The sequence below is a fragment of the Schistocerca nitens genome, chromosome 10 (assembly GCF_023898315.1).
Source record: "Schistocerca nitens isolate TAMUIC-IGC-003100 chromosome 10, iqSchNite1.1, whole genome shotgun sequence".
NCBI lineage: Eukaryota > Metazoa > Arthropoda > Insecta > Orthoptera > Acrididae > Schistocerca > Schistocerca nitens.
The window spans coordinates 92,130,882-92,275,060 of record NC_064623.1 but is presented as its reverse complement, the minus strand read 5'-3'; the positions used below and the strand labels follow the sequence as shown (position 1 = coordinate 92,275,060).

General features: G+C 40.6%; 1 protein-coding gene across 8 annotated transcripts; it reads left to right on the top strand.

The window, feature by feature from the left end:
* Window positions 1–40,203: 40,203 nt before the first annotated feature.
* On the top strand, window positions 40,204–143,286 carry LOC126210336 (speckle-type POZ protein-like). Of its 8 annotated transcripts, none has more exons than XM_049939548.1 (6): window positions 40,204–40,370; window positions 43,177–43,337; window positions 67,095–67,149; window positions 87,937–89,103; window positions 120,099–120,205; window positions 142,972–143,286. In XM_049939548.1, exons 3-5 carry the CDS (start codon window positions 67,109–67,111, stop codon window positions 120,166–120,168), a joined length of 1,278 nt encoding a protein of 425 aa, XP_049795505.1. In that variant the 5' UTR covers window positions 40,204–40,370; window positions 43,177–43,337; window positions 67,095–67,108; the 3' UTR covers window positions 120,169–120,205; window positions 142,972–143,286. The 8 variants fall into 8 exon arrangements, with proteins under 8 accessions (XP_049795505.1, XP_049795507.1, XP_049795504.1 ...); XM_049939550.1 differs by lacking the exon at window positions 40,204–40,370 and adding an exon at window positions 41,415–41,434; XM_049939547.1 differs by lacking the exon at window positions 40,204–40,370 and adding an exon at window positions 41,577–41,763.
* Window positions 143,287–144,179: the final 893 nt, after the last annotated feature.

Here is a 144,179-nt window from a genome sequence, read left to right as displayed (position 1 = left end):
GCAGTTTCATTGCTCAATCAAGACACGTACAAACAACTGGGCAAACCTCCGTTGTGTGCCGCAAATGTTCAGCTCAATAGTTATTTAGGACAGCAGATACCTGTGTTAGGACAGTGCAGCCTTCTTGCCACATACAAGGGACAAACAAAACTTGTGTCATTTTACGTTCTTCGTTCTTCTACGGCAGTGAACTTGTTTGGGTTAGATTTATTTCAGTTGTTTAACTTGTCTATCGTAAATCAGGTCCTATCAGTGAATCAGACTGTGCCTTCCGCCAGTGTTGCTAGTCTTTGTGAAGAATTTGCAGACATTTTTGCACCGGGCCTTGGTTGCGCTAAGAACTATGCAGCACATTTGGAACTGACAGAGAACGCGCAACCGAAATTTTTCAGAGCGCGCAATGTTCCCCACGCATTGCGTGATGAGGTCGCAAGAACATTAAACGATTTCGAATCACAAGCTTGCATGTTCATTCATTCGGAAACCGATGACGTGGTCGAATCGTTTCCGATTGATTTTCGTCGTGTCGCTACAGCCACAGCTGCTGACCCTGTCCTTGCTACTGTTTTGCGTTTTGTTGCTACGCAATGGCCCTTGTCAAAGTCACGGATCGAGGATCCGTTGGTTCGCCGATTTTTTGCTCACAAGGAGAGACTTTTTAGTACGACGTGGTGTTTTGTTGTTGCGTTCGGATAATGATCAATCCAGAGTCGTGGTCCCACGTTCGTTACAGTCCTCTGTCTTACGGCTTCTTCACCACGGACATTGGGGTATAGTGCGTACGAAACAACTTGCTCGTCAGCACTGTACTTGGTTCGGAATCGATGCTGCGATTGCGAATATGTGCTCTTCTTGCGTGGCGTGTGCCGAACAACAATCCGCCCCGCCGCGGAAATTCTTTGCATGGCCGACAGCCACTTGCCCTTGGCAACGCTTGCACATCGATTTTGCTGGTCCATTCTGGAACGCTCGATGGTTGGTTGTGGTGGATTCTTTCAGTAATTTTCCTTTTGTTGTCCGGATGTCTTCCACGACGTCGTCTGCCACCATCCAAGCGTTGTCCGCTATTTTTTGCATTGAAGGTCTTCCCCAGACTATTGTTTCCGACAATGGCCCACAATTCATGTCCGCAGAATTTCAGTCATTCTGCAAGGCCAATGGTATTCAACATCTGACATCCGCGCCGTTTTCGCCTCAGTCAAACGGTGCCGCTGAACGGTTGGTCCGGACTTTCAAGTCACAGATGTTGAAGTTGAAAGAGTCGCATTCTAGGGAGGACGCCTTATTGCTCTTTTTGTCTTCGTATCGTTCTCAGCCCCGCGATGGTCGCTCGCCGGCTGAGTTGCTCCATGGGATCCTCATCGAACCTTGATGTCTTTGCTGCATCCTCCGCATCAGGTTCCAGTGCAGCGGCAGACTACTGCTTTTGCTCCTGGCGACGTTGTTTTCTATCGCAACTATCGAGGTTCACGGCGTTGGCTCGCAGGGCGCTTCGCTGCCTCGGCCGCGCGATGTATTTGGTTTTGGGGGCCTCTGGTGAGGTGCGTCGGCATCTCAATCAGCTGCGCCTCTGTCGTCGCCTGGGTTCTGCCGCTCCCCGTCTGCTTTCAGCGACGGTGCCGTCCGGTCAGCGCCCTGGGGACCCATCTACTGGCTCGCCTCATCCCCAGGTGTTACCGACGCTGCCTTCCATTTTGCCCCATGGCGTCGCGCCGCCGCCGCCGCCGCAGCCGCCGCAGCCGCCGCCGGCGCCGTCCGCAGTGGACGCGTCGCTGCAACCGCCTGGCGCCTCCCTGGGTCACGCGCCGCCGCTCGCTTCCCGTGACCAGCTGTCCTCCACCATGGAACTCTTGCCCGCTCCGGACCAGATGTCGTCTTCGCCCGTCGGGTGCCCCGACCACATGGAGGTCGACCCTTCGGCCCCTCCTGTCTCTCTACGGGCGCATACACCGCATGTTGACGTGCACCCTGGACTAGGTTTTCAGGCGTTTCCTAGCTCCCCTCGGACCGAATGGCCGGGTGCGGGTGGCACAGCCTCGCCTGTTGTTAGGCTCCCCACCTCATCGCATACGTCAACATGGGGTCCTCCCCACGGCGGGCGGCAACCTTATACCACGACCGTTTGCCGATTTGCGGGGGAGGAATGTGGTGTCACTGCCAGACACCACACTTGCTAGGTGGTAGCTTAAATCGGCCGCGGTCCATTAGTCCATGTCGGACCCGCGTGTCGCCACTGTGTGATCGCAGACCGAGCGCCACCACACGGCAGGTCTCGAGAGACGTACGAGAACTCGCCCCAGTTGTACGACGACGTTGCTAGCGACTATACGGACGAAGCCTTTGCTCTCATTTGCCGAGAGACAGAATAGCCTTCAGCTAAGTTCATGGCTACGACTTAGCAAGGCGCCATTAGCCTTACATAGTTTAATAGTTATCGTATGAAATGTCTCATCAAGAATGCTGTATTCACAACAAGGATAAATAAAAGTTAAGTATTCGAGGAGCTGCATACTTTTCTTATTAGAATTCACTACTTATCCTGTTCCAGAAGCACACTGTGATGAAACCGACTTCTGTTAATAACGAAATGTACGTAAACAAATATGGAAGACTAAAAACTATCCAGTAAGAAAGCGGTAAAACAGACTGATTAACTTGCAGCGCTCCAAGTGACATGGCAGCGAACCAAGGGCCTGTTTCCAAAAGTCCCTATATGAGTTTCACTCCCGTGTCTGTGTCAATAGAAAAGTGAGCGACAAAGATCATACCAGAATCAGTGGCCGAAAGCGATAACAGTTCAAGCAGCAAAGATCCCACAGCAGTGGAAACTGGTCACGAGATGAAGATACAATATCCATCTGAAATAATAATTTAATTGTTAAAAGTAATACTAGCGCTGTATGTTTGTTTGCGTACATGGTTCCAATCCCAAAATGGTTTAACATGGCTCTTACGGTCGGTTATAGCTGAGGAGTCGTGTTGGACAGTCAAGTTCACACCAAGGAGTTCCCAGTGGAGAGTTACAGTTAGCCATTGGATGGAAAGCAGCAGTGGAGTGGTAATAGAGATTGGGTACTTACAGGTCAGCGTGGTTACTGGCCCGATATAGGCGATTTGTTTAGCTCTGCGAGTTTCTGTTGATTTACTGTCTAGTTGTTCCCATTATTAATCTTGCTAAGCATTGGTGAAAAGAGCGGTCTTAAATAATTTGTTGAATGATAGAAACATTCATTCAGAGCGCTGTACTAAGATCAAGTGTTCATTGTTAATAGCTGAGATGAGTTGTGCTCAAATACTGATGGGAACTGTACTGTACATTTTGTGCTAGTATTCCTGTTTAGCAAACTTTGAGGTAATTGAGTATTTTCTGTGTTTCTGTATATGTGGTTAGCACACTCTGAGACAATTGATTGTTCTGCTGTTTATTGGGAAGATTTGCACACACTGAGAGGACAGTGTGGTCTGTTGTTTGTGTAGAAGATTGACTGGTGGTTTGCGATGAGTGGTAGTGACTCAGTTTGCAACGTATATCATTGGACAGGTATTAGTGAATTTCGGAACGAAACTATATTTTGGTTGTACAATGTTTATTGCCTGCAAACTATCAAGATCTTTCCCATAACGATACATAGTAACCTACTGGACCCGTTTAAACAAGAACACCGCAGCACTATCGTTAGTTGCTGCTCAGAAATGGTGAGTGACCATCACATTAGGAAACAATAGCAGAACACGGTCTATCAACATCTGAGGAGGCTTAATTTTGTTTGATTTGTACAACTTCATAGCCTAAAGCGGTGGGTGGCGCCCATATTTTTTTTTACATCCATTGTGTTGATTGTAAATCGCAGTACTTGGGGACATACAGCTGCTGGCTCTGTCCATTACTGGTCATTTCTGATGTAAACGAAAAACCATTAAAGTTTTGGTACATTAAAAAAAATGAAAACGAGTGACACAGTGTGATGAAGCATTCTGTATCCTCTGAATGCTGAGGAAAGTGTCGGGATTATTGAATGTATGGAGGACGTTACCAGCCATCAGATGTAGTGCCAACAGTGACGTCTGGAGGAGATGGTGTTGCGGTATGGGAGTGCTTTTCATGGTTAGAGTGATGTCCCGTTAGTGAACTCAAAAACTCTAAATGCTGAAGGAGACAAACAGATTATACAGAATTGATACTGCAGACAGGAGAGGAACTGTCTGGAGATGATGTTTATCTGGCCTGAGTCAGAATGTCGACTTCACTCCTGACCCCAGCATGGGACATCACTACCTTCCCTGGTTTCAGCTCTTGAGTAAGAAAGGGCTGCCATTCCTCCAGACATTTAAACATCTCATTGAAAGTGTCCCCAGCCGAGTTTCAGCCGTCATAAAGGCGAATGGTGACACGCACTCTACTCGTATTGCTCTCCACTAATAAGTGTCAGGATCCTCGTGTGCAAAGAGTAATCAATCGTATCTGCAGTGGTATGAGAACTAAGCTCGTGTTGTACTTCTGGACCATAAATGAAGAGTTGAAAGACAAGTTCAGCGTTGTTACCTTTGCTTAGATACTTCAGTAACAGTTGCCGCATCATCCACAAGTGTTCATACACCAACATTGGTGTCGCTGATGGCCTTTACATATGATCGAAATTTCTTTGGATTTTGTGATTTTTTGTTAATATTTTGCAGCAGTATTCGTTGTAGGTTTCATATGATGCCATTCTGTCACCCAAACGTGTTTCGTCCAATACCTCTCTATCTGTAGCTATCCCTTAACCTATAGCTATATGTAACTCTTCAGGCTTTCCCGGAAATCTAATGACATCTTGGGTTGTCGGGTGTTCTGCCGGATATCAGCGTCCTACTTGCACGATATTTCGGTCACGTAGCTCGTAACCTTCATCAGGTGCGACCTGAGACTGCTCCTCGAGTGGACCTGGTCCAGTATTTATGCCTATGGCCTTCCCCCTCCACCAACGGCTGCAGGCGCTTCTTCTGTGGTCCGTGCCCATTCCCTGCGACCTGCTGGAGCGTTGCTGCTCCGTTTTCCGTCCGCTGCGGTTCTAGGTGTTCCCTCTGCGGTCCGCGCCCACCAAACCCGCTCCTGGGGGTTTCATCTACGGTCTGGGGTACCAAGCGTTCCCCCTCTATCTCCATAGGTAGATTCTCTTGGTCTGACAGGGAGTAACGGGGCCAGTTGCAACACTACACAAACAGAAGAACCAGAGACATGGAGATGGAAAACGAGCCCCTGACGGACTGCCAGGCGCACCAGACCGAAGATGGAACACCCAGAAGTGGGACTGGTGGGCGCGGACCGCAGAGGGAACATCCAGAGCCGCAGCGGACGAAAAACGGAGCGGCAACGCTCCAACAGGTCGTGGTGAGCGGGCGCGGACCGCAGGGGGAACGCTTGGTACCCCAGACCGTAGATGAAACCCCCAGGAGCGGGTTTGGTGGGTGCGGACCGCAGAGGGAACACCTAGAACCGCAGCGGACGGAAAACGAAGCAGCAACGCTCCAGCAGGTCGCAGGGAATGGGCGCGGACCACAGAGGAAGCGCCTGCAGCCGTTAGTGGAGGGGGAAGGCCATAGGCATAAATACTGGACCAGGTCCACTCGAGGAGCCCATTCCAGAACGCCCTCCGAATCATCCACTCCTTCCCAACAGACGCCAAGTTCAACAACGACTTCTACCGACACGTAGAGAACCAACTCCCTGACCTACTAACAAGTCCAACAGCAGAAACAGAAGACACCTCCGAACTGACCAAACCTATAACAGACGCTGAAATCACCAACGCAATACGGACTGGACGAAACTCAGCCCCAGGACAAAACAACATCAAACGTATCCACCTGCAGAACGCCCCCCTCCCTGCCTTAACCCCAATCCTCTCACTGATCTTCAACTACTGCCTAACGACAGAAACAATCCCGACTGTGTGGAAGACAAGTAAGACCATAATGATCCCCAAACCCGACAAACCACGAACGGACACCCTCTCCTACCGAGCTATCTCACTACTGGACGTTATAGGAAAAACTTATGAACGTATACTGACCGACAGACTGCGAAAATATGTGGACAGCAAACAACTACTCCCCCTACTCCAAGCTGGCTTCCGCCCCAACCACTCCACCACAGACCCACTACTGAAATTGACATGTGACATCACCCAGGGCTTCGACAGATCGCACTGTACGCTAGCCATATTCCTGGATATCGAGCGCGCCTTCGACCGTCTATGGCACAATGGGCTCCTGTTCAAACTGCTGAAACTCGGAATCCCACCGAAATTCGTACCCATAATAAAAACTCAAATCACTGGACGACACAGCAGAGTACATGTGCAAGACGCCACCTCTGAGCCATTCACCCCAGAGGCAGGAGTCCCGCAAGGTGCAATATCATCCTCGCTACTGTACGCGCTATACACACACGACATACCTACCCCAACAGACCAACACGAAAAAATCGCCCTATATGCAGATGACACTGCATATTGGTGCACAGGACTCGGAACTGACGTAATACAAAGAAAAGCTGCAAAATACCTGACCAAACTAGAGACATGGATGACTAAATGGAGAATCCGACCTAACCCGATTAAAACACAACTAATCCTATTCCAACACCGCAACCTGACGAGAAAACGACAGCAAATACAAGAAGACATAACACTCCGACTATGGAACGAGCCCCTACAACTGACTGACAACGCGAGATACCTCGGTGTCTACCTAGACAAGCACCTCAACTACCAAGCCCATCTGCAATACTTGCTCAACAAAACGAGGAAACGACAACAGCTAATCCGACAAGTGCAAGGACGACTATATGGCTGCTCCACCAGGACAGCCATACACACATACAAGACATACATACGACCAATATACGAATAAGCCGCTGCACCACTAGGCGGAATACCAAAGACAATAGCAAACAGACTGTACTCGACAGAACTCCCACTACTACGCAGCATAGCACAGCTACCGTGCCGCACCCCTAGCGACGAAGTATACGAGGCGACAGAAATAGCCCCACTGCAAACAAGACTGACAAAACTCAAGGCAAGATACGGCTCACACATCCTACACAAACGACCCGACATGGAAGACATTCTGACGACCAAGCCACGCACAGCAAGACGCCCGAAAAAGAAATACATGTACTCGGCGCGTACAGTAGCACAAAATACAACAACTGAGTTCCCCGACTTAGCACCAATAACGACACAACTGACAGGAGGCGAAACCACCCCACCCCACCTAGACAAAAGACAATAGCATAGCAACAAATGACCTAGTGCACCACGACAGCCCCTCACACTCAACACACAACACACCCCATAGAACAAAACACAATAACATTAAGGAAATCATAGACATGATAAGAACTATTGTTAACAAAAAAACCGGCTCCAAGTACCACCAAAGGGAAAAGAGAATATGTAAAACTAGATATAAGGCAAAAAAGAACATTGTAGCAACCAGCTCCAAGTACTGCAAAACAGGAAAGGAGATCATGTAAACATTAGTATTAAGATTAGTCTAAGCTAGAATATATCATCCAAAACAACACTGCCCCACAACATACTCCATCACGTAGAAGTATTACAGAGGAAAAAATAAGTGTTAGCGCTGTAAAAAATCCCCCATCAGAATAATCTGTCACTTCCAGTTACAAACTAGTTTCAATTAAGTAAACAATTAGTTTCATTAAATTAGTTATATTGTTAAACATGTTCAGTTAACGCATAACTAAATCAATCAATATTCTCCCACACTATATACACCAAAAAGTAATGTAAAATTAAAGATACCCAACATAAAATAATAGCATGTAATCAGATATATAAGAAAAATGGAAATAAATAAAATAAAAATTGTACCCTATGGCTGATAAAGGGCAAACAGACAAGCCCTAAAACAGCCCGCCTACTCCCCTAACGAGAAGGAATGAAAAGTGCCAAAAAAACCTAAAAAACTAAAAAAAACACTCGAGGAGCAGTCGCAGGTCGCACCTGATGAAGGTTACGAGCTACGTGACCGAAATATCGTGCATATAGCTATATGCTTTGTGTTTCACATAGGGTGCAGTAGTCACTGTTTCTTTAGAAGATTATTTACAGCGGCCCTCTCATCACGAGCGTTTCAGTTAGATACATACATATTGAGTACTAGCTCAACTATTTTTCTAACCTTGAGCAACTGTTCCTCTGCATGTGTATGCCTGAAATTAAAGATCCTGAGTTCTTTCTTGAGATATGAAACTAGAGCTTCTTTATCTACTCTAAACGCCAGTTCACACTTGGTTTTAGATTTTGTGAATGTATATAGGAATTTTTATTACTTACAAATTTCTAAATGGGATGAAACAGCAGAAAATTTCAAAATCAGTTCATAAATGGCAAATGAAAGCAATCGCCGGCCGGGTTGGCCGAGTGGTTCTAGGCGCTACAGTCTGGAACCGCGCGACCGCTACGGTCGCAGGTTCGAATCCTGCCTCGGGCATGGATGTGTGTGATGTCATTAGGTTAGTTAGGTTTAAGTAGTTCTAAGTTCTAGGGGACTGAAGACCTCAGATATTAAGTCCCATAGTGCTCAGAGCCATTTGAACAATTTGAAAGCAATCAGGTTGTAAGAGGTCCATGACTATGGAATTTATTACTAGCGCATTCGAGCAGACGTAACTTCGATGGATTGCTCACGCGCTGCCTGCGATATGTATGTCACAATAGTGTCAGCAGCAGTAGGAGTTAGAGATGGGTCGAACTCGTTCATTCCCGTGAACTACTTCATTCATTTCACTCTTTGCCGTGAAGCATTCAAATGAAGTAGTTCATTCTTGAAGTACGGAAGCCTGGCGAAGTTGCCCAGTTCGCCGCTCAGCCGCGGCTACGCTCGCTTCGCCTCGCTCGTACAATAAAGCTTCGTAATGGTTGGTTGTTTGGGGAAGGCGACCAGACAGCGTGGTCATCGGTCTCATCGGATTAGGGAAGGATGTGGAAGGAAGTCGGCCGTACCCTTTCGGAGGAACCATCCCGGCATTTGGCTGGAGTGATTTTAGGGAAATCACGGAAAACCTAAATCAGGATGGCCGGACGCGGGATTGAACCGTCGTCCTCCCGAATGCGAGTCCAGTGTCTAACCACTGTGCCACCTCGCTCGGTGAAGCTTCGTAATACTTCATAATTTTACCAACAGATGGCCGAACTATGCAGTAACGTGCACGCAACGTTTTGCGTCTAAATAGAGCATGGTAGAAGGCGACAAAGGAAAGATAAACAGAGAAGCCTAAGGTATTACGTTTAATCTTGCTCGACATTTTCTCATGAAGCGCCAAAATAAGTCTTCATCTGCCAAGTGAAACCTTATTTGTTTTATTCATGGACTGAAAACTAGGGCTATCAACGAAATGCAGTCCAATTTTATGTTCCTTTTAAAATTTAATCAAAAATGGAATGAGTATGTTTACCACTGTCACAAAGTCTATATACCTACATTACGTGATTATTCAGAAGTTTTCCTGTATATTTTATTTTTGTTGAGAATAATAACCCTCTAAATTCAAAACGTAAACTGTCACCTGTAGTCACTGGTACGATTTCAGGTAAAATCCCTCATTATTTTATTCGGAAAGCAGTTTTTGTTTCTGTTCACGCTTATACAATGGCTAGCAACTCACGATCGCCTAAAAGTAGTGAAATTTGGGGTTTCTTCGCCGGTTTAGGTGATGGGAAAGCAAAGTGCAACTGTTGCTCTAAGTGTATTTCACCGCGCGATTCGTCGACAGGCAGTAGAGGGAGGACTGAAGTGAAGGGAGAACGAGGCCAACGAGGGAGAATGAGTGACGTAGCGCCGATGTAGTGGAAAAGGGAGAGTGGAAGAGTGAGTGAACTAGACAGAAGTGTGGAGTGTGCTATCTGTGAAGAGTTTGAAGTGCCAGTTCATTGAAATTGAGTGGTTAGTGCACACTTCACTGGAGTGAAGCGTTCATTTGAACGACTCATTCACGAGCTACCCATCACTAGTAGGAGTAGTAGTAGCTCGTAGTCGGGTGGTTGGGTCAGGTCGCTCGTAGAGGGCAGTTGTCTAGTTGTATAGCTCACAGAGAGCACTTATATCCTATATGGAATTACTAAGGTCGGTCGTGGGGAACGATGGCAGTGCCTGAGCGATACAGTTTAAAGCAAAAGCAAAAATTATTATTATTTATTGCCGCATGCACATGTAATTTGCAACAATTCATTTTGTACTATTGTTATATCAAAGTAGCATGTAAATATATTTCAATAATTTTTCAATAATAATCTTTCTTATAAAGATAACTTTTGACAGTCATTCATTTCAATTTAAAGTTTTTACTGATTTCTCCTACCTATAGTCATGCCAACTATCGTAAATAAAATCAGTTGTTTTTCATACATAACAAAAGCTAGTGGCCAGCATTGCACTGGGCTGTGCCAGAAAAATTTCTTATAGGAGCAGATATATATGCGTTATCCAGCGACATAATAGAGGTAAGAATCTTCAGTTTATTCAGAATGACTTTTCAGGGCCATGTCACAGCATTGCTGATGTCTAGATTTACCAGTTTAGATTCACAGTCAATTAATTATTGAAAGATTATAGATGAGTCACATTTCATTGGGAGGTTAGTCACATTTTTATTGCGAGGTTACGGAAATTAAACTGCTGGGAGGTTACACTTGGCGATCTTGCCAGGATCGTATTATTATTATTTTGTGAATTTCTGAGTATTCTGTTACATATCTACTCTTATTTATCTAATGTTAAATGTAGTTTGCATCTGACGCAACGCATTTACTAATTTGTCACTCTCTCTTTCACAGCTCATTGGCAATTTATTGCTCTTTGTTGTTATTGTATTTGTTCCATTCTTGCTTTGTCTTTCTTTGATTCTGTGCCCACTTTTGACTTGTGAAAATGCCACAAAAAACTGCCAACAGTACATCGCGATGCATAATGAGTGAAAAAGTTGACTTGAATAATTTGACTGATAATACTAGCGACACTCAGTATCATAATGATAATTCTCCAATTACAGATAATCAGTGCGAGCCGACCACCAGTAATGATTTTAATCTAAATGATGAGCAAACAAATTCAATTATGACCACAGTAAATTCAACGACAATGGATGACGCGGCACGTTCCGCTACAATGAATGCTGCCCAGTTTGACACACCTGATTTGCAAAATTTACACAGTGAACAGATAAATGTTTCTAACGAAGATGAACAAAGTACTGAAAATACGTCAGATTTATTTGATTCTGATGTAGTGACCAACAGTGCACACCCAATTAGCTAACCTTTTCATGAATGAGACAATGACCAAATGGTTACACAAAACATGACAAATGCAGATACACCATCACCCAGCACAGAAAATAGAGTCGCTGAGTTTGGCGTGGATCAAGTTGTGGCATTAATTGCTACAACTTAATGAAAAACAAGACAACAATTATAGTCATTCCTGGGGTTGTGAAGCAGCTGAATGGGTTGAATCTAAATAAATCGCCAGGTCCCGATGGGATTCCAATTAGGTTTTACAGAGAGTACTCTACTGCATTAGCTCCTTACTTAGCTTGCATTTATCGCGAATCTCTTGCCCAACGTAAAGTCCCGAGCGACTGGAAAAAGACACAGGTGACGCCTGTATGTAAGAAGGGTAGAAGGACGGATCCTCAAAATTACAGACCAATATCCTTAACATCGGTTTGTTGCAGGATTCTCGAACATATCCTCAGTTCGAATATAATGAATTTCCTTGAGACAGAGAAGTTGCTGTCCATGCATCAGCACAGCTTTAGAAAGCATCGCTCCTGCGAAACGCAACTCGCCCTTTTTTCACATGATATCTTGCGAACCATGGATGAAGGGTATCAGACGGATGCCATATTCCTTGAATTCCGGAAAGCGTTTGACTCGGTGCCCCACTGCAGACTCCTAACTAAGGTACGAGCGTATGGGATTGGTTCCCAAGTATGTGAGTGGCTTGAAGACTTCGTAAGTAATAGAACCCAGTACGTTGTCCTCGATGGTGAGTGTTCATCTGAGGTGAGGGTATCATCTGGAGTGCCCCAGGGAAGTGTGGTATATCCGCTGTTGTTTTCTATCTACAAAATGATCTTTTGGATAGGGTGGTTAGCAATATGCGGCTGTTTGCTGATGATGTTGTGGTGTACGGGAAGGTGTCGTCGCTGAGGAACTGTAGGAGGATACAAGATGACTTGGACAGGATTTGTGATTGGTGTAAAGAATGGCAGCTAACTCTAAATATAGATAAATGTAAATTAATGCAGATGAATAGGAAAAAGAATCCTGTAATGTTTGAATACTCCATTAGTAGTGTAGCGCTTGACACAGTCACGTCGATTAAATATTTGGGCGTAACATTGCAGAGCAGTATGAAATGGGACAAGCATGTAATGGCAGTTGTGGGGAAGGCGGATAGTCGTCTTCGGTTCATTGGTAGAATTTTGGGAAGATGTGGTTCATCTGTAAAGGAGACCGCTTATAAAACACTAATACGACCTATTCTTGAGTACTGCTCGAGCGTTTGGGATCCCTATCAGGTCGGATTGAGGGAGGACATAGAAGCAGTTCAGAGGCGGGCTGCTAGATTTGTTACTGGTAGATTTGATCATCACACGAGTGTTACGAAAATGCTTCAGGAACTCGGGTGGGATTCTCTAGAGGAAAGGAGGCGTTCTTTTCGTGAATCGCTACTGAGGAAATTTAGAGAACCAGCGTTTGAGGCTGATTGCAGGACAATTTTACTACCGCCAACTTACATTTCGAGGAAAGACCACAAAGATAAGAGACATTAGGGCTCGTACAGAGGCATATAGGTAGTAATTTTTCCCTCGTTCTGTTTGGTAGTGGAACAGGGAGAAAAGATGCTAGTTGTGGTACGAGGTACCCTCCGCCACGCACCGTATAGTGGATTGCGGAGTATGTATGTAGATGGTAGATAGACAACTTAATGAATAGAACAAACAACTTAATAAAAAACACGACAGGTCAATCAAAAGAATTAATGAAAACTTCAAACAGATTAATGAGCAGATTACAGCCATTCCCATGCAGTGTCACGATACCAAAGAACAATTACGTGAGGAAATTAAGGCTTGTGGTAGGAATAGTAATGAAGAAATTAGATCCGTTGCACAAGAAATACGTAATACACATGCAGCCACAACAAAATTACTTAGAGATGAAATCAGTGCAGTTGCTAAACAATGTTCAGAAAACGCAACACAATTACGCTATGAGTTTAAATTAATGTCAGCAGAACTTTCACACACTCTTGATGCGAAAGTCGACAAGAAATTTGAACAACAGAACAGCCAAATTGACAAACGTTTTAATCACCACCTACAAAACAATGAAACGCGTTACCGTAAATTCATACAGGAACAGAACAAAGTAAAGAAACAAGTCATGGACACAATTACTACACAGAGACAGGAAGACAAGCGTAAGTTGTTTACGAAAGCAAAAACATACGTAGACACCATCATTGCTACAGTATCAGATGAAATCAATACTATCAAACAGTTGAACACTGAATTGCATGGTGAAATCTCAGATTTAAAAACAAAAACAGACACTAATATTCAGACTTTGCAAAATAAATACACAGTAGACTTTTAGACAGTGACAAGCAGACTTGAACAATTGGAATTAATACAGAATCCCGATGCCATTAAAGCTGACGTTTAGTAATTAAACCATACCACACGTAAAATGCAAAAACAAATTAATGCTTGTGACATTAAAAATGACGATCAGGTAAAAGCACTGACTGAAAAATTTGATGAATTGGCCAGTCGTTTTGACGTTATCGAAACTAACAACGACACCAAATCAGACGATACGTCACCAGTTTCGTTCAATCAAACACCCGAATTCCAAAATATACAGCAGACAATCAGTGTCGAAGACGAGACAGCGCGGAATCAGGGATCAGTTAATCAGCTAACCGAATTATGAGAACTCAATAATACATTACGTACAAAATTGTCGTCTTTACAGCAAAAAGTGACAGAAATGAAAAATGTTTCAGCCTCTAACACGTCACAGCATATGCCACATTCTGAACATTTGTCACACTCACACAGCCAGTATAACTTAGGTAATTCGCTGAGAGTACGTGACATAGATTCCGAACAGACACAGACTAACAGATTCTCATACAATCCTGAACCTGCTCAGACATTCAGAGACGATAATTTTGATTACAAGCGCTTTCCATCCGTTAGGAAATTTAAGGTATTTCAAAATGATTGAACACAGATTCACCCCTTGGATTGGATACAACAATTTAGTTTTGCTTTTCCACCAACTTGGCCCGTAACACACGAACTTGAATTTATTTGCAGTTTGTTGGAAGGCGAACCGGCAGCTCGTATGAGACCGATCTTGAGGCAATGATATTCGGAAAAAGAATTTCAGAATGTTTTTCTATCAGCGTATTGGTCGAAGACGACACAGCGCGGAATCAAGGATCAGTTAATTACCTTACCGAATTATGAGAACTCAAATTTTTCCACTGTCACGCAATTTTTTGAACACATGGTACAGCAAAACCAATATTTATGTGAGCCATACAGTGTGTCAGCACTAATCCAATTACGTATTTCGAAATTACCACGAGCGTTAAGAGTGTCACTTTTAACAGGACAGCAGAAAGAAAATATTTCGGCATTTAGAGATCTGCTACAGCTTTTGGAAGTTCAGCAATCAGATTATTCCTTCATAAACAAAAATTTTTCACAACATAACCAAGGCCAACAAGCATACAGTAATTACGATCAGCCACGCTATTTTAATAGCAAAGGTGATAGACGCTCCAGGAATGACAACCACCAGAACTCTAATACCAGACAAAATTTTAATTATCAATATCGTCAAAATTATCAGCAACAGCAAACACATTTTGGCAACAATAGAGGGTTTTCCCCACCACAACAACAACAAAACCAGCCGTTTAGCATAACTAACCAACAATGTAATGTGCAAGGTCAACCAACCTTTAATGTTTCGCCGCCTACACTTATAGCGTCGGCTCTGCAAAATAGTAACGCACAGCAACAAGGAAATTACTACGTACAGAAGACACATCATTTCAACTCCTATCGCAACGCTTCGTATAGTAGTGACTATCATGACAGACCTAAAAGTAATGAGCACAGTTTTCAGCGCACGTTTAATAACAGGTCTTATCAGCAGCAGAATCATCCACAACAGATTATCATGAATGAACCAGATAGTCGATATCATCCCCAACCTAATACGTCAGGACGAAATAACAGAACAGTACAATGATCGCATTGCCACAGCATCCTTCTGCAAATAATAGCACGTCAGAATTTGACTAGATACAGTACAGGTTGCATCTTCCAGCAACGTAAGCAATAGTTTTGATACACAAATCTTGTTCACGGAAATGTTATTACTTTTGACGACATCCGAGACACACTTTTGCATGAAAAACCAGTTATTCAAAAAACCATTTCCCACCCTGTTATTGAAGTAAAGATTGGATCATCCACATTTTCAGCAGTAATCGATTCTGGATAACCTATGCCAGTTATAAATGAAGAAACTTTCAAAGAATGTAACAAAGAACATACATATCCTACGTTACCATTAGGCAAAACTAAAGTGAAAGGAGCAGTATCTGGTAAAGGAGTAGATGTAAAATTAGACACACTTATCATTTTGTATTGCAGGTCATACGTCCCACACAAATTTTTGGATGTTCCCTTATTGACAACAGACGTTATTTTAGGTACGAATTTTGTGGTACAACGCGACCCAACGATTGACTTTCGAAGTTCCTCTTTAATGTTAAAGGATGAAAAACTACAACTGGCATCGGAATTTCGGCACGCTTTATCTGCAGAAGAACAGGCAATTAATCGGACAGGGGTCATTTCTACACCGCGTAACACAGACTGTCATTCCACATTGTTAACAGATATGTATGTACACAACTACGATACGCCAGACGAAACCGACTATGACGTTATGCAAATGATTTCGAAGAAGGTAAAACAGAGCAGTGCAAATACAGATGACGAAGATACTCAACTACGCAATATTCTTTTACAGTAAGCTACAGTTTTTGACAACATCCCTGGTACTATGTCCGGTTTTATGTATGAATTTCAAGTTAAACAGCACAACACGTTTAAAGCCAAACATTATCCTATTCCATATATCTACAGAGAACAAGTCAAGAAGGAATTGTAAGCTATGCTTGACCAAGGTATTATTGAAACGGCGGTTAGTCCGTACACAAACCCGCTCCATATTGTTAAGAAAAAGGACGGATCACTTCGCCTCGTACTTGATTCGCGTCATGTCAACGACATTATTATTAATGACACAGACACTAGAAGAACTTCTACAGAAATTTCATGGTACTGCTATTTATTCCACATTAGATTTAAACCGGGATTTTGGCAAATTCACCTCCATCCGAACTGCAGTAAGTACACAGCATTTCTCTGTTTTGGTGACTGTTACCAATTTTGCAAATTACCGTTCGGTCTAACAATTTCTTCAGCAGCATTTATTCGCGGTTTAAATACTACTGACAGAAAAAGACAGAATCACACCGTATGTAGACGACATCCTTATCGCAGAAGCTAACTGGTCTCAACATACAGTAATTTGATTCTTGAACAATTGTTGCAAACTTTTCGTGCACAAGCACTCACTGTTAATCTTTGCAAATCGTACATTGGCAAAACTTCCATAAAATTTCTTGGACATGTAATTTCAGCAGAAGGCATTGCGCCTGACCCGGAAAAACTTCAAGCTTTACGTGACATTACTGTTCCAACAACCAAGAAACAACTACACAGCTTTCTGGGATTAATTAACTTTTTCCGGAAATTTATTCATTACTCTGCTTTAGACACCCCTAGATTATGCCAGTTGACGGGTAAAAATGCTACTTTGTCCTGGGATAGCCAAGCAGAGTCTGAGTTTGTTAATCTGAAATATGCCTTGTTGAACGCATCACTTTTATCACACCCAGATCCTACCAGAAATTTTTCCATTGCCACCGACAATTCTAACACCGCTCTAGGCGTACACATTTTTTCAGGAAATTGAACAGTAATTAAAAACATCGCCTTTGCAAGTCGCATTCTGTCACCTGCTGAACGCAATTATTCTGTTACAGAGCTTGAAACATTATGTGCTGTACAGGCATTTACCAGATTTAGGCATTTTCTTTATGGAACACATACTATTGTTTATACAGATCATAGAGCTATACAGTATTTACTTTCCGCTAAATTTACACATGACAGTTTAAGCAGGTGGAAGCTTTATTTACAGGAATTTAATTTTGCATTTGTTCACATTCCCGGTACACAAAATATTGTAGCAGACGCACTATCCCGTTCTCTTAGCAACAATGTGCCAAGAAAATTTTAGCCTCATGTATATTCAACAAGTCGCATTTGAAAATTTCATTTCATCGTCATTACGAGACATAGCACAAGAGCAGATCAAGGACAACGTTCTTCTTTTCTTTCTTTTAGTGTTCAACCCTGAGGTTGGTTTGCAGCAGAGCGCCATTCCTCTCTTCTGTCTGCCTTCCTCTTCATTTCCACGTATGTGTTACATCCAACGTCATTCATGATCTGTTGCATGTATGATATCCTTGCTCGCCCCCGCCGATTCCTTCCCGCAAGAGCTACTTCTGCTATTGTTCCAATGATGTTGTGTCGTAATATGTGCTCTACAAGTTTCTCTCTTCTTCTTTGGATGTGCCTCCACAGAGATCTGGTTTTCTGTACTCTTCTAAGCACCTCTTCATTTATTACTTTGTCTCTCCAGCTGATCTTCATCATCCTTCTATAGTACCACATCTCCAGGGCCTCTCTTCTCTTCCAATTCTCCAAGTTTCACATCCGTATAGGACCACATTGCAAACGAAACCTTTCATGAGACGTTTCCTTATTTTCAGACTGATGTTGCTGCTGGTGAGTAAGTTCCTTCCCCGATTAAATGCAATTTTGGTCTTTGTATTCTGGTCGCAATTTCTTTCCGGCTTCTACCATCTCTTGCGATTTTGCTTTCCAGGTAAGTAAATTCCTAGAGCACTTCCAGCTCCTCTCTTCCAATTCCCATTCTCAGAGGTTCATATTCTGCTCCTCTACCGCATACCATCACTTTAGTCTTTGCTTGTTTATTCTCATTCCATACTGATTGCATAGATTTTTTTTCATTGTTCTGAGGACTTCCTCTAGATCTTCTTTTGTCTCCGTGACTATAGCGATATCATCTGCAAAACGTAGCACGTCTTCTGCCCATTTTGATCCCCACCTCAGTAGTTTCTCGAACTTGGTCTTAGCATCTTGGATGTAAGCATTGAATATAAGAGGAGAGATAGCACATCCTTGCCTTACCCCTTTTCTAATATTTGCTTCTTGTTCCTGGCGACAGTTCCTAATCACTGCCACCTCATTCTTATAGAAACTGAGTATAACACGGATGTCTTTGTACTTTATTCCACTTTTCCTCAACACTCTGAACATCTCTTGCCAGATAACGTTATCAAATTCCATTTCTATGTCTGCAAAGGCAATATAAGTTGGTTTATTTTTCTGTAATTGCTTTTAGATAACGAGTCTCAGTGGCAGAATCGCCTCTCTTGTTCCCAATCCCCTTCTGAAACGAAACTGATCTTCACTCAGCATATCCTCCACTTCCTTTTCAATTCTCTACAGAATTATTTTTATGAGAATTTTTGATGCATCTGATATTAGGCTTAGAGTTCGGTACTGTCCGCATTTTGTAACTGCTGCCTTCTTTGGTATAGGAACAATGATACATTTCTGGAAATCTGTAGGTATCTCTCCTGTGTTATAGATGGACCTATTAAGTTTAAGCAGCATCATTTTTATGCTGTCACCAGCATTCTTTATTAGTTCTGCAGGGATCTCATCAATCTACATCTACATCTACATTCATACTCCGCAAGCCACCCAACGGTGTGTGGCGGAGCCTAATATCACATGCATCTCTTCACCATGTCCTCACCAAACAGCATTTTCCCCTCTTTATTTTCTATTGTGCCTGAGAGTGTTGTTTTACATTCATTAAAAAATTGATTTGCTGTTCTGTAGGCTAAATCAGTTCTTCCGTTTTGCATATTTTCTTCCACTTCTCTGCACATTCCTTCAAGAAAATTTTCGTTTGCTTTCCTAGCTTCTCTATTAACTAAATTCCTTAGTCTTCTGCAGTCAGCTTTTCCTTGTTCATCACTTGCATTTTTGTATAATCTCCTGTTTTCTATAATCTCAATAATATCTGCTGTAATCCATTTCCTCTTGTTTTTGGGTTCAGTTCCAACTACCTTTTCTGCTGCTTTGTATATACCAGATTTAATTTGATCCCAGTCTTCATTTACTCCACCATGTTGAGAATTCTTGGCTAGGTTGTCTGTTTCATGAGCATAGCGCTTTGCCAGTCCCTCAGTTTTCAGTTTTTCTGGTTCCCATTTAAGTTTTACTGGCTTCTTCTTCAAGCATTTGAATCTCAGTGAACTTTTCATCAGCACCAGGTTATTATCACTGCCTGTGTCTGCAGATGGATAGCTCCTGCAATCTTTTATCTGGTTCCTAAAAGGTGCTTTCACTAGAATGTAATCAATCTGTTGTCTCCAGGGGCCTTCCATGTGTATCTTCTTCGTTTGTGATGTTGGAAAAGTGTGTTTGCAACAACTAATTGGTTCCTCGAGCAGAACTCGATAAGTCTATCTCCTCTTTCATTTCTTCTTCCAAGTCCATACTTGCCAACAATTCCTTCCTCTGGTTCTTCACACACAATCGCGTTCCAGTCCCCCATGGCAATCAGATTTTCATCTCCCTTAACATTTCTCATCGCATTACTTATTTCTTCGTATACGTATGAAAAGAAATTAAACACCTTTGGCAAGATAGGAATAACGTTACCATTAGAAACAATTATACTGTACGCAATAACATTCTGTTTTGCCGCCTTCACCCTGACAGCGACAACTGGTTATTATGTACTCCTGACGAGCTTCTTAACAAATTAATTTGGTATTCTCATTTAAGTTACATATATTATGGAGCCAGAAAATGTTTTCTTATACTGAGATAGAACTGTTATTTTGCCAGCATGGAGAAACGTTCTTGTTTTTAGCGTCATGTAAAATCTGCTAGAAAGCTACATCAGATACGACTTCACATATTCCTCCGTTACGTCCTATTGTACCCATTAATTTGAGACATATGGCCGCTGTAGACATTTTTGGACCGATTCCCAGATCTAATAGATGTTTTTGCTACATGCCTGTCGCTGTTGAACTCACTTCGAAATTTATTACCTTCACTCAGTTACGCAAATCTACTGCTCAATCTATTTCGAATGCATTTGTAAAACATTTTCTATTTCATGCAGGGCATGTATTGAAAGTAATTTCCGACAATGGGCCACAATTTCGATCTGTGATATGAACACGTATTTTACGAGCTAGAAACATTTCTCCGATCTATACATCCAGGAATCACGCTTCTTCGAACCCTTCTGAACGATTGATGAAAGAAATTGGTAGAATATACTTCCATAAAAGACATATTGATTGGGGCATACACATACTCTCATTCCAGGATGTAATTAACTCCATACCAAATGAATTTAAGATGCTATCTCCGACTGTTATACATCTCGTCGACTACGCCACCATGAAATAATTGACATTGCGCTCAACAACATCAAACGTGCAACAGAGCGCCGCAGAAGACAGCAAAAACAAGTTTGTACCCGCCGTGAATTTCATATAGGACAGAAGATATTAGTACACACACACTATTTACCCAACAGAGGAAAGAATAGATGCAGTAAATTTTAGCTTCTATATGCAGGTCCATATAGAATTCACAGCATTCCTCACCCCAATGTAGTACATGTAGAAACTTCGAGAACCAGAAAAACCAAGGGCAATCACCATATTTCCAATATTAATTCCTTTATGGCTGAACATACTTTATGATTTATCACACTGTAATGCCATTTCCAGATATTTATACGACCACTTCCCGATGATGGTCATATTTTTTCTTGGCAAGTGTCCGACAAGGTAAGGTTAGCAGGTTGCTTTTCTTGTCTTTATACCTCAGACCGTGCACGTTTTTCCAGGTAAACGTATATATTATGTGGCCACTTATGCATTTATATCTATGTGACTACTTACTGATGATCATCATATTTTTTCTTGGCATGTGCCCGGTAAGGTAAGGTTAGCAGGTCGCTCTTCTTGTCGTTGTGTATCAGACTGTGCACATTTCCTCTTATATATATATATATATATATATATATATATATATATATATATATATATATATATATATATAAATAATCTTTTACAAAGATAACTTTTGACAGTCATTCATCTGAATTTAAATTTTTATTAATTATGTAATTTGCAACAACTCATTTTGTACTATTGTTATATCAAAGTCACATGTAAATATTTTTCTATAATAATCTTTCTTATAAAGATAAAATCAGTTGTTTTTCATACATAACATAATCTAGTGGCCAGCACTGCACTGGGCTATGCCAGTTTCGCTGTATACTTGGAGATGCTTCTGATTCTCTGAGTAACTGCAAAGAATTTAACAACACTGATATACTTCTCAACACTTTAACATTATCAAGATGTCTTGCTAGAAATTCACTATTTAACTAAAGAGGAAAAGTAATGTACTTTTCCTAAATTCAATTTCTTCCTCTATAGATAGTCCCAAATTGTGTAATTTTTCCTCAGTTTCAGATCCTACATACTTACTGTAATGTATGTAGCTTTCAGGATTCTCAGTCAGGAAATTCTTCTTGTACGTTAGGAGAACGAATTTATTTGCAATGGCTTCCACTTAAACTGTAACGTCTTCCAACAGTTTAGAAGTATCAGCCTCCCGGGGTTCAAACGACATATCTACCTTTTGCACTTTCACCAAACTGCATGAAGAAAAATGAGATATGCAAAAATTTTTGCTCTAGATACGTGGAATGTAGGAGTGAGGCAGGGTAATCTCTTTTTTTCGACTTCACGATACCAAACAGAGTAGAGAGATCAAACCATTGTTCTACATTTCGAGCAACTGCACTTTAAATCGATTTTCTAGGCCCGTGTCCATCATTTATTGTGACAAACGTGGTTTTCTACGTAAACTGACGTACAGCAAAATGAGCGGACCAATGATAAATCTCTCATACGAGAAAATCTAAATTCATCGCCAAACACATTGAATCTGATGAAATCGCTAAATATATGAATATCATACACATCGAATCATGGCGAGACTGGACATTCGTTTCGCAATCTGCACAAACTACATTGTTAATCCCTGTCATTACACTGGCGTTATCAACCAGTTCACGTCATGTTCTTTATATTTAGTCCCTCGTCACGCAATGTTTGCAGCACTCATGCAGTGATACCTTGGGCGATAAATAATTTTGTAGCTCAGAAAGTGACAACAAAGTAGATGTCAAATCCGTTTTACTGTTACTGAACTACACAATCGCAATTCCCAGCATTTTGTGAACACTGATGTCATTAGATTAATTAATAAGAATACTAAAGGATCCATACTCTTATATCCCGTAAAAGAAGTTTTTAAAATGGGAAGCCAAGACAAACTATTACTGGTTGCAGTTTGTTCTATGGATTGGACCAGTGGCGGCCGCTGAGGCATTCCATTGGTGGGGCCAAAAAAAAAAAAATTAGTTTGGTAGCATCAAATTGGAATTTTGACGATAATTCATATATTTCATAAAATATATCAAACAGAAGCTATTGAGAAACAGAAATATTTATTACAACAGCGTTTTTCTTATGCACAATAAGAGATTGATATATTCCTGGAGAACATGATAGCTAGTTATTGTATAAGAGAGAGAGAGAGAAGTTACTTTAGCTACCTTTTTCGCATGCCTTTAATTTCAAGGTATTTGTCTGAAAAATCTGTGATATATTTGTCAAACTGATTTACACAAAATAAGTTGGATGCAATGAGGTGTCCAGTGAACTGAAAATGTAATTTTATTTCAGAAAGGACGGCACTGCACACTTCCAAAGCATCTCTTTTTTATGCCCATCAAGAATCCCTGGCTTCTTGACAGGCAAAGTTTGTTCACCTCGTTAATCTCGTTAAGGACGGAGTCACTGTCATCTCTGACGTTTGCAATACCGCTTCAAAGTTCTGGTTGTCTTGCGTTGCTGTTGTCGGTTTCGTTATCTTCTTCTGAAGCTGATTAAAAAGTAGGTCTGCATGAGGCATTATCTTACAGAAAAATGTTGAGGAAAATGAATTCGTTATCTTGCAGTCTTTGTTTGTATGAACCAGCTTTTTCAATAGTAGAAGATAATGTTATGCTTTCACTTGTTTCAGTGACTTCCATAACAGTAATAAGATTTTTCCCTGTTTTCAAAAACATCTTTCACTACTCGCGGATGGTAATTCCAACACGTCACACACACTTTTTTGAATAATGCTATGCGACACTTTTGATCTTTGTGGCGGGTTAGAAAAGGAAGAAGAATTACCTGAAAGCTGTGGAATAAAGATGGGGACCTTGCGATTATCAGAAGCGGCCACAGACATAAGGTTGAACTGATGCGCATAATAGTGGATGTAGTTTTCATCTGGATATTTACCTTTGACTAATTTCTGAACCCCGTTCGACTTGCCACTCATAAAGTTTGCACCATCGTAACTCTGAGCTATTAGTTTTGCTCAATCATCGGTAATTAATGGTTCAGTTTCTTTCAGAACACTCTCAGCTATAGAATGAGCATTCTGACTTTCTGGATTAACGAAGTTCTAAAATCTTTCAACACGTTTTCCCTCAACAACATAACGCAAAACAGTAACCAATTGATATTCGCAAGTCACATCTGTGCTTTCATCCGCGATTATTGCAACATAATCAGCACGTTTTATTTATTTACGAATTTCATCATTGTACACTGCCAACGTGCATTGCAGTAGTTCGTTCTAAACAGTCTTAGAAATACCTTTGAACACTGATGCTTGAATGAGATGAACTTGAAGATCTTTACCCAGTTCCGCGCTGAACTGAATTACTTCGCGAAAAATCCCCTTATTTTGAGAGGTATCAGATTCATCGTGGCCCCTGAGAGCCAGTTCAAAACACCAAAGAACTGAATACAGTTTACAATCAAATACAATATACAGGGTGATTATAATTGAAGTTAAACTTTCTGAACACTGTAGAAATAACACAAATGGTCAGAATGATGTCAAATTGCAACGGAATGTCATCGGAGAACGGGGAAAGCGTATGGCAGAAGAAAAAAATAATGTGAAAATTGATCAATAGGTGGCCCTGAATGTGTCGGAATACGTAAATGAAAACACCTGTCATGCGCACGACCCACTGAAGTTGGTATAAACACGCCAGGTACACGGCTTTTCATCCTTTCACGTCTGCGACGTTCGCCATGACTGTTTCAATGCAGGATCGCGCTCTACTTGTAAAGCTGTATTACAAGAATGAGACTGCTCAAGTCACTTTGCAGAATTTCCGGACACTGAAGGGTTTGAAAAAAGTCGTTGGTCTGATGACTGCCGTGAGTCTGGAGAAAATGATTCAGAAATTCGAAACGATGGATTCTTTTGGTGTGCAACCTGATTGAGAGAGGAAACGAATTGATTCGACGTCAGTGGAAGCAGTGGCCATAACAACGTAGGTGGAGACGAGTAGTAGTGTGCAAACGTGTATTGCACGGAGAATTACCCAAACATCGGACTTACGCATGATCACGTTGTGTAAAATGGTACGAAATATCCTTCTTTGCTATCCATTCAAAATTACCTATGTGCACGAGATGCTTCCTGTTGACCTGCCAGCAAGAGAGACCTTTGCTTTAGAATTTTTTGCTCGCATGGAGGTGGACAGTGATTGACCTTGGAAGATTTCGTGGACAGACGAAGCCAATTTCCATCTGACACGATATGTCAATACACAGAATTGTCGAATATGGACAACGCAAAATCCACACGCAAATCGACCAGTACCACTTCATCCTGAAAAGGTCACTGTGTGGTGCCGGTTTACGGCATCACTTATCATAGGGCCATATTTTTTCGAAGAGACAGGTGCTTCCGGTCCTGTTACCTGTACCGTCACTGGTAAGCGCTATGAGCGTCTTTTGCACAACCACGTCATTCTGCCTCTCCAACAGCGTGGATGTGTGGGTGGGATCAATTTTATGCAAGATAGCGCGGCTCCACACATTACAAATCCAGATAAGCAGCTGCTGAAATGCCATTTCAGATATGCTAGAATTGTCAGCCGCCATATCCCTACAGCATGGCTGTCCCTATCACCTGATCTTAATCCGTGTGTCTTATGGCTGTGGTGCTACCTGAAAGATGTGTTCGGTGTTCCGATTGCATTGAAGGCACGCATTGCGCAACACATTCTGAACGCGACTCCAGAAGCACTTCTATCAGTTTGGAACATGCTGTTTCTCGATTTCAACTTGTTGCAGAAAACGGTGGACAGTATATTCAACATGTTTTGCGCCAGTCACACGAAAATTAATAATTCGATTTGATTTTGATTGACACTTTTTATGCAGTTTTCGGCCTCAGGACAAGCAAAAACCGATTTTTCCCATCCGATGTGCTGTGGTGGATGTGCTTACGTAACTAACAGTATCACACCTGTACACCCATGCACACTGAATAGTACAGTTTGTTTAACAACAAATGTACACCTTAGGCATTGTTGTATGATTCATTTGTCATTTGCAGTCAACCACTATTAAATTACGATGCTTACAGTACCATCAATACATTTTGTAACTATTTATTTATATTCTGCCATACGTTTCCCCCCTTCTCCAATAATATTCCGTTGCAATTTGACGTCATTCTGACCAGTGGTGTTATTTCTACAGCGGTTTGAAAGTTTAACTTTAATTGTAATCACCCTGTATATACTGGGTGATCAAAAAGTCAGTATAAATTTGAAAACGGAATAAATAACGGAATAATGTAGATAGAGACGTACAAACTGACACACATGCTTGAAATCACATGCGGTTTTATTAGAACAAAAAAAAATACAAAAGTTCAAAAAATGTCCTACAGATGGCGCTTCATCTGATCAGAATAGCAATAATTAGCATAACAAAGTAAGACAAAGCAAAGATGATGTTCTTTACATGCATTGCTCAATATGTCCACCATCATTCCTCAACAATAGCTGTGGTCGAGGAATAATGTTGTGACTAGCACCGTAAAGCATGTCCGGAGTTATGGTGAGGCATTGGCGTCGGATGTTGTCTTGCAGCATCCCTAGAGATATCGGTCGATCATGATACACTTGTGACTTCAGGTAACCCCAAAGCCAACAATCGCACGGACTAAGATCTGGGGACCTGGGAGGCCAAGCATGACGAAAGTGGCGGCTGGCAACACGATCATCAAAAAATGGCTCTGAGCACTATGGGACTTAACATCTGAGGTCATTAGTCCCAAAGAACTTAGAACAACTTAAACCTAACAAACCTACAAACATCACACACATCCATGCCCGAGGCAGGATTCGAACCTGCGACCGTAGCAGTCGCGCGGTTCCGGACTCAAACGCCTAGAACCGCTCGGCCACCGCGGCCGGCACACGATCATCACCAAACGACGCGCGCAAGAGATCTTCCACGCGTCTAGCAATAAAAACCCATGTCATTCCAAGCATGAGTGTCAATGTTTACCTCTGTATCTACATTATTCCGTGGTTTATTAAGTTTTCAAATTTATACTGACTTTTTGATCACCAGGTATATTCTTTTCTACACGTTTGATGTGGCTGTCAATTGTTTGTCTACATTGCGAATCTAATTTCTGTTGAATATTGGTTTTGCCTAGAAATGAAAGACTAAGCACATAATTCATGTGTCGTTTTGACATTTTATGTACTTTCATTTTAGACCGTATATGCCCAATATCAGTTATTCTGGTCTTACACCAACGAACATCTCCCCCAAATAACACACAAGGAACATAAAAAACAGTGTTGCTTTCTTCACAACCACACGTTCATATCTTCTTTTGGTAAATTTCTGGGTTAAACTTACGGCATCGAGTTTTTGTTTGCTGCTACAGATTCAGATTTGGGAGTGGCCTACCTAGCGTTTTTTGTCTGATAGTCCTGTTGCTAAATGGCGTTTTTAATAACCTGTTTACTTTGTTAATGTTTGCTATTTTCAACTGAATATTCCCTTACAAATGACACTGCAGACAGCTATGTATGGTCAACTACCTGAGCTCGCAATAACTACAACGTGTTGCACAGAACTGTATTACACGAACGTAATGAGTATAAACAGAAATACTACACCTTTGTTTGGAAACCAGTTGCTCAATATGTGGTGAATGCGTTAGTTTTTTTTTTGTTCTCTAGCAATAGCCCTGCTGTTGTGAGGTATACCAATATTGAAATAATGACTCTTAGTTTCAAAATCTATGGGCATAATTATATTCAAATTACATGTAGCTATTTGTAACGATATTTAATTGTATTATTTCTGTATTCAATTTAAGTAAGCATTAGCAAGGGGAAACTACAGCCGTAATTTTTTCCCGAGGGCATGCAGCTTTACTGTATGATTAAATGATGATGGCGTCCTCTTGGGTAAAATATTCCAGAGGTAAAATAGTCCCCCATTCGGATCTCCGGGCGGGGACAACTCAAGAGGATGTCGTTATCAGGAGAAAGAAAACTGGCGTTCTACGGATCGGAGCGTGGAATGTCAGATCCCTTAATCAGGCAGGTAGGTTAGAAAATTTAAAAAGGGAAATGGATAGGTTGAAGTTAGATATAGTGGGAATTAGTGAAGTTCGGTGGCAGGAGGAACAAGACTTCTGGTCAGGTGACTACAGGGTTATAAACACAAAATCAAATAGGGGTAATGCAGGAGTAGGTTTAATAATGAATAGGAAAATAGGAATGCGGGTAAGCTACTACAAACAGCATAGTGAACGCATTATTGTGGCCAAGATAGATACGAAGCCCACACCTACTACAGTATTACAAATTTATATGCCAACTAGCTCTGCAGATGACGAAGAAATTGAAGAAATGTATGAAGAAATACAAGAAATTATTCAGATTGTGAAGGGAGACGAAAATTTAATAGTCATGGGTGACTGGAATTCGAGAATAGGAAAAGGGAGAGAAGGAAACATAGTTGGTGAATATGGATTGGGGCAGAGAAATGAAAGAGGAAGCCGCCTGGTAGAATTTTGCACAGAGCACAACATAATCATAGCTAACACTTGGTTTAAGAATCATGAAAGAAGGTTGTATAAATGGAAGAACCCTGGAGATACTAAAAGGTATCAGATAGATTGTATAATGGTAAGACAGAGATTTAGGAACCAGGTTTTAAATTGTAAGACATTTCCAGGGGCAGATGTGGACTCTGACCACAATCTATTGGTTATGACCTGTAGATTAAAACTGAAGAAACTGAAAAAAGGTGGGAATTTAAGGAGATGGGACCTGGATAAACTGAAAGAACCAGAGGTTGTACAGAGTTTCAGGGAGAGCATAAGGGAACAATTGACAGGAATGGAGGAAAGAACTACAGTAGAAGAAGAATGGGTAGCTTTGAGGGATGAAGTAGCGAAGGCAGCAGAGGATCAAGTAGGTAAAAAGACGAGGGCTAGTAGAAATCCTTGGGTAACAGAAGAAATATTGAATTTAATTGATGAAAGGAGAAAATATAAAAATGCAGTAAATGAAGCAAGCAAAAAGGAATACAAACGTCTCAAAAATGAGATCGACAGGAAGTGCAAAATGGCTAAGCAGGGATGGCTAGAAGACAAATGTAAGGATGTAGAGGCCTATCTCACTAGGGGTAAGATAGATACTGCCTACAGCAAAATTAAAGAGACCTTTGGAGATAAGAAAACCACTTGTATGAATATCAAGAGCTCAGATGGCAACCCAGTTCTAAGCAAAGAAGGGAAAGCAGAAAGGTGGAAGGAGTATATAGAGGGTCTATACAAGGGCGATGTACTTGAGGACAATTTTATGGAAATGGAAGACGATGAAGATGAAATGGGAGATATGATACTGCGTGAAGAGTTTGACAGAGCACTGAAAGACCTGAGTCGAAACAAGGCCCCCGGAGTAGACAACATTCCATTGGAACTACTGACGGCCTTGGGAGAGCCAGTCCTGACAAAACTCTACCATCTGGTGAGCAAGATGTATGAAACAGGCGAAATACCCTCAGACTTCAAGAAGAATATAATAATTCCAATCCCAAAGAAAACAGGTGTTGACAGATGTGAAAATTACCGAACTATCAGTTTAATAAGTCACAGCTGCAAAATACTAACACGAATTCTTTACAGACAAATGGAAAAAACTAGTAGAAGCCAACCTCGGGGAAGATCAGTTTGGATTCCGTAGAAACACTGGAACACGTGAGGCAATACTGACCTTACGACTTATCTTAGAAGAAAGATTAAGGAAAGGCAAACCTACGTTTCTAGCATTTGTAGACTTAGAGAAAGCTTTTGACAATGTTGACTGGAATACTCTCTTTCAAATTCTAAAGGTGGCAGAGGTAAAATACAGGGAGCGAAAGGCTATTTACAATTTGTACAGAAACCAGATGGCAGTTATAAGAGTCGAGGGACATGAAAGGGAAGCAGTGGTTGGGAAGGGAGTAAGACAGGGTTGTAGCCTCTCCCCGATGTTGTTCAATCTGTATATTGAGCAAGCAGTAAAGGAAACAAAAGAAAAATTTGGAGTAGGTATTAAAATTCATGGAGAAGAAATAAAAACTTTGAGGTTCGCCGATGACATTGTAATTCTGTCAAGAGACAGCAAAGGACTTGGAAGAGCAGTTGAATGGAATGGACAGTGTCTTGAAAGGAGGATATAAGATGAACATCAACAAAAGCAAAACAAGGATAATGGAATGTAGTCTAATTAAGTCAGGTGATGCTGAGGGAATTAGAGTAGGAAATGAGACACTTAAAGTAGTAAAGGAGTTTTGCTATTTGGGGAGCAAAATAACTGATGATGGTCGAAGTAGAGAGGATATAAAATGTAGACTGGCAATGGCAAGGAAAGCGTTTCTGAAGAAGAGAAATTTGTTAACATCGAGTATAGATTTAAGTGTCAGGAAGTCATTTCTGAAAGTATTTGTATGGAGTGTAGCCATGTATGGAAGTGAAACATGGACGATAAATAGTTTGGACAAGAAGAGAATAGAAGCTTTCGAAATGTGGTGCTACAGAAGAATGCTGAAGTTAGATGGGTAGATCACATAACTAATGAGGAAGTATTGAATAGGATTGGGGAGAAGAGAAGTTTGTGGCTCAACTTGACCAGAAGAAGGGATCGGTTGGTAGGACATGTTCTGAGGCATCAAGGGATCACCAATTTAGTATTGGAGGGCAGCGTGGAGGGTAAAAATCGTAGAGGGAGACCAAGAGATGAATACACTAAGCAGATTCAGAAGGATGTAGGTTGCAGTAGGTACTGGGAGATGAAGAAGCTTGCACAGGATAGAGTAGCATGGAGAGCTGCATCAAACCAGTCTCAGGACTGAAGACCAGAACAACAACAACAACAATTATCGTTTAGGAATGCATTAGCATTAACTTGCAGAAAGATAATAAAACTGGATTACAAGAACTCTGCGCCCCAATGTATTCTAACATGATCGCTAAATTGCAGATGGTACTTCTATGGGTCCTGCACTTTACTGCTCTCTGGCAGAAGGAATGTAAAGCTCTGAGTCAGACCAGCTTTGTCTCCACATTCGCCATAAGAAGCGCGCAGAAACCAACAGCCGAGCCTTTCACACAGCGCTTATAAGAACAGACGGTGCAATCTGCAGTTGTCTCCAAGCTTCAGAAAACTACCGTGAGAGCGTGAGCGGCGAAACGCACCTCTTCAAATCAGAAAATACATGCTCCAAAACAATGTTTTATGCGCAGTTCGCATAGATTTCTCTTTCTTTCTTTTATGTACAAGTGGTGCCACAGCACAGCAGCAGGACCTCAGAAGCCGCCCCTGGATTGGACTGTTATTAAATGTACAAAATTTCATTTGGATGACCAACAGTAGGCCTATGTATTGACGAATGGAGAGCTATGGAAGGGTATCAGAAACTTTAGCGTGTCCTACTTTAGTTTCTTAGCACCTTAGTTTCTAGTTGATGCAACGAATTCGTCCGGCTTCTTTGACGACGAACTTATTCTCGATGATGAGACATGCCTTTTTGTTTTGGAGTGCCACTCAAGGTCACTGTGTATGGCATGAAAAACAGATTTAGAAAAGTTCCTCTTTGCTTTACTATTTTCATCACGAACACCTGTCAGCCAGTCTTTAAATAAAGGATAATTTAACCCCTCTTTGCGAGATCTCTGCTGGTATTGTGGAGACATTTTAAATTAATAAGAGAGTGATTTCTGCTGGGGGATATAAACCGCAACTAAAACTAAATAATTAACATGGCTTGATATGCAAATGAATCGTGAATCGCTAACTGCTGCCAAATGAGAAACTCGATGCTAGAGAGGAATGAATACCACTAAACCCGTAGTGAGGCACCGAGGGCAATACCATGACCATGCAACAGCACTTTGTGGATTGAGGAAATTAGCTGCGGTGACTTTTCCAATGTGTTTTAATGCTAGAAAGCCAGATGACAAAGAATGCATAGAGATAATGTACTTTTACCGGTATATTTTATTCTTCTCTTTATTGAATATGGCTGAGTGAGATAAGAACAGAAATTTATGAGGACTAAAGTTACACTAAAATTATCCCACCATGGGAAACCACTAATCCAGGCAATCCCAATAGGAAGGATTAATTATTTTTCCCGCAAACACTCCAGTTAAATAACCCACATCTAGTGCGAAAAACCTAAATTGGCAACACTGCAATCTAGAGCTCTCGAATATATCCAGAGCAGTGGTTGTCCAAGTGCAACCCATGGGTCGCATGCATCTCGAATCAACTGTTAGTGTGGCCTATGGTTCTCAGCAATATATTGTGATAACAGACATCTGGCAACCAACAGTCGAATCCTGAACGTCAATTAATGGTAGGAAATTCTTAAGAGTAAAGTTTTCCTGCTCAGCAGCAAACAAAAATACTTACAGAAACCATAATATTTTAAGATGTGCACTATTTTAATTCACGTTGGTGAATTTGGCCGTGAGTTAAGTAAAGGTGACCTCTCACCTCAGAGGCAGAAGTCTAAGAGCAGTGTTGCCAACTCTGAACCACAATATACCCTACATCACATTTTAAATTCCCTTAAATAGAGCGAAAATCCCCTAAGCAAAACGAAATTATTATTCAATTTGTCTTTCTGGGCAGTTGGAAGAGGGGGTGATGTTCAGAACCATTTAAGTAATTTGTATCACTTTAGGTGGCGCAATTGTGAACTGCAATTCTTTAAGAATTTGCCACGATCTGCCTCTGTGTTTAAATCACTACAAAGAACTTACAATTACATGAGTTTCTCACAAGTATTTCTACCTTATTTTTGAGGATTTTCCACCATGATTGTTTTACATTTTAGATAAATTTGATGTAGAATTTTTTAAGTTTCCACTATTCAATCAAGTTGATTTCATCTGTGGGAAGTGAGGAAGTTAATTCTTTTGAGTAGGACATACACGTGCTGCAATGAGATGAAATAACAGTTCCGATAATACCCACAATACATAACATATATGTGAATTCTAACTCACTGGCACTCTCTCTAAAGAGTGGCAAGAAACGATACTATGATAGCAATGACACCAGTAATGCATGAACTGAAGCAAAAAATTATAATATATTATACTATGGTGGATATCTCAAGAGAATTACTTGGTTGCATTCTTTATGAGAGACCTGAGATGCTTCGAATATCATTTCTCACTGTCCAAAGAGTATGCCCCAAATTTCAATTATGGATTATTCATGTAACATCAATTTTAATAATATTTTAAACCACAAGTACTAACACAGCATTTTCTTTTTCCATAGGTCACAAAGGAAGTTGATAGTCTCTAGAAGTCCCCAAGATCTTCCAGAGTATTTACTTCTTCTTTGCTTAAGTCAGTTTGTCTGAGGTCATACAGGGACGTGTTGGACTTCATCATTTTGGACGATGATTCAAAACAAGTACAGCACATTTTTCCCTTTTTAAATAATATGTTATTTAGAGTCCACCTGTTTAGCTGTGTTGTTGCATGCTTGTCTCCCATGCAGCAAGCCTGGTTTCGATTCCTGGCCAGATTGGAAATTTTCTCAGCTCATAGACTGGGTGCTGTGTTGCCCTCATCAGCATTTCATCCTCATAACTGGCATGCAAATGGCCCAATGTGGTGTCCACTGTGGTAATACTTGCACTCGCCATCCGAACTTCCCCAGATGGGGAATGCCATACAATCATTTCATTGTTTTTTTTTGTTGTTTACAAAAGCATTTACTAACTCTATAGAGAGCCTGTTCTTCAGTTAATTTTTTTATACCAGAAAATATGAAGATGCACATTTAACAGTAGCATTTGATACAGGCAAGGTTAGTAACACAGCTGCAAAACTACTAATATTCGGAAATTGCGCATCACCAGCTGCATCTCTACCATGCAAAACCTCTGTCCAGAAATGTACTATGTCTGAAACGATTTCCCAAAGTTTATTTCGCATAGTGTTCCATTCTGAGATGATACAATCTACTTGACCAATTATTTCTGTATTTCTAAAGCTGGAGAAAGTGGAAGAGTGTATGCACTGGAAGTGTGAGGTATAGTCATCTTTTGCAAAACTGCTGTCTTTTCTATTAATCGCTTTTGAAAGTCCCTGCAAAGAAGTTGAAGGTCCCAACATTGGCAGCAGTTCTCCTAGGTGATTTACACTATTAATAGAGCACCATAAACAGAAACTTTTTATTCTGCCCTTATAACATGGCTGTTGATTTCTAAAGAATTTTTTACACGATTTTGGTATTTTTCCATTCTACCTTTTCCTTCATGCTTTTTACTGTTGGTATGACCAAGTAGATCATTAAATAAACTCCAAGTGTGGAATGGCAATTTTTTTGCAAAAGGCTCTCGATTTTGACCAGACAGGTCACGGGCCAACCAAACTCAAAAGTAAGCTACCAGTTAATAATTAATAGTAATCCCTTTGAAATGTGCATTAAAAACATGGAAAACAGTGAGCAGTATTTATTTTCACCAACAAAGCCTTCCATCAAAACTCTGCATATTGAGCTACATATTCATGTATTCATTACAAAAGTTCATTATGGAAAAATACTAATTTTTAATATCCTACATTTTAGTGTTTACTGCATAAAATCAGGAAAATGACATATTAAGATGTAAACCATAGCATATAGGTGACAGGACAAGCTTTATAAACGTCATGAACGCTCATTTATGCACTTAAAATCAAATGAGCTGGAAACAAAGTACCTTTCAGCGAAAGATTCTAAGTCTTTGTGTATCTCTGCAAATGCCATCATCTGTGGATTCCATAGTCACTTAATATATACGCACTTACACCTGAAACGTTTTCAGACTTCAGGTTGCAAGCTTCACAGTACCATTCCTGCAGAAAAATAACTGTCTAGAGTGGACCAGTTATAATAATTACCAGGTAGTGTTCCACCAAATGTCAAAAGATCATTCCTGAGTTTGTAAGAAAGAAGCAAACAGGTGCATGACCAGTGTCACCCACTACACAACCATCAATCCATACCCAAAAGGCTTAAATATAGACAAAGTTTCATATACTCGGTACAATCAACTGAAACTTCGATTGTATCATTACAGGAAGACCAATACCCAGAAGCCCTTATTACAGAGAAAGCTCTTTCCCAGGACTCCCACCTAGTTTGGGACACTGCAAAACATTAAACAAACTTTGTTTGGGCACAGTGCAATCAAAACAACTTATGAAAAGGTGGAGCTACACACACACTGACAAGTGTGAGTGTGGTGAAACACAGACAGCGGAAAACCTAAAACGTCCATTAGTGGATGCTTCCAGAGAGAATGCTCAAGATGATCTCCCAAATTATACTGAGACAGCTACAGCTCACACTAAATTCTGGATGAGCGAAATGTATCCCATATTTCTGATTATGTATTTCTGTATTCGACTAGTATGTTTTATGTAAACATACCTATTTTTAATTTTAAATTATGTACTTGGTTTTTATCATTTGCTATATATTTTATGATGTAGTTATTACACGAATAAATAACTATAATGTTCCTTTATATTGATAGACTGCTACTAACTTACCTGATCTGTGCTCTCTCTCTCTCTCTCTCTCTCTCTCTCTCTCTGGATACCCCAACTAATAATCCTCGAGGTAATCCAAATTCAAGAACAGTTTAAGTTATCGAAAGCAGTCGTAAAACAGGGCTCCCAATAAAAAATCAAGAATGGAATAGGTCAGTGTTAGCTAAGGCTAAACAATTTTTAATTGACAAAAAGCCCACTTCCTCCAACATTACCACCTGAAGCACTTATCCCCCTAAATTCCCACTAAAGTACCTGATTCCTCCTAAATTTAGGGGGGAAAACCCCCAAGTTGGCAACACAGGATTAGAGTGATGCAGCCACTATAAAGTTAGAGGATGGAATAGGGGCATGCTTGTCTTTTGCAGGGATGCCAATTGTAGGGTAAATACCCGATTTTTTTGGCTAAATCCTTGGTCAGTGGGTATTTTTGGGGTAATATGAAATGGTGGATACTTTCCAGGTAATTCAATAATTTTGACATCAAACATTTTTGTTTAAATTAAAGTCGTTCTTTAACTTTCTGAAATGTATGTACACACATGGTATGAGAATATCAAAACTGTGACACATCTGTAAACAATCTGCATGCTCCTCCAGAATTTTTTGTCTCTCCTAATACACCTGGGTCTCCTAATTTATAATGTGATCTTACTGAAAATGACAAAATGCTACCTCTATCTCAACATCATGTTCTTCGAAGGAAAAATCAAAGAAACCCAAAATAAATAGATTTCGTGATTCCTGGTTAAGCTTGCTAAGTGTACCGGTTGATTAAAAATGGAGGGACAGACATCATTTGGGGTATTGCAACATATGTGATAGTGTATTAACAGTGCTTAAATCTGAAATTTTGAAACCCAGAAAGTCTTCCAAACATATTGATCAAACGAAAACTGTTGCATCTACTTGTAATATATCTTCAATGCTAAATAACTATCCCGATGATGTAAGAAGAGCAGCTCCTCTCTGCCAGTAATGTACCATTCAGCACCTTGGATCCATTGATTCCTCATTGTAACAATGTCTTTTCTGATTCAACAGTTGCTCAGAAGATTGCTTTAAAGTGTATGATATTTCATGTGTTATTAAGAATGTGTAAGGGAAGTCATTTTCAGAGTCCTTGTATGATAAACTGAGACATCCAGGTAGGTTTTTTCACTGACCATGGATCAAACTACAGATCTATCTGTTACTAAAAAATGTGCAGTAACAGCTATGTATTTTGATACAGATTCAGGCCAGATTAAAATTAGTTGCTTTGATATGTTTGCAGTTTCATCAGGTACTGTCGACATGTTATACAAGGCAATGATAGACTGTTTAAAATGACATGGTATTAATCATAATAATCTCGCTGATTGTAGATCAGACAGAGCAAATGTTATCGTTGGAGAGCATCATTCAGTTTTCTTCAAGCCTAAAAAGAGACTTCCCACATCTAGCGTGTGTTAATTGCTCATGTCATATGATTCACTTTTGTGCTCTAAAAGCTTCTTTAAAACTTCCAAGAAGCGTCGAGAATTTTCTGAGAAACTTAGGTTCTCATTTCAGCTGATGTTTTGGCAGGAGGGAGACATTTAAAAAATATCAAGTGTTTTTTGTAGTGAAATACACAGTATTCTGTGGCCTTGTGTAGTTCTATGGTTGTCTGTCAAACCATGAGTGGATAGGGTACTGGAGCAGTATAACACACTTAAAGCCTACCTGAGAAACGTCATGAAAGATCCATCTTCAGCTACAGAAGATATGCTTTCAACAGTGGATAACGCATCTACTTTGGCTTTTTGTAATTCATGTCGTATGTGGTTACAGATTTTAATAACTTTTTTAAAGTGAAGTCCTTTTCCATCACAAACAGAAGTCTCAGGTAGAAATAATTTTAAAAGATCTGTGTTCTAATTTTATTAATTTTAATGTAATTAAGACAACTCCAAATTTGCTGTCAGACCATGTGAATCCAATGCACTTTGTTGGATTAGACATATATTTGGGTATCGCTGCACAGGAAACATTTGATGGACTCAAAGCCAACACTGAAGTACAGCAACAGGACATATACTGCTTTTACAAAAGTTGCTTAAATTTGTATGTAGTGCTCGCATCACAGATCAAAGACAATTCCATTTCTCAAATCCCATTTCTGAAATAATTTCCATTGTGGAACCTAACATAGCCCAATACCACACTGATAAATCCTTGATCCCTGTCATAAACAGGTTTCCTGTTTTTTAAAAACTAGTCAGCTGTCAGCAGCTGGATTTTGAATGAAAACGTCATGCTATAAGGTGGGTAGATCACGTAACTAATGAGGAGGTATTGAATAGGATTGGGGAGAAGAGAAGTTTGTGGCACAACTTGACTGGAAGAAGGGATCGGTTGGTAGGACATGTTTTGAGGCATCAAGGGATCACAAATTTAGCATTGGAGGGCAGCGTGGAGGGTAAAAATCGTAAAGGGAGACCAAGAGATCAATACACTAAGCAGATTCAGAAGCATGTAGGTTGCAGTAGGTACTGGGAGATGAAGAAGCTTGCACAGGATAGAGTAGCATGGAGAGCTGCATCAAACCAGTCTCAGGACTGAAGACCACAACAACAACAACATGTTGGAGCATGAGAAACTTGGGTTAGATGTATCTAAACTTGCCTCTGTATATTGCCAGAAAGTTTTTGATACGAAATCTGCAGCCAGAACTCCAAATTTCCAAAATGTGCGAAAAGTAATCTTTCTTCTCCTCTGTCTTCTCTTTTCCAATGCCTGCATGGAACGAGTGTTTAGTACTCTTAAAAATTTGAAAACAGGTCATAGGAACAGACTAAAAACTGAAACAATAGTACATTGATGGCTGCAAAAGAGGGGACAGAAGCAGAGGATGTGTTTCTTTCGAACCGATGGGAGAAATGACCAGAAGCAGAGTATGATGGCATCGCTCAGTGCCAGGAAACTCTGGTCAATTGAAGAATGGGATACAACCTGTCGGCTTTGGTCAATGACATGATAGTTCATTTGTAGATATTAATGTCTTTATTTTCGAGCCATTTATATTAAATCAGTGGCGAGGCGTCATCATTGTAAATTGAAATAAATAAATGTATTTCAAAAAGACAGCCCTAGACATTGTGTACGATTTTCGTCACTTGTGTTAATTTAAATCATTTGTTGATTCAAATTCATTCGGTACTTATTTTCATTCTTAGTGAGTCATATTTTCGAAGAATTATTTTTCGTTCTGGACAGTTTTTCCTTTTCGATTTTCGTTTGTAGGTATGGATTTGTCTAGTCCTATGAATATGGAAGACTTAAAGCAGGTTTTTTGAACAGATTTTATAGTTGTTGCTTCTTTTCGCCTTTACTAGTACTAGTATTACTACGATTTTTTTCACTCGATACTATCACCATCGAAGGCGAAAAGACCGACATATGAAAAATTTGTAGCCCTATACAGGTCAACTGAAATACTGGATACTAATACTAGCAAAGATGAAAAAAGCGACAATTGTGCGTAACATTGGCATCCTGTACCTTGAAATACAAAGGTAGTATCCTGTTCTTCAGTTGACCTAAACAGATCAACTGAAGCACGGGATACAAATGTTGCTACGTTTCGTCTTCATTAACACTAGTATTCTATTCTTTAGCTGACCTACATGGGTCAACCGAAATATTTTACTGTTGTAGGTTTCTTTGCTGTCGTTAGTACTACTATGACAACTTTCAGTCTATACCATTAGTGTAGAAGACGAAAAAAAATATATCCCACCTTCACTAGCATTAGTATCCTATTCTTCTGTTGCTAAAGCTAAAGTATGGGATACAAATTTTACGCGTGCCGCTCTTATCGTCTTTGTTGCTACTAGTAGTATCAATTGAAGAATAGGATACCGGTAGTAGCGGAAGTGAAAGAGGGAACACCTGTGAAATTTGTATCCCGTACTTCAGTTGATCTATGTAGGTCAACTGAAGAATAGGATACTAGTTCTAGCGAAGGCGAAGAAGTGACATACGCTTAATTTGTATCCCTTACCCAGTTAACTTATACAGATCAACTGAAGTTCGGGAAACAACTCATACATGTCAATTGAGGTATTCCATGCTTACTTCTGTCCATTTCTTTCTTTCTTTTTTGCACTAGTATCCCATTTTTCAGTTGGGCTTCATAGGTCAACTGAAGAATAGGGTACTAGGACTCAAAGGAGCGATATACTTAGTAGTAGTAGTATTTACTTACCGTTATGTTCGAAGCATGAATTTATGTGATATATGTCTACTATGTGTTTTCTCTGTGCTGTACTCCTTTGTTTCTCAAAATTCGTCTTTTCTATTAAATCTGTGCAATACATCGGCTTTGGTAACTTCTGATGTCATTGCTCAAAGCTAATGGGTTGTATCCCATTCTTCAGTAATCCAGGAAACACGGATTAGCTAAGTAAAATGTCTAATTTTTGATGTAATTTATGATCTTTTTTGTATGTAAGCATTTCTCAACTATTTTTGAAACGGAGCATATTTTGGTGTAAAATTGGGTAATTTGACTATCTTGGGTGAGTAATTTAATTGATACGCTTTGGCAACACTGGTCGTTTGTTTTCCAGAACTGACAACTGATGAACGTATGTGACTCCTGCCAATCTGCTGCAATCTAATATCTAAAGCATAACTTAATATTGGTCGAATATTAATGCATCTTATTCGGTAATTAATCTTTGAAGCACAAAAGCTGCTAGAACTTTTAATTTTGTGTCCCTGGTTTAATTTTATGTATCAATTGTCTATCACGATGTACGAGTGTTTCGTCTTCTGCCTTCACTTTTTCCGGTATAGACACTAGTACGTGGAGGGTGTAGTTGTGACAGCTGACATTGAGTATACATTATATGCGTTGTATATATATATGCTGGAGTGGCTTACAACGTTCAGAAACGTAGCGATTCATGTAATACTATGTGGATGGATCTTCTGAATATTTAGAATCAAGGTAAATGAACGTATACGTATTTCTTATTTGTATCCAGTGACGTGACTACACTCATTATTCAAAAAGTCTCTCTATTTAAGTTACTATTTGTATTGTTAGTACTGTAGTGCTCCGCGAGTTTGTGTTCCAAGGTTCTAAGCAACTGCGAGAGAGAAAAAAATCAGAAGGTAGTGCAATGTTTTTTACCGCACAGGCTGCACTGATTGTTTCAATGCCAAAAGTGTCCGCAACTCGATATGGTTGTGATTTATATTTCACGTATCATTGTTTTCATTAACAAGTACCCGGATTAATTATTCATAGTTAATTGAAGTATTTTGTAAATATAAACATGAGAAATTATATTTTGTGGACGCTACATATGATATAAATGTTGTCATAGAACGTCGATTCATGAATGCACTTTCTAAAGGCGGTCACTTCCAAATGTAATACTTATTTGAAGCAAGGAATATCAAATCAAATTGTGGCTGCTGTAATACAGCGCAAAGAGTAGAAGAAAAATTACATTCAGAAAACACATACCGGTTGTTAACTTTGTGATCGTGTCTCATATTGCGTAATTCATTTAAATATACGTGCAATTACTGTTATTAACAATTAATTATCTGCTTATACAGACAACACTTAGATAGCTACATTGTCACAGCCAATGAGATTGGTGAGAGCGACAACAATCAGAAGCAGAACAATCAACACGAAGTGTTCCGAATGGTATCCACTTAACGACTTTTGAGGTCGGGTTAAACTTACACTTACTGTAACTAGCCTATATAGAGCTCGTAACATACTAATTTATTAAGGTTTCCAATTAATTATAATGTCAGTATTGGCTCTTGAGCTAAAAAGTTTGGCGACTGATGAACACAGATGCAATCAAGTTCGGTGTGGCTGCGGTCGGCAACGTCCCTTCTCAGAAAAGCAGGAAGGGGATTGCCATAAGTAGCATTTGGTTTGATACTTTGGAGGAACCTGACTGAAACGATATTCGTTATAATTTATTTATGCGACAATACGCCACCATCCCGTCAATCGTAGTAGTGCACAATTGTGTTTACGTACCGGTACGTCTGTTCGTGTGTACAGTCGTGTAGTCTATGACTTGCACTATATACTGAAATCCTCGAATTGATTAGCCACATTCATGTATTGTTATGTATTGCAACGATATCTTGCTCCGCTGTGTTACGACTAAACATTTAAACAGTATTTAGAGAAGAACGTAGAAACTGAAGTATACTGGTGCAGGTATCGAAAGCGGAAGTGTGTTAATGTCAATATTCGGATAACGATCACAGCTTGTGCGTGCTGGTGGCATCTAGCGGCAAGGTGTTAGGCGTTAGGTGGTTGTTTTGCTGCCCGGCGGAAAAGCGGACTGTAGTGCAAACTGGAGGTGTGGTTTTATGTTTTGATACCGGGAACGTAACGTTTTCATCGTTTTTGTTTTGTTGACTTGTGCACACACATACGTATTGTGAGCATTATCAATCACTGTGTAATTTGACGTTTGCATTTACGATAATGTGACAACTGGGTACACTGTTATTGAAAGAAGTATAATAATTTTAATCTGATTTGTTTTTGCGATCATGTTTTGCGAGATTTTTAGACGTCGACATGCGCGACTAAGAGTATTTTTATATTTTAATTACTAGAAGCAGATGCCAATTAAAGAGGCAACCAGTTATTGGTACCGATGTTTTTCTTTCTCAGCTTACGACTATTTCCGGCCAAACATTGCTCTGTTCTGTGCTACTGTGATCCAAAAAACGAAAATTCTGTTAAGGCTCGTTGTTTCTACGTGATAGATGTAGCTTCTCCTAAGTTTCTATTCGGTACTTAGATACATATTACAATGTAAAAATATTTTTGCCACATATTTCTGTATAAAAATGTTTTTAAAATGTGTGATAATATACAAGGGTACTTCAATCGTATATTTATAGTAAGTAAAATTGTTTATAAAGAAAGAATTGTCATCGAATTTTGACAGTGTAATAACAGGTGAAAGTTCTTTTGACTTTTGAGTGCAACTGTGGGCTGTGTATATTAGATTAATATCTGTCGTCGGGTTGTTGATATAGTGAATGGTAGCCCAATGAATATTTACTGCGACTGACATTGTAGGCTACAATATTTGGCCGGAATATACGCAGCTTAGGCATTTATCGTGTACAGTTTACTTTTTTTATTGGTTGTGTAATGGGGGGTGGGGGAAATGTGTGTGACAGTTGGTTTTAATTTTTATCGCAATCTATGTTTCAGATGAACGTGAAAATATAAATAAATGGGACAGTGGAATTTTTGACTGAAATCGGAAGTGTTATGTCCAGTTCATGTAACAGTATGCTTAAACGTCACCAGGGATCACAACCATTCTGAATCATTTCTATCTACTTACACAAGCAGTACATTTGCAAGTTTGAAATTTGTTTCCCAGTCAGAAATGTTAACTTTATTTTTATTAAGTAGGCTACTTGTCCAGAGTAAACCATCATGGTTCATATTTAATTATCTAGCCCTGTGTTTGAGGTTTTAGTGAATTTCAAGCTCCAGCATGTTGAAAACAATGAACATTACATGTTGATAGTGTTATGTACTGTAATACTTCTTATGAAGCTCACTTTGAAGCCAAAATTTGATATGCTAGTGTGTTTTGTGATAGATTTTTTTTCTTTGCTCTATGATTGTCTGCATTTTTTTATGTTGTTGATCATTTTTCCATCCACACAGTAGCAGCTGTTTTTGTATGATAGATATTTTGGACATAGAATACAGTAATCAGACTGTCTTTTGTACTTCCCAGGTTTTCATCTGGTTGTTGTTAAACACTTCAAGACATCAGAAGCCCTGCCATTCTGAAGTGATGCATTAGTATAATGGGCAGTGGGCATAGTGTATGAAGATTAAATTTGTTGTGCTGTTTCCAGTTTTACATTATCCGATAAGGTTGTCATCACATTGAAGGTAAGCTAAACGTTGCGAAAGTTTCAGATACAACATGTTTGAAAGTATATGTGGAGCATTGATTAAAATGGACATTTTAAAGCCAGAAATTTTTTTGCAAGCTAAATCTTAATAAGGCAGGGAGTAGAAATTTCCTAACTTAAGATTTGTAACACTGCATCACTTTTGTCGGTATACTAAATTCATATACGAACACTGTCATAGGCTGCGAAGTGAAAACTATGAACATAAATGTGTTTTCAAGGACGAAATAGCTGTATAGCAACAGAAAAAAACTTTTTGAGGTGTAGTCCAGCATTTACTTAGAATCTCCCAGGAAGGTTCAGAATGGCGCGTGCGCGCCCACACACACACACACACACACACACACACACACACACACACACACACACACACACTACTGCAAAGTTAGTTTAATACGAGATGCCAGCATGGAACAGTAGTGAAGTTGAAGTTGTTAGGTTATGGGTATCACATCCGCATCCAGCATTCTTAATGGAAATTTTTCAGATGAATACAGGAATGTATTGTTTGTCATCAATGTATTTCAGTTGGACTTTATGCTCACTCTCTGCTGCCCTAGACATTGATATATTAACTGGAATCGTTCTTCCAGGTATCCTCCAGATAATCATTTGGTGATTAAGGCTAGGGCCATTAACAGCAAGAACTTCATTCAACTGCACAAAGCTTTCACGAAGCTTATACGATGAAGTTTTGCGTAGTCATTGTGACGTGAGAAAATGGGCAAGATGTGCATGTGTTTCTAACTGCATCTTTCTTAGAATACCTGGCATAATCTGTATCACTTCAGGCAGGGGGTTACTTTCATAGTCTTGGATGTTACTGAATTTAGCATATGTTAAAATTCTTTAGTAAGTAAGAAACATGTATTTTTTTGTTTTCTCCAAAAAATTCCTGCCCAGAGATACAGGCTGCCAAAGATGATGCTGCGAACACGATTTTGAAGATACGAATTTCGGAAAAAAAAATTTTAAATGCTGTATCTCTGTGACAGTTTAGATCTTTTGCAGAGGTTTTTTAATTTTTTTTATTTTTTTATTTTTATTTGAAAGATAATTACTTCGTGATTACAATGGTATCCTCCGTTTGGATGTATGTCAGTTCTTTTACTGCACCTTTTAATTTTTTATAATTTACAGAACCTTTTTTTTTCCAAAAATGCCTGTCCAGTAAAGTTAGATTTTCTTTTTCTGTTGATTAGTACCATGTAGTACTATATTCTGTGTAAAGGAGAGCTGCCACTTTTAAGTTGACAGGTTTTATTTTTAAAAAATCATTTTGTTTAACTTTTAAGGGTAATGTAGGTCTTCACTGAAGTTGTTTCTTACTAATTTCTTCGTTACAATATTTGATTTTGGATCAAGAGTGGCATCCGATCCCATCGTCGGTTTGACCCGGACGTAAGAGTGTTGGGGGGTGTGTGTGTGTGACGTCACGACGGCACGGAGTTTAGTTTGAGTGCGTTGTGTTTGTAGATGTTATCTTGTTGCAGTTGGTGGCGTCCTCTGGTGGTCTGTGTATGGTCCGTGTCGTGTGGTGTACTGGGTTCATTTTGGTATCAGTGCTTGAAGTGTCCATTTATTGGTTGTGACTGTTAGAGAAGAATGGAAATTGGTTGCAGTGAGTTAAGAATTAAGTTTATGCTATTGAGATGTCGTTTGATGTTATTGGTTTGCTGTTTGTTGTGCGGTAAGTTGTTTAATTCAATTTGTGACTTCTTTTGTTAGGTATGGATATGACTGCTAAGTTTACTAGCGCACGTCTGTGGGCTGAAATGGGGGATGACATGTTGTCTGTCAGAAAGTTTCTGCAACTTTCTGGCTTATGGCGGAGATAGTGAAATATGGTGTATACAAGCAGAATATGCAGTTGGCAAGAGTTTGGGCGTCTCGGACCAGGGACACTTTTTTTTGGGGGGGGGGGGGGGGCGGTTGTTGTAGGTTGTGTGTGTGTGTGTGTGTGTGTGTGTGTGTGTGTGTGTGTGTGTGTGTGTGTGTGTGTGTGTGAGAGAGATGTTCGGTGGGGTTTGTATGTGTTATTAGGTTGGTGTTATTTACTGCATGTGTTAGTGGTTGTTTTGGTATCGGCACTTTTGGTTGATTTATGCGTCTTAGTGGAAGTACTCAATCTAAATTTTTTTCGTATCGTCAGTTGTATTTGAGCTATATAGGTCAAGGGAAGTGTCCGATTCCAAAGTGTCATCGTAGCTATGTGTTGGTATCGTGAGCTGCTGTTGACCTATATAGGTCAAGAGAAGTGTCTGATTCAAATTTTCGTTTTAGTTGCGGTGTGATTATAATTTTTGAAGTAGTTGGCTTTTATTTTGTGGTATCAGCAATTGTGGTTGCGCTATGTGGGTGAAAGTAAGTGACAGTGTCCTGTTGATATTGTAGGTGTAGTGGAATTTTGTGGTGTTTTCATGTTGTCGTTTTGTGTGGTTTGGGACTGTGGTGTGTGTGTGTGTGTGTGTGTGTGTGTGTGTGTGTGTGTGTGTGTGTGTTTGTGTTTGTGTTTGTATATGGTTTGTCCCCACTCAAAAACTCCCACTTTCACACGCTGGTCCCGTAAGTTTGATAATATCTTTGGAGGGAGATGTGTTTGTTGGCTTTATATGTACTTTCGTGTTTGTTATGTTTATATAATGACGTCATAGGCGCAATGTTGGAGACGTTGAGAATGGTTGTTTCCACCATACTGGTGACGTCATGGGTCAAACCAGACTGGTGGAATCAGACACTTTTGTAATCCCTTTATTTCTATTGTCTTTATTGCAGTTATTTCTTATCACTTTCATTGTTGCAGATATCTCCTACACTTTGTTGCAATCTCTTTGTCGTCATTGTTCATTGCAGGTTCTATTGTAGTTGTTCAGTGGTAATTTGTTTACTGAAGAGGCTTCTAAGAAATCTGAGACCATCCCGTAAGTTCTGTGTTTTCGTGAGGAATTTGCCAGGTGACACAGTTGCAGTGTGTTTTTTGAAAAGGACTGTTTGAAATACCTTTTAACTGGGCCACAGGAGAGTGAAGTGTGCTGACTATTTGCATATCGATAAAAGAGTGATGTATAAGACAAACAAAAAAACAGACTTTGTTCAGGTTGGGAATAAGTGTTCTCATTTGAAGACTCTTTCAAAGTGAAGATGTTTCCATCGACGACCTTTCGTGTTCTAAATGTCTTTGGGTCAGTCCAAATGAAGTGGTCCAATAAAAATTAAGTTTGTTTCTTGACTATTTTTAAATATTTTAATTTTTTATATGTGATTACCCTCTAATTGTTGTGTGTGTGATGGACAGTGGTGGCTTGCAGAGGTTAAAAGAATAAGTTTGGAAAACAATGATGTTTTTGTGCATTTTTACCAACCTGCTGGCCCAAGATCATCATTCAAGAAATCTACTGGTGACAAACTTTGGATGCCAATGAAAAATGTTAAGGGAACTTTCAGTGCTTGAACTTACCACAGCAACTGGGAGGTCTTATAGAATATCACAGAAGCTGTCTGAAGAAATAAGTGTTCTTAACATTAACCACCAGGCTTAGGGACAGTTGCATCTCGAAGGATGTAAATTGAAAATATTTATTTTAAGTACATCAAAATAATACAAATGTTAATTTTGGTGATGTTTCCACTTTTTGTATATAATTCAGTACCTTACTTCATTAATAATTGATCATATCCCACCAATATCACACATGACTGGGCAACAGCCATAAGATCAGTTGTAGTCTCAAATTTCCAAAATTAATAAATTAAGGAAACATATGTAAGTGTTCTTGCACTACATGAGGCTAGTAGTGTATGATATCTAACTACAGAAAAAATAGACCCTCATAAATCACTCCTTGTTCGTGATTTTTGGACCTAAAAAGTCGATTTTTGAAAATTTGGATAATAAACTTTGGAGGTCACTGTGACTGGTTATTTTTGAATTTAGGGTATTTTGTGTAATAGACAATGTTGTAGAGGGCACTTTTCTAAAGACAATCATGTCAATTGAAATGTTGTAACTTAACCCAGTGCCGAGATTTTCGTTATGTCTCCAGACTGGAAAATCGTCTCACATACAAATAAAAATGACCGCCATCCAGTAAAGGTGCAAGATAAATTATTTAAAAAAAAAACTGTTTTGAACGTCTCAAGTATAGGGCGATCACACATAAAAAAATTAAAATATTTAAAAATGGTCAAGTGACCATCACGGGACCACTTCATGTGGATTGACTCCTTGACAGAATAACAATGATAGCATCTGAACAAGGTGAAGCCTCCCATGGTGCAGATGATGCAGACATCAATAGAGGGAGAATTAAATACCCTGAATCAGTCAACTACAGAGGTTGGTGTTAGACCTGTTAAGAAACCATGGTCATTGGAGTCGAGTCATCTGGTCTATGCTTAAAGAAAGCACAGAGAAATTGCTAAAGCTATTGATGAGTATGCTACAGCAAAACTGATCACACTTTTCAAAGTAGAAATTTCATCTTCAGAAGAAAATGAACCAAGGCACTCTTGCACTTCTTCTTGTCAGGAATTTTTCACAAACATCAATTCAGCTGTTGAAAAATGTGACGTCTGTAAAAGGAGTCTTTGGAAGACCAGATCCCCATTATTGTCATCCTGTAGCAGCAGCTCAAGTTCAACTAGAGCAGTCAGTTTATCTGGAAGATAAATGGGACTTTTTGTCAGAGTGCCAACAAAAACCATTGAAGGTAAAAAAGTTGCGAACGTGAAGAGGTACATGACTCTCAGTATTAAAGAAACCTTTTTGCAGTTTATAAGAGCAATAATACAACTTCACATATTGGAAGATAAAAGTTCTATGCACTATGACCTAAGTGAGTAGCTCCCCCTCCCCCCCCCCCACCCCACCCCCCCAGCGATGTCTGTTTATGTGTGTACTGCACAAATTTTGAACTTTGTGTGGTAACTGTGAAGAAGTTAGCAGAGCACGTGACATGTGATACTTTTGTTGGGCATGTGAAGTCATTAGTAGCCTGTTACATAAAGTGAGAGACTTGTTTCAGGAATGTGGTGACTGCCCTGGAAAGGGAGGACTGTCCTTACAGACCCTTGGCCTGGAAGACATAGCAGGTAACTCTGCAGAAATTACATATGCGGGTTGGGAGGAAAATAAACTAATTAAGAAAACTGTTGCCTTTGACAGTTTCATTGAACTTGGTAAATGGTCAGTGAAAGCTGTAACACACAAGCATCTGAAAAAATTGCGTTCACTGTTATTTTTCTCAGAACCACTCTGTAATTCTTCCTTGAGAAATACAAGGGTATCATTAGAGTAATGACCAGGTTTCAATTTTTACAGGAGTGACATATTTTCAAAACAAGACCACAAGTGGTGCAGTTATAAGTGATGATGCATGACACGGCTCAGCACATGCTTTGCTAGCAATGTGCAAAATTCTTCAATTGCAAACAGGGGCAGAGAAGATCACCATTATATCTGATGGTGCTCCCAGTCATTACCAGCTGTTTGAATTGAGCAAGTCGCTTGTATCAATTGACTGGGTACATAGTACTACTGGTTACAGGAAGGGGCCTTGTGATGGTGTAGGTTGCCTGCTGAAGCACCATGTACAAAACAATATTTCCAGACCAAATACAGCTGCAATTCAGAATGCTGAAGATTTTACAAGAGTCGTGAAATCTTACACAACCACAGCCCTCATTCTTTTGTCCAAAGAGGAAATTGATGAATTCCGTGAGCAGAAAAAAGAATGGTCCTTACTGTGAAAGAAATTCAGAAGACTCATTTTTGGACTCAAAGTGATGGGCAAACTCAAATTGCACACACTTTAAAGAGCAAGAAAGAAGAAATTGTGTTTGTTCGGCCAACACGTCAGAAACAGCGGGATAATATTCAGATTTCCCTTATCTAAGCCACACCTGAAATTTGAGACTCGAAATTCAAGGGGAGAGAAAAGTTTTGGACCGCACCTCCACATTGAAACAAAGTTGGTCCATTATAACACGAGACACAATTTAGGTCGAATAGATGTAGATACTGCTACAGTAGTTTGGTTAGAGTCGTAAGCTTGGTCTTTATTTTTGTGAGAGTGTTATGTGATGATAAAACATGTTTTATCTATGGCAAAAATTTCAATCGTTTGTAAAACCTGTTCAACCTCAAAGCGGAAGCTGTTGTTCTGAGGGAATGTATAACTATATGGTACTGATCAACAGGAAAAAAATCAAAATTTTATGGTTTGGCATTTTAAAAAAAAATCATAAATTATAAAAAATTCAGAATGCTATAGTAAAAGAACTGTAGCAGATAAGTCCAAATGGAGGATTTCTTTGTAATCATAAAGCAATTAACTCCAACAAAATATTTAGAACTGTTCCAAAGACACAGCATTTTAAAATTTTCCCCAATATTCGCATCTTCAAAATGGTATGCGCAGTGTCATCTTTGGAGGGCTGTTTCTCGAAGCAGAAATTTTTTGGAGAAAACAAAAAAATGTTTGTTCCTTACTTAGTCCTTCATTTTAACATAATGCTAAGTTCAATAACACCCAAGACTATGAAGGTAAGATTTTTTCCTAGCCTGCCTGAATTGATATGGATTATGCCACCTAGTGATGTTCAAGCTAGAGGCTAATTGTTACATGAGAGCATAGTTTGTAATGTAGCCAACACACTTTCTGCTCTTGCCCCCTAAAATCCCTGAGCAACTGCAACTAAATTTAGGTTACATCTTGATTGGGTATAGTAATATTTGTATGTGAGTCATTAGCTATAGTTCATCAGTTGTAAACCTGCACTCTGCCTACTATTCTCTCCCCGGCTACTTCAAACTAGCTGTTGATACAAATCTGCTTTTCTATGTCACATCGAATTGACTAAATTACACAATGATGGATATTCTATGTTACAAGATTAGCCTTTATCACACATTGTTAAATTTAATATACTTAGGTTTTTATTGCCAACACAAAGCATATTGTGTGGCTCACCACATAGCAGGCAACCGTTCAGAACAATTTTCAGTGACACATGTAAAGTCACACAGTAGAGTCGAGGCACCAGTTATGACCGTCTTAAGGACAATTTAAGGTTTGTTATAGGAAAAAGTTTACAAATTTTTTCAAAAAATATCTATTGTTTCAAGGTATGTATATTATTTTTGGCCACATTTGAATATCTATAGTTAGTCATTTCCCAGCTTTTGGCCACTGCATAGTATAATAAATTTAATGTAACAGTATTATGAAAAGGAAAGTTGCTACCATATAGCGGAGATGCTGAGTTTCAGATAGGCACAACAAAAAACTCACAAATAAAGCTCTGGGCCAGTAAGGCCTTTGTCAAAAAAAAAAAAAAAAAACACACACACACACACACACACACACACACACACACACACACACTACTGCAGTCTCAGGCAACTGAAGCCACAGTGCAGTTGTGTGTGTGTGTGTCTGTGTGTGTGTGTTTTTTTTTTTTGATGAAGGCCTTACTGGCCGAAAACTTCATTTGTGACTGTTTTTGTTTTGCCTATCTGCAACCCAATATGTCCGCTGTACGGTGAGCAGCGACTGTCCTTTCCATAATTTTGCATTAAATTGTTATATTTTCATAATTTGTATTGCACATTTTACTGTATTACAAGGATGAGATGCTCAGGCAAGACTATTAGTTATGTTTATTTTGATATAACAGAAATATTTTAAATAAACAAACCAAATCTGTGTTATAGATGTTTTGCATAAATTTTTAAACTTGGCCAAAGCAGGACACAAATATGTCTTTACTTACGACCATGAGTGTGCTCATAACAAGAAACCAAGACTGAATGTGGATCTGTTCATGGCCATAGAAATTTATGTTTTTGGTTTGTTGCCATATTTAACTTGTAACAAATGGAACTATGATACTTAACCTTGCTTCACAACTCATTACGTGTCTTCTGGTGTTTCATTTAAATATGTAGAAAGTGAAAAACTGAGTATGGGTTATTTAAAGAAAGACTCTACGAAACTCAAATTCTTCAACACAGACCTTCCCACAAAATTATGACTCCAAGCAAAGAAATGCTTTCGTATCTAATTCAGAGGCACTTTTCATATTGTTTATAATAAGCTGTTGTAAGATTGGCTGGCATTCAAAAGAAGCTTAAAAATTCACTAATTACATCAAAGTATGGTAGTGGCCAAAACTGGAACCTTGTGCCTGGATATCACCAAAATATTGATCCCCATATTCTTTTCATCAGAATTAGAAGAAATTTTTCAAGAGTCAGATAACTAATTTATTATTATGAGTGACTGTCCTTTATATCGAAGAATTAAACCATTTTGAGAAACTTACTGGTGCACAAAATAAGTTGGTCGGAATGTGTGCAGGCAGCGCAGTAGGGGAGGCATCAGTGGTAGTGGTGGGAGGGGCTCTGTTGTGAACAACAAGAATGCTGTAGGGGAGGAGCAGTTTGATAGCTTGTAATGACTGATTTTAGGGGTCTCATAAATTACCTTTTGTACAGTTGTGTTCTTGTAACATATGACGTATGATAATTCTTACAAAATGCTCAAAGGTGTATCAATTCCTAATGGACCAAACTGCTGATGTCATCGGTCCCTAGACGTACACACTACTTAAACTAACTTATGCTAAGAACAGCACACACACCCATGCCTGAGGGAGGACTCAAACCTCCGGCAGAAGAGGCCACGCAATCCGTGATGTGGTGCCCCAAACTGCATCATTCTTACAATCTGGACAGTATATACCCATAACAACTAATGTGGGATGTACATAATTATTTATAAAATACATTACTTTTTACAATATGTAATGTTACCCAATACATAATAATTTGCAATATCAGTGTCTAGAAAGTACGATTTTATGAATTGACGTTATCTATGATTGATTTACACGATTAGTGTGATACAGCAATTGGATACAGTGCTAATTCACTTTCTCTTAATATGGTATATATATGAACATGTATCTTGTGTAACTTGTAAGCTTGAGCAAGCAGCACACTGGATTCAACATTGCATTCACAATGTCTACTACAGTGCTGTGGTGCACCGCATTGTTTCCTATGAGGTTGGCAACAAGTGGCAGCAATCCATACTAGCCCAAAGTCATCAGACTTCCACCAACTCTTCTTCTCCCAGAAAAGTACTGGATTATGTAGAGGATTGTACAGTGTCTCAAGTGATGTGGCTGATGGGGTAGTAGAATCTGTGCTGATGGGGTGATAGAATCTGTAGAAATTGAATAACTGATTATTCATATGATTTTGAAACGCATCCTTGTTGGTTTTTGAACACACTCTGTAAGTTGATATCTGAATGAATCATAAGTTGATTTTTGAATGCGTGCATATTGTACGTGATGTCTATCAGGGTAATCCTAGTTGCATCTAGAAATAGACTTTCCTGCAGGCAAAAGGGGACCGGGCTATACGAGCTGTGCGGAGTAAAGCCGAACGAGTGAACGTCAATCGCTGTCTGATGATAGTTTATTGGGTTTGCAAATGATCAGCGTTGTTATAATTACTAGGGAAATCCATAGATTCAGACTACCAGAGTGGAAATAAACGACTAACAGGTAAGAAAGATTACGCATTATCTTCTCGGTGTATCCAAGTAAATGAAATGTTGTCAGAAAATCTTTGGACAGATTGCTACACTAGTAAGGGCCAGTTGTACAGTCCCAGGGGTTTTCTTCCCTGAGTTTAGTTTTCTAAAGTGCCGGGAAATTCTTCGCCCGTGTATAAAAACATAACCATTAAAAAGATTGATAAGTTTTACAGTTCCGAGGGAATATACGCTGTCACTTAATAACACGGAAAAATTGTGTTTTCATCCGGGAGAAAATGTATTTTTAACCAGAAAATCTGGGAATTTTTTTTTCTTTGTCCACATATACACCCTGTATTTAGTTTAAGATTACCTTATTGATTGACATAAATGTAAGCTCACCAGACAAAAAGTTAGTCACCTGTAGAATCATTACAGGCATCATTTGATACCGTGTAATTCCACCCCTGGACTTGGTCATTGCCTGGATTCGGTTAGGGAAGTGAGTCAACAAGGTTGCACAGGCTTGTCACATCCAGGTTTAAGCCTTTTGTTCTGGATTTGATCATGCAATTCCATCAAATTGCTGGGGTGCTGATGTCAGCATTTCACCTGCTGTTCCAGTGTGTGCTGGTCCATGTTCGTGGTCACCTCGGTGATTAGAAAAACGTTCTTAAAACATTACAGACCCACTTGGGGCTTCCATCTGACCTGGCACTCAGGATGAAATGCTTCATTTGACCTTCAGTGCACTCAGTGACACGCGTCTTTTGAAATGTGATTTGTCAGACCACATTATGTTCCACCAGTCAGTTACTGATCATTTTTGATGATTTCTAACCCACTGAAGGCACAAAGCTTTATTCACCTGTGTGAGCAATGGCTTCCTGCATGGTGAAGGCCTCCAAATGTTCATTGTCTGCAGTTCCCGTGTAATGTCCCCTCGCTAACAGGTTGGAATTGACCTTCATTCACTGCTTGTAGTAATTCCTTTCAGGTTTGGAACTTATTGTGATTCACAAGCCGTGAAATGTGTCTGTGATTCATCTCGGGATCTCTTTTTGTGCAAAATTCTGACTTTTTTGTGGTAACGTGAGTTACACCAGTGCTTGTAGACATGTTGAATCCCTTTTGGCACTTTGTCATGTCCTTACATTTACACATGTTTATGTACAGTGTCCACTTGAAACACAAGTGGCTCACTGATCACTACTTCCTTATGCCGCGTAGAGGCAGAGTGCGTGGTTGAGCACATGATTCAATTGTTGAACTATCTGTAAAGGCTTAATAATCTGTACATGCACACAGAGGTGACATTTTAATTTTTTGTCCAGTGAACTTAATAAGGATTGTTCTGGCATAAACTAAGTAATTCAGAAGTAAAAGCGACAGCACACTAAATAGCAGAAGTGTTGTCGTCAAAAGGCACACACGAAAGAGAGAGAGAAAGAGAAGACTTTCTAGCTTTTGGGATAAATCCTTTAACGAGCTACGATACAAAGTGTGTGCACGAATTTTCTCTCTCTCTCTCTCTCTCTCTCTCTCTCTCTCTCTCTCTCTGGTCCTACATTGTGCCGGATGGAGACATGGACTCACAATGTCAGGATTATTACACTGCAGTTATTATTGTGAGTGGTCCCCTTTACTCCTAAATTATTTATTGACATTTTTAAATGTTCTGTTGCCTGCTAGCCAAAGTGCGCATTTTATGAAAAAGTAATTTTCCTGTGCGGGACTGTCAGTACTTATTTAATAAACGCTTCATTTCATTGGCAGTTAGCTAATTTCCTGCCCTTGAGCATTATCAGATGGCACAACAGGAAAAAAAACTTTCTCAACAGTTTGCAGTCGGCAAAATAGTGTGGAAACATCAAAATATAATGCAAAATATAATGGCGTGCCATATTCCTATAAGGTGTTTTAATATATAATCACTTATGTAATGTTCATTCAACCCACTTATCAATTTAGTCATTGCACCAGCATGAAGATCACACTACAGTAGGTCAGATATTTGAAACTTCCTGGCAGATTAAAACTGTGTGCCCGACCGCGACTTGAACTCGGGACCTTTGCCTTTCGCGGGCAAGCGCTCTACCATCTGAGCTACCGAAGCACGACTCACGCCCGGTACTCACAGCTTTACTTCTGCCAGTATCTCGTCTCCTATTCATCCCTTGAATCTAGATCTGCTCAATGTACAAGGAATATTAAAGTATCCCTACAAGACTATACACATTACTTGAGCTTTTACTCACACAAGTTTCCACTAAGAAGTAATGTTATACAGTATTTTATTAATCTGTAATTGTCAAAAGTACAATCTTAATTTGTGATGCAGTTTTTTTCTCTAGATACTCCATTACTGTATAGAATCAGTGTTCGAAGAAATGGTTTGCCAGTTACTCATACCAGATACAGAAATTCTCATCAGGGATTTTGTAATGTTACTCCATTCATCAGGAATATGTGACATTACCACAAGCTTTAAAAAATAGGGTGTGAATTTCAGCAGTGCCCAAGAAGGCAAAATTAGGCAATTGCCAGTGAAATAAAGTGTATGTGAAACAGTCTCGTTCTGGAAAATGAATTTGACCTCATTTAAAAAAAATCATTTTAGTTGACAGCTCAAACTTAGACCATTAATATAATTTACTTACTAAGGTTTTAAGCTCCCATTGTCTTATTTTTCATGTTTGCAAACTAAACTTGGTTTCCAAAAAATTGGTGCCTTGTGCTAAAATACAAAAATTTTCTTGTATTCATCAATTCAATCCAAACATGTTTTAACACCTTTATAGCACATTCTATGGTTCTCATTATTTGTTTCTTAACCCTCATTAAATTAGGTTGTGCAGCCTGCACTGCTGTTCTGTATTTTAGGGTTTTGACAGGATTATTTTTTGATATTGTGTGTTTTGTTGGATTGAATTAGGCACACTGTTCTCATTTCTTCTTTTGTCACTTCACTCTAACCTTGTAATGCAGGTGTTAAAACAAAGGATGCACAATGTGACAAAAATGTTAGATGCCATCAAAGCCATAAAATTCATTGGGAAAATTGTGGTGTCACCGCCAGACACCACACTTGCTAGGTGGTAGCTTAAATCGGCCGTGGTCCATTAGTACATGTCGGACCCGCGTGTCGCCACTGTCAGGATTGCAGACCGAGCGCCACCACAAGGCAGGTCTCGAGAGACGGACTAGCACTCGCCCCCAGTTGTACAGACGACATTGCTAGCGACTACACGTACGAAGCCTTTCTCTCATTTGCCGAGAGACAGTTAGAATAGCCTTCAGCTAAGTTAATGGCTACGACCTAGCAAGGCACCATTAACCATTTGTACCATTGCATGTACCTCAAGATAGAGTCTCACTTGTATCATCCAGAATGCTGTATACCAAAGGACAATATAAAAGTTAAGTGTTCTAGTAGCTACGTTCTTTTCTTTATCACATTCATTACGAATCCTGTTCCAGACTTAACGCCAGACGGTGTGAGTTGACGTGTGCCCTTTCGGCTACTTCACTGTGGACTGGCTGCCTTAACAGTCCACTACAAAAATCTGTACAGTCTAACCTTAAATTATTGCAAGTTAAGAAATAAAAGAGACCCACAGATGATGAGATGTATGTGTTGAAACATTTAAGGGTCATAAAGATAAGAAGAAAGAACCATTGTAGTTGACATCTGCTTCCATACTACCTAAACGATGCCAGAAGTCCTCACATTGTATATGGGTTGCAGCAAGAATGTCTGCTTAAATGCACATTTGCGCACTGTAATTCGTCTAATCTTGTCATTGCAGTTCATTTGGGAGCAATACGTGGGGACCTGTAGCATATTAGATTTTTCATTTGATAGTGGTTCTTGGAATTTATAAGCAGCCTTTCCTAGAATAGTTGATGTCTGTCTCAAACATTTGCCAGTTACGAATTCTCAGGATTTCTGCAACGCTCTCTCGTGCGTTAAATGGTGAAACTGAAGCAAGTTTATCAAGGGAGTGTGGTGTACCCGAAGAAACAGAGAGTGGGTGAAAGAAGAGAATAAACTTAGAAAATGTATAAATCAGTGGAAAGTGATGTGAGAATGGACACAAAAGGACTGAACTGGGAAATGACAGTGAGCTTGATGAATGCCTTTATGGGTGGTTCCTAATAAAGGAATGTGAAGGTGTCCCACTTTTCAGGCCAATTAATTAAAGCTTGAGCTTAAAGAAATCACTTTGCTTTACGCGGAAACAAAGATTTGTAGCTTCAGGTGGGTGTTTTTCAAGATGTCTCCATGGAATTCACCAAACGACCGTTGTGACAGTGAATCTGCTTCAGTTTCTTAAACTTCCACACAAGTAATGATAAATGAAAATTTAAATGATCGTAAAGTATAAATGTATTTACATTGAATTAACAGTCACAGGTTCTTAAACATCAGTTATGGATAAGCTTAATCTGATCGTTAGCTGTGTAATTGTGATGAAAAGGCACTTTATTATTGATTGCTTCCAACCAGAATTTCCAGTGCAAGAAAATCAAATTTTAAAATACTTAGTATTTGAAAGCCAAACAATGGAAAATCCAGATTGGAATATAACAATATTATGAAAAGAATCAGTGCTACTCACCATGTAGCGGAGATGCCGAGTCGCAGATAAGCACAACAAAGAGACTGTCTGAAAACGAGCTTTTGGTCACACACACACACACACACACACACACACACACACACACACACACACACACACGGCCACAGTCTCTGGCCACTGAAGCTGCTGGTGTCAGCAGCCAGTTTTCGTAATAATAATAATAATAATATTTGAAAGTGTGTTGATTATATGAATATTATTCCATTTGTTACTGAAGTTTAAAAACTGTGTTTAAAGTGCTGCTTATGGCTAATATATCTCAACTGAGAGGAAAGAGAAGTTGTTACTGCTGTTTGCCACCCTGCCCCCCATATTCCCCAACTCACCATTAATTTATGAGGATGACACTATCTTTTCTCCCCATACCTGGAACTATCTGGAACCCAACCCCCACCCCCCTCCCCTCTAGTTTGAGTTACTCCCCTGATATAAATTGGGTCACCATAACCTGAAACCTCTTAGCTCGAGATGTTTCAAGCATATAAACCTGTCATCATTGCAATTTACTTACGGTCATTCGAAGAATGCTTAGATGACGTGTGACATTTTCACCAATTCGTTACAAGAATAGTTTGTTCTCTCAGTGAGAAAGCACCTACGATCACTTAAGCAGAGAGAAGCGGCTCTACTAATCTTCGTTCATTGTCCAGATCATTCACCTGCTAAATGTGTTGCAGTGAGAAGATGGAATAATAAAAACTTTTTTTTTCTTTTTTCCAAAAAAACACCATGACATGAATTCATTTGCTGGACCACGGCATCATGTGACCATTTAAGGCTCATTATTGCTGTGAACTGCTCACTTAAGCAGTGAATTTGAATGAGAAAATGGAAATACATCTTAAGAGAGTTGCAATCTAAATAGTCATGGCATGGAAAAGTATCAGTCTGACCACTATTAGAAATTGCTGGAACAAGTGCCTCATTGAAGAAACTGCAAGAAAATGTGACAGATTTCACCAGCAGTGACATCCAATCTGCACGTGATGTTCTGCTATGCAATATTTGTGTAGAAGACTTGAACTGTTGAGTAGTTGTCATCAATGAAGAACAGATTTTGGAGATCGTAGATGACAAGGACATTATTGATTCTGTTCCCAATGACAGTAGTAGAACAGTCGAGGATGAGGATGATGCAGCTGAAGAAGGAAGTATAGATGATGATCCCAGTACATGTGAATATGGGATAATATAAAGAAAGTGATTACATGGATGGAGTGACAAAATGAACCAAACCGAATTGAGTTGTTGCACCTGACGAGCGTAAAACAATACCCAATAATCTGCTTGAAATGTCCTGTCAAAGAAGGCTAACTGCATAGTCCATATCATTTCAGGCAGGAATTTTCATTTTCTCAAAAAAAATTTCTGCTCCGAGATACAGCCCTCCAAAGATGGCACTGCGGATACCATTTTCAAGATTCGAATTTTGGAAAAAAATTTCAAAATGCTGTATCTCTGGAACAGTTCTAGATTTTTTTTTAATAAAAGATAATTGCTTTGTGATTTCAAAGAAACCCTTCATTTGGACTTATCTACCAAAGTCCTTTTACTATAGCATTCTGAAATTTTTATAATTTATGAAAAAACTGCCAATCCATAAAATTTTGATTTTTCTTTTTTTCTGTTGATTAGCACCATATAGTTTTACATTCCCTGAAAACGAGAGCTTCCACTTTTAGGTTGAATAGGTTTTATAAACAATTGCAATTTTTGCCATACATGAATCATGTTTTATTATCACATAACAGGCTCATAAAAATCAGGACCTAGCCTTATTTAACATGATTTGAGTTTTGAATGATGAGTAAGGGACTAATTTTTCAAGCATTTTAAATGATTCCAAAATGTATGTGAAAGGTCAAAAGACTTAATGCTTTCGATTTATACAACTTCTGTGCTCTCTGTTTTATACTAAAATTAGCCAGTCAATGAACTAAGTGTGTTCCACTGCTTCAGTATCTTCCTTTGATAGAGCGATGCCTTCCTGTTGAACCAAGAGGAACTGGAGCACTTACAATGTTCAAAACATTTTGAACAAGAAGTGAGTACTGATGGTGTTGTTGCTGTCCTTCAGCTGGAAACCTATAACCTGCAGCTGGTCCATGCGGTAGCATAAAGTTCACTACAGTTTTACTTAACTCATAACTGGTGTCCATAATCTCTGCAATCCACCAGTCACAGTCGTACACACACGCCACAAATATCCCCCTTCTCAGATTGTGAATCTGAATATTATCCTGCTGTTTATGACGTGTTGGCCAGTCAAACACAATTTCTTCTCTCTTGCTCTTTAAAGTGTGTGCAATATGAGTTTGCCCATCACTTTGAGTCCAAAAATGTGTCTTCCGAATTTCTTTCACAGTAAGGACCATTCTTTTTTCTGCTCATGGAATTCATCGATTTCCTCTTTGGACAAAAGAATGGGGGCTGTGGTTGTGTAAGATTTCACGACTCTTGTAAAATCTTCAGCATTCTGAATTGCAGCTGTATTTGGTCTGGAAATATTGTTTTGTACATGCTGCTTCAGCAGGCAACCTACACCATCACAAGGCCCCTTCCCGTGACCATTAGTGCTATGTTCCCATTCAGTTTGCACAAGTGACTTACTCAATTCAAACAGCTGGTAATGACTAGGAGCACCATCAGATATAATGATGATCTTCTCTGCCCCTGTTTGCAGTTGAAGAATTTTGCGCATTGCTTGCAAAGCATGTGCTGAGTCATGTCCTGTGTCATCACTTACAATTGCAACACTTGTGGTCTTGTTTTGAAAATATGTCACACCTGTAAAAATTGAAACCATGTTATTACTCTAATGATATCCTTGTACTTGTAGGAACATTACCGACCAGTTCTCGGCAAAATTACAGTGAAGGGCTAAACATAGTTCTTCAGCCTGTACACACCCTTCCACTTTTGCAATGTGTTGTAGCAATTTCTTCAGATGCTGGTGTTCTACTGCTTTCATTGACCATTCACCAAGTTTATCAGTGAAACTATTGAAGGCAACAGTTTTCTTAATTAGTTTATTTTCCTCCCATGTCGCATACGTAATTTCTGCAGAGTTGTCTGATATGTCTTCCAGGCTAAGTGTCTGTAAAGACAGCCCTTCACTTCTTTCTTGAAGCATAGAGCTTATGACTCGACTTCACTGACCGTGGTTTCTTAACAGGACTAACACCAACCTCTGTAGTTGACTGATTCAGGGTATTTAATTGTCCCTCTATTGATGCAAAATCTGCATCATCTGCACCATGGGAGGCTTCACCTTGTCCAGATACTATTATTATTGTTATTCTGTCAAAACATTTAGAACACAAAAGGTCGTCACTGGAAACATCTTCACTTCGAAACAGTCTTCAATTGAGAACACTTATTCCCAACCTGAACATAGTCTGTTGTTTTTTGTTTGTCTTATATACCACCCTCTTATGGATATGCAAATAGTCTGCACACTTCACTCTCCTGTGGCCTCAGTCAAGACATTTCAACAGTCCTTTTCACAAAACACACTGCAACTGCGTCAACTGGCAAATTCCGCACGAAAACACAGATTTCTCCGGATGGTCTCAGATTTCTTACAAGGGAACCTTCCCATCGCACCCCCCTCAGATTAAGTTATAAGTTGGCACAGTGGATAGACCTTGAAAAACTGAACATAGATCAATCGAGAAAACAGGAAGAAGTTGTGTGGAACTACGAAAAAAATTAGTAAAATATACAAACTTAGTAGTCCATGCAAAGATATGCAACATCAAGGACAGTGGGAGTCTGGGTGCGCTGTGGTCCCATGGTTAGCGAGAGCAGCTACGGAACGAGAGGTTCTAGGTTCAAGTCTTCCTTTGAGTGAAAATTTTAATTTTTTATTTTCAGTTTATGTGACAAACTCTTATGTTTTCATCACTATTTTGGGAGTGATTATCACATTTACAAGAAAACCTAAATCGGGCAAGGTAGAAGAATCTTTTTACCCATTCGCTAAGTGTACAAGTTAGGTGGGTCAACAACATATTCCTGTCATGTGACGCACATGCCGTCACCAGTGTCATATAGAATATATCAGACATGTTTTCCCGTGGAGGAATCGGTTGACCTATGACCTTGCGATCAAATGTTTTCGGTTCCCATTGGAGAGGCACGTCCTTTCGTCTACTAATCGCACGGTTTTGCGGTGCAGTCGCAAAACACAGACACTAAACTTATTGCAGTGAACAGAAACGTCAATGAACGAACGAACAGATCATAACTTTGCGAAAATAAAGAAAGTAAAATTTTCAGTCGAGGGAAGACTTGAACCAAGGACCTCTCGTTTTGCAGCTACTCACGCTAACCACGGGACCACGGCGCTGCTGAGTTCGCATTCTCCTTGATGTTGCCTATCTTACATATGGACTACTCAGTTTGTATATTTTACTAATTTTTTTTCACGGTTCCACAGAACTTCTTCCTGTTTTCTCGATTGATCTGTGTTCAGTTTTTCAAGGCCTATCCACTGTGCCAATTTATAACTAAATCTGAGGGGGATGCGATGGGGAGGTTCCCTTGTTAGAAACCTCTTCAGTAAACAAATCAGCACTGAACAACAACAATACAGAAACCTGCAATGAACAACCATGACAAAGAAACTGACAAACTGCAACAAAGACAATAGAAATAAACATTGTAACAAAGAAATTAGTAAGAAATAAATTCATTTAAGACATACAATACCCTTGAAAGTTAAAAAATGATTTTTTAAAATAAAATCTGTCCATCTTAAAAGTGGAAGCGCTCCTTTACAGAGAATATAGTACTACATGGTACTAATCAACAGAAAAAAATCAAACTTGTCTGGATTGGCATTTTTGAAGAAAAAAATCTGTAAATTATAAAAAAGAATTCAAAAGGCGACAGTGAAAGAACTTTGAGAGATATGTCCAAACCATTGTAATTATGAAACAATTATCTTTCAAATAAAAAAACTCTAACAAAATATCTAGAACATTTACAGATATACAGCATTTTAAAAATTTTTCCAAAATTTGCATCTTCAAACTGGTGTTTGCAGTGTCATCTTTGGGGCCTGTATCACGGAGCAGGAATTTTTTTGGAGAAAACAAAAAATTGTGTTTCTTACTTACTCCTGAATTTTAACATATGCTAAATTCAATAACATTCTTTAAGGCATTAGACTAATGATGTGCTGTAGCATGCAGGCACTGTTATAAATTATCATACTGTGCTTGCTAGTGTACTTTAGTGTATTGACTCGTGTTACTGTTTGGTCGACTTTTGAGTGAAGTTTGTCTAATTACTGTGCCTTTTTTGGTAAGTTTTTGAGATGTTTTACTTCTAATACTCTTAAATTTAAGTACACTATGTATAATATTGCATTATGTATTTTTCTTCCCAACTTTCCACTCATAGTTTGCCATAACACGGCTCACTCTCGACATATTGAGTGTATGCTCTAACTCTTTGAGGGGCAGGTAAACACCACTAAAATTTACCCTAGTGGGGCAAGAAAATTTATTTGCAAATTGCAAATTTCAAATTCCTTTTACTTGTAACACACTTGTTTTAGTGTCTTGACATGTTTTATACATTGAGTTTGTAAAAATTCACTCAAACAACAAAAAAATATTAACATTAAATGTAATCACTACAGGTAACCACCACCCCATTACAGTATAAAAATTCGATATTTGGTTGTTGAACTTTGAAATAACTAGTTTTTATTTTTGTGGTATCTCTTGAAACAGTTCTTGCCTGCTCTCAGACACAAAGGTACTTTGCACACTGAACACATCCACACTGTTCGCACTGGATTTTTCTTTGAACTGCAAACTGCACATCTTCTAGATGATGAGTGAATTGGTTGATGTTTACTGCTTTCGTGGTGAATACTTTCGTCTACCAATTGTTTGTGTGATTTGATATGAGTTGCTGTATTACTTTGGGATACAGAAGCAAAATTAGCTGCCACTGAAACTATTTTTGGAGCCAACAAGATTTTGTACTCCTCTCGACGGAAGTCTTTATTGGAGAACTGCTCCATTTCGATTTCTTTGTGCATAATGAACACGTTTGTCACACTGCAGCCTAAAAAGTGGAAAAACAATCTCATCCACCATTTCTTGCTTTTTCTGTCAATAGCGTAGTTCATACTGGAATTGTAGCCTTTCAATACAATTGGACAAGTGATATTGGTTATTGTTCCATCTTTTATTTTTCGAGTTACTATGGACACATCTGATGGTGAATGACATGTTGAAATAAAGTTGACTACCCTGTTATCTTTCCATCTATAGATTACTATGCCATCATTGCTTATTTTGTAATCGAATTCCCCTCTAATCTTGTTCCTTTTTTTCCTTGAGTTTTGGCATGTTATTCCTTCTGGGATTTATTATTCCACAAGCGTACACACCATTGGATTTTACGTCCTTGAACAGATCATATGATGTAAAATAATTGTCCATGAAAATAATATGATTCTTTCCATGAAGATCACTGGTTAAATTTAGAACCACACAACTGCACACAAGACTAGAACTTGAACAGCTAGTCGTGAATGTGGGGTCATTTCCATCAGTGCCATCACTGTCAACACTGCTGTCACTAGAAGGCATTTCTTCAAATAAAATTCGGCAACATTCGTCCTCAGTTATTCCTTTTTGGCTAGACATATTCGATGGAGACGAAGAAAATATACTGGATGGAGCAGAAGGGCGGTGGTTAGCAGCACTAACCACACAGAAATTTGTCAGTAAAACATGGAAAATTCTATTTCAATTTAAAGTTACATTACACAAAGACTTATATGTGTTCAACACACAAATATAAGCAATTACTTACCAAAAATAGTTGTAGAAAGAAGAGCTACAGAGAATAGTGCACGCCGCTTCCAAGAACAGTGCTAACAATGAAGTAGTATCAACTATTGTTCTGAATACGTGGCAAAAATTCGCCCAGATGACCTGCACTGCCATCTAGCGGCATTGTAGGCAACAATTAGCTGGTTGGCAGAGAGACTACTGGCCCCTGAGTGGTACAGGGAGAAAATATTATGTGGTTAGCCACAGTGACCACCGCCCATTGATACCGTCTACGTATGTGGTTAGTTACAGATTTGCCTGCCCTTCAAAGAGCTAACACAGGAGTAAAGCGTGTTTCCCGTCAACCATGTTACATCGGACGTCTACTGTATATATTTTCCATTTTTCGCGAGCAAATTCAATGCTTATCTGCTCTTGTTATCTTTGGGTTGTGTAGGTGATATTTTTCCAAAAATCTTGATGGTGTCTCCAGTTTCAGATTGTACACACCAAACAGAGTAGTCACTTACTCGCCACCTCCAATGATTTTAGACATTCGGGTGGAGTGTTATCTATCCCTCCATATAAGCTCCATTTTTTTTCTTCTATCATGTGATTGGGGAACAGTACTTACTATCTCGAGTACTACTGTGCAAGCACTATGCTTCTCTCTGTCTGAATACGAGAGACCAGATCAACATACATGAAGAATTTCAACACAAGCCTAAGTGAAACATGTTGAATAACAGTGGTATGTGTGAAACCCATGCCCCCTAACAAAGCTAGATTCTAGATTGCTGATCTAGGGAGTCCCAGCTCCCAAAGAACATCTCACGAATTCAAAAGACACTCAGCCGGAGATCCTGTGAAAGATTCTTCAACATGACCATAGAAGAGCTGCCACCTGACTGTTCACCAGCACAGGTAGTGCCTGGTGACTCCACAACAAACTGGAAAACATGGAGAACCCTGTAACGCATAAGGACATCTGTCGCCCCAGTGAAAGCAAACATTATCAAGTTGGGTTATGATAATGTGGATGAAAAATTTACTGTGGTGCTGTGCAAGACATGGAACACTCCTGGTTGTCCCAATTTTCACTACAGATGCAACCTGGACTCTCTATGGTTAGTCACGAAAGAAGGCCTCGACGTGGCCCAATTCTGGGCTCAGAAGATTGCAATTTGGTTCCTGGATGGGGAAAAAGTAAAATAAGTTCTATTGTGTGACGAGACACTTCCTCCTCTTTCTAGAGAACTTTGATGTACTTCTTCTCACCATCTGCTAGTACTCTTAATGTTAGTATAGTGAAAATTATTGGCCTTATAACACATTGTAGGTGTTCTCACGAAGTTAGTTTTATATCTGATGATTTCACACCATTTAGAAAACTGTTTTAGAGTTGTAGCTGCTAATAAGTCCTGGAACCAGTCAGAAAGCTGGTCTGATATTCAGTAAGTGTATCAAATGTATTGCAGAACAGAGAATAAGATAATTCTTATGTCATCAGCAGTTTCCCTGACACTTATCCTTCGCTTGGAATGACTGCCTGTGTGGTTCTTTTGACATAACTTAAGACAGTTCCTTTGATACTATGAATTTCAGCTCATGATTACACCATACCAAACCCAAACAAATCAGGAGAAAAAAGGAAGGGAGAGAACATGGGGAAAATACGAAGGTTGGAACTTCGGTAGTGGCAAATATTTAATTACAACTTATACCAAATAAATATATGTTTCAAAGTTTTTCTGTCTTTCAGAGTGGTCACCAGCATTGCGTATAACCTGTTGCCAGTGATATGAGACCCCAGTGCCCATGGTGCTGACAGTTGAAGTGAAGCAGTCTGTTGTGCTAGAGATCTCTGTAATAGCTCTGAAGTGAATGTGATGATGTGCTTCCTTCGATTTAGAAATCAAGTCAAAGTCACAGGACTTAAGTCTGAGGATTTTGCTGGGTGGTACAGCACTCTCCAGCCCCCATTGGTCAAAAATATCAGTCTCAACTTGTGCCTTATGCAACTGAGCCTGTCCTGCAGAAAGTGTCACTGCTTTGTACTCTTACACTGTTCATTTGTGGAATGCAGCCTGCAACCATTTTAGAGAAAGAAATGGCGACAGTTTGTGCAGGACCCACCCAACATTTTGCAGGACAGTTCTCAGATGCAAACAGTACACAAAGTTACTGATTTGTTTGATTAGTGGGGCTGGGAAGTGCTGTATCAGCCACCACACTCCCTGGACTTAAAAAGCCTTGAGGGTTCAACTTGATTCCTGAGATGAAGGAAGAACTTTGTGGCATTTGCTCAGAACTGTTAGTGTTTCATTGGGCAATAGACCACTCCACTTGATCTGTCGACACAACTGGCAGCGCTAAGGGTATACTTCGACTTCGTCACTGGCAACGGATAACATACAATACTGGTTACTACTTTGAGGGACAGTAAAATGTTGAAACATGTATTTATTTTATTTAACTTGCAAATAAATTGTCACCACTATTGAAGTTCTAATCCTTGTATTTCAGGCGCATAGTTATCTGTATTTCATTGATAAAGTTTTATCTATTGCAACTAAAAGACAGTGCAGATTTATATTGTTTGTTTTAATGTTTAAGTACCACGGGTGGCATTTGGTTGCTTTTGAGTGCCCTCAACCAAACTGTCTTACTCTTGCATTTTGAGCATGATACAAAGATTTCATGAAAACTTTAAAAACTAGTTATGGTTTTTGTTTTGTCACAGGATCTCTATGAGAAATGTCTCAAGAACAGAGGACTCTGCGAAGGGCAGTCAGACAGTGAGTGTAACATATATTTTGAAACTCTTTAAATCAAAAGTTGTGTCTCCAAAACACATTGTGTAAAGATTATCTAGATATTCCCAAGGGTAACCCTTCTGCTGGTTGTCATTTAATAATTCATTTCACATTTTATGGTTGTGTTTGGCCTAGAGCAGTCTTGTATAAATTACCAATAGTAGTATGGTGCCTGTCCTTTGAAGAGAGATTGCTTTGTTGGATACAAAACATTGGCAAATGCTTGTTCCCTTGTATCACAGCCAGATAGTTTAGAAAATTCATTTGTTTATTGAATTTTTACGTATTTCACACCACATTCAAAAGTGAATGTTCAAAAAATGGCTACAGCTTTTACCATGTGATTCTTGTGGTGGTTCCATTTTTTTCTTTTTTTTTTCCACAATCTGCCTGCCTCTTTGTTATTCGCTTGCATGTGCAATCACAAAATTGTTGTGCTATGTCAGTCCTCTTCCTCATTTTTCACCTGTAGTAACCTCTTATAGTTTGTGCATGCCATTAGAGAGATTAGTATTTTGGACAATAGCAGATGTAAACCTGCACTTACGTTCTTCTTCCACCTGGATTTCCATGGGACCTGTGGTAATAATCCCAGGTGCCAAGACAGCTCTGAACTGTGTGAACATAGTGTGGACCACCTGTGCCCCTATATGCTCAATTACTTCCATGACGACATCTTCCAGCCGGGTAACTGTGTGTCTCAGAAGGCTAGAGTCTTGCTCAATGGTTTGAGGGTAGTGAACTCACATTGATGTCTTGGGCAACAATTTTGCCTCACAGCCCAATGGAACATGTTTGCTATGCTGCCAGGTGTCAAGTCTTTGCCCATATGGTAATTGAGTGACTTGGATGTATGCATATGGTGCCAAAGATCTATGGAAACCTACTATGGACTTGTTGAATCCATGTCATGCAGAATCGTTGCTGTATTACATTCCCAAGGGTGACCAGTGGGCTATTAAGCAGTTAGTCATAATCTTTTGACTTATCGGTGGCTTTATATATTTCAGTATGATTAAGTATAAATCACTGTGTGTGTGTAAAAAAAAATCCCATAGCTTAAGGCAATCAAGTAAATGGCGAGCATGTTTCCATATTTTTCTCGGAGAAAGTGTACTGTAACTGTATAATTCACTCTTTCCGTATCACAGGGAAAGGTTGCAGTATAATATGTGTTATGTGCAAAGAAGTTACTAAATTTGATGATTGTGTAACAAAAATCCAAATTGTGATTATGTAGAAAATTTATGTCATTGAGTATTAGAATAGTGTTTCCAAGTGATGTGTGATTCAGCTTGTAAGAAATGTGCTGGATGACAGCCCCCTTGAAATACTTTAAATTAAATATGATGCTTATATAAAATAGAAAACATCCAGCAGTATCAAATCACAGTGGTAGCTCTGAGATCTGTAGCATTGTAAATATCTAGGGCTAAGACAGTGATCACTGTGCAAATGCCCCGAGACACCTTGGAAAACTGGGGAAAATGTGGAAGTTTTCTCATATGGGGGAAACCCGGGAACCTCTTACAATTCCATAAATTTCTTCATTATTTTAAGTTTGCAATTAAATTTTTGTAATTTTGACTGGTAAGAACTGGTAGTCTTAAAGAATTGCACTTGATGCTGCTACTGCAAAATAATACTTGAACAGTAAAACATAAAACCTTAATTGCAAGAAAATGCGCCATTTACAACACCACCACCAAACTGCACTCTAAAGCATCTGCCAACAGCAAAATGTTAAGACAAAGACTATGAAATACTTCGTTACAACAAATTGCTTTCAATGAGTTTGGTGTCCCAAGTGTTCACGTTTCTGACAGGTCACGGTAAAATATTGTGAACGTTGGTTTGAGAAGCATTACTTTCAAAGGAAATTTCCTTTCTTTGCAGGATAAATTGGGTTACACATGAGAATGTACGATGAATTTCTTAAATCTTGGAGTGTTTGACTCTCATTCAAAACCTGGCACTTTGTGAACAAGCCTCTTTGAAAACTTTCAGGCTCAGAAGACCAGCCATTTATGCCATTATTTAAAATTTTACTAGCACATTTGTGTTTGATATATCTTGAAGGGCGATACATGCTTTACAAAAAGATTAAAGGTTAGTTTTTCATATTTGTTTTCATTCTTTCCTAGATTGCAAATAAGGCAAAATGATGGCAAAACATATAATTATCCTAGGGGACAAAAGTGCAAGGTTAGCTGTTGAGCAGTTTTACATGTAATTTGCTTTTCTGTGGAAAAGTTGAAGTACTTGGTGTAAGATGTATTCGGCTAGATAACCCTCAAAATGTTCAGTACTTAACAGTGAAATTTGTAATTGTGCTTGTTAAAAATATTGAGCTGCTGCAATTTAAGCTGTGCCATAGATCCTGGCAAACCACACCGTAGGAAAAAACAGCAAAACATTTTTGACGTCTGATATTGTGTGTCAAAGCTTAGCTGTACTGTATGTATATTAACTTTAACCATTAACTGTGCCTATTTGTGGGTTCACACTACTTAGCAGTAACATTGCTATTGGCTGACTAAAGACTACATCGCATGTCCTTTGCTCTGAATGTTTCCTGTCACTGGTTGGTGAGATTACATGACATGAGCTATGATTGGCTGACAGAAGTGCATTGCAGTCTCTATTTCAGTGTTTTGGAAGCTGTTGTGCGGTATTTGGTTTAATTCATATTTGTACCTTTGCAGTATGAAATTATACACTGTAAAAGTTGCCAAGCGATAAAGATCTTTCCAAAACGCACTTTTTTGTGGTTTGTTTTTTGTTTAATTTACTAAATTGTTGGGAAGTTCTATGCTGGTATATAAAACCTTCACCATTCAAGGGATTTATAAGTTTTACAGCTCCAAGGGAAAGTATATTGCAACTTAACAAGGAAAAAATGTACTTCAACCCCTGGGAATTGTGTTTTTCATCCAGAAAAAGGTGTATTTTCACCTGGAAAACACTGTTTTTAATTGGGAGATCTGGGGAAAAATCCAGGATACCCTCCTCGCACCCCCACACCAGTGGCATATATACCTGAGTAATATGAAATGAAATGGGGTAAACATGAATCAGTTGTAGAGAAGAAAAACAGGAGACCAAGATTTGTTGTATGTTCTGGATAACGGTGGTGCCTCATGTACAAGATGCTTGTGCAACCATTTCTAGAGTACTGTTGTAGCTTATGGGCTCCCTATCAAGTAGGCTTGCTAGGCTCATGGAGATCAAATGAAAATCTTACGAAAAATTAGAATTTTTTCCTCACTGAACAGAACTGTTAGTTCAGATCACAGATATTCAGGGAACATTGTCCACCATTCTATCTCCATTGTACACTGTGATCGAAAAGTCGTGCACAAGAAAAATAAATGTACCATAAACTGGGTATACTTTGACCGCTGTTGTTATTTTGACCACATGTATAGCTGTCTACTCACTCTCCGGTTGGTGTTTTGTATATACTGTTTAGTGGTAAAGTTTCACCATTATATGCTTCATAGTGCCACGGAGTCTCGATTTTCTTGCATGACAGTCTGTGAAACTGTTGCAACCTGCTTCATTTGTAATTGTTAATGTACGTACAACTAACAAACACAAATATCAATTATATATTGCCCAAATTGCAATCTGTTGTCATTCAGGCAGTGATCCAAGTATAACGTATAATGTTAAATATTTCCAGAAATAAGGAATGAAGTTTGTTTTGCCACAAGTGGTAGATATTGGCTCAAGAAATGAAAAATAGATAACCTTAGTTCTAACTGCACAGGAAGTTTTGCAACAAGGCTTTAAGTTCAACATGATTAATTTGAAGTTATTATGCTCAACCAAATTTAGACCTGTATGTGTGGTACTTCATCCTGGTACCTCTCATTAAGTTCTGTAATTTTGGTGATGGATCACACTGTTTGATTTACTTAGCATACTAGGTTTTCCTTTATATAAGGCATAGTAAGGCACTTAAGATTGGTGTGTTTATATCTGACTTTCATTGTGTTTTTGAAGTAGTGACTGCAAGTCGAATGGTAGTTGACAGTAGTGGTAGAAGTATAGGCGGTTAGTGTATGCTAACTTTGAGCACCTACCATTTTTTCCATTACTTTCTCTGCATTTTACAAAATGTATTGTAGTAATTGGTATGTAATCCCTTCATACAATCTCCTGTGGTCACTACCATAAATTTCACAGAAGTTTAAAAAAGTCATGATAATCAAATTTGAATCTGAAAATTGGTCACAATGTACGTAGTTTATGGTATACATAAATAAGAGTCGTACTGCATTCATTTGACCAGCGACTGCAAGATATCACTACAAGTATTACCACCAATGAGAAAGACACCAAAGTATAGGGTACAGGTCATATACTATCTTCTGTATTGCGCAGTTCATTGCTTTATAAACATCGTTTTTGCAAAAGCAAAGAGTTTTCGTTGTTGAACAGTATTTGGCCAGTCATTTGTATTCATGTATTGTGTGTGCCTTTCGTGGGAGATTTCCAGATGCCACCGTGCCAAACAGTTCAACAACAATGAGATTACTCATCCGTTCCCAAGAATGCAGCAGACGAGAAGAGAACTGAGAAGGCATGCCTCTGCTTAAAAAGAGTGGCTCAATGAAGTCATAGGGGGCAAGCTGTACACAACTGTATTCATGCCCAGCAGTTAAATTCTCAAACAATATTGTATATGTGATCCTGCAGTCAAATAGTGTATACGTTGCTAGAAATGTGAATTAATAAAATAACCGGAAATAAAATGAATAATTAGTGAAAAGGGTTTTATTCTATCATACAAAACTGACGTAGACAACACCAGAAAACTATGTTGAATAATATTTATTAAAGTGACTGATATCAGATAGATGGAGAGTGATCTTGCAATTACCAGTTATTAAACAGCCAGAAAGATAACCTTATTAGAATGTAAATGAGTTGCTTTAAAAGAATGGTAGCAGAATCCCCAAACTTAAGTAGTCATCCAACGCCCGCAAAACTGCGTCCATTTCATTATCTCAATAAATGAAATATTTGTCAGCTCAAAATAATTCAGAGCTCAGCATGACAATTTATACATTGACACTCGAGAAATAAAGAGTAGACAATAATGCTCTGTCTCATTTTAATTCTGAAATGCATGTGGAAAAAGTTAAAAATTCTGAACTGGATCACATTCAGACTTTGCGGAAGTTAAAGTATTCTAGCTGTTGTACATGGGCGAATATCGCACATTACCTCTAGCAGGTCCGACTTCTTCCAGATCTTGACGTAAAGTGCACCGAGCAGCTCTCTTGAGTGCACCACTCACAAAGTGTCCGTTTTCACTTGATTACAATAGTGTTTTCATTGGCTGAAGGCCATCCCCACCAAATCTACACTGTTCTTGTGTTCTACAGGTGTGGTTTAACTCAGCTTGATCACTTTCTTCAAGGAACTAACAGATTATAACAATATTTAATAAAAGGCACATGATAAACATATGGTCATACTCAGGTCATTTACAATAAGTATAAATAAAATTTGGTCATATATAAATAAGCAATCATTCTTGCACATGTGTGTTCACTTTAAATGACAATAAAATGTTCTTACAGATTAGTTAAACACTTACTTTGGCCTGCTTGACAGAAGCATTATTTTGCACTCGTTTTCAATTATGGTGTCAAATAATACATGCAATTGACCACTTGTAAATTCAAATGGCTTTTAATATAAGCTGTAATAATCATTTCGATAAAGTTACTGGCAAAAATAGTGAACTATTCATTAAATAACTACACAAGTATGGCGAGTCATTCACGCCTGCATATAGTGGCTATGTTATTGTGAAGAATAAAATATTCTGATAGATATTTGCATAATGAAAAAATATGAAAATTTGATAAATATGATAAATAATGACAGCTGTAGTCCTATGCTATGATCATCAGAGACATTGTTTGCTGAAATCTCATTAAGCATTTAAAAGTTGTTAATTCCAAACTTTAATGTGAAGATATTTGTTACTCCAAATTATTAACTTTCATAGTTTCTAAGATACTGAAAATATTACTGTTTCATTGGATGTGCCTCAGTTTTCCGAGATCACAGACGTATTCAGATTTGTTTTACAATGGAACTGTGATTTATCATTGAATTCTTAAGAGTTGTAAGTAGCAAAATTTCAGACCGTCTTGGAAGCCACCCTTACTGGTATGGCTTGTACACACCAGCCTTGGGAGCAGCTGACTTCCAAATTCTCCCTGCCCTGGGATTACACATACCTGGCCGCACACTTACCACCTTTCTACCTGAGCTCGCCCAGAATGACCAAACAGCCTTCCCGCCTTTCCGACTCGCACCCAGCCGAGCAAGTAAATTCACCTCTCCTCAATACCGACCCTAGATGACCTAATAGCTGGCCTAAATACGTCACATGCCTAATGAAACATTTAACTCTCTATGTAAAATTTTTGGTGATCTAATAGTCTCTAAAGGAATTTGGCACCTTACATTATCCAAATTTAACGTCTCGGTACTCTTTGCTGTGGGACTTCTTTGAAGAAAGGGGCCAATAAAAACAGACTGCACACACTGGCGGAACTGAAGGTTAACATAACAGTGGAGATTAATGACATCAGTGTCACCTTGTTACGCAAAGTGGCCTTAAACAGTAAAATGAGTTTGAGTGCACTACTGAACTGGATAACCACTTTGGGCACAGACAGAGGGTCGCTAAGTGGCAGTGACTGCTCGTGAAGAAGCTCCTCCATTTAAAGAACAATGCCAGGAGCGTAAATGTACGTTCCTGGGAGGTAGTTGGCTAATAGAACCAGCTAGGTAATTGCAACCTAACAGATCTGGAGAGTTCTCTCATAGACAAGCATAGCTTTTTGTACGAATGGCCATTTAGGTTGGCAATAGAAAATAGTACCTATCTTGACAGTCGGTTGTTTCCTTGATGGGACTGGGGTTTTAAATAGGACCCAGCAGGGTTTCTTGGCCTTAATTTTGTAAATGTCTCGGAATAGTCAACATGTAGTTTTCATCACAGAGGGCCTCATGGGCAACTACCAATGTCCATCGGCACAACACAGTGAGACGCTACGGCCTGCAGTCGAGATAATCACCCGTCATGTTCCACTGTTGCTCCTCATTCTTGACATTCTCCCGCTCGTCACCACTTTATAGGTGTGGCACTGCTGGACCTTTATTTTGATGTTGCATGTTGATTGGGGCAATAAACCTTAAAGCTTGACCAAAATATTTTGACAAAAAGAAAAATTTTTTGTAGTTTCAAGAAATAACATTAATAAGTTAACAAAAACGCCAGCTTTAAAACCTTTAACCATTAAAACAATTTGTTGCAGATAAAAACAGCGCATTCAAATAAGACAGTCTTTACACCTTTTAAAACTGATAGCCCAAATAAAACTACTACTATTAGTTTCAAGATGTACCAATGATAAGTTGACAATTAATTGTTACCCAGCATCTGCCATTAACGCGCTCAGAAAAACCGGCAACTTTAAAGTCCAATTTTCTTTTAAATTGAACAGTTCCTTAACAGTTCAATCGACTAAAAGTTAAATAGTTGGTTCTTTTTTACAAGTATCACTTCCTGGCTCGACTGAGACAGCACACGAAACAACCCCCTTTTCGAAAACTTAGCAATTCTAGAATGAAATTATCACTCTACAGCAGAGTGTGCGCTGATGTGAAACTTCCTGGCAGATTAAAACTGTGTGTCGGACCGAGACTCGGGACCTTTGCCTTTCGCAAAGGTCCCGAGTCTCGGTCCGGCACACAGTTTTAATCTGCCAGGAAGTTTTCACTTAGCAATTCGTTTACATGTTACAGCCAAACCCAGAACAATTATTAAACGTACTAGGTAACGTAAATGGCCCACTGTAAATTCCTTTTCCTGTTGCCAAGTCTAGTTTCCAGACAGTCTTCCCACAACTGCTGCTTAAATGTCAATTTGGCAGCTCACATTCCTTTTCCATTCACTAAAACGAGCCTGTGGATTGCTCCAAGGATTCCTAGAAGCCACCTGTCATTATAAACAACCTGTATTCCACACGATGTGGCACAGACATTAAGATGGCTTATAGCAACCTTCACAAGCTGTAAAGAGACACCACGTGGTGCAAGTGTTAAAGTCATTACTGTAGTGGCCATGTTACAGCTACACAATGATCGACGTTAAAGAAGCCACATCTCAGTGCCTTTCCCACTGGCCATCCACTCACTGGCCCAGCAGAGTTTACTCTCTCACTGCACAGCACCTTGGTAGAGACCTTTCTAAGGAAATCATTGTGCCAATATTGGCACACTCAAGCTAGGCAAAGAGCTTCCAAAAGAAATTATAGTGCCTAAATTGGCACAATGGGGCTTCACTGATTAATTTTTACAGCTTTTATTTCAGTTGATGCTTATTAACATGTGAACTGATACCGAACAGTAATACACTGTTTTCTCCAGATTTCAGTGCTTCATACTCGTTTTCTGCAGCTCTGTAAATCCTGAATGCTGAATATATCTGATCTGAGCAATCCACAAAAGTACTGTCCAATATCCTTGATGTCCATTTGTTGTAGAATCTTGGATCATATTCTGAACTCAAATGTAATGAGGTATTTTGAACACATCGACCTCCTCCATACTAACCAGTAGCAATTTTGAAAGCATTTGAATTACAATTCTTCCTATTGTTAAGACTGTGGTACTGCCCTTCATGTTAAACATACAGCGCTCTCTCTCTCTCTCTCTCTCTCTCTCTCTCTCTCTCTCTCTCGTCAAGAATAAGGTGCTGCGTATCTCCAAGCTGCGAGTTTATTTTAGAGGCGGAAAAACGTGGTATGTATGTTCTTATGTCTCTAAGAACATCATCTCAGTTCTGGAATCAGCAAAATGTATGAACTCTTACATTGTGAGCCCTTGCTTCATGAAGTAGATTTGGAACTACATTTTAATCCAGAAGAGGCCCCTGGACAAGCAGAGAAATCCAGGAAAAAAGAATTTTTTTTTTTTAGAATTTCGGGAATTCTGAATTATTTTACCTTTCAGTTACATTTTTGTTATTTTGACTATTAAAACAGATAACTGTAAGAAACAGTTTTACTTTAACCCACTGCTACAGAATAATACTGCAGCAATAGAAAATAAATGAGAGAATAACTCACAATAAAATTTTTGTTACGAAGAAAATGCACCATTTACAACAAGAAAACACAGTGCACCCACAAGCATTTGAATTACAATTCTTCCTATTGTTAAGACTGTGGTAGCAGCAAAATGTGTCAAAGACTATTCAATACTTCGTAACAACAAATTGTTTTCAGTGTGTCTTTCTAAAGTGTGACATCACAAATGTTTATATTTGTAACAGGGTGTGCAAAATAATAATAATAATAAAACTGTTTGTGAATGCTGGTTTGAGAAGTGTTACTTTTAAAGTAATTTTCCTTTTACACAAAATGAATTTCTTAAACCATGGAACGTTAGCCTCTCATTCAAAACCTGACACTGAGGAGGACAATTTCGGGCCCAGAAGACCAGCCATTTATGCCCTTATTTAAAATTTTAGACATTTGTGTCTGATATCTCTAAAAGTGTAACACATGCTAAAAAAGTCAAAGCTTCAAGGTTAGTTTTCATATTTATTTAAGTTCTTTCCTAGATTACCAATTATGCAGTAACAACAGGAAAAAGTATAAGTTGTTGTTGTTGTTGTGGTCTTCAGTCCTGAGACTGGTTTGATGCAGCTCTCCATGCTACTCTATCCTGTGCAATCTTCTTCATCTCCCAGTACCTACTGCAACCTACATCCTTCTGAATCTGCTTAGTGTAATCATCTCTTGGTCTCCCTCTACGATTTTTACTCTCCACGCTGCCCTCAAATGCTAAATTTGTGATCCCTTGATGCCTCAAAACATGTCCTACCAACCGATCCCTTCTTCTAGTCGAGTTGTGCCACAAACTTCTCTTCTCCCCAATCCTATTCAATACCTCCTCATTAGTTACGTGATCTACCCACCTTATCTTCAGCATTCTTCTGTAGCACCACATTTCGAAAGCTTCTATTCTCTTCTTGTCCAAACTAGTTATCGTCCATGTTTCACTTCCATACATGGCTACACTCCATACAAATACTTTCAGAAACGACTTCCTGACACTTAAATCTATACTCGATGTTAACAAATTTCTCTTCTTCAGAAATGATTTCCTTGCCATTGCCAGTCTACATTTTATATCCTCTCTACTTCGACCATCATCAGTTATTTTACTCCCTAAATAGCAAAACTCCTTTACTACTTTAAGTGTCTCATTTCCTAATCCAATTCCCTCAGCATCACCCGATTTAATTTGACTACATTCCATTATCCTCGTTTTGCTTTTGTTGATGTTCATCTTATATCCTCCTTTCAAGACACCGTCCATTCCGTTCAACTGCTCTTCCACGCCCTTTGCTGTCTCTGACAGAATTACAATGTCATCGGCAAACCTCAAAGTTTTTACTTCTTCTCCATGAATTTTAATACCTACTCCGAATTTTTCTTTTGTTTCCTTTACTGCTTGCTCAATATACAGATTGAATAACATCGGGGAGAGGCTACAACCCTGTCTCACTCCTTTCCCAACCACTGATCCCTTTCATGCCCCTCGACTCTCTTATAACTGCCATCTGGTTTCTGTACAAATTGTAAATAGCCTTTCGCTCCCTGTATTTTACCCCTGCCACCTTAAGAATTTGAAAGAGAGTATTCCAGTTAACATTGTCAAAAGCTTTCTCTAAGTCTACAAATGCTAGAAACGTAGGTTTGCCTTTTCTTAATCTTTCTTCTAAGGTAAGTCGTAAGGTTAGTATTGCCTCGCGTGTTCCAACATTTCTACGGAATCCAAACTGATCTTCCCCGAGGTCCGCTTCTACCAGTTTTTCCATTTGTCTGTAAAGAATTCGTGTTAGTATTTTGCAGCTGTGATTTATTAAACTGATAGTTCGGTAATTTTCACATCTGTCAACACCTGCTTTCTTTGGGATTGGAATTATTATATTCTGCTTGAAGTCTGAGGGTATTTCGCCTGTCTCATACATCTTGCTCACCGGATGGTAGAGTTTTGTCATGACTGGCTCTCCCAAGGCCATCAGTAGTTCTAATGGAATGTTGTCTACTCCCGGGGCCTTGTTTCGACTCAGGTGTTTCAGTGCTCTGTCGAACTCTTCACGCAGTAGCGTATCTCCCATTTCGTCTTCGTCTACATCCTCTTCCATTTCCATAATATTGTCCTCAAGTACATCGTCCTTGTATAGACCCTCTATATACTCCTTCCACCTTTCTGCTTTTCCCTCTTTGCTTAGAACCGGGCTTCCATCTGAGCTCTTGATATTCATACAAGTGGCTCTCTTCTCTCCAAAGGTCTCTTTAATTTTCCTGTAGGCAGTATCTATCTTACCCCTAGTGAGACAAGCCTCTATATCCTTACATTTGTCCTCTAGCCATCCCTGCTTAGCCGTTTTGCACTTCCTGTCGATCTCATTTTTGAGACGTTTGTATTCCTTTTTGCCTGCTTCATTCACTGCATTTTTATATTTTCTCCTTTCATCAATTAAATTCAATATTTCTTCTGTTACCTAAGGATTTCTATTAGCCCTCGCCTTTTTACCTACTTGATCGTCTGCTGCCTTCACTACTTCATCCCTCAGAGCTACCCATTCTTCTTCTACTGTATTTCTTTCCTCCATTCCTGTCAATTGTTCCCTTATGCTCTCCATGAAACTCTGTACAACCTCTGGTTCTTTCAGTTTATCCAGGTCCCATCTCCTTAAATTCCCACCTTTTTGCAGTTTCTTCAGTTTCAATCTGCAGTTCATAACCAATAGATGGTGGTCAGAATCCACATCTGCCCCTGGAAATGTCTTACAATTTAAAACCTGGTTCCTAAATCTCTGTCTTACCATTATATAATCTATCTGATACCTTTTAGTATCTCCAGGATTCTTCCATGTATACAACCTTCTTTTATGATTCTTGAACCAAGTGTTAGCTATGATTAAGTTATGCTCTGTGGAAAATTCTACAAGGCGGCTTCCTCTTTCATTTCTTCCCCCCAATCCATATTCACCTACTATGTTTCCTTCTCTCCCTTTACCTACTGACGAATTCCAGTCACCCATGACTATTAAATTTTCGTCTCCCTTCACTACCTGAATAATTTCTTGTATCTCGTCATACATTTCTTCAATTTCTTCATCATCTGCAGAGCTAGTTGGCATATAAACTTGTACTACTGTAGTAGGCATGGGCTTTGTGTCTATCTTGGGCACAGTAATGCGTTCACTATGCTGTTTGTAGTAGCTAACCCGCACTCCTATTTTTTTATTCATTATGAAACCTACTCCTGCATTACCCCTATTTGATTTTGTATTTATAACCCTGTAATCACGTGACCAAAAGTCTTGTTCCTCCTGCCACCGAACTTCACTAATCCCCACTATATCTAACTTTAACCTATCCATTTCCCTTTTTAAATTTCCTAACGTACCTGCCCGATTAAGGGATCTGACATTCCACGCTCCGATCCGTAGAACGCCAGTTTTCTTTCTCCTGATAATGACGTCCCCTTGAGTAGTCCCTGCCCGGAGATCCGAATGGGGGACTATTTTACCTCCGGAATATTTTACCCAAGAGGACACCATCATAAGTATCCTTAAAAAAAAAAAAAAAAATTGAGCAAAGTTCTCGAGCAGTTTCACACATAATTGGTTATACTACGAAAGAGTTGTGCTTGACGGAATATGTACTCAGCTAGGTAACTCTTCAAATAATTGGCACACAGCAGTGAAATTCATAATTCTACTTAACAGGTATTCAGCTGCTGTAGTTAAAGTTGTGCTCAAAGGATCCTGCCTAGCCACACACTCAGAGAGAAACAGCAAATGATTTTTGATGGCCAGTGTTATACGAGGGCAGTTCAATAAGTAATGCAACACATTTTTTTTCTCGGCCAATTTTGGTTGAAAAAACCGGAAATTTCTTGTGGAATATTTTCAAACATTCCCGCTTCGTTTCGTATAGTTTCATTGACTTACGACAGGTGGCAGCGCTGTACGGAGCTGTTAAAATGGCGTCTGTAACGGATGTGCGTTGCAAACAACGGGCAGTGATCGAGTTTCTTTTGGCGGAAAACGAGGGCATCTCAGATATTCATAGGCGCTTGCAGAATGTCTACGGTGATCTGGAAGTGGACAAAAGCACGGTGAGTCGTTGGGCAAAGCGTGTGTCATCATCGCCGCAAGGTCAAGCAAGACTGTCTGATCTCCCGCGTGCGGGCCGGCCGTGCACAGCTGTGACTCCTGCAATGGCGGAGCGTGCGAACACACTCGTTCGAGATGATCGACGGATCACCATCAAACAACTCAGTGCTCAACTTGACATCTCTGTTGGTAGTGCTGTCACAATTGTTCACCAGTTGGGATATTCAAAGGTTTGTTCCCGCTGGGTCCCTCGTTGTCTAACCGAACACCATAAAGAGCAAAGGAGAACCATCTGTGCGGAATTGCTTGCTCGTCATGTGGCTGAGGGTGACAATTTCTTGTCAAAGATTGTTACAGACGATGAAACATGGGTTCATCACTTCGAACCTGAAACAAAACGGCAATCAATGGAGTGGCGACACACCCACTCCCCTACCAAGAAAAAGTTTAAAGCCATACCCTCAGCCGGTAAAGTCATGGTTACAGTCTTCTGGGACGCTGAAGGGGTTATTCTGTTAGATGTCCTTCCCCATGGTCAAACGATCAACTCTGAAGTGTATTGTGCTACTCTTCAGAAATTGAAGAAACGACTTCAGCGTGTTCGTAGGCACAAAAATCTGAACGAACTTCTCCTTCTTCATGACAACGCAAGACCTCACACAAGTCTTCGCACCCGAGAGGAGCTCACAAAACTTCAGTGGACTGTTCTTCCTCATGCACCCTACAGCCCCGATGTCGCACCGTCGGATTTCCATATGTTTGGCCCAATGAAGGACGCAATCCGTGGGACGCACTAGGCGGATGATGAAGAAGTTATTGATGCAGTACGACGTTGGCTCCGACATCGACCAGTGGAATGGTACCGTGCAGGCATACAGGCGCTCATTTCAAGGTGGCGTAAGGCCGTAGCATTGAATGGAGATTACGTTGAAAAATAGTGTTGTGTAGCTAAAAGATTGGGGAATAACCTGGTGTATTTCAATGCTGAATAAAACAACCCCTGTTTCAGAAAAAAAATGTGTTGCATTACTTATTGAACTGCCCTCGTATGTGAAAGCTTAGCTTTTCTTTTAGCCATAATTTTTGTATAGTAATTTAAACTATTAATTTTACCTGTTTGTGTGTTCATGCTACTTAAGTGGTGCTGCTATTGGCTGACAAAGGTGCAGCACAGTCTTGATTTCAGTGCTTCAGAAGCTACTGTGCTGTATTGGATGGAATTCATATTTATGCTTTCATAATACGAAAATATGTAGTGTACACGTTGCTGTGCATCAGATGTATTTCCAAAAAGTGTTGTCTCATGCTGGATTTTGTTTCCTAAAATGCTGTGAAGTTCTATGCTGGTCTATAAAACTTTTACCATTCAAAGGATTGATAAGTTTTACAGTTCCAAGGGAAAGTATATTATCACTTAACATAGAAAAAAATGTACTTTCACATGGGGAATAGTCCATTTTTCACTGGAGAATTTGGGACTGTGGTGTTAATAAACATGCATCAGGAAGAAGTAGACTCACTGATTATTGATTCTTATGATTAAGAACCTAGCCAGTGTGACAGAGGAAATGTATTTGAAAAGGAAAAAACAATGAGAAAAAGAGAAGCACAGACAAGGGGAGAAGGAGTGTAAGAAAAATGAATAGGCAGTCAGGAAAGCCATACACATCAATTTCTAAGAAAGAAGTGCCAACCAATTCATTTAAGTACAAGAATTGCTGAAAACGTCCAACTAAGTGTTGCAAGAACATCAGTGGGACTGAACCATGGGAGGGATGTTCCGTGGATTTCTGAAAGTTATAGAAAAGCAGCGGCAATATTTAGCTCGACTTACTAAGTAGGTACCTAAAGCAAGGTCACATTCTGCAGATGCCCAGTGTGGAAGATAAGTGACAAAGTACTTTCCCCTGAAAGGTGGTTGTGAAGTTGAAATTTTTATGGGGTTTATCGTTATTAGTTTTTATGTATCAGAAACATTTGTGCAATACTTATAAACTCTGAACATTCCTATGATAGAGCATTGGTTCTTTGAGTGTGGCCACTCTTCAGTGGAGCGTGATTGTCAGTGCCAGTTTGGAGAGGACTGCAAAAAATGTAACATCTGGAACCCTTCAGGGTAATATACTGTTGTTTGGACTGCTTCAAAACAAAGGCTGTATGATGATGTTGAAATGGATCGGGTCGACTTGGTTTTTGGTGCTATGCGGAAGGAACTGCCGAAAAACACAAAAATTGACACTGAACGAAATAGAACACAATTACTTAAGGTGATGCAGCTTTAAAATTACAAAAGATATGTTAAACACACATTTTTCCAAACATTTTCATGATCAAAAATTAAAAAGTTTTTCAGTTTTTCAGGAAGTCCCAATTTTTGATTGTCCATGGCAACACCCACGTTTATGTGGATACTCTGCAAATCACATTTAAGTGCTTAGCAGAGGGTTCATCGAACCACTTCACAATAATTCTCTATTATTCCAATCTCGTACAGCGCACAGAAAAAACGAACACCCATATCTTTCTGTGTGATCTCTGATTTCCGTTACTTTATTATGGTGATCATTTCTCCCTATGTAGAACGGTGTCAGCAAAATATTTTCACATGCGGAGGAGAAAGTTGGCGATTGAAATTTCGTGAGAAGATTCCGCTGCAACGAAAAATACTTTTGTTTTAATGATGTCCATCCCAAATCCTGTATTATTTCAGTGACACTATCTCACCTATTTCGCAATAATACAAAACGTGCTGCCCTTCTTTGAACTTTCTCAATGTAGTCCGTTAATCCCGTCTGGTAAGGATTTCACACTGCGCAGCAGTATTCTAAAAGAAGACAGGCGTGCCTGGTGTAGGCAGTCCCTTTAGTAAATCTGTTACTTTTCTAAGTGTTCTGTCAATAAAATGTAGTCTTTGGTTAGCCTTCCCCACAACATTTTCTGTGTTCCTTCCAATTTAAGTTGTTCGTAATTGTAATTCCTCGGTAATTAATTGAATTTACGGCCTTCAGATTTTAGTGATTTATCATGTAACTGAAGTTTAATGGGTTTCTTGTAGCACTTTTTGTAATTTGGGATCATTTGCCAATTTTTGTACCATACAGATATCTTTCCTTAATGGTTTTGCAATTTGTTTTGATCTTCTGATGACTTTACTAGACAATAAACAGCAACATCATCTGAAAACAACCTAAGATGGCTGCTCAGATTGTCTCCTAAATCATTTGTATAGATAAGGAACAGCAAGGAGTCTATAACATTACCTTGGGGAATGCCAGAAATCACTTCTGTTTTGCTCAATGACTTTCCGTCAATTACTATGAACTGTGATCTCTGACATAACTGAGACGACATTCCATAAGCACACAATTTCACTAAAAGTTGCTTGTGTGGTACAGTGTCAAAAGCCTTCTGGAAATCTAGAAATATGGAATCACTTTGAAATCCCTTGTCAATAGCACTCAACACTTTGTGTGAGTAAAGAGCTAGTTGTTTCACAAGAACGATGTCTTCTAAATCGGTGTTTACTGTGTGTCAATAGACCGTTCTCTTCAAGGTTATTCATAATGTTTGAACACAATATATGTTCCAAACTCCTCCTGCATATCGACGTTAATGATATGGGCCTGTAATTTAGTGGATTACTCCTACTACCTTTCTTGAATATTGGAGTGACCTGTGCAACTATCCATTCTTTGGGTACGGATCTTTCATGGAGCGATTGGTTGTATATGATGGTTAAGTATGGAACTAATGCATCAGCATACTCCGAAAGGAACCTAATTGTTATGCGGTCTGGACCAGAAGACTTACTTTTATTAAGTGATTTAAGTTGCTTCACTACTCTGAGGACATTTACTTCTACGTTTCTCATGTTGGCAGCTGTTCTTGATTTGAATTCTGGAATATTTACGTGGTCTTCTTTTGTGAAGGCATTTCAGAAGGCTGTGTTTAGTAACTCTGCTTTGGCAGCACTGTCTTTGATAGTAACTCCATTGCTATCGTGCAGAGAAGGCAGTGATTGTGTCCTTCCGCTAGCATACTTCACATAACGAGCAGAATCTCTTTGGATTTTCTGTCAGGTTTCGAGACAAAGTTTCGTTGTGGAAACTATAATAAGCGTCTTGCATTGAAGTCCACACTAAATTTTGAGCTTCTGTGAAAATTGCCAATCTTGCAGTTGCATCTCTTTAAATTTGGCACATTTTTTTGGTTGTTTCTGCAACAGTGTTCTGACCCGTTTTGTGTACCAAGGAGGATCATCTCTGTTGTTTGTTAATTTGTTTGGTATAAATCTCTTCTAGTTGGAAATGAAATATGATGGAACACTAAATCTTCAGGAAGAGAAAAAAAGACTTGGTGGATCTTTGCCGCATTGGTATTATTAATGAATAGATTCTACAAAAATTTTAAAGAAGAGAAAGCTGGAGATTAGTCCACAATGGCAATGGTTGTGTCGAAGTTAATGTTCAGTGGTGACACTGGTATAAAAATCCACTAATAAGTTTTTATCTTAACTGCAATTGATGAGTTTTTAATGTGGAAATAAGGTTTTTGTACTATATTTTTTCAGCCAAGTGTGTGCCCCCAAAATGTAAAACCTCTATTTAGACTGATTTGCTTGGAATTACAATGACGTATCTCCTTAGCCCTATATTAAACAACAAATAATGGTGAACCAGTTAGTAATATTTTTTAAAGTTATATCGTCATCTTCACAGGGTTTTTTTAGTGTGGTGTTTAGTGGTGCAGAGATTTTTCAGTAAAGCTTGCATTAAGTCACGGAAACATGAAATTTGCAAATTAAAATACCTTCTTTCATTTCTCCTGCAAAATTGCTAAAATGGAGTTGCACTCCTCTGATCCTCACGCAGTGATAAATTCCCATGATTAGCTTTGATTACTCAGTGTTCAAAGTGAATGCTTGATTCACACCTCATAAATATTGATAAGATTTAAAGTTGAGCAGTGGTTAGCAACTTGCTGTAAATGCTGGTTTAAATATTCGGAAATATAAAATTGTGCATTTAACAAGAAGTGGAAAAGTACTGGCGTATGATTATGGTATCAATGAGTCACATTTGGAACCAGTCAACTAGTACAAATACCTGAGTGTAACAGTTTGTGGGGGGTATAAAGGGGAAATATCACATTGGTAAAACGTGTGGCAAATACTGCGAAAACACTGAGTTTACAAAGGAGGCAGTGTAAAAACATTCATGCATTCCTTTCTAAAATGTTACATTTGTGTGGGTATCATTCCAGACAGGACCAAAAGAATATATTTAAAAATTTAAAATAAAAAAAACAGGCAGTTTTAGAAATGTTAAAAAAAAAAAAACCAGATCTGCCAGAAGCTTGTAAGTAGATGTCAACTGTACTATGATAACCTATATAAAAAGTGCTTAAAGAACAGTTATTAATTGAGGAATGTAGGAAATACTACAGCAACCTGTTTGTTGCTCCCATAGGGACTCTGAAGACTAGTTCAGACAAATTAGTGTGCACAGAAAAATTTAAGCAATTATTCTTCCTCTGCACTGTACATGAATGGATGGAAAGAGATCCTCATATGTAGTACAGTGGGAAGCTCCCCATGCCATACTCTTCAATAGTTTGTAAGAGTGCAGATATAAAGGTAGTGTTCAGTACAAATCGCAATATAAATAAAGAATTCAAGATAGCTTAAGGCCAGGAAATGAGACACTAAAAGATGAGTTTTGCTGTTAATACAGCAAAATGCCTGGAGATGACCATAATAGAGATGATATCAAATGCAGACTGTCTATAGCAAGAAAAGCATTTCTAGAAGAAAAGAAAAACGAAAAGGAAAAGAAAACATCAAATATGAATTTGTGCTAGAAAGTCTTTTCTGAATTGATTTTTAGGGAGTCTAGTCTCTTACACAAGCTAAAAAGGGTCGATGAGCAGTTTGAGCAACCAGAGAAGAAATGTGGTGCAACTGTTTGTAATTTTGTTCCTTTTACAATTGTGTAGCTTTCTTTTCTTTTTATTAATTATATGGTCTTCTGGCACTGATCCATGTTGTTATACAAGCACTTCCAAAGTTTGTTTTTTGAAATGGCCAAGAAGATAAAATTATACTTCATAGAACAAAAGTGTCAGTTATCATTATCAGTTATGGTGAACCATGACGTACAGGGTGTAACTAAAGTCCGGGAACACTATGTTATTAATTGCACAAGAACTAAACATTGTACAGATGTCGTGCATATTGCAATTTGAAGAGAATCTCTGAAAGTTTTTTACAAATGTTCCATATGTGAACCACGAGTGACCCAGCAGACGTCAATACAGTAATCGAATACTTGCCATACCCGTCCCAGCATGGCATTGTCACTGTGGAACTCACTTCCCATATTCTCTCCCGGAGCTCTGCTACATCATGTGGTAGGAGGCAGTACATACACCCAATCTTTATTGTGTCCCCAAAGAAAAAGTCACACGGAGTGAGATCTGGTGATTGGGGAGGCCATTTCATGAAACAACTGTCCCCTTCTGTAGCACTGCCAATCCATTGATGCGGCAGCTCCGTGCTCAGGTATCCACGAACTTCACGATGAAAATGGGGTGGAGCACACTGTCATTGGGGCCATTTAGAGTTCACGGGATGCACAATGCACTGATTTCTTTCGACTCCTTATGAATGTGTCTCTTACGCGATCCACATTCACTTCACTCACACTGGGATGTCCGCTTCTCTTTGCTGGGCACAAGCAACCCATCATAACGAATGTATTGTGCCAGTGGTAAATGGCCTTCCTTGTTGGTGGCTTCTTACTGTACCTGGTTTTAAACATTCGTCAATCTCCAACACACAGAAATCCCACTCTGCACCTGAACTCGCCATGTTTGCGACTAGTGCCGACTGTCGGAAAGTTACCAGACTATGTTCGGGTGGTATCCATGGGAGGGGGGGGACTTAAATGTTTTGTTCTTGTGTAATAAATAATTGAAAGTGCTCCTGGACTTCATGTACACCCTATATTTATAAATGCCTTTATAGCAAATACATCAATTGCCTATACAGACACTACAATGTTTGAATAATAAGTCACTGTGTCATGGGTGGTATGACTGCACAATCCATTGCAGAGTAAAGATATGTGGCAGCCCAAGACTCGAATGTCAACTTTTTATCATTGCCGAGTTAGCTCACAAGTTGCATGTGTTGATATTTTTCGGCAAATAGAAGATTGTAGTGTTTGACAGCACAGTTATCTTTGGCCAGATGTTAATTTATTTGACAAAAGTTGTGAAATAAGTAGACTAATGTCGAATTTCATAAATATATTCCACCTGAGAAGAGACAGTGTGGCCCTAAGAAATACAAGCAAATATAACACACAGATATGTCCTACGCACCCTACTCATCTGGTGGTACTTCTAACAACCCTGTTTCCAAAGCAGCCATGTAAAGCTGCTGTTAATGTGTCTTCCAACTATGTGCAGTCATGATATTATGGTTTTTCCTTCAGTATGTTGGTTGCTGCTGTATTCTACACTAATGACAGGTCTCTCTGTTTCAGGTGCCACGCGCCAACCAACATGTTCCCATTAGCGCAAAGTCCACAATTTCCGCAGGCTCATTCGTTTGGTAATGCAAGTTTGACGCAGACATCCACGGTGCTATTGTCACCTGTTGTGGAAGGTACAATATGTCAACCACCAATGATCACCGCAAGCAGGTGCAATAATGTGTCAGCTGCAGGCATTACAAGATTTGAGAAAGAAAAAGTTGTTTACACCTGGACAGTTACGGGCATAAAGAACTGGCCCGAGGACGTGAGCAGCATAGCATCTACTTCTTTCCGTCACCCAAATTCAAGCGAGTGGTGCATGGTGCTGTCGAAGAAAGGCAACGAGTTGCATCTCTGTTTCTGGTTGAAAGTAAGCAAGGAACCTGCCAAAGCAAACCTGAAAGCTACACTTTCTTTAGGTGGAGACGAGAAACGCGAAGTGTATCCGCCGTTATACTGTACACTTAAAGGGGGTGAGAAGTCAGCACCAAAGTCTATCAGTGACACCTTTCCCATTACAGATGGTTACAGGAATGTGGGTGACAGTTTGACATTCGAGTGCGAGGTGGAGATTATGTGCATTGTGTGGGACGAGTTGCCAAGCGCTTCTGCTCTGGAGACTGAGCCCGGCCTCGCTAGAGACTTCGGTAATTTGTTGGAGTCCCAAGATTTTTCAGACTTCATTCTGCAAGCTGGAGATGTCAAATTCAAAGCGCACAAGGCAGTGCTGTCCACCCGCAGCCCTGTCTTTGCCAGAATGTTGCAGCAGGATATGAAGGAAGCACAAGAAAACTGCGTCTACATCGAGGGCGTGGAACCGGGTGTGGTGGCAGAGGCACTGCGTTACATGTATACAGGCCGCGCGCCGGCACTGTGCGATATGGCCCGAGGCTTGCTGGTGTTTGCAGACCGTTACGACCTGTGTGAGCTAAAGAGCCAGTGCGAGGTGGAGCTGTCGAGGCGCCTCACCATAGACAATGCCGCCAATTCTGCAGTCTTTGCTGTGGTCAACTCATGTGATGCCCTACTCAAGGCTTCTGTAGCTTTCATAAAGCGGCATATTGAGGAGGTGATGGGCACTACAGGCTGGAAGGATGCCCTCCACAGCGACCCAGGCTCTGTCGAAAAGATCAGTCAGCTCATCGCAGCTGGTTCCCAGAGGTAACTATCAGTGTAACAATCAGTACTTACTGTGTGTGTACTGGTGCTTAGTAAGTCAATTATTTTAATGGGTCTCCTCATAGTGGCTGGTTCATTCTTGTCTAATGGGTGATCAAGCCAACTACAATTTTTGAATCGGTCAATAAATGGCACATAATCAGTCCCTGATCACATGTACCGTAGACGACATTATACTCAATCTTTATCACTTTTTTGTATAAACTTAACAGTTACACAAATTAGAAGTAATCTTTCAGATAACAAAATGTTACACGCATATTAGAGGCGTCCCAAAAATATTGTGACAAACTTCTAATGGAGGTGGGTCATGTCGTGAGGACTAGAATCGTATAGCAACCTGTGGCCACAGATGTCAGAGGTAACTGGTAGCAGAAGCCCAATATTGGAAAGGAAATGAGTCACTGGGAAGATGTATCGGGCATAATGAGTACACATGGTTTACAATATGAACATGGCCCAAAATGTTAAAACAGGTGTTCGAAGTTTGCACCACACATGCCAGACAGATGGAGCATTGACTGCCAGACATACTTAACACACCAGGAGTTTCTTTGGTTGTAGCAGCTGTACAGACAATCCTTGGGAAGAGATCCATTTCAGACTCCACAGGATCGCAATAGATGAGAGATTTCATAGCTCCCCAAAAGAGATATAAATACTGGAATTAATCTGGGAAGCTTGGGCCCGGGGAACTGGTCCACCATGCTCAATCCATTCATGTGGGACTCACCTATTCAGATAACTACACGAATTACCATCTAAAATGAGCAGGCATCATATTGGAACCCACATGCTGCACCTCATATTTTCAGGAACATCTTTAAGCAAGCTGCAAAGAACCAGTTCCAGAAAGGTATTACACTTCACATCGGTCTAGTGGGATGGTAAAAGGTACTGCCCAACTAAGCAGTTGCCGAATGAACTTGCCCACACAGTAAGTGTGAAGCGATATTGCGCCACCTGGTGCCACGCATTGTGGGGGTTGTTTTCTGCCCACAAATGCTGATTGTAGTAGATTGGATACACTATCCTCAGTGAATGTGGCCTCATTAGTGAACAACACGTAAGCTGGGAAATTCACATTTCGTCCACTTTGTGCCAGAAACCACTGGGCAAAACGCATAAGTGCGGGGCGATCATCAGCATTCAATAACTGCACCCCTTGGAGATGAAAGGCATGTAAGGACTCAGTGTTAAAAACACGCTGGACACTACCAAGAGACATTATTAAGTCCGAGGTAATGGCATGAATGTTGGCACTTGGATCAGTCTCCACAGTATCAGACACACTTTCTTCCCCAATGACTGAATACACCGATTGTGGCCAGCTCTCACTAGCTCTGCCGCTACTTAATGACTCGTAGTCACAGAAAGCTCAATGCAAATGAGCAAAGAAACTGTGCTGCAGTTGATGTCTGTCTGGTATATGTTCTCAATAAATACATCCGGCATCTCATCCATTGTGCTCATCTATTCCACACACTAATTGCAGGTCTGCAAGCTCCCCGTTTGTGTAATGGTCTGTGCTGCTCGTATACTGGCTAGCACTCCGGTGAGGAAATAGTCACATTCTGCTCCAGTACTCCCGGGTACAGCACCACCTAGTGGTGTAAGACAGTGTTTGCAGACACAGAGGTCTATGGACTTAGGAGTCCTTATGTTGTCAGTCACCTTACTTAGAGTTTGTCATGACATTGCTGGGACACCCTGTATATAAAAGTGAGACATCCGTCAATACACAATATTGTCAGAAGTCCTAGTGTAAAAGACTAGCATGGTATTCTTGCACACTTTGGGTTTTGGGAAGATGCTATGGATTGATGCCATCTTAATTCTTAATATGATATGTCTTGCATATATAAACACTTTGTAATGTGTATGATATCTATTTCACTTTTGCGTTTTTGTCTGACAGATTCTGACGGTGACTTAAAGCTGAAACTCATAAAATTCTAAATTTTTTGTAGTTAAAAAAAGGACCAAAACCGCGTATTACAAAGTCTGAATTAGTCAGTTTTACATTTTGACTGCATGTACATTCCTCTTTTAATATATGCTGTTTAATGAGACTCAGGGTTTTATTTAAGCACTTTTAACATCAATGTGTAAAACAGTTGCTCTACATTTACTTGTTCCCACAGTTGCTTGCTCTTCCCTTGTTTTCATTTGTGATAAGCTAGCCACAATACTCTGCAGACCACTGTGAGGTGCGTGGTGTAGGGTACGTACCATTGTTTATTAGGGTTTCTTTTCAGTCCATTCACTTGTGGATCACTAGAAGAATGATTGTCTGAACGCCTCTGTGTGTGCAGTAATTATTGTAATTTTATCCTCACAATCCCTGTGTGAGCGATAGGTAAGGGATTGCAGTACCATGTATACTTGAATAATCTGCGCATGTTTTTTCCCTGTATTTAAGGACGAAAAACTGGGATGCGTAGATTATTCGAAATGAGGTTGCTACTGATCCGCCTCCAACAATAGATCCAATTATATTACTGTATTGCTGAAGCTTCAGTCTGTGACGCACCAGTAGCATGTTAGAAGTGAACTATTAACAATGTCTACAAACTTGTCAATTATGGCTACAAGTTATTATTATCGCTTGTACAGTGCTAAAGAAAAACTGAAAATTATTGAGGAAGCAGAGACCATTGGAAATCGTGCAGTGGGAAGAAAGTACAATGTGAGCGAGAGGTGTATTCACAACTGGCGAAAAAACAAAAACACGGCTTCAAGAAGCTAACAGTCGTCAGTGGGCATTTCACGGCCAAAAAGTGAAGCATCCAGACCTCGAAAAAAGGCTCTGCTATTGTGTAGACGAGAAGCGAGAGTACATATGTGCGGTGATGAGTGAAATGTGCCAACATAAAGCATTGGCTTTAGCCAAAGAACTAAGCATTATCAGTTTCAAAGCTAGCTGGAGCTGGCTATCAAGATTTTTCAGGCCAAAATGGATTAAGATTCCGGAGGAAAACTAACATTGATCAGTGACTTCCAGGCAATTACAAGGAAAAAAAATAGTGCATTTTCATCATTACGTGCTAAATCTGCAATGCGAACAGTCCTGTATATTATTGCAAACTGGTAATGCTGATCAAATGCCAGTTTATTCTGAAATGCCGCCCGAGAACACCGTGATCAGGAAAGGAGAGTCCTGCATCATTATACAAATTGGCAGCAGTGAGAAGCAAAGGTGAACAATGATGTTGCATGTAACTGGCGATGGACAAAAGCTACCACATTACATGATATTTAAAAAGAAAACTATTCCGAAAATATCAGTGAAAGGCATATTAGGGAGAGTGAATCCAAAAGGGTGGATGGACAATGACCTCGTGACTGACTGGGCGACACATGTTTGGCAACATTGTCCTGGTGCCCTACTAAATTTACGTGACATGCTGGTCGTGGCCAGCTTCCACGGACATAAAACTAAGGAAGTTCAAGATAAATTACAAAAAGGGGAAACAGACTTGGGCATTATCCCTTCCATCCTACAACCACTAGATTATGTATAAATCTGCCATTCAAACCTGCACTTACACAGTGATATATGCAATGGATAGCTGATGAATACTGCAGTACACACCAAGTGGAAAAATCAAAAGGCTTGATTTGTCCCAGATTTGTGAGTGGGTGAAAAGTACATGGGACTCAATTCCACAACCAGAGTTGTTGTTTTGGTTTTCAGTCCAGAGACTGGTTTGATGCAACTCTCCATGCTACTCTATCCTGTGCAAGCTTCTCCATCTCCCAGTACCTACTGCAACCTACATCCTTCTGAATCTGCTCAGTGTATTCATTTCTTGGTCTCCCTCTACGGATTTTACCCTCCACGCTGCCCTCCAATACTAAATTGGTGATCCCTTGATGTCTCAGAACATGTCCTACCAACCGATCCCTTCTTCTAGTAAAGGTGTGCCACAAATTTCTCTTCTCCCTAATTCTATTCTATACCTCCTCATTAGTTATGTGATCTACGCATCTAATCATCAGCATTCTTCTGTAGCACCACATTTCGAAAGCTTCTATTCTCTTCTTGTCCAAACTATTTATCGTCCACGTTTCACTTCCATACATGGCCACACTCCATACAAATACTTCCAGAAACGACTTCCTGACACATTAATCTGTACTTGATGTTAACAAATTTCTCTTCTTCAGAAACATTTTCCTTGTCATTGCCAGTCTACATTTTATATCCTCTCTACTTCGACCATCGTCGCTTATTTTGCTCCCCAAATAACAAAACTCATTTACTACTTTAAGCGTCTCATTTCCTAATCTAATTCCCGCAGCATCACCCGATTTAATTTGACTACATTCAATTATCCTCGTTTTGCTTTTGTTGATGTTTATCTTATATCCTCCTCTCTAGACACTGTCCATTCCATTCAGCTGCTCCTCCAGCTCCTTTGCTGTCTTTTACAGAATTACAATGTCATCAGCAAACCTCAAAGTTTTTATTTCTTCTCCATGGATTTTAATTCCTACTCCGAATTTTTCTTTTGTTTTCTTTACTACTTGTTCAATATACAAATGAATATTGTCGGGGATAGGCTACAACCCTGTCTCACTCCCTTCCCAACCACTGCTTCCCTTTCGTGCCCCTCGACTCTTATAACTGCCATTATGTTTCAGTGCAAATTGTAAATAGCCTTTCGCTCCCCGTATTTTACCCCTTCCACCTTCAGAATTTGAAAGAGAATATTCCAGTCAACATTGTCAAAAGCTTTCTCTAAGTCTACAAATGCTAGAAATGTTAGTTTGCCTTTCCTTAATTGATAAGTTGTAGGGTCAGTATTGCCTCATGTGTTTCAACATTTCTACGGAATCCAAACTGATCTTCCCTGATGTCCGCTTCTACCAGTTTTTCCATTCATCTGTAAAGAATTTGTGTTTGTATTTTACAGCCTTGGTTTATTAAACTGCTAGTTCGACAATTTTCACATCTGTCAACACCTGCTTTCTTTGGGATTGGAACTATTATATTCTTCTTGAAGCCTGAGGGTATTTCACCTGTCTCATACATCTTGCTCACCAGATAGTAGAGTTTTGTCAGGGCTGGCTGTCTCTCCCAAGGCTATCAGTAGTTCTAATGGAATGTGGTTTACTCCCGGAGCATTGTTTCGGCTTAGGTCTTTCAGTGCTCTGTCAAACGCTTCACGCAGTATTGTATTTCCCATTTCATCTTCGTGTACATCCTCTTCCATTTCCATAATATTGTCCTCAAGTACATCACCCTTGTACAGACCCTCTATATACTCCTTCCACCTTCCGGCTTTCTCTTCTTTGCTTAGAACTGGATTTCGATCTGAGCTCTTGATATTCATACAAGTGGTTCTCTTTTCTCCAAAAGTCTCTTTAATTTTCCTGTAGGCAGTACTTATCTTACCCTTAGGGAGTTATGCCTCTACATCCTTACATTTGTCCTCTAGCCATCCCTGCTTAGCCGCTTTGCACTTCCTGACAATCTCATTTTTGAGACGTTTGTATTCCTTTTTTCTGCCTCATTTACTGCATTTTTATATTTTCTCCTTTCATCTATTAAATTCAATATATCTTCGGTTACCCAAGGATTTCTACTAGCCCTCGTCTTTTTACCTACTTGATCCTCTGCTGCGTTCACTATTTCATCCCTCAATGTTACCCATTCTTCTTCTACTGTATTTCATTTCCTCATTCCTGTCAATCGTACCCTAATGTTCTCCCTGAAACTATCTACAACCTCTGGTTCTGTCAGTTTATCCAGGTCCCACCTCCTTAAATTCCCACCTTTTTGCAGTTTCTTCAGTTTTAATCTACAGTTCATAACCAATAGATTGTGGTCAAAGGCCACATCTGCCCCTGGAAATGTCTTATAATTTTAAAAAATCTGTCTTACCATTATGTAATCTATCTGAAACCTATTAGTATCTCCACACCTCTTCCATGTATACAACCTTCTTTTATGATTCTTGAACCAAGTGTTAGCTATGATTAAGTTATGCTCTGTGCAAAATTCTGCTAGGTGTCTTCCTCTTTCATTTCTTCCCCCCAATCCATATTCACCTACTGTGTTTCCTTCTCTCCCTTTTCCTGCTATCAAATTCCAGTCACCCGTGACTATAAAATTTTCGTCTCCCTTCACTACCTGAATGATTTCTTTTATCTCATCATAGATTTCATCAATCTCTTCGTCATCTGTGGAGCTAGTTGGGATATAAACTTGTACTATCTTGGTATGCGTGGGCTTCATGTCTATCTTGGCTACAATAATGCGTTAACTATGCTGTTTGTAGTAGCTTACCCACACTCCTAGTTTTTTATTTATTATTAAACCTACTCCTGCATTACCCCTATTTGATTTTGTATTTATAACCCTGTATTCACCTGACCAGAAGTCTTGTTCCTGCTGCCACCGAACTTCACTAATTCCCAATATATTTAACTTTAACCTATCCATTTCCCTTTTTAAATTTTCTAACCTACCTGCCCGATTAAGGGATCTGACGTTCCATGCTCCGATCCGTAGTACACCAGTTTTCTTTCTCCTGATAACGATGTCCTCTTGAGTAGTCACCACCCAGAGACGTGAATGGGGGACTATTTTACCTCCGGAATATTTTACCCAAGAGGATGCCATCATCATCTAACCATACAGTAAAGCTGCATGCCATCGAGAAAAATTACGGCTGTAGTTTCCACTTGCTTTCAGCCGTTTGCAATACCAGCACAGAAAGGCCGTTTTGGTTAGTGTTACAAGGCCAGATCAGTCAATCATCTAGACTGTTGTCCCTGCAACTACTGGAAAGGCTGCTGCCCCTCTTCAGGAACCACACGTTTGTCTGGCCTCTCAACAGATACCCCTCCATTGTGGTTGCACCTACAGCATGGCTATCTGTATCGCTGAGGCATGCAAGGACCATGGTTCATGGGGGGGGGGGGGGAGATTATTAGGAGTATGTACAGTGTATTCGTAGAGTCATCTCAAAGCTGGCTCTTGTAACTTCATTACACTTTTTCACGATAGTTTAGGTCTGTCTTCAAGAATCTTGCAGTTCAGTTCCTTTAGTATCTCTGACACACTCCCACGGATCAAACAAACGTGACCATTTGTACTGCCCTTTTCTGTATATGTTCAATATATCCTGTTGGTACCCTTTTATCCATATTCTAGAATGGTCACATGTTTGATTTGTAAGCAATCTCCTTTGTAGATTGATTGCACTTCCCCAGTATTCTACCACCAGACCAAAGTCTACCACCTGCTTTACACATGATTGAGTCTATGTGATCATTCCACTTCATATCCCTACCAAGTGTTACACCCAGATATTTGTAGGAGTTTGCTGATTCCACCTGTGACTCACTGATATTATTGTCTAGAATACTAAGTTTTTTCGCTTTATGAAGTGCACAATTTTACATTACTGAGCAGTTAAAGTAATGTGCCAATTTTGCACCACTTTGAAGCCTTATTAAGATCCGATTGAATATTCATGCAGCTTCTTTCAAATAGTACTTCACTATAAATAGCTGCATCATCTGCAAATATTATCAGCAACGTCATTAATATGCAACAAAAACAGCATGGCTCCCAACACACTTCTCTGGGGCACACCTGAAGTTACGTCTTCATCTAACGATGACGCTTCTCCATACCCCCAGGGGATTCGCCGCTCTTTGGTAGATTTGTGCGTGGCTACCACGGGGTCCCAGCCTGTGCAGCATCTTTTCCCTTCCGTGCTGCATGTGTATCCTCTTGCTATTTCTTTTCCCCTCCCTTGGCGTACATGTCTGGGGTGCTTTTGGGAACGTATTCTGCGTTTTTGGTATTCAATATCAGAATACTCTCCACTGTTTTCTTGCTCCTTTTTTTCCATGTTCATCTTCTCCTGTCCTTCCTCCACTTCAGCATTTGAGGTTCCTCTTCTTCTTCTTTCCTGCATGCTCCTGAAGGCTCCTTCACACATCTCAAGCATAACAGGTGACTGGGTGACACAAATTCCAGCCCTGGGTTGACAGGTAGAGACCCCCTGGTACAGGCCAGGACTAGGGAGGGGTGATTGCTTGAGCTGCTACCTTCCCAAATTACCGATTCGTCCCTCCGTTAGGTGTCTGGGAGGTGTGAAAAATCACCTAAGGCAGATGTGCACCTAGTTGGAAGGAGCACACTATCGGATACGCTGGCTTCACAGGCCACAGCTACAAAACATAAATGGAATGAAGCTTACGATTCAAAGACCCTTCCAGCTGCACCACAGTTCCTTTTGTTTTCATGTACTGAAGACTGTCAGTACTCGTGCTTCGCTCCTCCATGGGTATCCTGTTGGTTTCGAGACCCATCGAACACTGAATTCTTCCCCTGGTGTTATTTACACTAGACTGCTCGATGGTCTGACGGAGACAGAAATCCAAATGTACCTCTCTGATCAGTGTGTCATTGCCTTCCATTAGGTGATGAAAAAGGTAGATGCTTCCTTAGTGCCCACATGCACTCTTTCTCTCACATTTAGTGGTGCTTCTCTCAGAGATCAAAGCAGGCTGTGAAGTTATTACAGTCGGACCGTACATTCTGAATCCAATGAGCTGCTACCAGTGCCATCATTTCAACCACACTCAAAGGTCTTTTTGACATCTGGCCAAATGTTTAACCTGTGGTAGGGATGCTATTGAAGGCGATTGTTGTCGTCGTCCGCCTCCCCCCCCCCCCCCCCCTCCCTTGCTGCATCAACTGCAATTGCGGCCATGCTGCCTCCTCTCGAGATTGTTTATGTATCTCGATGAGCGGGCTGTCCTGGAGATCCGGGTAAAGAAAAAAGTGCCTTACCCGGTGGCTCACAAGTTATTGGCTAGTTGCAAACCATGCACTCTACCATCTGGTACTCACAGTACTGTTCTTGCTACATCTTGCTCCATGGAGGACATATCCACGCAGACAGGCGACCTCAACTTCAGCAATGCGGTTGGGAAATCTCCCAGTGTCATGATAGCATCACCGTCTCCTCGTCCAGTTGTGCAACAAGCCACTAAGCAATCACCTCACAGAGCGAAGTCACCTGTTACACAACCGGCAGGCTGGAAAGGACAGAAGGAATACTCACGCGAAGACGTCCTACGTCCCTCAAGCCAACAAACATCTGAGTCTTCCTGTGCCAACCGGAAAGGCTCCAAGAAGTCAAATAAAGCCAAATGGTCTTCTCCTTCACCAACTCAAGAGATCCTCTTCGGCTGTGTCACCACATGATACCCTCGCCCAGCTGACCTCCGTGTTGCTGGTGCGCACCGCCAACCGTTTTTCTGCCCCGGACTCCACAGATTGACAGAGTGAGACCACTGACGCCTCTGTAGATCTCATGGAGGAGGATATTCCAGCCTCTGTGCCCTGTAGCAGTGAGTCTTTGAAGGCTGGCACTCAGGTGATGCCACTTCAATTTTTCTCTCACCCATTTCCTCGTTATGACTCTTCTACAATGGAACGCTCATGGTCTTCAATCAAACAAAGAGGATTACTGCTCTTAGAGTCATAGCAGTTTATATTATTTTCATGACATAAGTTATTGTATCTGCATGAATGATTCAGATTCACTGCGTGAACGATTCATATTCACTTTAACACCCGTTACCTATCAAATATAACAACTGAATGTGATTATTCTGATTATTGTAAAAACAGTGTGTACTACCCATTTGCTTCTGTTAAGATATACAAATAAAAGGAGCACAGTATCATTTTATACGCAGGAGTGCATGTGTTAAACCACAAAGATGTAATGAACCTGCAAAGAGAACTCAGTAGAGCACATTAAAAGGTGGCGTGGGAAGGTAGTTCTGTAAGGAACCACACAGGTGTTGCTGCTACAGCCATAAAGTGCGCGCGCACACGCACACACACACAAACTGGCAGTTCCCATCATCACCCTCTTCCCTACTCAACTGTGTTTCGCTGTCACTTTGGCTATTCTGATCCAGGTATAATACTTACTTCATTCATCTTTTCAGTGGTTTGAGGATCAAATTGGCACAATTCTCCTGGATTTTCCTTTGTAAACGCACATTTGTCAACAGTGTTTCAGTTCCTGTTTCAGTCATTAGGGACTGGACACTAACTTTGGTGCCATTATCAGCCTTTATACATCCGGAATTTCTTTGGGTTTTTTGAAAGATTGTTTGACAATATTCTGCTTTGGTAGTCACTGAAGGCTTCATGCATTGCTCTCGTGACAGCTAAATGTATTTCATTCAGCATCTCTGTCTATAGCCCTATGCTTTGTTTTACACCTATTGGGCAATAATGTCCATTTCTTTAGAAGTTCCTTTACAGTGACTTTAAACAAACTTGAGCCATAGTTCCTCTATACGCTCCTGCCCTGTTCTGACAGTTTAAAGTTACTCAAATATGACACAACTGATTTTTTACCTATTTCACCGAACACACACACACACACACACACACACACACACACACACACACACATGCTTCTGCTTGTTTTATTTGTCCTTTGTGCTGATACCAGTTTCGATGTTGAACCGTGCTTTATTTTCAAAGAATTTTCTTGAGAATTTATTCTACTTACTAGCGATTCATCAAGAACATTAACACATTTAATGCCACTATGTGAGTGTGGAAGTAGTTTCCAGGGAGTAACTGATGAAACCATAAGCAAATTCCTTTTCAACAAATGGTAATTTATTCACTGTAATGGTGCCTAAAAATTATTATTATTATTATTATTATTATTATTATTATTTCTTTATTTTCTCAGACGTTATGTCTGGTCAAAAATGGAAAGTGATGCGGACCTTGATCAAGCGTGACTTCCTTTTAACTGTACTGTATATGTTATATTGCATCTAGGAACTTTCGGGTAATTGAACATGTATCAATAATTACGAATTTCTGTAGTTTTATATATAAGTTTGGATGTAGCTGTATTTCATTGATGTACTGGTGGATATTGTGTGGTATGACTCCTGTAGTTGATAGTATAATTGGTATAATGTCAACTTTATTATTATTATTATTATTTTTTTTTTAAAGAAACGGATTTAAAATTATAATCAGAAAGCACCCACTAAATATCAAGTTACAATTTATTCAGAGGCAGAAAGAAACATATCTTTGACTGTATGAGCTTTTGGGCTGAGAACCTTGCCGCTCCCTTTTGACACGGCCGTAGTTACGACCGCTCTCAACAAACTCTGAAAGACTACACTGGTGCAAATCTGCAACACACCAGATTAGTTTAAACTAAAAATTTTAACAATTCACACAAGCACACAAACTATGCACCCAGTAGGAGGGATGGAAATGGTACAAAACACTAAAATGAAAATATTAACTTTGCCACCAAAAGTGCAACTTGATGTTAACTTCTAAGAAAAGTCTTACAGTGGAAGGGTGACAACTTTATATACTAAAATGACCATTTAAATAAAAGCCCACGAAATGCAATCTTATATAAAATTATACAAGGTTGGCCAGACAAGTTAACATGCTCTACAGTACACAGATACCTCCTCTCAAGATGATAGGCAAGATCAAAACATATTTCAGGAATTAGGCCGTTACACTCCAAGCAATAAATTCGTTAACACACCAAACCCGACAAACATGACAGAGGCAGCTACTAACGTACGGCAGATTGATAGGGAGATTACCGAGCAACCCGAACCGCAGGTTGCTCTAATCCGCCCCTACTCCACAAGGCAAAAACGGACCACCCAATTCATAAATAACCACCTTCCCGCGGATGGGTAAACGGAGAAGAATGGTGGGACAACCTCAAAACAAAGCGGCTTGTGACCTCACCAAGAAAACAAGTAGAATTTAACAAGTAAATGAAACAACATATCACCAATCACTTAACCTCTAATAAACTGCGATTTCTGGAGAAGACCTGGCGCAACACTCCCAAATCACTCTCCCAAACCGTCCGCTGCCAGCCGCTTCAACGAACGCAGGAAGGCGCGCCGATCTTCCGTCTCATGGCGTCGCAGCTCACACCGGCCAGACCGATGTCGTAGGTGACTCCTGTTGCTCTTGTGTAGACCGCGAAGCCACTACCCCTCGCTATACGGCGTGTTCCACTGGACTCACGTGGTGACCTCACATGCGCCGACGCTCGAGGCGGACAAGTCATCTTGTATCTCAGTGTGCGACCAATCGACCCAACCGCCAATGACCGTTGCCTGAGCAACTTGAGCAGAGTGGCGGCTTAACGTGCAGACTCGGATGCAGGAACTAAGCCCTGACCGGGCGACCACTCACTGAGTTCTCTTACTGGCGGAATGGAAAGACTCTCATTTATCTGGCTTTAAAGATTGGTCCGAACGAAAGACATACTAGCTGTCCGGATGACACAGACGCTTACTGCCTCACAAATTCGGACGAGGTACAGACTAGCAAGCTGGGGACGAGAGCCTGACCCAGACTCACTCTCTGGCGAGCTCATAGCACCCCCTAAATGCACATGAACCGGCAACCTTTCCCCTTTCCCACCAGAGGGAGACACCAAAGCTGCGATTGTCACAGCGGCGCCACCGCCAGAAGCGGAGGGCGACTGCTTCACACTACGTGCTGCGGCGCGCTTTTCAAAAGAGCAATTTTTACCACGGCTCAGATGTCAACATCTTCAAACATGTCATGTCTATTTGTTTGTCACCCCCCCCCCCCCTTTCCCAGTGTCCCACAGTCCCATTAGTGGGTACGTGTGTGGTGCGCGCGTGGGGCCCCGCCTGAGCTATTGCAGTCTTCTTCCTTTTTCCAGACTGCATTACCATCCCTTTTCCTCTCCTTTCCTGTCCTTGCTCCTTTCTCCCTGCCCCCTCCTTTCCCTCTTGGTGGACTACTTTATATTGACCTGGCTATCCTTCCGGCTTTGTTTTGGTATGTGCTATTGTTTAGTTTGCTGTTTCTGGTACCGCGCGCTGAGGAATTTGAATCCGCGCCAGCCGTCATGGACGTCGAAGACCCATAGAGGTCGCTGCACCGTAAGCTGTGGCGGCGCGCACCTCCTGGCCCGCTTTTAGTGTGGAGGCGCCACCAGTGGAACACATGGTCCCAGCAGCCAATAGCGGCACCCCCAAGAGCGTACTTAAGCGCAGGCCACTCGCACATCAAGTCAGTCTAATCTCGCTTACGTCGGTTTACACCTCGCTTGCGCTAGACTTATTTCTTCCAGGTTCGTGTACGAGTTTGTTTCCTTGTGACTCTGTTGTTCGGTTTTGTCGTACTCGTTCTGTCCTACGTTGGTCGTGTCCGTCCCTTTCCATTGTGTTGTTGTTCGCGGGCCTCTCCACGGGTCCCGCCGCGCTTCCCGTCAGTGCTACCCCGCGACCGTCCTGGTCGCAGTTACAACACTGTTTCCATCTCCTATTTGGTGTTTTTGGTCCCCTTGGGGTTTGACCCCCATTTCCAACGTTTTCTGTTAAGTGTGAGCAATTTGGGGATGAACTCCCAACCTAGTTTCCATGGTGCTGCTCCTCTCCCCCTCCCCTCCTGTTTCCCCTTGCACCCTGGCCCCCCTTCCTGCTAGGTCACCATCACGGTAGCCAGTCTGTGTGACGGGGCTGTTAAGCGCCCACTTGGCTGAGCCCCCTGACAACACAGGAATCACATTGCTAGTACCTGAGCTGTTAATGCCAAGGAGTCGATGCTCGCCACTTTGGGGCCTCAGAACTCTTGCAGTGGGCGCTGTGCCAGATGACCCTTGATGTGGCTGGGTGGTGCCCATTGGGTGAGCCCCTGGTCGGAGTGGGTGGCACTCGGTCAGACGCCTTGCACATGAAGTGACAAAAGCTTCAACATCCTGGCCATTGTATGATAGAAAACATGACACTCCTTCTGATCCATTGGCCTTCCCCTCCCTGGCCAACCCTTGGGAAGAGGGTGAAGTTCACCAGCTTGGGTTGAAACCTTTCCCTCGGTACCTGGTTTGTACCAGGGCAGATGTCGAAAGTTTTGCCACGACCAAGCCTTTATTTTTGTAGAGACAATTGAAGATAAGTATGGCGAAGTGGAATCCCTGAGTAAAATGCGGTCTGGTTCTTTGCTCATAAAGACATCTGCTGCCCAATCTGAAGCCCTGCGTGCTTGTGACCATCTTGGTGACATGCCAGTCTCCATCACACCCCACCAATCTTTGAACTGTGTACAGGGCATCATTTTCCACCGGGATCTTCTTCTCCAAACTGATGAGGAGTTCCGTGCAAACCTCGAGCGCTAAGTAGTTCGACTTATCCGCCGTGTACGGCGCACCATAAAAACAAATGCTCTGATACAGGCGCCTTTATCTTGACCTATGAGGGGGACACCCTCCCAGAGAAGGTCAAGGTGATGGTGTATCGGTGTGATGTAAAAACTTACATATCCCCCATCCATGAGGGGAGTGACTGTGCTCCCCTGACAGTGTGCATAAATTGTAATGCGCAGCATCCTCCCTGCTCGTCAGCATGCCCAGTGTATGTGAAAGAACGACAGATTCAAGAGTGCAGGACCGTAGATAGACTTCCTACACCGAGGCTTGTGGAAATGTGACTGGCTCCGTCCCGTGCTTATAACTTCTACTTTTGCTTCAGTTACGTCCATTCCCCCTGCTACCCCCTGCTCTTCCCAGCCCCCACCCCATTCATCCCCTCTACCTCCCCATCAGTACCCATGCCCACCCCTTCAGGTGCTTCTCCCCTTCCCCCCCTCCCCCAATGGAGAAGCGCTCCCCTTCTTCGGCAAACGCCAGTACTGGGTCTCCCTCCCGGGGAACCTCTTCCCGGCACTCCCCTGAAAGGCGATCTGCAGCTCCACATCGACCACGTGATCCACGGCTGGTGGGTGCCAAGATTGCCAGCTCGTAATTCCGTGCCCGACCTCGCTGCAGTCTGCCCTTCTCTTCCTTCACAAGAGAAGAAGCAGAAACACAAGAACAAGGGCGAGACTTCTCCGGTACCCCCTGAGTTGCCGCCTTCCCCTCCAGCCAATGAACCAACAGAGCCTGACCTCACCTATATGGACATTACCCCCATCCTGATCGGTGACGGATGGTGACTCGGCGGCGTGACCGGCTCTGGTCCGTTTACTTCCCATTTGGACTCCGGCTTGAAAATCCTCCAGTGGAGTTGTAATGGATATTTGTCACCTCATGGAGTTGCAGCCCCTTGTTTCCTCCTATTCTACTGCTTGCATTGCTCTCCAGGAGACCCATTTTGTCAATTCAGACTCGCCCACCCTTCGTGGGTTCCATGCATTGTCGGAAACGAATTGGTCCCTTGCGGGCTTCTGTGTTGCACCTTGGTCTGCAAGGACATAGTTAGTAGATGGGGTACCCTCCATATCACTTTGGAAGCAATTGCTGTCAGGGTCCATCTGGCCACTCCTATCACAATCTGTAATCTCTACCTCCCGCCTGACAGGCCACCCATGTCCCTTGCCCTTACTACCCTTCAGCAACTCCCTTCTCCCATACTGCTTCTAGGGAACTTTAATGCCCACAACCCTCTTTAGGGTAGTCACACGACTACTGCCCTGGGCAGGACAGTTGAAGCTGTTCTGGCATGGCTTGACCTCTGTCTACTAAACATGGGCGCTCCCACACACTTTAGTGTGGCACTCGGCACTTTCTCTGCCATTGACCTCTCCATCTGCAGTCCCAGCCTTCTTCCCTCCATTCAGTGGGGTGTCCACAATGGCGTATGTGACCGATCATTACCCGATTGTTTTGACCTTCCTTCAGTGTATCTTGCTCAATCACCCTACCAGGTGGGCCTTCTCTAAAGCTGATTGGGGTGCCTTCTCCTCTGCTACCATCCCCCCTGTACTACCAAATAGCAGTGTTGATGAGTCTACACAGACATTGACTGCCGCCATTCTTTCCAGAGTTGTTTATCCATTTCTTCTTCCTCAAGTTCCCCCCTGTCGGAAGATGGTCCCCGGTGGACTCCGGAAATTGCTGCAGCCATAAAGGTCCCCCACCGTGCTCTTCAACACTTCAAGCGGTACCCTTCTACTGCTCTCCTTCTGGTCTTTAAACGATTCTACGCCCGGACCCGTTACCTAATCAAATTTCAGAAACGGATTTGCTGGGAACGATATGTGGCTGCCATAGGACCGCACACCCCCTCTTCACAAGTCTGGGCGAAACTCAGGCGAATTTTTGGCCACCATCATAATCCCACTGGCGTTGCAGGAATTTCTGTGCACGGTGTTGTCCTTACCTATCCGGACTTTGTCGCAGAGAATTTCATTCAACTCTTTGCCCAAGCCTCTGCATCAACTCGGTATCTGCCCACATTCCTCCTCCTGAAAGAGCCCTCAGAACAACTGCCTTTGTCTTTCATTTCTCACTACTTGGAGCCTTATAATGCCCCATTTAGCAAGTGGGAATTCGCCAGCACCCTCGCCCTTTGTCCTGACACGGACACGGCTCCTGGACTGGATCGGATAGCCAAATGCTCCAGCACTTATCAGTTGCAGGCCACAGTTGTATACTAACCCATTTCAACCGTCTGTGGAGTGAGGGGGTATTTCCTACCCAGTGGCAGGAAAGCATTGTTATTCCGGTGTTGAAGCTTGGGAAGCCACCTTTTCAGTTGGATAGCTACCGTCCAGTTAGCCTTACCAACACCCTCTGCAAGCTCCTTGAATGGAATCCCACGACCTTTTGTCATCGATTCAAGGTGGTTTTCGCCGTGTCCACTCTATGGTGGATAACTTGGTCCACCTGGAGTCTGCTATCTGGTCAGCTTTCGCCCATTGGCAACAACTCAACTGTCTTTCTTGTCGCTCTTTCTGGTTCCAAGTTGGTTCCTCCTACAGCACTCTCCATCGGCAAGAAAATGGGGTTCGACAGTGTTCTGTGCTGAGCATCCCTCTCTTTCTCGTAGCCATTAATGTACTGGTGGCGGCTGCTGGGCCGACAGTGTCCCCCTCTTTGTATGCTGACGATTTTTGTATCTACGTTGCTTCCTCCGTCATGGGTGCTGTAGAACGCCGTCTACAGGGGGCAATCTATCGGGCACAATCTTGGGATCTCTCCGATGGCTTTCAGTTTTCGGTGGCCAAGTCGTGCATCATACATTTCTGCCGACGCCGTACAGTCTGTCCCCATCTCGACCTGTTCTTCGATGGCCAATCTCTCGAGGTGGTCGATACCCAATTCCACTGTCTCCTCAGTTCATTCCAGGGTTCAGAAGTAATTTATACTGATGGCTTCATGGTTGCTGGTCACGCTGGTTATGCTTACACGTATGCGAGACACTGAACTTCTTTCCTTGCCAGATCGCTGTAGTGTTTTTACTGCAGAATTGGTAGCCATCTTGCATGCACTGGACCATGTCTGCTTCTGCTCAGGACTGTCCTTCACTACCTGTAGTGACTCCTTGAGCAGTTTGCAAGCTATCGGCCAGTGCTTCCCTCACCACCCGTTGGTCATAGTTATCCAGAACTCCCTTTCTCTCCTTGAACAAAGTGGATGCTTGGTGGTTTTCATTTGGTCCCCAGGCCATGTTGGGATCCCTGGCAATGAACTTGCCATTTGACTGGCTAAATTGGCTACTAACAGGCCATCTCTTGCTATTGGCGTTCTGGAAATAACCTTCACTCGGTATTACGTCAACAGGTTTTGGGACTTTGAAATACAGAATGGCACACTCTTTCTTCGCCGAACAAGCTCAAGGCAATAAAGGATTCTACAACTATATGGCAGTCCTCCTTACAGGCCTCTTGTAAGGCCTCTGTCGTCCTTTGCGGACTCCGCATCAGCCGTGCTTGGCTGACAGGGTTATCTCCTCCATCGTGAGGACCCCCCTCTGTCGTTTTAGATCAGTGTTGACTGTGGTTCACCTCTTACTGGACTGTCCCAACTTAGCTGGCCTGCGATGGACTTTTAGCTTTCCTGACTCGCTACCCCTGTCGTTAGCTGACATGCCTCAGCAGCAGATCTAGTTTTAAGATTTCTTCGTGATGGGGTTTTTTGTCGCTTTTTTTTTTTTAAGGGTGGGACCTTCAACCTTATCGGTGGGTGGAGGGGATGGCAGGCCATCTTGATCCCCCCCTTCACCCCAATTGGACTGGCTTTGACTGGGCTTGGTGGTTCACCCCCGCCCTCTGCCTTCCCACTCCTTTCCTTTTGGGGTCTATTTTATCTTGAGTGTATATCTTGTCTACCTATGCTTCTTCCTTGATGCCCCAGTCATTAGTCACTTTCTTTCCCTCATCTCTTCTTCTGACTTCCTCCTCTGTCAGTCATTTGTAATTTTATGGCCATTGTAGTTTCCTCTTCTAGTGTGAGGTTTTATTGGTTTTAGGTCGGAGGGACTGATGACCGCATAGTTTGGTCCCTTCTCCAATCCAACCAGCCAACCAACTATTTGTTGCTGTTGAATCTAAAATATTTCCATCATGAATGGGGTTCCTAACTATCTGGTCTAGGTAGTTTCCAGAGAAGGCATTTAGCTGTGTTCCACAGGATTCTGATCACACCTACCACGAACAAAACTGTAATTTTCGCAGTTAATTGTTGAATGATTAAACTTCTCCAGCAATGATTATAGTACGATTGGGAACTTGTGTACAAGTGTTCACTTGTACCATGGAATAACTTTTAGCTCTTCCTTCAGCAAATTCTCGTTTTATTTAGTGTTTTGTTAATGTGTGTGTGTGTGTGTGTGTGTGTGTGTGTGTGTGTGTGTGTAGGCTCCTCTGCATGAATTTTGCTAAGCAAACAACTTATTGCCAAAGACTCCTCACAGTATGTAAAGAAAATTGTTTATGAGGAAGTAAGTTATTCTTAATAAAAATTTAGTTAATACTAGAAGGAATTTGCACTCTGTGCAGCGTGTTCTCCGATTTGAAACTTCCATGCAGATTAAAACTGTGTGCCGGATCAGGATTTGAATGTGGTATACTGTATTGGATCGGTACTCACAGCTGGTACCTGTTCCCTTTTGTGGACAAGGGCTTTTGTGACTTTTATCCAGGCACGACCCACTCTCACTATATCCTGTCTTCCAAAGATCACAGAAATTATTTATAAATACTCTGCAACTGCACTGGTTACAGTGCAGTCAAGTGCCAAGAAACCTATGTCATTTCCATCATAGTTCTAAAGGGCACACAGTGTTTTGTATCCAGTCAATGCAAGCTTGACAATCAAACAGTACTCTGGGTTTTACTTGATTAGTTAGTTAATCAGTTCCATATGACACTTTTTTGCCAGCCAACCATCCTTGGACAACTGAGAATAGAATAATCCTCATAAAACCTGATGCCACGAAGGATGTGTCAACTGTCATGTGAACAGGATATCCTGGAATTTTGCTTCTCTCAGTAGGTTTCTGAAGATAGATAGCTGATCAAAATGCTTAATGTGGAAATAATTTTTAAAAGTTTGATCAGTATTGTATAATTTATGTTCCCCCCTTTTAGCTGAATAATTGATTTTTAAGCAATATTACAAAAACTGATTCCTTTAATGCACAATAGGAGAAAAAAAATCACTTAGTTTCTGGAATATAATGTTTATGAAAAATAATGTGAAGCAGTTCTATTGGATTTCATTACAGGAACACTATTTTTACATATAAAGTGTTGCCAGTAACTGGAAAATTTCAAGAAAATGATGTGAAATTTGGAGTTTTTAGTGAAATTTGACAAAAATACACCATTTGGCAATAATATGACTCCAAATTCAGAAAAAAATGACACTAAATTTGGCAGAAAAGGTCACTGAATTTGTAAAAACAACACAGACTGTCAGAAAATAGCTGGTGTGGAAAACGGACACAAAATTTTTGGCCATGTGAAGTTCTTATTCTATTAAGTGTCTTCCATATGTGGTGAGTAGGGTCGATGGTGTGGGGGGCAAGGACTTGCACAGTGGACTCTCAGTAGTCCCTCCATTTGTCATTAGTATTGAAATTTCCTACTAGTAGTTGTTCTGCAGTAAGGAGTGGTCGAGACCTAGATTTAAGTCTTTTCAGAGCTGTACAAGGGAGATATTTGTGGACAGGGAGACTGATTTGCTATTATTTTTTTGTATTCTCTAAGGAGGTGTTCTTGTCTGAGAATGGGAGGGGGGGGGGGCAATATGACACAGGTCAGGAAGCCAGGGAACTGGAGTACTTCTTAAGCTACCATTGATTATTCTCCTAGTTTCATTCAGCTTTATGCTGACTTTAGACTTTCTTTGTGTGGCAGTTATTTAGCCAAGCCGGGGAGCAGTATTCAGCAATGGAATACACCAACCTAAGAGCTGAAGTTGTCAGTGTGGATGCATTTGTACCCAAGGTTGTGCCACTTAGTTTTTGGATTATGTTGTTCCTAGTATTAACTTTAACATCAAAATACTTAACTTCCTCCCCCCATGAACCATGGACTTTGCCGTTGGTGAGGAGGCTTGCATGCCTCAACGATACAGATAGCTCTACCGTAGGTGCAACCACAACGGAGGGGTATCTCTTGAGAGGCCAGACAAACGTGTGGTTCCTGAAGAGGGGCAGCAGCCTTTTCAATAGTTGCAGGGGCAACAGTTTGGATGATTGACTGATCTGGCCTTGTAACAATAACCAAAACGGCCTTGCTGTGCTGGTACTGCGAACGGCTGAAAGCACGGGGAAACTACAGCCGCAATTTTTCCCGAGGGAATTCAGCTTTACTGTATGGTTAAATGATGATGGCGTCCTCTTGGGTAAAATATTCCGGAGGTAAAATAGTCCCCCATTCGGATCTCCGGGTGGGGACTACTCAAGAGGACATCGTTATCAGGAGAAAGAAAACTGACATTCTACGGATCGGAGCATGGAATGTCAGATCCCTTAATCAGGCAGGTAGGTTAGAAAATTTAAAAAGGGAAATGGATAGGTTAAAGTTGGATATAGTGGGAATTAGTGAAGTTCGGTGGCAGGAGGAACAAGACTTTTGGTCAGGTGAATACAGGGTTATAAATACAAAATCAAATAGGGGTAATGCAGGAGTAGGTTTAATAATGAATAAAAAAATAGGAGTGCGGGTAAGCTACTACAAACAGCATAGTGAACGTATTATAGTGGCCAAGATAGACACAAAGCCCATGCCTACTACAGTAGTACAAGTTTATATGCCAACTAGCTCCACAGATGACGAAGAAATTGAAGAAATGTATGACAAGATAAAAGAAATTATTCAGGTAGTGAAGGGAGACGAAAATTTTATAGTCACGGGTGACTGGAATTCGATAGCAGGAAAAGGGAGAGAAGGAAACATAGTAGGTGAATATGGAATGGGGGTAAGAAATGAAAGGGGAAGCCGCCTAGTAGAATTTTGCACACAGAGCATAACTTAATCATAGCTAACACTTGGTTCAAGAATCATAGAAGAAGGTTGTATACATGGAAGTGGCGTGGAGATACTAATAGGTTTCAGATAGATTACATAATGGTAAGACAGATTTTTTTAAATTATAAGACATTTCCAGGGGCAGATGTGGCCTTTGACCACAATCTATTGGTTATGAACTGTAGATTAAAACTGAAGAAACTGCAAAAAGGTGGGAATTTAAGGAGGTGGGACCTGGGTAAACTGACAGAACCAGAGTTTGTAGATAGTTTCAGGGAGAACATTAGGGTACGATTGACAGGAATGAGGAAATGAAATACAGTAGAAGAAGGATGGGTAACATTGAGGGATGAAATAGTGAACGCAGCAGAGGATCAAGTAGGTAAAAAGACGAGGGCTAGTAGAAATCCTTGGGTAACCAAAGATATATTGAATTTAATAGATGAAAGGAGAAAATATAAAAATGCAGTAAATGAGGCAGAAAAAAGGAATACAAACGTCTCAAAAATGAGATCGACAGGAAGTGCAAAATGGCTAAGCAGGCATGGCTAGAGGACAAATGTAAGGATGTGGAGGCTTATCTCACTAGGGGTAAGATAGATACAGCCTACAGGAAAATTAAAGAGACCTTTGGAGAGAAGAGAGCCACTTGTATGAATATCAAGAGCTCAGATGGAAGCCCGGTTCTAAGCAAAGAGGGAAAAGGAGAAAGGTGGAAGGAGTATATTGAGGGTCTATACAAGGATGATGTACTTGAGGACAATATTATGGAAATGGAAGAAGATGTAGATGAAGATGAAATGGGAGACACGATACTGCGTGAAGAGTTTGACAGAGCACTGAAAGACCTGAGTCAAAACAAGGCCCCGGGAGTAGACAACATTCCATTAGAACTACTGACGGCCTTGGGAGAACCAGTCCTGACAAAACTCTTCCATCTGGCGAGCAAGATGTATGAGACAGGCGAAATACCCTCAGACTTCAAGAAGAATATAATAGTTCCAATCCCAAAGAAAGCAGGTGTTGACAGATGTGAAAATTACCGAACTATCAGTTTAATAAGTCACGGCTGCAAAATACTGACACGAATTCTTTACAGACGAATGGAAAAACTGTTAGAAGCCGACCTCAGGGAAGATCAGTTTGGATTCCGTAGAAATGTTGGGACACGTGAGGCAATACTGACCTTACGACTTATCTTAGAAAAAGATTAAGGAAAGGCAAACCTACGTTTCTAGCATTTGTAGACTTAGAGAAAGCTTTTGACAATGTTGACTGGAATACTCTCTTTCAAATTCTAAAGGTGGCAGGGGTAAAATACAGGGAGTGAAAGGCTATTTACAATTTGTACAGAAACCAGATAGCAGTTATAAGAGTCGAGGGGCATGAAAGGGAAGCAGTGGTTGGGAAAGGAGTGAGACAGGGTTGTAGCCTCTCCCCGATGTTATTCAATCTGTATATTGAGAAAGCAGTAAAGGAAACAAAAGAAAAATTCGGAGTAGGTATTAAAATCCAGGGAGAAGAAATAAAAACTTTGAGGTTCGCCGATGACATTGTAATTCTGTCAGAGACAGCAAAGGACGTGGAAGAGCAGTTGAATGGAATGGACAGTGTCTTGAAAGGAGGATAAGAGGAACATCAACAAAAGCAAAACAAGGGTAATGGAATGTAGTTGAATTAAGTCGGGTGATGCTGAGGGAATTAGATTAGGAAATGAGACACTTAAAGTAGTAAAGGAGTTTTATGAGGGCGGTTCAGAAAGTAACCTCCGATTGGTCACAGTGCGGGTTGTGGGGGGAGTAGCGACTCCATCTGTGCGTTCACGCACTCAACAGATCAGTCGGCATCAAGCCGTGGTCGAGTGAACGTCGTACCTGCGCTAGTTTAGTTTTTGTGGCAGTTTGAAATGTGTGCTGCAATAGAAAACCCCGCCAAATGTGAAGTGCGTGCTGTCATAAGGTTTTTTACAGCCAAAGGATATTCTGCAGCAGCTATTCATCGTGAGCTTTGTGTCGTGTACGGACCAAGAGTTATGAGTGAAGGAGTTGTCCGTGAATGGGTACGTTTATTTAAAAGTGGACGAGAAAACGTTCATGATGAAGAGAGGAGTGGTAGACCATCATTGGTGACTGACGAACTCGTTCAGACAGTTGATGCAAAAGTTCGTGAAAATCAAGGTTTCTCAATGTCGGAGTTGTCTACTGGTTTTCCACAGATTTCTAAGACTCTCTTGTACAAGATAGTTGACAGCAAGATTGGGTTACCGTAAGTTCTGTGCACGATGGGTGCCCAAAATTCTTACCGACCATCACAAAACTCAAAGAATGGCCTCTGCATTAGACTTTCTGTCACGTTATGAGGACGAAGGAGAACCATTGTTAAACAGAATCGTGACCGGTGACGAAACCTGGATTAAGTACGTGAACCCTGAGACAAAAGAACAATCAAAGATGTGGGCACATTCAAATTCGCCTACCAAACCAAGAAAAGCCTCGCAAGATTTTTCTGCCAGAAAACTGATGGCAACGGTGTTTTGGGATGCCAAAGGGGTGTTGTTGGTTGAATTCATGGAACGTGGTACGACCATTAATCAAGACGTGTACTGTGAAACAATAAAAAAGTTACGACGGGCTATACAGAACAAACGCCGTGGTATGCTGACTTCCGGTATCGTTTTTTTGCACGATAACGCCCGTCCTCACTCTGCTCGCAGAACAACGGCCCTTCTTGAGTCCTTCAAGTGGGACGTTATCAACCATCCACCTTACAGCCCAGACCTGGCGCCAAGTGATTATCACCTCTTCATGCATTTGAAGAAATGGCTCGGGTCACAGCGGTGTGATGACGACGAAGAGCTCAAAGATGCGGTCACAGGCTGGCTCCAGGCACAAGCGGGTGCTTTTTATGCAGAAGGAATTTCAAAGCTTGTGAAGAGATACGATAAGTGCCTCAATCGCTATGGAGACTATGTAGAAAAATAGTGCAAAGATGTAGTTGTAAGATGTATATATTAAAATATTTTTATTTAACTTGGTGTATTTTTTTAAATCAACCGGAGGTTACTTTCTGAACGGCCCTCGTACTATTTGGGGAGCAAAATAACTGATGATGGTCGAAGTAGAGAGGATATAAAATGTAGACTGGCAATGGCAAGGAAAGCGTTTCTGAAGACGAGAAATTTGTTAACATCGAGTATAGATTTAAGTGTCAGGAAGACGTTTCTGAATGTATTTGTATGGAGTGTAGCCACGTATGGAAGTGAAACATGGACAATAAATAGTTTGGACTAGAAGAGAATAGAAGCATTTGAAATGTGGTGCTACAGAAGAATGTTGAAGATTAGGTGGGTAGATCACGTAACTAATGAGGAGGTATTGAATAGGATTGGGGAGAAGAGAAGTTCGTGGCACAACTTGACTAGAAGAAGGGATCGGCTGGTAGGACATGACCTTAGGCATCAAGGGATCACTAATTTAGCATAGGAGGCCAGCGTGGAGGGTAAAATCGCGTAGGGAGACCAAGAGATGAATACACTAAGCAGATTCAGAAGGATGTAGGTTGCAGTAGGTACTGGGAGATGAAGGAGCTTGCACAGGATAAATTAGCATGGAGAGCTGCATCAAACCAGTCTCAGGACTGAAGACCACAACAACAACAGTATTAACTTTGGCTGCAGTGTTCTCCAAGTGCCTTTTATATGATAGTGTTCTATCCAGTGTGCTGCCCAGGTATTTCGGATATGGATTGTAGCGTAGGACGTGGTTGTTAAAATATACTACTGGCTGCTTATTTGCTTGTCCATTGTGGAATTGGAAACTGGACACTTGTTAGGAGTAAGTTGCTTACTCCTAATGCAGGTCCTCTGTGCGTATATTGCTGGCCTTTTCTGTGTCTTTACTGCAGGCAGCTAGTGCTAGGTCGTCAGCATAACGTATTTCTTGGATCTTGTTTGATGCAAGTCAGAGATATATAGATTGAGAAGAGTAGGCGCGAGCGCCGATCCTCGGAGTAGGCCATTATTCAGTTTCCTTATTTTGCTTTTGCTTTCTCCCATGACTATTTGAAAAGGCCAGTCGCAAAGCATGTTATTTATTAAGGATATTATTTGGGTGCATGGTATCCTACTCAGAAGATTGTAAAGGAGACCCTCTCCCCAAACTGTATCATAGGCCACAGTTAAGTCGACAAAAACAGCAGTGGTCTTTAGTCCGCGTTCAAATCCAGCTTCTACGTGCACTGTGAGGGTTAATACTTGATCAGCACAGCTGCGCTGTGGTCTAAAACCTGCCTGTTCCACTGGGACACTTTCCAATATAACAGGGCCTAATCTGTTCAGAATATCCTTTCTAGTAATTTGTAGCATGCGTTAAGATATGCAATAATTCAGTAGCTCTCTGGTAGGTTCTTTGGTTTATTTGGTTTTAATACTGAGATAGTTTTGGCTCTTTTTAGATTTTGCGGGAGATATCCTGTGGATAAGATGTTTGAGTAAAGTTTAGCCAGCCACATCTTTGTATGTTTGCCACAGTTTTTGAGAAATTCTGGGTGTATCCCATCAAACCCAGGAGCCTTGTCAGATTTGATGTCACCTAATGCTCTGTTTATTTCTGTTACGGTGCAAGGTCTAGAGTATTCTGGTTGAACTCCTGTTTTCCTGTTGACTGACAAAGAGTTTTTGCTGTTTTATATATTTTTGTGTACTGTTTCATGCTGGGTGTCCTGGAGAAGGTTACAATTCATGCGGCAATTTTGTCAGCTGTTACCTCTGGTATTTCCCAGGTGGAGGTATTAGTGCTACCTTGTTTCCTTAAGAGGCTTCAAGCTTTCGTGCTCAATTTTTTAAAATCTATATTGCTAGTGGTTTCTTCCCATTTCTTACGTCGTTGCATGTCAAGTCTGTTGAGAAGCTCATCTGCTACCTCAAGGTCTCCACCGTTCTGGAACTCTTGATACAGCTCCTCAGTTTTGCTGTTCCAACCATGGATATATTCCAAGAAGCCACTTGGTACAGACCTCTTTGCTGTGGAAACGACAGTCCTTGTAAACCGGTCATAGTTAGTACTTCTGGGAGATATCCACCTGACAAACCCATCTAACTATGCTGCAAATTTGTCCCAACCGGCTTTCTTCAGGTTCCCTCTGGATCTGAGAGTGAAATGAATAACTGGAATTTTTATGCCAACCACAAGTATAATAGGGTGATGCTGCATATGTGGAAAGTCTTTAAATACCCCCCTTGGTTCGAGATTATGGGAATCTGCTCAATTTAAAAGTTGCTAAGCATTTTAATCTGTTGTTCTATATTTCCAGGTTCTATTATGGCTATTAAAATTGCCCGCATATATAGCTGGTTGTGGATGGACATATAACATCCTTTGGGGCCATTGTATTTGCAGTGGCTTATATATGTTAACAACAGTTACAATGGCCATTTTGGCAGTTAATTGGTGGATATCGCCATCTGTCCTTGACTGTACTAGTTGGGCATTTTCGATGTTGTTCCGGACATAGGCTGCGACACCGTATGATCGAAGATAGGTTGCACCAAGTAGTTCATATCCATGGATTTTTCCCATATAGTGGTGCTGGTTGTTGTTTTCTATATGAGTTTCCTGGATCAAGGCCATGTCAATATTTTCTTCTAGCAGGAACTTAAAGATGTAAGCACTCTTGGCTCTGCTAAGTCCCTCAGCATTTAGTTAGCAGATACAGATTATTTTTCTGAGGTTCTTTGTCATTTGGGCCTGATAAGGACCTTGACTTACTGGTCTTCTTGGATCCATGTATGTTATCCAAGAGATCAAAGATATAGTCTGGCTGCCGAAAATCACTCTAGCTCATTTAGTGTTACCCAAGGTGCACGTACAGTAATTCTATTGTGGACGCGAGCTAGTTTACACCCCGTTAAATGTCATTAAAAATATTTTGGTTATGTTGAGAGTACCCAACACCACAATTTTTACACATGGTTTTTGTGTAATCTCTACATTTAGAGAACTCTCATTGCGTATTATCGTTACTTCTTAGTCTGTATTGACTAGTGTGGCAAATGTGCAGACCCTTTCATTTCTTTGCTTGAATACAGTCTTCCATTATCCCCTCTACATTGTATTTAATTTACATAAAACTTTTGCCTAGTTTGAGCCGCCGTAAATTCTAAATTGTTTTCCTCCCAAAACTGTTTCTCCCTTTGCACACATCTATATAATAACTAGGAGTTTGACACAGTTATGCCAGGAAAATGGCGAAGCATACTGTCTCTTGCTCCTCAAAAGTGTAATACTGCTGCAACTGTGATTTACTCATTTCTGCTACAAATGTTGACAGATTTCATGATCTTCTCCATTATTTCCAAAGGAGAGTTCTGTTTGTGGGTCCATAGCTCATCAAGTATTAGTTTTGGAAATAAAAGCTTCCTCTTTGTTTTGGTTTAATTTATTTATTTTGATTTCGTTTTTCGCAATTATTTTTGGGGTCACTATTGCCACATTTTCAAGCTGTGGCTGTCAAAACACTTTTGTGTTCAGTAAAAGTCAACAGATGCTCCTTAGTTATTAATAAGTTAGAAACTCCACTAAAGGAGTAATCCAACAATGTAAAGATGAATGTGCAATTTAATCTTCTCTTAACATATAGTGACAGACTTTTCTGAGTCTAACATTTAAGTGATGAAATGGTGGTGGTGGTGGTCTTCAGTTCGAAGACTGGTTTAATCCTACTCCATCCTGTGCAAGCCTCATCGTCTCTGCTGCAGCTTACATCCTTTGGAATCTGCTTACTGTATTCATCCCTCCATTATTAAATTGGTTATCACTTGATATCTGATAATGTGTCCTACCAACCGATCCCTTCTCCCAGTCAGGTTCTGCCACAAATTTCTTTGCTCCCCAATTCCATTCAAATTTTGCCTCAGGGAAGTTAGCCCCCAACTTCGAAAATTTTTTAATTTCTTTCCTTGCTCTGAGGTTGCTCTACTTTGCTCCAGGAGCTCGCCACACACGAGTAAATTTGAAAACAAACATACAATTAAACAAAAACAGAATTTTCCATCAGGCCTCACTTTCTGTAAAATCGGATTTTTGTACATGTGTGTTGGTCCTCGGACAAGCAGTTTTCAAAAGGGGAAACAAAAATAGATTTTCCACTGGCCCCCACTTTTTGAAAATTGGATTTTTTTATACGAGTTGCTCTAGTTACTCTGAATGTTATTTACCAACAACTATGTTGACCTACTAGTACTTTAAAATTGGTATCCAAAAAAATTTTTGCGCTAGACCTCTGTCTTTGAAATGCTGGGTGTCTTAAAGTGTACTTTAGGTTGGTCTTTTTTGTTCTGAACATTGTTCCAGAACGACTGTGCTGACAAACAAATAGTATTGATACAGAAATTAAAACCATTTTTTCTTCATCTATTTCTTTTTCCTTCCCCTAACCCCACCCCCCATCTCCCCATTTCCTGTGTGTGTCTGTAGTTGCTTTGAACATACCTTCAGATCATCAGTCCCGACAAGTAAATATTAAAGTGGAAACTATAACTATTTTCTTATCAGCCTCCCTTTTCTGAAGAAATACATTTCTTAAATTTGTTTTGACTTACTCTAGTTCTCAATATTGCTCCAGAACAATTATTTAATTCCTATTTCAAAATTTTTCTTTTGTTTTGTCTACTGCTTCTCAATGTACAGATTGAATATCAGGTATAGGCTACAACCTTGTCACGCTCCCTTCTCAACCACTGTTTCCCTTTCACACTGCTCGACCTTATAACTGCCATTGGTTTCTATACAAGTTGTAAATAACCTTTTGCTGCTTTTATTTTACCCTGCTACCCTCAGAATTTTAAAGAGAATATTCCATTCAACATTGACAAAAGCTTTCTCTAAGTCTATAAATGCTACAAATGTAGGTTTGCCTTTTTTTCAACCTTTCTTCTGAGAGAAGTCATAGTGTCAGTATTGCCTTGTGTATTCCTCCATTTCTCCTGAATCCAAACCGATCTTCCTCGAGCTCATTTATTCCCGCTTTTTCATTTTTCTGGAAAGAATTCATGTTAGTATTTTGCAATCGTACTTATTAAACTGATAGTTCTGTAATAGTCACACCTGTCAAAGCCTGTTTTCTTTGCAACTGGAATTATTGTATTCTTCTTGAAGTATGATAGTATTTTTCCGATCTCATGCATCTTGCTCATCAGATGGAAGAGTTTTGTCTTGGTTGGCTCTCCCAAGGCTATCAGTTGTTCTGATGGAATGTCATTGACTTGCAGGGTCTTTTTTCGACTTAGGTCTTTCAGTGCTCTGTCAAATTCTTCATGCAGTATCAAATCTTCCATCTCAACCTCATCTATGTGCTCTTCCATTTCTATAATATTGTTCGCAAGTTCATCTCTCTTGTATAGATCCTCTATATACTCTTTCCTCCTTTCAACATGCTTAGGACTGGTTTCCCTCTGAACTCTTGATATTCATTTAGGTGATTCTCTTTCCTCCAAAGATCTCTTTAATTTTCTCGTAGGCGGTATCTATCTTTCCCCTAGTGATATATGCTTCTAAATTCTTAGATTTGTCTTGTAGATGTTCCTGCTCAGCCATTTTGCACTTCCTGCCAATCTCATTTTTTAGATGTTTGTATTCCCTTTCACATGCTTCACTTACTGCATTTTTAAATTGTCTCCTCTCATCAATGAAATTCAATATCTCTTGTGTTACCCAAGGATTTCTATTAGGCCCTAGTCTTGTTACCTACTTGATCCTCTTTTGACTTTACTACTTCATCTCTCAGAGCTACCTATTCTCCTTCTACTGTATCCCTTTCCCCTATTGTTGTCGTCAATCATTCCCTAATGCTCCCTACATCTACATCTAGGTCCATATCAGACTTCACAAGCCACCTAATGGTGTGTGGTTGAGGGTACTTTTTGTACCACCCTCTGAAACTCTCAACAGCTTACGGTACGAACATCTGTATTGCTGATGCATGCAAGCCTCCCCATGGTTCATGGGGATGGGGTGTGATTATGTCATTACAAAAATATCAGTGTAGTTGACAATATTGTCAGTCATATGTTCAGGTCGAGTATATTACTTGGAGCAGCGTACAGTGACGAGACGTGTTTGTTGCACTTGGGATGTTAGGCATAGCTCAACTTCACTTGGTGCTCCACGAAGCCCAAAAGGAATACTTGAGATAAACAGAACATAACCTAAAGAAACATTGACTAAAAGTGGAGAAAACTTTTTATATTATCCCACTTCCAGCTAATGCGAAATTTGTCACATTTGTTCATTTACATACTACTACAGTACAGGAGTTTAAAATCAGTCCACTACCATTAATCAGAAATATTACTGATAAAACCATGGAAAATATTGTTCACTCTCAAAGCATACATTCATGTATACTCCCAAGCAGTCAAGCTGGAATCGGGCTCATTACTGACCATTGTCTCTTTTTTTCCCTTGTCGGGATACTCTGATCCTACTTCTTAAGTGTTGTGCCATGGAATAATTTAATTTTAAATACCTTGTTTCTGGAATGCTCACTCCCTTAGAACATTTCAGTATTATTGTTAATGTCAGAACTGGTTTGTTGAGTGGTATATATGAGCACATTGTTGTCACAGAATTTGCATTAGCAGAGGAGATTTACAGGCATTTATGAACTATGTTTCTTAATGTTACAGTAAATCCGATGATGACTCTGCAAAGAAGAATGTAATTGAAAAACCATTGGACGGCATACACTGGAATTAGTATGCAACATGAAACTTGATGCGGCACCTAAGTTTTGGTTAGTAGAGCACTCCACAGATCATATCTGTAATCTGTTAACAAGCTGTACAGACATTCACCAATAAAACTGATTTAACATTCTGTACAGTTATGTTTGGCAATTGGTAGAACGATTTGGTACTCAAGTTTGCATGAGAACAGATGTATGGTAGATAGTAGTGTCAAGGATTACATATTTCAGTCTGCTTCCCCCCACTCCATCTCATTTCCTTTCAGAATTTCATTTATATATTTGAATTAAGATCGCAATTCTCAACCTATGGGATGTTCCCACTAGGTGGTGGAACGACGACACTAAATGGGGGGGAAGGGGGGGGGAGGAGAGGCACAAGCTTACTAAAAATATTCAAAAAATTATTGATTTACTTAAAGAAAAGAGAAGCAGAATACATTCTGACATAATAGTAAATTTAAATTACCATTTATGCTGGTATAATGCACTTAATAGATAGGACTGTACAAATGGTGCGCAATATATTTAATAATTAAACAAGTCTTGTAATTATTAGTGACACCCTTTCGCCTGGCTTGCAGACCAGACCAGAAGTGGGGTTAATGTTAGAAATACTCACTCTTGACTATTTTTCTATGTTTAGCTAAGATCTATATTTTGTCATCAAAGCAGACAGTGCAAAAAAATCTGGTTTTGCAAAGGTAGGATGTTGAAAAAGATAATGGTGTACAGAATGCTTTGACATTCAGTGTAGAGAACTCATCAGTCCACCCCTGTCCAAACTTCAAAGACCGATTTATTACTAAATTATCTTTTGATTTTTGCCAGTTATCCTGAAGTCTATAATGGCTACTACTTTGGCTGTTGAGATACCTTCGGATTCTACATGAAAGACAGATTACTGTACAGGGCCATTGATTTTGGTTTTGTCAGTGTAGCGGATCAGGTTTTTAACTTTGCAGCTTTAGTGTCAAAATACATTATATATTGTCATATTAGGAAAAGGTGGAGGATGAAAAATGGGGTCTCGTATACTGAAAGGCTGAGAAACACTGAATTAAGGAATATTGTTGCAGCTGTGCACCCTAATACAGTCGAAAAATATATTATGTGGTCTTCACATATTTTTTACTGGAACAGGCTGTCTGATACACGAAGCCCAGAAGGGTGTGAAGGAGAAGGGTGAGGAGGATGGAACAAAACAATTGTCTACTTTCAGCAGATATCATTCTAATATCATGTAACATTCCTTCTAGCCTCGATAAGGACAATCGTTCAGTGAGAAAAAGTACAACTTGCAGGTACGGCATATACAACTGAAGCTGCTCACTAAGCAGATCTCGTAGAGATTGCAGGGATGTTTCACCCACTGTTCGAAATAGACATTTTCTGTGGGATTGAGATCGAGTGATGTAGCAGGTCAGTCGGGCTGCAATCTGTTGCCAGAGTGTTCACAAACTGGGAACGTATACATGCAGTCCTGCGGACATGGCTGTCATAGATTTGAAAGAAGAGGGTGTCTACGGCATACATATTATGAAGAAAGAGCAACAAATGGCTACTGAGAATGTTCAGATGGAAATCCAGGCTCGTGTCCACAGTAAGCTGAAGCTGAATAAGTGAGCCCAGTTCTGGTGCGAAAATCACTCCCAAAATATGACGGAACTATCTTTGGCTGATACTACAACCTCCATACACTGTGGGCTTAATGCCTCATTGAGCTGTCAGTGCACTCATTGGCGGGCGTTGGTAGAAGAGAAGCAAAATTGTGACACGCAGACCACAAAATGTGCCTCAAGTCTGCTACTCTTCAATTTTGGTGGTGTTCAGACCACTGAAGACGTGCAGCTTTATTTGCTGCTGTGAACAACGGCTTTTTGTGAAGTACTGGATTCCATATGTCCATTGCGTGCCTTTGCATTTTACACTTTGAAACTAGTTGAGATAGACCTACATTCACTGGCAGCAGCAATTCCAGTCGTGTTTGAACCAGATTGTCATTGATGAGGCATGGCAACTGTCTTTGGTCCTGGGCAGGTAGGACCATTTTACAACCACTTTGTTCTTAAACCATTCCTTGTAGAATTTTGGACATTCCATGTTGATACACCCAACAGTAACACACATACTAATGTTGTTACAATTGTTACAAAATTTAATTTCAATAATTACCAATTTGTAATTACAGTCACTCGATCATGTCCAATACGACCAAGAAAAGTGGCCATCTAGTGCTCCACAGTTGTAACATGTACGCATAATAGCCTGTGTACCATAGAGCTCTATATCAGTTTTAATCTTATCAAATATTTTGTACTTCATTTGATACAACGTACACAATATGTGCCACTGATTATGCAGTATATGCCAGAATACCAGTCCATCAATTAAATATTTTCACAAGTAGCTCATGGTGCAGCAAGCTTTCTTTTAACTGAACACTGAAAAAGCAATGACAGAAACTTAAAAAAATCTGGAGTTGGATTAAAACACAGCATGACTCGATTAACCCTTTAACTGCTCTGGATGTGTTAACACGTGCGCCTTTGTACTTGTCCCTGTGTGCTCCGAACGTTTTTACGCGCGTCACCAGTCCTTCTACCTGGTACTCTGAACATGTCTACGCGTAGACACGTTCAGAGTACCAGGTAGGACTGGTGACGCGTGCAAACATGTCCAGAGCAGTTAAAGGGTTAATGATACGATTTCCTAATGACATCATTATTCTGTGAAAGTGAAGAAGAGAGTTATGGTATATTTTAAATGGAATGATCAGTCTAATGAGCATAGAAAATGTAACAATATTAGAGAAAGAAAGTTGCTACTCACCATATAGCGGAGATGCTGAGTCGCGATAGGCACAACAAAAAGATTAACACAATTGTAGCTTTCGGCCATTAAGGCCTTTGTCAGCAATACACACACACACACACACACACACACACACACACACATACACATTGTGGTTTCAGTTGTCTGAGACTGCAGACGTGTGTGCAAGTTGCATTTGTGAGTGTGTGTTAATGGCCAAAAACTATAATTGTGTGAATCTTTTTGTTGTGCATATTGCAACTCAGCATCTTGGCTATATGGTGAGTAGCAACTTACCTCCTCTAATATTGTTACGTTCCAGCCTGGATTTTCCATTGTTTGAGCATACAAAATGGATTGAAAGTAAATAAATGGAAGACGTACTGATGAGTAGCAGAAATGAGATTAGCAACAAACTTAACATAAATGTTGGAGAAAACATATAAGATTAATTGAACAAATTCTGGAACCTTGTAAGCAAAAAAATAAAAGATGGAAGTAGCAAGGAATGCAGAGCCTAAGATGTCAACAACTGCAGGCTAAGAGGGTGTTCCCCACTAAAAAGTTTAGTAGTTTCAAACATAAGCTGTATATTGGAGCAATTAATTTCATAGAATTTATGCCAGAAACGCAGCATTATGTGGTAGCCAATCATGGACTGCATGAAAACCAAGAAAGAAAACAGTAGAAGTGAAGTGCAACATTACAAAAGTATTCTAAAAATTAAGAAAGAAGAAACGATGAAATTCTCCACAGGATTTCTGATAAGGAATATGTGGAAAACACTGATTGGAATGGGGCAAGATGATAGGACACACGTTAAGACATCAGGGAATAATTTCCTGGTTACTAGATGAAGGCGAAGAGGATAAAAATGGGAGGGGAAGGAAACAACTGGAATTTCTCCAACAGATAGAGGATGTTGGGTACGAATGCTACTCTGAGGTAATTCCAGTTCACCCACTGTTCTGTTGTTGCGTTGGTAAATTTGCCTGAAACATATCTGTTTACCAGTTGTCGTACTGGATCTGGATCTGTAATGTGTCGTCAGTTCTCAAGAAGGTTACATATGTTTGCTTATGAGTGGTTCTCATTGATTTGTTTTAAAAACAAATCAGACTTTGCATTAAATTTTGCTTTAAAAATGGAATAAAATGTAACAAAGTTTAAGGTATGTTGAATATTGCTTTTAATGAGTGTGCTATGAGTAAAACGAGGGTTTGAGTGATGTAAGCATTTCCAAGATAGCCCTGAAGGAGTTGAAGATGATGAAAGTTCTCGACACCCCAGCACATCAACACCTGATAAAAATCTGAAAAAAGTGAAAGAAAAGGTTGTGCACAATCTCCGAATCACAGTCAGAAAGTTGCTGATAATGTTGGCATATATCAGTTGGCTTATGCCGTGAAATCTTTTCAGATGTTTTAGGTGTGAAACATCCAACAGCAGAATTTGTGCCAAAGGTGTTGAGTTTCGAGCAAACACAGTGGTGAATTGAAGTTGCTCAGAAGTCACTAAATGAAGTCAACAAAGGTGCAGAATTACTGAAAAGTGTCATAACAGATGATGACACACGGGCGTACATTGCAACAAAGACTTTCTTCCCAGTGGAGGAATTCTGCTTTGCCGAGACAGCAAAAAGCTCAGCAAGTGCATTAGATTTTAACAACATAGTGCATCACACCAGTTCTTGCCAAAAGGCCAGACGATCAATTAAAATAACTACATAAAAGTTCAGCACTGTTTGTGGGAATCAATCTGAGAAAATTCCCCGGATTTGTGGCGAAAACGTCCATGGCTTTTGTACAATGATAATCCACTACTCACACTTCATTGCTTGTTCACCAACTTCTGGCAAAAAACAACACTTTCGTGATATTTCAGCATCCATATTCGCCAGTGACTTTGTTCTATTCCCAAAAATAAAGAGCCCCTTAAGCTGTCATTTTACAAGCTTAGCTGAGTTTAAAAACATATTCCTGAAAAAGCTAAATGCTATCCCAAAGACAGTTCCAAAAATGTCTTCGGGATTGCAAGAAGTGTTGGCATAAGTGTAAAATATCTAATGAGTACTACTTTGAAGGAGATAACATAAAATCAAATGAAGAAATGAAATTATTTCCAAAAATTGAAAATTCAGGATACTTTTTTAACACACCTCATGCATAATGTCTCAGTATTCATGCCTGTATGTAACTGTTTTTGTAGTGAATAACATGCTCGTAGAGCTATAATTACCTAATATAGGCCTACCCTTTCAGGTAAGATGTAAATTTAGTCCATTGACACGAAACAAAAAGTTTGAAAATAAACTCATTAACAAAGTTGTAATTACAAAACTAAACTGTGGTATTGTCCTCCCAGGAGTCTCTGGTGTTCCCTGCTGAGACCTTCACTGACACACGGTGGCAAAAGAACCACATTGTTCAAAGAAGTGCAAGTCAGAGCACTGTTCTTGGCCAGATCTAGTCATAAATAAAATATTATGTTGAGAACAAAACTTTGTTTTCCAAAAAGAAGAAACACGGAATAGCAGAGAGGTAGATGGAATAGGTAGAGAATAGCTTAAGTTTTGGATGGAGTATCCCAGAGCTAATAAAACACACACAAAACCATTATCACAAGCTACTGTCCTCTCCAAACATTGCAGCCAAAAACTGACTTAATCTCAGTATGCAGCAGTATTATCTTTCCTAGACGTCAGTCCTCTTGACCAGTATTTCCTCAATTTGGAGAGTAGAAATCTGTTCTCAGGAACATTATATTCGTAGAAATCTGTCCTCTGGCACATTAAGTTTCATTGTAGAATTCAGATTTTTTCCCCTCTAAATATCTTATTTGTAAATATCAGGTCTCTCTTCAGGCTGTGCTTTGTTGTGTTGTTTTGATCATAGAATTCTTATGTTGTCAGATTATGAGTTTCCAGCAATGGAAAATCCAGGATAGAATAATGATAATATTTTGAAAAGGATAGATTGCTGCTCACCATATAATGAAGATGATGATTTGCAGAAAGGCACAACAAAGAGACTGCCAACAAGTAAGGAGGAGAGGCTGGGGCAGGGAGGTGGAGGTATAGCATGGTAGGGTTTGGGGACGGGAAAGTGATGTTTGCGGGAGCATACACGAACAAGATGGAGGGAAGGTGGGGCTTCTAGGTACAGTCAGGTGGTTAGAAGGGGGAAACAGAAAGGGAGATAAGAAGACAGGTGGAATAGGAGTGTGAACTTGGAAGGGGATAGGTGGGTGCAGGATTATGACTAACGAAGATAGAAGCCATAAGGGTTATGAGAATGTAAATAAATTTGAAAATAAACTCATTAATAAAATTATGGTTTTAAATTCAGAAAAGCTGGTGTTGATGGAAAGGATCTAAATGGCACAGGCTGTGAAGCAGTCATTAAAATGAAGAAAGTTTTGTTGGGCAGGGTGCTCAGCAACTGGGTGGTCCAGCTGTTTTTTGGCTACAGTTTATCGGTGGCCATTCATGCGGACAGACAACTTGTTGGTTGTCATGCCAACAGGGCATGGCGAGAGGTAGTCGAAACTGGTGGAGAATGTGATTCAGTAGCTCCAGTCCTGTGTGGTTCTGAGTCACAAGGGGAATGCTGCTCTGTGGCTGGATGGTGGGAATTGGGAGGTGGGTGCTGACTGGAGAGATAAGACACAGGAGATCTGTGTCTGTTCATGGTTGGGAGGGTAATTATGATCTGTGAAGCCCTCATTGAGACTTTCCGTATATTTCTAGAGGGACTACTTGTCACTATTTATGTGACGGCCAGGAGGTGGGTAGGGTGTATGGAAGGGTCTTCTTGGTACGGGGTGGGTGGCAACTGTTGAAGTGTAGGTATTGTTGATGGTTGGTAGGTTTGATAGGGGTGGAGGCACTGATGTAGCCATCTTTGAGGTGGAGATCAACTTCGAGAAAGGTTGCTTGTTGGGTTGAGGAGGACCAGTTGAAGCAAATGGGAGACGAAGTGTTGAGGTTCTGGAGGAATGTGAATAGGGTGTTCTCACCATCGATCGAGATCATGAAGATGGCATCAATGAATTTGAACCAGTTGAAGGGTTTGGAATTCTTTGTGGTTAGAAAGGATTCCTCTAGATGGTCCATTAATAAATTGGCAGAGGATGGTGCCGCCCATTGATTCAAAGAATAAATTTTATGGGTGAGGATCTACTTGGTCATGGTGATCAGTAAGGAGGTTGTATATTTGGAATTTGTTGGGTATTGGGGAAGGTAGTGTTAAAGAGTGGCAATGCCATGAACATTAGGGATGTTTGTGTAAAGGGAGGTGGCATCAATAGTGACAAGCAAGGCACCATGTGGTAAAGGGTCAGGAACTACGGAGAGTCGGTGAAGGAAATTGTTGGGATCTTTCGTATAGGAGGGTAGGTTGTGGGTAATATGCTGAAGGTATTGGTCTACAAGAGCAGAGATTCTCCCAGTAGGGGCACAGTAACCGACCACAGTGGGGCGTCCTGGGTGGTTAGGTTCATGGACTGGAACCATGTAGAACTTTGGAGTGTGCAGAGTGGTCTTGGTGGCGAGAGTGAGCTTGATTCTCGGGAGAGTATGGGATGAGCCTAAGGAATGGAGAAGAGAGACCGGAGATCCAGCTGGATTTCTGGAATGAGGTCCCTGTGGCATGGGTTGTAGGTGAACGAATCTGACAGCTGGCAGAGTCCTCCTGCCACGTAATTCTTGTTGTTCGAAACAGCAGTGGTAGAACATTTGTCAACAGGTAGGATTATTAAGGTCAGGATCAGATTTTAGGTGGTAGATTGCAGTTCTTTCTGTGGATGTGAGGATAGCTTGCATGTTGAGGGATTTGGGGAATGATGGTGAGGCAGGTGCAAGGTTAACAAATTCTGGAAAGTTAACGGGGTGAATTGGGTGCAGTGGGGATGGATCACGGTAGGATGAGGGAGCGAACTGAGTGAAGTAGGGTTCAACATTGGTCTTTTGTTGAATCTGATTGGTAGGGTTTGTGGCAAAAAATGATTTGCACTGTAGGGACTAGGAGAAGGAAAAAAGGTCTTTACCAAGTCCTGCATGAATGAATTTGAGAGTGGAGCAAAATGTGAGACCTTTGGAGAGGAATGATACTTGTGCGGAGCTAAGATTTTTGAAGGAAAGGTTCATGACCATCTTTTGGATCTGTTTAGGTTCTGAATTTTGTATGGTGGTGGGAAGGAGTTTTCGAGGGTTGGGTAAATGTAGCAGGTCTAAAAGGCAGGATATATTGTCTATGTGGGGAGGTTTGGAGGTTGTCATGTTGTAATAGTCAAAGGCAGCAGTATGTGGTGAACAGGTCGGATAGTTTTTTGAGGTGACATTGTGCGTGCTGGTCTAGTTCCTGGAGAGTGAGAGTTTCAATGTGTGAGATGGGATCCAGGAATCTGGGATTGCATAGCAAGAGAATTTTATGTATGGAGAGAGAAGGTATTGCAGAGTTTGGGCCCAATCGATGGGTCTTGTAGGACTACATTGGTGAGGGTTAAGGACTGGCAGAATCTGATCAGATAGAGGTTATTGTGGAAGGAGGGGCTGCGGCCATAGACGGGTAATTTGATGGTAAGGCCATTTGGGGGGATTCCATGAGCCAAGCAACAACACAGGAACAATATGTGTAACTGTGTTCTGGCTAGGGGTGAGTAAAACTTTCCTGTATTGGTACAGATGGAAGGAGCAAGGATCCATTGTGGAGGATAAAACCGTATAAAAATATGTAAAAAATGTAGAAATATGTGTGAAAAAATTCGCAAAAATGCACCAAAATACATAGGAAAATTCAAGAAAAGGACTGAATGGATGAAATATGGGGATACAAGATGAAACCTGAGGAAGTAGATAGATAATGAAAGGTGAAAACTAACTGAAAATGACATGAAAACACAATTAGATCAAAGAAAATTTAATAAAACTATTTTAATATTGGTTGCTGGTTTGTAGGCAGTATGTATGAAGACGGGGGACAGCAGGTGAGGTTAGTGTGCACGAACTGGAATAAGAGAGAAGGAGTGGGAGTGTAAAGGGCTTTGTAGGATCAAGTAAAAGTCCGTGTGGCACAGGGAGATACCAAAGTAACGCGTGAAAAACTGCGAGAGTGATCAATTTGAAGGTCTAGGATTAATGATATCTACGGGAGTATTGTGGAACATGAGATATTACACCAACAATCACCACGGTCTTGTGGCTGAGTGTTGTGCGTGGGTGTGATGGTTGGTATAGTGTAGCTTGTAAGAAAGAGTGCACAGTGCAGCTTGGAAAGTGACAAGTGAAACACGCGAAAGAAGAGAAAGAACAAAGGAAAACAGCACTAGGTTAAGGGATGGAAGAAAATCCGTTCGGCAGAGTCAGATACTGGAAAAGCCAGTTATGAGTAAGATAGATTGCTACTCACTAATAGCAGATAGCTTGAGTTGCAAATAGGCACAAACAGCAAAGGTCTTGCTGAGGCCTTCGCAGACCTCAATTACTCTGCCAACCGTGTACTGAAACAGATCTCCCATGCCTTATTCCTCCAGGCACCCCCATGTCCCAAAGTCCCAGCATCTGGCTACAGAGAAACATTCCTCTCATAGTCCAGTACCACCTAGGACTGGACCAACTGAATCACATTCTCTGCCAGGACTTGGACTATGTCTTGTTGTGCCCTGAAGCGAGGAATGTCCTATCCACCATGGTATTCTGCTGCCCACCTACCCTTCACAACATCCTCGTCCATCTCTCCACTGCCCCTGCTCTCAGCTCCTTGCCTTATGGTTCATATCCCTGCAATAGACATAGATGTAAAACCGGTCTCATACATCACCTATCCCATCAAAGGCAGGGCTACCTGTGAAACCTGTATTGTGATCTACAATTTATGCTGCAACTTCTGTGCTGCATTCTATGTGGGCATGACAACCAACAAGCTGTTTGTCCGCATGACAAACTGTGACTAAGAAACAGCTGGATCACCCATTTGCTGAGCACACTTCCCAACGCAATGTTCTTCATTACAATGACTGCTTCACATCCTTTGCCATCTGGACCCTCCCTGTCAACACCAGCTTTTCTAAATTGTGCAGGTGTGAACTCTCCCTGCAATACGTTCTTGTAATCCTCCTGTCGTCAACCTCTGTTAGTCATCGTTCTTCACCCATCTTTCCCTTTCCCCTTCCCTGTTCCCTCTCCAGCACTGCAAAACTTCCCATTCCACCTATGCATCCACAGTCATTTCACTTCTCTCCTTTTCTGCTGCCACCCCCCTCCCCCTCCCCATCTAACTGCCCTACCCTCTCTCCAACTCGTTTCCTGTATGCTTCCACAAACATCACTTTACTACCACCCTCCCCTATCCTGCAATCCGTCGTCCTCCATGCCCCAGCCTCCTCCTTATCCCATCTGTGGTGTCGTAAGCACACCACCAGGCAGCACCACAGGCATTAATAGGTCGACAACCCACTCCAGATACTAGCCCAGCTATTGCCGCACCAAGAAGTCGAGGCTGTGGCGCTGACAGAGAAGGGATATGTGCTAGCGCCACAGCAGAGCTGGTTCTTCCAATTCAGCTCTACTACCAAGAAGACCACCTTCTACTTGTTCGCTTCGCACCACATCGTCTGCTTCTAGCCAGTCCACACCACCCTGTCTTCATTGAAAATTCTCTTGGGACAAAAGCTGTTTACTATCCAGCCTTAGCTTCTGAAATGGTAATTGAACCACAGGGTCTGCTGCCCAAGACAATTCGCACAAAGAAGAGTATGCGTTAGTAAATGTGTGTGTTCTTGTCCCTAATCATTATCAGTGTTCTCCTCATTCTTCTCTCAGTGTTCTCCTCAGCCCACTATAAATAGCTGAGGGTGGTGACATGTCAAATCTCCTGTACTTCTACCCAATGTATGATACAACAGCTGGCCACAAGGAGGGAAAGGATCTGCGCAAGTTACAGGATTAATTTTTGTTTCTGCACATCCACCCACCCTTGTTACACATTATTTATTTCTTGCTATTTCTTTTTATATTAGTATATTAGTGTGTGTAATTTTGACCCCGGGATGGACACTACTGCTGAGACAAGTGTGTTATTTTGTGTGCAGCATCCAATCCAAAGTCCTTACAGGCATGGCTTCTTTGTTACAGGATTGTTCCCTAACGTGTGTTACTCAGTTACAGAGTAAAAAAATCCAGCAGTTGCTGCAAGCCATTATACGACTAACACAACAACAACAGCAGCAGAATCTACAAGCAGCACATCAGCCACAGCCTCCATGAGCCATTCCACTATTTCGCAATTTCAACAAACAGCATGAGAACTGGTCAGAATACTTAGCTCAGTTGATGAATTGGAGGCACAAAAATTGCAAGGTGTGGGGTACGGATGTTTGCAGGCTCATAGTGAAATTGTTTCCTGCAGAGAACCAGAACAGTAAATTTGATACTTCAGTTAGCAAGTTAACCACTTACTTTGATGAGCAAACACTCGTGGCTGCTGCGGGGTTCAAGTTTTTCCGCCTTCAGTGGGCAGCAGGTCAAACTCATAAACAGTGGATCACTGAATTACAAGGTTTAAGTAGGCATTGCCAGTTTTTTTGTCGTTGTGAACAATGATACAGTCATGTCATGCTGTGTGATGCTATAACTCAAAATATTTGTGCTGCTATTTTGAAACAGCTGATCCTTCTTTATATACATTGTTACAGTTAATTGACGCTCAGGACTCTTATGATTTAGCTAAGTGTGAGATGCAAATGTCAGATATTAAGGAATTGTATAGTGACAATGTGAGTAGTACTGTAGAACGTAAACAGTTCCATGCCCACCTGACAAATGTGATGCAGCATGTCATGTCACGTACGTAGGCAAACAGTGCCACGCTGCATCAGCAGAACGCCAGTAGACATAAAACAACAAAGTCTTGGTCAAAGTGCTTTAAGTGTTCTCAGTGCCCAAGTCACTATGCTGTTAGTTATTTTTGCAACACAGTTATGTTCAGTCAGTGTGCATGAAAAAGCTGTGTGGACAGCAAATTCCCAAGCAACATGCCACTAAACAAGTCCAGATCATTCATGTAACAACACAGCCAACCACGGAACAGTGCACCCAGTGGCTGTAGTAGATGCTGTGAAAGGTCACCCAAGTACAAAACTTAGCAAATGCCAGTCAGACGATTTTCATATGCCAAACAAGTCATGCCAAAGCAAACACAGGCCCACTACTAAATCTTTGTCAACTTCACCCTCACAAATTGTAGTAACTCATTGCAACAGGCAGGAAGTGATCGTTCTCTTAGATGTAGAATGTAGTCGGGACAAGATGTGTGTTACTGTGACAGTAGATAAAAAATGACAATAGATGAGGAAGATGTTAAATTGCAAATGGACACTTGCACTTCAGTTACACTTCTGAACAATTATGTTCACTAATACGAAATCCAGCTATATATGTGTTGTCAGCTTAGAATGGACAGGAAATTGCACTTTTTGGAATTTTCAGTAGGCCAGCTACTTTCCTAGGTGTAACAAAAACAGTTGTATTCACACCGATTTGTGCCGAATCTTCACAGAATATTTTTGGCTGAGATTCTTTTGACATTTTTAGACTGTCAATCCGCAAATGAGTTTTGCAAATTTCAATAGATGTGCTGACAGACAAGCTTCAAGCTGTGTGTGAAAAACTTTTTAGTGACCGTCTTAGTTGTGCAAACAATGATTCGGCTAATGCGTCACTCGGAGAAAGTGCCCAACCAAAGCTTTGTTGAGCTAGGAAAGTGCCCATTGTCACTAGGGAACAGGTCGCTGAACAATTACTACAATGGCAAGCTGATGGTTTCATCGAAATCAGTGCAAGTCAGTGGTCTTCCCCATTAGTCATCGTTCCCAAACCTTCAGGAAGTCTTCAACTGTGTGCTGATTCTAAGTCAATTGTGAACTCTCAGACAGTGATACACACTTACCTTTTGCCTCGCCCAGAGGATCTGCTGGACAGATTAGAAGAGCATCATTACTTTTTCAAGAGAGGCTGGGTGGATGCTTACCCCCGATTGCCTTTGGATAACTTTTCAAAGAACTTTTTGGTTATTAACATTCATCTTGGGTTATTTGAATTTTAACACCTGCCCTTCAGTAGTGCGTCAGCACCAGCGATTTTTCAATGCTTTTTAGAACAAGTGACTGCCAAGCTGCCTTCTTGCTCAAATTACCTGGATAACATTGTGTTTGGACATTCTGCAGAAGAACATTTAGCCAATCTCGAGTGCCTTTTTCAAGTGCTGTAATAACAGGCCTCAAGTGTCACAAAGACAAGTGCTCTTTTTTCCAGGCGGATATAGAATATCAGGAACATGTCAGTAATGTGCAAGGTATTCAGCCCATCCAGACTCATTTGCAAGCTGTCAAAGATTTGCTGGCTCCCTAAAATCTAAAGGAACAGTGAGCAGTGTTGCACAAACTGTACTACTGCTACTACTATTACTACAAATTCATTCCTCATGCCTCTCAGATTGCAGCTCCGTTTCACATGTTACACCGTAATTTGCATGGACCAAAGAATGTCATTTGCCTTTTGATCAAACGCTTAGTAACACGTGCCTCGTATATTTTGATATGGTTAAACCAGCAGTGTTAGCAGTTGATGGTTCTTCTATTGGCATAGGCACCGTTCTGTTGCATCATGTCAGATCAACAGCTCATCCGATAGCATTTGCCTCCAAGCTTCTAAGACTTGGGAAAATTACAGTTGGGTAGAAAAAGAAGCATTAGTGATGATTCATGGTGTAATCACCATGGAAGGACATTTTACTTGGTCACAGATCGTAAGCCGCTCTCTTCACTCTTCCACCCAAGCAAGCCTGTTCCACCACACATGGTGCAGAAATTGCAACGATGGGCTCTATTGTTGTCAGGCTACAACTATGAAATCTTGTACTGCCCTACAGATCAACATTCAAATTCTGATATGCTACCAAGGTTACCAGTCGACAGAGATGATCAGTTCAACTCCTCCGAAGTATCTTGTTGTCAGATAGATGATATATCCGCTTCTTTGCCATGGGCTGTCATTGCATAGCAATAGCACAGGAGACAACTGTGGGTGCAGATTTAAGCACTGTGCTGAATTACATGCACATAAGTTGGCCAAGAAGAACGAAAGGCGTTGTTCGGCTGGAACTACATTGGTACTTCAGTCACCATCGAGCCTTGTCAGTACTGCCTGGTGTTTTACTGTTACCAGGCCCTTCAGCAGGATGTTTTAAGGTTGTTGTGTCAGGGACACTGGGGCATTGTGAGGACAAATCAGCTTCCTCGACGCCATTGTTCGTGCTCAGGGATGGATGTCTAGATTGAAGATCTGACATCATGCTGCGCCGCTTTTATGGAGCAACAGGTTGCACCACCTCAATGCTTTTCTGACTGGCACGCCCAAATAGTCTGTGGAAAACCACCCACATTGATTTTGCTGCAACATGCAGTGGCTTATTGTAGTGGATGCCTTCAATCATTTTCTCTTTGTGGTTCTGGTGAATTCTGTGGCTGCGAGTACTATCAGAACACTTACTTCAATTTTTTTTTTTTTTTTTTTTTTTTCCGCATCAAAGGCTTGCTAGTAGTGTTAGTGTGTGATAATGGATCACAGTTTACCACATAGGAATTTGAACACATTTATATGACTAACAGCATCGAAGATATGACCACAGTGCAATTCCACCTGCAATCAAATGGTGAAGCTGAACGTTTTGTGCAAACATTCAAGGCACAGATGAGTAAACCATGGAACTCACTCATGGGAGCAGGCCTTGGGACTTTTGCTGTCCACCTACCATGCACTGCCTTGAGACGAACATTCCCTGACCGAACTCCTGCACGGCCACTGGCATCGCACTGCTTCATCTGCTGCACCCACCACGAGAAGTACTGGTCAGTACAATGATTCTCATTTTCAGAGCCAGGAGGCAGTACTCTTCAGGATCTTCTGGCCTGACAGCAATGGCAACAGAGGAACATTTTGTATGTCCTCGGACACAAGATGTTCTTGTTATCTTCCTGTACCGGGTTGCTGCTTAAAAGAATCCAGAACCAGCTTCACCCCTGAGACTCTGGAAGCCCGGAGCCAGTGTCGCAGATGCCCACTGTGGACCAGATGGCATCTCAGCGCAAAGCATTTCCCATGGAGGTGGACCCGTTCTCATCCCCGATGCCATTATCACAGAAGCCCATGTCGCTATGGGCGATGCCTTTGTGCCCTCTTGCTTCCCCCTCTGACTGGGAGGGGGGGGGGGGTTCCTCCAGTGAGACTCTGGCCCTGGATGTAGGCGTACGGCCTCCCTGCAGGTTGCCAGGCATATCCGTGAGCGTTCAGGCGAATGTTGGGACACAGACGGGTGCCTGTTGACAGCTTCAGTTCCGGTCCCTGGCCGATCTGCTGCACGTGCACCCCGGCCTCCCCCTCTCCATCGGATTGGATCGCACCGCAACCATATACAACCACAGCTAGGCAGTACGGGAGGAAGAGTGTGGTGTCATAAGCACAGCACACCCCACAAGGCAGCACCACAGGCATCAATAGGTCGACAAACCACCCAATGATTGCCATACCAAGAAGTCACAGCAGTGGTGCCACTAGACAAGTGATACGCGCCAGCGTCAAAGCAGAACGGATAGTTCAAAGTTAGCTCTACTACTGAGAAGACCCTTTTCTACTTTGTACCTCACGGCGCATTGTCTGCTTCTAGCGAGTCCACACCAGCCCATCTTCAGTGATCATTCTAGTGGGACAAGAACTGTTTACCATCCAGCCTTAGCTTCTGGGATAGTAGTCAAACTTCAGTATTTGCTGCCTGAGCCGATTTCTAGAAAGTTTAATATACGTTAATAAATGTGTGTGTTCTTGTCACTAATCATTACAAGTGTTTTAGTGTTTTCCTTTCACAGCGCTTCCCCCACCACACTATAAACAGTTGAGGGTGGCGATGAGTAAAATCTCCTTCTGTGGTTGTATCAAAAGTAAGATATAATACCCACCAATCCAGATTGCTTCTTCCAGTGTGTGTGTGTGTGTGTGTGTGTGTGTGTGTGCGTGTTGTCTAATTCAAAGACTAACTTTTGACCAAAAGCTCAATTGTTGGACAGTCCTTTTGTTGCGCCTGTTTGCAACTCAGCATCTCCACTATATGGTGAGTAGCAATCTATCCTTTCCGTAATGTTGTTATTAAGAGTTTTAGGTGTCTCTTGTTCAATTTGTTATGACAGATTGACAAAGGCACATATTTTAACATGTTTTTTCCTAAATTAGTTGTTCAGAAAATATCGTATCATTTTACATTCCGAGATTAAACCACTACTCCTGAGGTCTATGTTTTTAATTCGTATAATAGATTAGTGTAGGGGTTATTTTATATTTACACATGGACTGTGGCAAATGAGGTCACATCAAGATAGATTTTGAAGGATTCGGGAAAGGCATTGTGGTGTCACAAAATTGCTGGTGCTAGTATTCACGCTACTGTCACTAGTGCATTCACAGGCAGTGTCTAATTTGACCAACCTTAGTTTTAATGAGCTATTATTAATACATTTAATTCTTAATTTCACAAGGATTTATTTATTTATTTACAAGGTGTACAACTTTGCTTCTGCCGTTTTTTCCCCAACATTTGAGGCTTTAATGAAACAAATTGGTTACACATGTATCATTCAAAGTATTTTCCATCGCTGGCCACTGCTTTCTCCCATCTTTCGGGCAGTGTACAAATATTGTGTCGAAAAAATTGTTCATCTTTTGAAGCGATCCACAAATCGATCCAATTTGTGACTTCTTCGTGAGATTGTAACTGTTGGTTAGCAAGGCCATGCACCATTGATCTAAACAGGTAATAGTCAGAGGGAGCAATGTCTGTAGAATACGGCAGGTGGGGTAGGACTTCCCATTTTAACATTTCCAAGTATGTTTTGACCACTTTTGCAACGTGGGGCCTCTTTTGTAACGTGGGGTTCAGTGTTGTCATGTCGCAAAATCACTTTATCGTGCCTCTCGCTGTATTCTGGCCGTTTCTCTTTTAATGTTCTGCTCAAACGCATTAATTGTGTTCGATAATGAACACCTGTGATTGTTGGTTTTAACACCTCGTAGTACATGACACCAAGCTGGTCCCACCAAATGCAGAGCATGATCTTGGAGCCATGAATATTCAGTTTGGCCGTTGGTGTGGAAGCATGGCTGGGATATCCCCATGATTTTTTGTGTTTAGGGTTATCGTAATGAACCCATTTTTCATCCCCAGTTATTGCCTCTGAAGCAACTGTTCGCAAACACACAAACGTTCAATGTCTCTTGGTTTCAGCTCACACGGGACCCAAGTTCCTTCTTTCTGAATCATGCCCATAGCCTTGTGACGTTTTGAAATGGCTTGCTGTTGCACTTCCACTAATCGTGCCAATTCTTCTCAAGTTTGACGCGAGTCTTCACTCAGCAATGTCTCCAATTCTGCATCTTCGAAAACATTAGCTCTTCCACCACTATGCCATTAGAATCATCGTTCTTGAAGCGTTGAAACCACTCACAACACATTCTATCACTAATAGCATCCTTACCATACGTGCTTGAGAGCATTCGATCAGACTCAGCCGCTGTTTTCTTCATATTGAAAAACAAAACAGTAACACCTACCACAAATGACGAGAATTAGGCTCGTAAACTGACATTTTCAATCAAGAACAACTTTATGATGCAAACACAAATCGACTAATGTTTGAATGAGGTTATGTTGACCGAGGTCCAAGCTAACTGCCTGATGTCTGCGATCTGTTTCTTTCAATCGCTACTTACCATTGTCGCCACCTATCGGCAAATGGCGGAAGCGAAGTTGTATTTAATTCAAATTGTATTTCATTTAAAGTCGGAATTAGATTGACTTTACAGTTGGACAAATATTCAACAGTAGTGCACATTTCTGCAGGAAATGGTGAAAGTATAGATGGGAAAATCAGTGTACTTACATGTTTTGTGCAGCAGTGTTGTCAACACGTGATGGTATGATGGGAATGAAAGAGATTGCCTCAGCTGTTGGTTCCACACAGCCAGTGAGACAGCAGTGGGCAGATGATGGGTTTGGAAGCAAGGAGAAAAGGAAAATATTGTCACATTCTTGTATTGGTATAGGTGCACAATCGGCTATGTATTTGAAAAAGCAGCTGTTTACACAGGTCCTGCCATGACCGCAACCTCAGATATTGCAACATATACAGAAGAAACAGCTGAAATCTACATCTACATAATACTCCACAAGCCACCATATGGTGTGTGATGGAGGGTACACTGTTTCTCTACTAGTTGTTTTATTTTCTGTTCCACTCGCAAATAGAGCAAGGGAGAAATAGCTGCCTGCATGCCTCTGTATGAGCCCTAATTTCTTGTAACTTATCTTTGTGGTCTTTATGCACAGTGTATGTTGGATGCAGTAGGATGTTTCAGCAGTCAGCTTCAAATGCCAATTCCCTAAATTTTCTCAATAGTGCTCTTCGAAAAGAACATTGCCTTCCCTCCAGGGATTCACAGTAGAGTTCCCGAAGCACCTCCATAACACTTGTGTGTTGTTCGAACCCACTGGGAACAAATGTAGCTGCCCGCCTCTAAATTGCTTCGATTTCTTCCTTCAACCTGACGTGGTACTCGAGCATTATTCACGAATAGTTGCACCAGCGTTGGTGGTCTCCCTTACAGATCAACTACACTTTCCTAAAAGTCTCCCAGTAAACCAAAGTCACCCATTTACCTTCCCTACCATAGTCCTCACATGCTCGTTCCATTTCATATTTTTTTTTGCAACATTACGCTCAGATATTTGAAGGATGTGAGTGTGTCAAGCAGGATACTACTAATGCTGTATCTGAACACTATGCGTTTCTTTTTCCTACTTGTCCACATTAACTCACATTTTCCCACATTTAGAGCTAGCTGCCATTCATCACACAAACTATAAATTTTCCAAGGCATCTTGTACCTTCCTTCAGTCACCCAACTTTGACACCTTACCGTATACCACTGACTTATCAGCAAACAACTGCAGATTTCTGCCCATGTACCACTTTATGTATATAGGTAACATCAACTTCCGTGAGGCACTCCATACAATACCCTAGTCTCTGATGAACTCTCTCCATCGAGGACAACATACTGGGTTCTATTACTAAAGAAGTCCAAACTACTCGCATGTCCGCCCTTCATCCACAGTGCAATACTGAGAAAAGGGCAATCTGAGTTTTGCACAAGCAATGCTTTCTAAAACCATGCTGATTTGTGAACATAAGCTTCTTGATCTCAAGAAAATTTATTATATTCGAACTGAGAATATGTTCAAGGACTCTGCAGTAAACCGAATTTAAGAATATTGGTCTGTAATTTTGTGGGTCCATTCTTTTATCATCCTTGTATACAGAGGTCACCTGCACTATTTGTGACACTGGCTGTTAAAATTTCAGTGCTGCTTTGTTGACTCCCACTGATTAGGTGAATCTGAATCTATCATCCTAGATGATGCCGACAAGGATGACTAAAAATAGTAATATCACAGATGACTGGCTTAGATACTAAGCAAAGACCACTTGTCACTGTTAATAAATGACGTAGGTTTAGAATAAGCATACTGATACTTTCTTATCAGTGACACAGTTTACAATTTTAATTAGAGTATGTTAAAAATAGAATTTTCTATAACGGCAGATATTTTGGCGACTTATTTTTGTTGCAAATGACCAGTAGAACCAGAGGAAGGGCACTGCAACCACAGGGGAAATGTCTGTGATAATTACTCTTTACAACATGACATAGCTCTATAGCCAGAAAACCTTTATCTGTGACCTTTGAAGTCTGTGCGCTTACACAATGTATTCTTATTTTGATTTTGAATATTTGATATGCCCCGTTTCTTCCTTAATGTCTGCTGGCAATGTGATCAGAAGACTTTCACACCGTTTTTTTCTGTTACTTACCACATATTTCAGATCTGGCAGTGCTGGGTCTGTGCGAATAATGCCAAATTGTGCACCGTGGTTTGGAGCTGTAGTAACTGTGGGTCCCCCTATAACTATCTGAGTTCATCAGTTGTATTGTAGGTGGTAACCTTCAGTAGCACCTCGCCTGTTACATTGATGTGACAAAAGTCATAAGATAGCAATACACGCACATACAGGTGGTGGTGGTGGTGGTGGTGTCATGTGCACAAGGTATAAAGCGGTAGTGCATTGGCGGAACTGTCATTTGTAATCAGGTGATTCGTATGAAAAGGTTTCCGACGTAATTGTAGTCGCACAACAGGAATTAACAGACTTGAACATCGAATGGTAGATGGAGGGATATTACATTTTGGAAATAGTGAAGAAATGCAGTATTCACAGATCCAGTGTTAAGGTTGTTCCGAGAGTACCAAATTCCAGGTACAGGGTGTTTCAAAAATGACCGGTATATTTGAAACGGCAATAAAAACTAAACGAGCAGCGATAGAAATACACCGTTTGTTGCAATATGCTTGGGACAACAGTACATTTTCAGGCGGACAAACTTTCGAAATTACAGTAGTTACAAGTTTCAACAACAGATGGCGCTGCAAGTGATGTGAAAGATATAGAAGACAACGCTGTCTGTGGGTGCGCCATTCTGTACGTTGTCTTTCTGCTGTAAGCGTGTGCTGTTCACAACGTGCAAGTGTGCTGTAGACAACATGGTTTATTCCTTAGAACAGAGGATTTTTCTGGTGTTGGAATTCCACCGCCTAGAACACAGTGTTGTTGCAACAAGACGAAGTTTTCAACGGAGGTTTAATGTAACCAAAGGACCGAAAAGCGATACAATAAAGGATCTGTTTGAAAAATTTCAACGGACTGGGAACGTGACGGATGAACGTGCTGGAAAGGTAGGGCGACCGCGTACGGCAACCACAGAGGGCAACGCGCAGCTAGTGCAGCAGGTGATCCAACAGCGGCCTCGGGTTTCCGTTCGCCGTGTTGCAGCTGCGGTCCAAATGACGCCAACGTCCACGTATCGTCTCATGCGCCAGAGTTTACACCTCTATTCATACAAAATTCAAACGCGGCAACCCCTCAGCGCCGCTACCATTGCTGCACGAGAGACATTCGCTAACGATATAGTGCACAGGATTGATGACGGCGATATGCATGTGGGCAGCATTTGTTTTACTGACGAAGCTTATTTTTACCTGGACGGCTTCGTCAATAAACAGAACTGGCGCATATGGGGAACCGAAAAGCCCCATGTTGCAGTCCCATCGTCCCTGCATCCTCAAAAAGTACTGGTCTGGGCCGCCATTTCTTTCAAAGGAATCATTGGCCCATTTTTCAGATCCGAAACGATTACTGCATCACACTATCTGGACATCCTTCGTGAATTTGTGGCGGTACAAACTGCCTTAGACGACACTGCGAACACCTCGTGGTTTATGCAAGATGGTGCCCGGCCACATCGCACGGCCGACGTCTTTAATTTCCTGAATGAATATTTCGATGATCGTGTGATTGCTTTGGGCTATCCGAAACATACAGGAGGCGGCGTGGATTGGCCTCCCTATTCGCCAGACATGAACCCCTGTGACTTCTTTCTGTGGGGACACTTGAAAGACCAGGTGTACCGCCAGAATCCAGAAACAATTGAACAGCTGAAGCAGTACATCTCATCTGCATGTGAAGCCATTCCGCCAAACACGTTGTCAAAGGTTTCGGGTAATTTCATTCAGAGACTACGCCATATTATTGCTACGCATGGTGGATATGTGGAAAATATCGTACTATAGAGTTTCCCAGACCGCAGCGCCATCTGTTGTTGAAAATTGTAACTACTGTAATTTCGAAAGTTTGTCTGCCTGAAAATGTACTGTTGTCCCAAGCATATTGCAACAAACGGTGTATTTCTATCGCTGCTAGTTTAGTTTTTATTGCTGTTTCAAATATACCGGTCATTTTTGAAACACCCTGTATTATCTCTTGTCACGGACAACGCAGTGGCCGATAGCCTTCACTTAATGACCGAGTACAGCTGCATTTGCATAGTGCTGTCAGTGGAGACAGACAAACGACACTGTGTGAAATAACCGCAGAAATCAGTATGGGAAGTACAATGAATTTATCCATTAAGACAGTGCGGCGAAATCTGGTGTTACTGGGGTATGGTAGCAGGTGACCGAAACGATTCCCTTTGCTAACAGCATGAAATCGCATGCAGCATTTCTCCTGGGCTTGTAACCATATCAGTTGGATTCCAGACAAGTGGCAAACTGTGGCGTGGTCAGATGAGTCCTGATTTCAGTTTGTAACAGCTGATGATAAGGTTTGAGTGTGGCACAGATCCCATGAAACCGTGAACCCAAGTTGTTGTCAAGATATTGTGCAAGCTGGTGGTGGCTCCATGATGGTGTGGACTGTGTTCACATGGAATGGAGTGGATCCTCTGGTCCCATTGAACCAACCATGATTGTAAATGGTTATGTTCAGCTACTTGGAGACCATGTTCCCAGACAACGATGGAATTGTTATGAATGGCAATGCCAATGTCACCGGGCCACAGTTGTTTGCAATTGGTTTAAAGAACATTCTGTACAATTCGAGCGAATGGTTTGGCCGCCCAGATCCCATCAAACATTTACGAGACATAATTGAGAGGTGCACAAAAACCTGTACCGACAACACTTTCATAATTAGGAACGGTTATGGAGGCAGCGTGGCTCAATATTTTGGCAGGGGACTTCAACGACTTGTTGAATCTGTGCCATGTTGAGTTGCTGTACTATGCCAGGGAAAAGGAGGCCTGACACGGTATTAGGAGTTATCCCATTCTTTTGTTACCTCATTGCAAAGCACTAAAATGTTCAAACCAGCCTTCGTTTTGAGGACAGGGTAGTTAACGTGTAGCTGCAAGCAATTTTTGGGTGAGGCTAACCCAATAGCCGTATTAGTACTTTATTTAGCAGTGTTGCACAGTCAGAAATAAATTTCTTTTATGTCCCCAGTGTTCTGTGACGGGTTCCTGTGCTGCTATGCATGTAATGGGTGACAGACAAGGATCCAAGATGAGAAGTCCGCTTGAAGTTTGGAGGGCAGTATAACGTGATTATTATTATTATTTCTTTGTAATACCCTGTATCTTGTGAAATTGATTCACAACTTATTACTGTAGTGTAGTTAGGTTACCAAATTTTGATATGCCTAAAAGTTATATAATTCCTTCAAGTATTTAAATGTATGTGTTTCCTCATTAGTAACTTCATACATTGTATGAATAAATGTATTGTTTATTGATATTAAAAACTATTTCGATACTGTGATCTTCAAATGTGTTTGCAATTTATGTTGAAGCATTACTTCTTTCTTGATTTTTTTTTTTTTTCTTTCAAAGTTTTTACGTGAGAATGTGAAACACTTAATTACTTTCATTTCAACTTTTATGTGCTCATTTGCAAGTAGAAACACTTTAGTTTTGTAATAAACAAACAAATAAATATCAAAGTGTAGAACTAGATTCTGCCTGTGCTACAGTTGTTTTACTTAATTTGAAGGATGAAGTTGTTTCATCAAATTGGTAACTTTGTTCTTTCACTTATTTGTAAAATAACTGGATAACCTTCCCATCTTACACACTGCATTGAATTTACTGTGACTGTAAAACACAGCTTGCATTTTCCACGCATAATTTTTCAGATAAGTCAATGTGAATAGGAATACTGGCTGCAAAATGTGTTCAGCGCAGTATCGTATGGAGCATCTTCACTAAAATTTGAATGACTTGAAAATTTTTTGATTGTTATAATCGAGGAAAAGTTTAGTCATTAATGGTTGTAATCGAATGTAGGAGGATGAAAAATTTCCATGCCTTGACTGTGTAAATGCAAGATAAAGTCCATAACAAAGCAAAATGAGATGATTATTAATTACAATGTTAGTGGGAAACCTGTCAATTTGTTTACATACGTGTAATGCAACATTTATGGGCATAACATAGGCAAAAGGGAGTACAAATATCTAAAAAAAAATTAAATGACGGAAAATGCAAGAATGGTAAATGCAAAATTGCCAAGAATGGTTAGAGGAGAATGTGAAGTTGTAGAAGCACGAATGACTGTAGAAAAGGATGGGTGTCACCAGTAGGAAAATTACAGGAAATTTAGGAGAAAAGAAACATAGCTAAGTGAATATGAAGATACCAGATGGCAAGCCAGTA

What these genes read in the sequence shown, in the direction of transcription:
- LOC126210336 (XM_049939548.1), top strand. Translation starts at nt 67,109, where the DNA reads ATGTCTCAAGAACAGAGGACTCTGCGAAGGGCAGTCAGACA. An exon ending in CTGCGAAGGGCAGTCAGACA is followed by an intron (nt 67,150 to 87,936) that starts GTGAGTGTAACA and finishes CACTAATGACAG; the next exon opens with GTCTCTCTGTTTCAGGTGCC. An exon ending in ATCGCAGCTGGTTCCCAGAG is followed by an intron (nt 89,104 to 120,098) that starts GTAACTATCAGT and finishes TTAATGTTACAG; the next exon opens with TAAATCCGATGATGACTCTG.